General features: G+C 39.4%; 3 protein-coding genes and 5 non-coding genes across 9 annotated transcripts; 6 read left to right on the plus strand and 2 right to left on the minus strand.

Moving 5' to 3' along the window:
- Positions 1 to 9,396: 9,396 nt before the first annotated feature.
- On the plus strand, positions 9,397 to 68,215 carry LOC117306753 (neurogenic locus notch homolog protein 1-like). 2 transcript variants are annotated; one of them, XM_033791238.1, is made up of 26 exons: positions 9,397 to 10,080; positions 19,516 to 19,572; positions 22,818 to 22,972; positions 31,829 to 31,921; positions 32,652 to 32,768; positions 34,129 to 34,245; positions 39,153 to 39,287; positions 40,202 to 40,330; positions 50,274 to 50,402; positions 51,368 to 51,529; positions 52,294 to 52,422; positions 55,699 to 55,866; positions 56,553 to 56,681; positions 57,058 to 57,228; positions 57,864 to 57,992; positions 58,466 to 58,627; positions 59,245 to 59,373; positions 60,672 to 60,827; positions 61,105 to 61,383; positions 61,850 to 61,966; positions 62,713 to 62,835; positions 63,309 to 63,512; positions 64,132 to 64,366; positions 64,848 to 65,092; positions 66,026 to 66,126; positions 66,946 to 68,215. In XM_033791238.1, exons 1-26 carry the CDS (start codon positions 10,025 to 10,027, stop codon positions 67,078 to 67,080), a joined length of 3,762 nt encoding a protein of 1,253 aa, XP_033647129.1. In that variant the 5' UTR covers positions 9,397 to 10,024; the 3' UTR covers positions 67,081 to 68,215. The 2 variants fall into 2 exon arrangements, with proteins under 2 accessions (XP_033647129.1, XP_033647128.1); XM_033791237.1 differs by lacking the exon at positions 19,516 to 19,572 and adding an exon at positions 41,390 to 41,551.
- Positions 68,216 to 69,449: 1,234 nt separating this feature from the next.
- On the plus strand, positions 69,450 to 69,520 carry Trnag-ccc. The gene has a single exon. It is a non-coding gene; the product is annotated as a tRNA-Gly (tRNA).
- Positions 69,521 to 69,758: 238 nt separating this feature from the next.
- Positions 69,759 to 69,829, plus strand: Trnag-ccc. Its single transcript has one exon. It is a non-coding gene; the product is annotated as a tRNA-Gly (tRNA).
- An 85-nt stretch (positions 69,830 to 69,914) lies between these two features.
- On the plus strand, positions 69,915 to 69,985 carry Trnag-ccc. Its single transcript has one exon. It is a non-coding gene; the product is annotated as a tRNA-Gly (tRNA).
- An 84-nt stretch (positions 69,986 to 70,069) lies between these two features.
- Positions 70,070 to 70,140, plus strand: Trnag-ccc. The gene has a single exon. It is a non-coding gene; the product is annotated as a tRNA-Gly (tRNA).
- An 86-nt stretch (positions 70,141 to 70,226) lies between these two features.
- Positions 70,227 to 70,297, plus strand: Trnag-ccc. Its single transcript has one exon. It is a non-coding gene; the product is annotated as a tRNA-Gly (tRNA).
- A 4,168-nt stretch (positions 70,298 to 74,465) lies between these two features.
- Positions 74,466 to 77,496, minus strand: LOC117307474 (peptidyl-prolyl cis-trans isomerase-like 1). The gene is made up of 3 exons (XM_033792237.1): positions 77,358 to 77,496; positions 76,284 to 76,438; positions 74,466 to 75,557 (listed from the first exon to the last, which is right to left on the minus strand). Exons 1-3 carry the CDS (start codon positions 77,396 to 77,398, stop codon positions 75,268 to 75,270), a joined length of 486 nt encoding a protein of 161 aa, XP_033648128.1. The 5' UTR covers positions 77,399 to 77,496; the 3' UTR covers positions 74,466 to 75,267.
- Positions 77,497 to 83,880: 6,384 nt separating this feature from the next.
- On the minus strand, positions 83,881 to 88,856 carry LOC117306904 (histamine H1 receptor-like). The gene is made up of 2 exons (XM_033791472.1): positions 85,400 to 88,856; positions 83,881 to 85,198 (listed from the first exon to the last, which is right to left on the minus strand). The coding sequence occupies exon 1, from the start codon at positions 88,761 to 88,763 to the stop codon at positions 86,697 to 86,699; it is 2,067 nt and encodes a 688-aa protein (XP_033647363.1). The 5' UTR covers positions 88,764 to 88,856; the 3' UTR covers positions 83,881 to 85,198; positions 85,400 to 86,696.
- Between the last annotated feature and the right edge of the window lie 55,323 nt (positions 88,857 to 144,179).

Below are 144,179 nucleotides of genomic sequence, written 5' to 3' on the forward strand. Positions count from 1 at the left end.
TAATGAGTAACTTTTAAAACTTGTTTTCTTACCCTGTTTGTTATTGTCGTTGTAGATTTGCTGCTGTTTGGATGTCTTTTTGATGTTTGGCCATAAATGTATATTTTGTAAACCAAAATGATGATCAAGTTCGTTGTTTTGTTTTTGTTTCAGTGGATATTTATCTGATTTGTAGTTTGTAGATAAGGGATGGACTTTTCGAAGTTGTAACGCGACCTTGAATTTTTTTCAACTTTTATTGGAAACAAAAACATTAGTTATACATTCAAACGCTGGTTTGTATTAGGATATTTGTTTATTATTGTCTGTGTTTTTTCTACTCGTAGCATTGGCCTACCGTCCAAAGAATGACGGTGCAGGTCGCTGAATGTGTCATGTCCGATCAATTGTCTGATGCCCCGTCCGAAATTTGCTTCTCTACGGCCCATGCTCCAACTGAGCACGTCTCTGCTAATTTGTGGGTGTTTTCTACGAGTTCTTGACCAAATCACCAGCCACAAATTGGAGGCAAGATTGGAGGCTTGGCCCTTGGCATGTGCGGTCAATAAAAATAGCCACAGGCTTGCTATATATAAGAATAAACGCTTTGTGCAGAAAACTAACATTTTGACTCTGCCCTGCAGTGCCACTGAAGGTTGAAATATTGTTGCAAATTGGACAAGAAACTACCCGTAGCTAGCCACCTACTGGCAGGTTTAACTCGTTACTGTTCTCTAATCGCTAATTATTTACAAATCTAACTGACAGTTGGCGGGAGCCTCTAAAATGCACATTCAAAATAAGAAGTTTCAATTTCGTATTGGCAAAGAGTGATGAGGCAAGGTGGGTGCAGCACTCTCACCTTTGTTTATTGGCACCCCTTACAGGTGCATGTCAACAAACTAACTGTATAGCGAAAGAACCCATTGCTAGAACCATAAAGATGATAGAACTTAGAAGTGATAATTGTTCATTGCCATTAATAGTATCACCAAATTAGTATTCATCTGAAAAGAAAAGACAAACTGGAAACAAGATGATTTCAAGTGATGGGTGACAATATCCAACCCCCCCCCCAAAAAAAAAAAAAAATGCAAGGACGTATAGGGGGTGGGGAAACTGTTTTCCGGGTTGGGGGAGGGGGTGGGGGTCATTGAAAGATCCATAAACTTTGGAATCATAACCTTGTTGAGAATTTCAACTTATATGAACTCTTTAAGTACTGTGTTTTGGAGTTGCGAGGTGTAGATGTCAATGCTGGAAAAGGGTCATAGGTCTACAACCTGAACTCGATTTCAAGCAGTTGCTAAGCCGGACTATTGCTTGAGAAATGGTCCCAAAAAGTGTGGACTTAGTTGAAGTATAGCATGACCCCCTCCTTCGTGGCATCCACGATAACCAATGTAGAGATAACGGACCCTCCGTCTTCATGTAACTCTTTCTGACAAGAAGTCTTCAGACAAGGCTTATAAAGGCACTCACTGGTCACTATTGGTAATTGTCAAAGACCAGTATTCTCAACATAATATGCGTAAAATAACAAACCTGTGAAAATTTGGACTCAAGTGGTCATCGAAGTTGCAAGAGAGTAACAAAAGAAACAAAGTTTGTTGCACAAACATATGCTCTCAGACGCCAAATAAAACGTCTCAGACCTGAGGTCTTTTAATATTTGAGTGAGAAATTACCTCTTTCTCAAAAACTACGTTTTACCTTAGGGCGGCTGTTTTTCACACTGTGTTGCTGTTATCTACAGCTCCCAATTGCTCGTTAACAATTAAGTTGTTAAGCTTACTAACAATTATTTCGATATTACCAAAGGTGTCATAACCTTCAGGGTGTATTACGACATGATAAAGAGGATGTTCCATCCACGATCATCAATTTAGATAACGGACCCTGCCTCTTCATGCAATGATGCAATGATGCAACTCTTTCTGGCCAGAAGTCTTCAGAAGGCTCAAGGGCAATGACCTCTCGCTCGTTCTGACTTAATAACTTGTGATTGCACAGTCGCTATCGATCAGCAGAAGTAACACAACCGTTTGAAGGAGTAGATTGAAGGAGTAGATACATTTTTTTGTAGAAAAGTACATTGTTTTCGAAAAAAAAATGACAACTCGTTAAGTTTCACCTAATTAAGACTAAAATAAAACTACAATAAAAAAAAATAAAAAAAATAAACAAATAATACATTAATAAATAAGGAAGTAAATGAAAAAATTGTCACATGCGAAGCTGTCTTTTCGTAAAAGAAAGGTTGTTCATAGGCGTACTCTTTGACATTTTGAGTCATGTGATGAACTGTCTATCCCGATAATTAGTGACTTTCTAGTTGATGTACAAGGCCAACATTATGACTGGACGGGGTCAAAGGCTCAACACCAGCTGGGCAGTGTAATCGTAAAATAGAAAGTTCATATTTGACAACAACTTGTGTGAAAGGGCCTTCTATACTTAGAGTTCACCATGAGCTGCCGTGTGGGTGTGTCATTGATCGGTGTGAATTTGTGGGGGGGGGGGGGGGGGGTTGATAGCAGACCATTCTCGGACCTGAGACACTTACACTTCCAAGTCAATTTAACATGAAATATGAAATGTGTGCAATCAAGTGGCAGGTTGATTCCCCGGTGACCCGTGCGTCACTCTTGTCGACGAAGGCCAAGACAATTTAAAACAAAAATACGTAGACGTGAGGTGAAAAAAAAAAAACACTATGAAGAAAAGGGGGTGGTTCCTTTAACAAAAAGATGGATTCATGTGAGTGGGCGGGGGGGGGGGGGTAACTATAGGTATACCGTGTACGCTGAAATATAATGTAATTTCTACGTTGAATACACGGTACTTTGTCAACTATTCATGGGCGAGCCTTGTGTAAATCAACTTCCATTGGATCTGAAACCGTTTCTGGGTTGGGTTTTAAAGCTGGTTAAAACGCTTTGATTTGAGAGTTGTGGGTACCGCTTTCGATTCAACTGTGTTTGTGTTCAACTAAATGTGTGCTGGTTTTGTCGTGAAAGTTCAGAGGAAGCTGTTTCCCAACTCTAAAGATCCTTAAAAACTTAGTGTATGATAGTATTTGAATATAAAAACAAATCATAATGAGACCCATTTTCCATCTTCCAAAATCGTTTTGTTCGATGTTCCAAACCTTGCAGCTGCTGTGCCATTGAGCATGGGTACATGTCCCTTTTGTATTTCTATGCTATGGCTCGTACACATGACAAACATTGAGTTTGTTTTTGAACACTTGGGCATAATTCCATGCCTTAATCAAATTAAGACTTTAAGTTCAATAATTAGTGACGTCTCGTTTTTATTTAATTAGTTAATAATGGGGATACATTGTTGACAGTGAACAGTCCGGTGTAAGCCCTTGACCTAAATCCAACCTGAACTACGACGAGGAACACCTGGTGATTTGTTGCATTCAAACAAAAGAGTGAGCCATTTGCCGCAACCTGTCTGTATTCACAGGCATGCCATAGGTACATTATTAGCTGATCAGCTGAGTGACTGTGTTCGATTCCCCAGCCGTTACACTTGCAAGACACTTACACATTGCTTCGTCCTTCGGATGGGACGTAAAGCCGTTGGTCCCATGTGTTGTGCAACGCATGTAAAAGAACCCAGTGCACTTGATCTGAGTGGAAATCTAAGTTTTTGAAGAGATAATAATTATCCTGACCTTTAATTCAATAGCAAACCGTGACCATCGTATTTGCATCTATCACGGGAGAAAACATAATCGGCGAACCGTTGAAGCTCCAGTCCACATCAGTCCGAAGGAACTAGCGTTTCCTGTGTTATTTGTGCTCACCCTGAAAGGGTGGCTGCAGTGTTTTTTTTTAAATAATTTAAACGATTAAACATGACTTTTTAAACCTGAAATATGTTTTATTATTTGTTATTAAATGCGCAAGTATTTTAAAAATGTATTCAAGAGATTAGGGGAACCCACCCCGCCCCTAAAAGGGGCATAAACGTGACGTCATGTCGGGAACCCGAGCCGTCGGGCCCCCTGGCTGTGAGCATATAAAGACGTGTGCACTGTGTGGCCTGACTTATTCGCTAATTACGCAAGTGAGATATGTCGAGGAAAAAACAAAACACATTTTATTGAGGTTCAATACATGTATCAGAAATAAATGACAGCAAAATTAACTGTTTTATTTGAATTCACTGCAGCATCCCTTTAAAGGCACAAGACACCTTCGGTTATTGTCAAAGACCAGTCTTCTCACTTTGTTGTACCTCACCATAGGCATAAAATAACAAACCTGTGAAAATTTGAACTAAATTGGTCGCCCAAGTTGCGAGAGAATAACGGCAGAGCGACATCCTGGTCGCACAAGTTGTGTGCTTTTAGGTGCTTGAATTCGAGACCTCAACTGATGTCTCGAATTCAATTCAATTCAAATATTTTTTTTTTTAGAAATGACGTCTTTCTAAAAAACTACGTTACTTCAAAAGAAGCCGTTTCTCACAAAGTGTTATACTTTCAACAGCTCACCTTTGCTCATTCAAGTACGTTTTATGTTAAAATGTATTTTTGGTAATTACAAAATAGTGTCCAGTGCCTTTAAATTACATTACAATATTGGGGGAATTCAGAGAGAGAGGGAGGGAGAGGGAGATGTATAATGACGCATTCTAGTGTGGAAATAACAGATGAATGCAAAGGGATGCGGTTACACCTTGGGAAGTTAAGTTGTCTGGAGATATGAGGATCTCAGCTTCCTGATGATGACAGAAACGTGTCGATTGAAATGCCAACTTAAGCTAAAACCCAGTCCCTTCTACTCAGTCTTTTGGGGGGTTACAGATAACTACTTTGTGGAATCTGTAAACCGAAAGGTTCTTCAACTTCAGTTGAACGGAACTAAATAATTATTCCAACGATTTATGGAATTACAATAACTTCAATCACTTTGTTATTGAGATATATACCGTACTCCGCGGAATCTTAATAAGGTTTTTCATTATTTGAATTATTTAAAGGGGTTAATATTTGAGCGCTTAGCGAAGTGGATCTTAAAATATTGATCGATTTTCAGTATCTTCATTTCCGTCAGGATCGAGTAAAAAAAACCGCAAAAGACATGTTTAGTTTCAAAACAAATAAACTTGAACAAATACAATACATACAACACCGTCACAGAGTATTTTGATTTGATGCATATAAACATGCATATATCAAAAGTATTCAATAGTACTCTAATAATATAGGTGTACTTTATGATTGTGGGTTCAAATCCTACCAAATCGCTTATTTCACATTACTTAAGAATGATTGTTATCGTTTAGTTATATGAATTATAATTTCTTGATTTGTGCAACTCATAATCATAGACGTTAAACCGATGTTTGTGTGAGAGAGATTGGCTTTTGCCATAGTGTTTATCACCGTGGGGGAGTTTGCTGAGTTTCCGTGACGGGAAAATCATCTAAACGCCCACGCAAACAAAAACCCCAAACAAACAAGCAATCCAAACAAACACACAAGCAAACAAACAAACACACAGACAAACAAACATTCAACTAAACCCGAAACGACTCCCGTTAAAAGCAAACTATACCTTTGTTTGGTTTGAACCATTCGGTTGTTTTAAAGACAGTGGACACTATTGGTAATTACTCAAATAATCATTAGCATAAAACCTTACTTGGTAACGAGTAATGGGGAGAGGTTGATAGTAAAAAATCATTGTGAGAAACGGCTCCCTCTGAAGTAACTTAGTTTTTGAGAAAGAAGTAATTTTCCACGAATTCTATTTCGACACCTCAGATTTAGAACTTGAGGTCTCGAAATCAACCATCTGAAAGCACACAACTTCGTGTGACGAGGGTGTTTTTTTTTCTTTCAGTTATCTTGCAACTTCGACGACCAATTGAGCTCAAATTTTCACAGGTTTGTTATTCTATGCATATGTTGAGATACACCAAGTGAGAAGACTGGTCTTTGACAACTACCAATAGTGTCCAGTATCTTTAATATATGGATTTAGAATTAAACAGTAACAATGGAACGGTTATGTGTACACTCGCATGAAGAATAATCCGTTATAGGAATACACTATCTGAGAAACGTTTCACACAGAAACGTTTTTCAGATTGAAGTATTTCTGGAGAATTCTTTTATCTAAAACCACATTCCTCAGAAGGGGATCATTTCCTAAAATGTTATACATTATCAACAACTGCAGTATCAACAGTTCTTCTAACCAAATAAGATTTTATGATCAATATTTGAAGGGGAGAAGTTACCAAAAGGTATAGCCTCCCTTTAAGTATGATGTGTTCCTTTTCCTGTTGTTTGACAATCCCATGAGATAAACATTGTTTGATTTGAAAGTAGCCGGTTTTCCCGTGGTCGGTGCTGCGGCACTTGTTGAGGTTTTGTTTTACGGTTTTCATCCCATCCCAGCTTCCTTCACAAGCAGACGGCTGAATCATGACTGGTACTGCAGCTGGGCTTTCTGTTTAACGGAACGCAGTGCATTGGATCGGTCGAGTCTGTCTATCAAAAGCGTTCTGTAAACTGCATAAAGAAAGATGTTGTAAAAGTAGAATACAATGACCTACACAAACATGCCTCGAAATTGCGTGGTTTTCTTTTTACTCGTCGACTAACATGTCGGCCATTTATGAGAGTCAAATTGTTGACTCCCATATGACCGACCGTGTTAGTTCGCACGTAAAAGGAAAACTGTGCAGTTTTGAGTGATACTTGTGTGGATCAGTATTTTCTACTTTTACAACATCTTTCTAACATGCATTTCATAACAAATGGTTTCAAATGCTTTTTTTTATAGACCAACTCGTCCGATCCACGACAACGTGTCCCTTTAAGGGGTTTTGATACTTTGCAGATAAAGTGTTTGGTCATGACATGAATCCATACTCGCTCACTGTGAATGAAGATGTATGTAATATAATTTACCTGTAGAAATTTCAGTTTCATTGCTCGTCAAGTTTTTGAGAAACATGTTAAAATAGTACAGCAATGTTTTTAGAAGAGTTGTGTAAACCCGTTGTGAATGCTAAAGTACATTCCGTGAAATTGTTTACGCAGTAATTAAAAACTACAGAACCTCAGCAAGTAATCTTTTAAGGAAAGCTTTCTAGCTTCATTATCTTTGAACCGTGTAAGTTTAATGTAAAGTCGTGGATTTTATGTGTTGTGTCCTACAATAAAGTACCCCAAACCCTTTACAGCTCACCCCTCTGTCTTGGTGTGATGGGGGGGGGGGGGATGGTGTGGTGGGTTAGTGCAGTTCGTGGGGGTTGAGTTTGACTAGCCAGTGGTTTGGAACTCGTACAGAATGAAACCATTTCGTGGGCGTTATTTTTGATTGATATGGGGATACCACATGTGTTAATCAGAATTGATTGACCGTTATTGAACAGCGGCTGCGTATATATTGGATATTTTAATATCGTACTGGATATTTTGTATTGGATACAAGTCATAAACCACTGATAGGAACTTTGGGTTAAGAGTAATGGTACGTTAATCCGGAGGTCGCAGGTTCAGGTCTCACTTTATGATGTTTTTTTTCCATTCAATCCCAAAGTGTACGTTAACAAACAATGCGACATAATGACACTACGAACCATTAAAGCTACTCCTCTTGCTGTTTTCAGTGAGGTCGTAGGTTCAAATCCCGCCCTGTTAAATGCGTCTTCGTCTAACCTCAACTACCTTAATAAACTGTAAGAAACAACAAATATAATATTAATTCAAGGGGGGAAAGCCAGCTATTACAAAAGACGCTGACATCGGAGAACAGGGGAGACCGTGCAGTCCATTGCCCTTGACCAATGAGTCAACAAAGATGGGCCTTGTTATAGGGGCCACTGAGAATTATCAATATTTTTCGATTTGCATTTCGAGAAAACAACTTTTAAAATTGCAATTTTATTTGCACTCAACAATAAAAGAAAGAAACAGGGCAGGGGCCACCCATGATATTATTATTTTTGAATGTCGATTTCGGGTCAGAGAGAACGACATTTAATTGAAATTTTGTTCATACAATAGAAATCGATAATCTGAATGGTTGGCTGGGCAAGTGAAATGTTGTCATGATGTTTTGGGGGAAAAGATGTAATTTAAAAATATGTATACATGTACTTTTGATTGACCCCCTTAGGCCAAACTTCACTAAGAAACCCAATTAGGCAGCAGTAGTTGTGGTATGGATCATGGTAAGGAGGCCTTTGGGATGGTGCCCGATACTGTCAGTGATAAATACATGTAATTGATCGTCAGTTGTCCCCGCGTTGTTTACTCATCACTAGATGACAATTATTAGTCAAGAGTTTAAGTTTAAGACCGGTAATTTTCGGAATCAGTGTAAATGCTATCGTTTGATCTGAAGAATATAAGAAGTTTTCTTTTTCTTACACGTCACCCGCTCACCCACAACCCTGGGCAGAGTAGTCAGACCTATTCCATTGAGCTTCGACTAGACAGTCTGCTCCCCGTGCGTACCGTCGACTGGGAGGTACTCATGACGTCACAGTGACTCATGTACTGTCTGCACGAACGGATGAAATGATGTTCCCCCTCACAAGGGGAACGTGTGGGGGAAATGAATATCAATTAAATATCGATATCAATAGGAGATGTGTAGCGTGGGTGTAGATGGGGATGCAGTTCTAGCGTGGAGTAAAGATAAGTATGTTTGGCTTTAAAGGCACTGGGTACGTCACGTTTGGTAAAATTCTTACTTGGTGTATCCCAATATGCATTTTAAATATATAAAAAAACATGTGAAAATCTGGGCTCAGCGAAGTTGCACAGAATGACAGAAAATACACCCTTGATACAATAATTTGTGAGCTTTAAGATGTTTCAAATAAAAGGCTTCAGGCCTGATTGAAGAAATAAACTCTTTCTCAAAAAAACTATGTTACTTCAGAGGGAACCGTTATTCACAATGTTGTATACTAATCAGCAGTGCTGAATAGCTCGTAACCAAGTAAGTTTAAATACATACAATATTATATTTTGAGTAATTACCACTAGTGTCTCGGTGGCTTTAATGAAACCAAACGGAAAGTGAACGCCTTTAATTAAGAGAGGAAACGTAACTGTTTCTTTGGAGACGTAAATTACGGAAACAGATCTCAACATGCCACAGGAAGTCTATTATAGATGAACCGTGTCGTTAAATGTAGATGATCAAAGCATGGAGGTAGAAATCAAAGCATGATCAATTGGTTCACGAATGCAGAACGATCTGACTGTGATCTCAGCCTATGATACCAATCAGCAACAGGGGCTGGGCCTATAAAGCCACTGCACAAGGCACTTAATGAGCACGCGCACTGGATGCTCCGGCCGGACACGCTCAATCTATTACCCACGCTATATCGTACCGAGATCACAAGCTGGTCCATCACTTGTAGTTCAAGGTGTACTCCACACCAGAGGACACAGTTTCTCTCATTGATCGACACGGAACCTCACGGCCAGTTTGCTATAAACCAAGGCCGGGCTGGCTGCATACCCCAACCAGCTTATAAAAGGCTGCTTGAGTGAGCGTCTCTGTGAGTCAAGAGAAAGTGGTTATAGTGAATCTACACCAATCAGAGGCGCGCTTTGATTGTTACTTGTTACAGTGGAGTTTGACTTTTATTGTATTGCTCCATGGTTTGACCCACCAGATTGTTAAGCCTGTTTCGTTGAATCCTTTCTCTATACCTGTTGGAGTTTTCTGGGTTTTTTTTTTTCCTCTCACTTCAGAATCCAGTGGTGTGTGACTGAGGGAGGCGATATTGGGTTTGGAGGATTCTTCACGTTCCATCTATAGTCCCCTTTGGAAACTGGAAGATCAATACAGATGACAAAGCGCCCCCTGCATGCTGCTTCTGAATAGTGGATTAGTGGAAAGCCCGACATCCTGGGTTTAACTTTAAGAACATTCCTCCACCCAGCCCACTCAGCGGAGGGACAGGCTTCTTCGATCTGGTGCTTATTACTGAGGCACACGCGGCACACTAGTACTGTACTATTTTGGTGTTTTTTTTGGACGAGATGCATATCTATACGTTTCTAGCGGTGTTCGGCTTCTTCGCGTTTGTATGTCAAGGGTAAGTCTTGTTTTCTTCTTCTTCAGTTGTTAATACTATTGAACACAATTCAAATTGTATGGTGTGAACAAAGTGACTTTTAAATTAACCAAGTTTGTTTTCAGGTGATGATCAGACGAGAGAGGAAAAGCGAAAGAAGAGAGAATGGTGTGTCTGTAACAGAAAAACGTTGTACAGTGTGGGCTTGGTCCCTTTTTCCTTTCTCTTTTTAAGTTACAACAATACAAAGTTTGTACATTTTTTGCCTGATTGTTTCTGACATTGTTTATCCAATTACTTTACTTCTTGCGATTTCCAATGTCGTTATGACTCTACATGGAGTTATACATGCCTCAATGGACTGTAGAACAATCATGACCAAATTCAATTGGTGATTGTTAAGGATGGGGGCACAAGTTCATCGGAGCGTCTTGTCTAACAAGCCCGTGTGGGGAGAACTCCTCTCCCTTGACGGGTACCATAGCTCCCCTCACCTGCTCCCGATCCCGGTGGCGACGGTTACTTGTCATTTTCTCTTCGATTCACACACATGTTCTTCAAGACTCATCATTAGGGCTTAGGCATCCCACGAGGTGCAACCTGCCTTACGGGTTCGGCTCCCCGTAGTAGAACAAACAGCCCAGATGTTACCAAGCTTCAAATCCTACTTCCTACTTAAGCTTCATGATGTGAAATCATCAGTTTTCCAAAAGAATTGTTTCAAAAGAACTTGTGTCGTTTTGGGATGGAGGGACTTTGTGAGATGTCTTTCAGCAGGCTGCTAATTCGCAGACCCAGTTCCCTCATGTTCAGCAATGAGGGTGAGACGCTGTCTTTTAACTTGCTAACCTTTGTGACAATTTCACGAGTTGTCTGTCTCTTCTTGTCTGCAAGTTATCCTCATTAGCAGCGGAAGTGTGCTAGAACTGGTCTGTGGTGGTATGGGATTTATGCAGAATAGCCCCCAGGTGATGTCTGATCTATTTCGCATTTCTTTTAGGAATCGGCAGCTGGTCGACATTTTTTAAAGTTGCGATGGCATAGTTCAGATGGTTGGAACCAGTGCTATTAAACAAAATATATAACAAATACCAGTCGAATAAAATGCTTCCTTACATTCAAGATACTTGAAAACGATTTCCCTGAGATTAATTCTGAATCGGGAGAAATGCCACCAAAAACTCTACAACAGTGAGAATACAAAACGCTTTCTAAATTTTTTCTACATGATCATCCAGAATATTTTTGTGTTTATTAATTTTCGTACCAAGTCCATCAGTCATTCAGACCCTGACGTGGTATATATACTGGGTTCGAACGTTCAACAATTCCATACACAGTGAGTCCCCATCATGTTGGTTTTTTGTTTCGCTAGACTTGATCAATCCATCATCTCAAATAACACAAGTAATGATTTATGAAGCGAAGGAATTTTCTTGATAGCCCCCGTCAATATAGATTACTGTGGATTTCAAATACTCGGCGGTCGCTGAATACACAAATAGTTGGAAGCAGGTCTTTTGTTGGTGGTTGTTTGTTTAACAAACCATTGATACCTTTAGCTATTGGTTACCTGCTGCATAAGAGTATTCAATCTGAAATCAAGGCCACCTTTCTAACATATTATTAAGTTTTCATTTGGCTGCCCGAAACTCTTTCCTGACTTAATTTTTTTCTGCCCCAAACTATTTTTAGGGCATGTCTCGATATGCTGCCCAAAACCTTTTCAGGACACATGCTGCTGTTCAAAACCCTTTCATTTCAGGGCGTGTTTCGTTTTGCGGCCCAAATCCTTGTCAGTACATTGTGCATTTTGCTGCCCAATAACCTTTTCAGGGCATCAACGTGTCTGCCCAGAACTTTTTCAGGGCATTTTACGTTTTTATTTTGCCTTCCTAAATGTGTAAGGCAGCCACTCTATAGACAAACGGGTTGTTTTGTTTCGAAGGCAAGGTTGTTAGTGGTTTTTCCTTTTTCAAACGAGTAGCTGTCGATTTTTGAATTTCTCAAGGTCGACTCGTGCTTGACAGACCCCCCGCCAAAAATATTTGCGATTTGCCAGCGACATATACGCGTTTCTGAAACTTTGTCTGTTGTGACGTTTTAACCAGCATGTACTGCAGCTTTTTGTCTAAACGATTTCCCCCTTAAAACAAAATTAGACAATCATTTTATATTTTTGACGAAGACATTTGGGGTTTTGTTGACCTGGTTTGAATCTCTTATAAACGACCTTCTTTGTCGCCCTCCGTATTTGCGGGAAATCTGTTCCTGATGTTTGCCCAGAAGCACCGCTGTTTGCCCACAGCTTCTGGGAACAGTTGTATTTGTATAACTCAAGGTGTTCTGCATTATGGGTTGAGACATACCATCAGTTTTTCCAAGCAATTTGAGGTAATTACTTGAGTCGTGTTTCAGTTTTAAGTGGGATAGCCCAGAGTTGATCCTGGGTTGGTAAAGGGTGTTTTTCTTGCACATCCTCTAAACCCAGTGTTGTTATTTACTAAGACCAAACGCTCGTGGACAGGAAACACAATAATCTTGTCTAAAAACGCGTTAAGCCTAAGCAAATATTTACAAACTACATGTAGTAGATGGTCTAGTTTACTTTCGCGATAACAAGAGGCCCTTCAATCTTAAACACTACTTTGTTTACGACTGTGCTATAAATTCACTTAGCAACACGTATGAATAATGTAAACATAAATTGGTAACTTTTTGTGAATCGTTTTCTTGATGAATCCGAAAGCGAACGACTCGTGTTTTTTTTTTTTTTTTTTTTTTTTTTGGGGGGGGGGGGGGTGGAAAGGGTGAAAAATGATTTGTCAGTATTGACGTCATCACTGGTCGATCAGCCAATCGGAAGCGAGTTTCCATCAGTGAGTGGTGACTCGTTATATAGACAGTCTAGTCTGGACTAAATTCACCATGAATAAATGTCTGCAACTGGGTATGATTTGGAGTTGGACTCAGCGCCAAGTAATGGATTTGGCCTATTTCTGGTATAATTATGATACGAATAATCGTTGTGATTTGTCTGGTAGCTTTGCCTCCACCAAGGCTAAAACCAAAACATTCCTTTATGAGTTCTTCATTTTCCGGCCTGATATGATATGCCTACTTAATGGAGGCGATTGCCTTGGTGCCCCTCGAAACGCTCAATTAAAAATTTACAATTTTCTCATATCAAGTATCAAAGAGAAAGTGCCATGTACCTAGCCATTCCACAAACTAAGTAATATGCCTGGTTGTTTCCACGTGTTGTTTCCACGTCATTCAAAACCTACAACACTACTTGGATACGCAGCAAACGTTAACTTTAAATAATCAAATGTAATCATATTCTTTCAAATCTGTGATAGTCGAAAACACAAGTTAGAAACTGTTATTTGGTGCAGTGCGTTAGTCATGACAACATGAATTACACTTAATTCTTCCTCCATGGTTACTCAACTTGAACCGCCCTTCAAAGTAACTTAAAACCATGTCATTAATTGATACCATCCTGGCTGGGATGGTACGAAGTTGGCAAGATCATGTGGTAGATTTGGTCGAACTTGCATTTAGGAAGTGCGGTTGAAAGTAACCTTTTTCCGGATCCCCTGTTGATTGAGTTTTCAACGAAGTTTACGTATGTTGGAATACAACACAAAAACCTCTTCTCCTGAAGAAGATCAGAGCATACTGATCGAAACGTTGAATTGGTATTAAATCACGGCTTGTTTTTATAACCAACTCGAGATGCACTCGTGGTGCTACCGCAAACATTATCAATGTCTTTATGCTTCGTTTTTGAAAGGGCAAATACACCAAGGGCAAATACACTAAGGGCAAATACACCAAGGGCATTCTTGGTAGGGCACTCTATGAGGACATTATATATTTCTACTGGAGCAATGAATTCATGGGCACCAGGGCAATGACCAGGGGGCATGGAGGCAATAGTATCAGCCATGCTCACCTAATGATGCAAAGTTTAAAATCCTACTTCAAACAAAAACGGATTTGTTAATAATAAATTTACACGACTCCGAATGGGGTTGTTATCTTACCACCGCTGTCGTTGATGGACATTTCAACCCAAAGTAACCGTTTTAGTGTCACATCGGCTGTCGTCTCAGATATTCTTGTATGGTTTCATAATTTCACCCGTTGCATACTTCATTGTTCTCTTTATGCGCTTAGAGGCTTTTGCATTAGGCGCTTTACAAATGTCTTCATTATTATTAATTAGGTCTTGAAAATCACCAACTAAAAAAGCGCTCCGGGCTTTACCCACGACCGGCAAGGCAAACATTACTGACCCTGTATCAATAACTAAGAATGATCTCCCTATTATCACAAAGAAAGGAAGGTATTATGACCCAGTATGTAGCCTCCTTGCTTCCTCAATAGGTTGATTGAAACCTGCCTGCTAAACACTAAACAGCCAAAGAACACATTTTGTTCATTTATGTGTTCAATATGTGTTCTTCCTCAATAGGTTGATTGAAACCTGCCTGCTAAACACTAAACAGCCAAAGAACACATTTTGTTCATTTATGTGTTCACCTTGGATGTACAAAATGTATTGTACTCGGGCCACTGATGAATGTGTGCCAGACAGACTCTCAATTTGAGAGCTGGGGTGGGGGACATTCTCGACTTGTCTCTTTGAAGTGACTCCTTCAAATATATTCAAGGATGACACAATCTCGGAGATCTCACTAAAGGCGTCTTGGGAGTTTGCACAATGATTTTCTGCAAACATGATTCAAGATTTAAGGCACTGGCCACTGTTGGTCTTGTCTTCATCCTTCAGTAGATCTCCTGTACAAAATGGGGTTTGTCTCATCAAAACATGATGCATCTCAACGAGGTTTTGTTTTTTTTGGAATGTGTGAATAACAATGTACACCATGCTGGGTAACCCTTTTAGCTAATAATGAGCTAATCCGGCCGACGGCTTAGACATTTGATCATACACCAGTAACCAGAGCTGCTTAACGGCCGATTTTGGGCTTAGCTCCTAACCATAAGCACGCGGAAAGGCATGCTTACCTTCCTGTGCTTATGGAAATGAAGGACTAAACAATGTGGCTAACCTGTGTAACACGCTGAGCATATTTGTTTGCTACAGTTTATACGAGAATTTGCCTACTGTTTAGCAGCAGCGCTATGTGGATTACCAAGCCATACCCACATGCCTAATCCGATGGGGTTTATCCCAAGAGATTAGTAGTACTACCTCACCACGCGATGGACCCCAAAAAGGAGGGGGGGGGGGCACCCACAAAAGATTGGTAAAAAGAAACGATATGGGATTGAACTTTTAAGATGCTTTTGTCGTCAATGTTGGCGGAGTCTTGGCGTTGCTGAATGAAGAGATACTGTACGAAGTTTTGCATTGGAATACCGATTAATGAAGTTTTTTTTTTGACAGCCGGGAATTTGTTTGTGATGCTTGAAGCTGTTTGAAGGGTCAGAGTAACCTATACACAATAGTACTCTTGCGGGAACAGGTTTTACAAACATGTTGTTTCTTTGTTCGAATGTACTTACTTAACACACTACGTCACTGTTCCGTCACAAAGGGTGTTTATTGCAGAGACATGTAGATAATTAAAGACACTGGACACCGTTGGTAATTGTAAAAGACCAGTCTTCTCACTTGGCGTATCTCGGCGTATCTCAACATATGCATAAAATAACAAACCTGTGAAATGTTATCTTCACCAAACTGCTCTCTTCGGAGAACAGGTCGTCTATTTGTTTTGGAGTTGCTATATCAATAATGTCACATCACTAGACTTCCTTTTGTTCTTACATTGCGTGGAATATTAATTTTGTGGTATTTGCTGTTGACCTTGAAGTACTCACGCAGGTCCCAATCGGACCACAGGTTTAAAGGATGTGGGTACTTTTTCAAAATGTCCACATATTTACATTAAACTTATAATAATAATAATATCGAAGTCTTATATAGCGCACGTATCTACCAAACAAGGTACTCAAGGCGCTGAGTATATACAAACTTTCAGAAAGATAGGTTATTGCAGTGATGAATTCTGAGACCCAATTATTTAGCACCTTATAAGGGTTTACAAGGTGCTACGGCGCATTAAGCAGCCAACAAATTACAACGCTTTGTTTGATGGTGCCTTAGCTTCAGGCATGAAGCCTTTTAATGTAATACTCGAGTAAGAAATAACCCCTGTCTGTCTCAAAAACAACGTTTCTTCAGAGGTAGTCTTTTCATACAATGCTTGACTTTCTCACTGTTTATACCACCAACTGAGCTCTCCATTGCTCAAACCATGGAAGTTTTTATGATAACTACTTTTGAGTAATGAATACCAACAGTGTCCTGTGCATTTATAAACCCAACTTTCACATTGACGTTTTACCGATGATAAAACAAAAGAGAGACTCTGTATCAGGGGTTTGGGAAGGAGAGAGCGATGCACGCTGATTATGATTCATAAGATGTAGCATGGTAGACTGGCTAGCCGTCACCCAGACGGAAATGTAGGACATAATTTACTCGTCCAATAGGGAAGGGAGTAACACGCCCTTCCACGTGCTACTCATCATGTCAACTTGTCTATGGTTTGCCCTCAATGTAACCCGGTAAAGTCAGTCTACCTTGTCGAGACGTGTGCTTGATCTATACATTTTTATGTAGCAATGTTCTGCAGGCCTGCAGCCGATTTCACGAAACTTTACGCAACTGCGTAAGTCCACTTGCGCAACTTACGCCATAAACGTTGCGCAAGTGGACTTAAAGGCAGTGGACACTTTTGGTAAATGTCAAAGACTATCCTTCACAGTTGGTGTATTCCAACATGAGCATAAAATAAGAAACATGTGAAAATTTGAGCTCCATCAGTCATCGAACTTGTGAGATAATAATGAAAGAAAGAAAAAAAAACACCCTTGTCACACAAAGTTGTGTGCGTTTAGAGGGTTGATTTCGAGACCTCAAGTTCTAAATCTGAGGTCTCGAAATCAAATTCGTGGAAAATTACGTCTTTCTCTAAAACTATGGCACTTCAGAGGGAGCCGTTTCTCACAACGTTTTATACCATCAACCTCTCCCCATTACTCGTCACCAAGTTATGTTTTATGCCAATAATTATTTTGAGTAATAACCAATAGTGTCCACTGCCTTTAAGCAGTTGCGTAAAGTTTCGTGAAATCGGCCCCAGGAATTTAAACTTTAGAAGGGCAATGCCATTTTCAACTTGCAAGGGGCACTTCCATGAGGCTGAATAAAAACATACACGTTGATCGTCCCCTCCCTCATCCTATTTTGATTGAGGCCGAATGTTTTTTTTGGTTTTTTTCTCGGTTTGTTTTACTTTTGTTTTTCAAAAAAACAAATTGCCTGCGTATTTTTTTCATACTGAAACTTAACCAGGACGATCAACTGATATTTTTACTTGGCTTTTGAACTCAAATTTTTATTGGTAACTGTTGAAGGGGCACCAATGCATATGACGAGGGGCAGCATGAGTTGTGCCCATGGTATTTCCAGGTCTGATTCTGACTTTTAGTTACCGCAAAAAAAAGACTTTCTTAAAATAAAGGTTCCACGACCTTTCAGGCGCAATCTGACATGGGATCGAGACGCCCAATGATTTACACAGACAGTTTGAAATTGATGATGTGAAATGTGTCTGGACTCTTCCTTGTGAAACTGCTGTTGTACTTTTGGTACCGGCATCAGTTAGTGGTTAGTACCGGAACGTAAAGTTTAAATGCAATTCGGTTGGTTCACAATGGGGGGTCTATGGTTGTTGGAATCATGGACCATCAAACCGATTGCTTCGTTTTAGTAAGGGCAAGGGTACCAAAGGTATTTTCTCCTTGGTAAATGGCACCCTTTAAGGAATCTCATGATTTCCAGAGCACCAAGGCAATTTGCCTTTGCTGCCTCCGTGAATTATCAGGCATGTACCATGAGAGAATCCACATTGTGGACATACCCTAAATCACATGGCTATTGTTGATATACCTACTGTAGTGTCATAACTTCTACCCTGCCTTAATTATTACTCACCTATGTAGCCTACACGTACTTTGTAACAAATACACCCATTAATCGCCGTACAGATAACGTGGACAGGTGAAAGAATTACCAATTTCCTGCCTTTTAACCGACACAATATTTTCTCAAGCCCCAAGGTTTGATGTTTGAACAGTGCCTTCCCCTGCCAGTGGCAGATTGATCGTTGAGGGTCAACAGTTCTTCCATGTAACAGTTTTTTAGGCACACAGCAATAATGTTTATATATAAAGCTTGTGATCAAATGCAATGTTGGGTCCTAGCTCTATGGTTTTATACAGCTATTATACAGCATCACTGAATAATTGCCTCAATACCCCCTGCTCATGTTGCCTTGGTGCCCTTGAAATATTCATTATACAATTTCCTTGTAGGGTGCCCTTTACCATGAAGGAGGCTATTCCTTCATCCATGCCTTTACCAAGGACAGGTCTGTATGCTTCGTGTTTTGAAAGGGGAGGGACACCAATGCATTTTCGTCACAGTAAAGGGCACCCTATGAGGAAATAATATAAGTTTCAACTGGAGCATTTCGAGGGCACCAAGGCTAGGAAGGCAATCGCCTTTGCTGTTTCCGTGATAGACCGTGAAGTATCAGGCATGAAGATGCCGTGGTGACATTGCCTTTTCAACAAACCAAGAACACGTCAGGCCTTCGTATAGGTAATCTCCCTGATTATCGAAAATGTTTCCCTGTTGTTTTAAATTTAATTCTAATCTCTCTGATTGTTGTTCAAATCGGCTCGAGTTGTTAGATGCGAGTGTTTACAGCTATATACCAGCAGCCGATTTCACGAAACGCTAGGATCAATCCTATCTTGAGTTAAGACGAGTAACATGTCCTAACTTAGGATGAGTTCAATGCGTCCCAACGTCTTGGATACAGAACTTAACTCGTGTTAAGTCCTAAGATTAATTTATAAGTTAGGAAGAGTTGGGTGAAATCGACGGCTGGGATCTTTATGAACAACATCAAATTAAATTTTCTTTGTAAATGACCGCTTATTAATGCAACATTATTGTGTTAAATTTCGTATTGTGTTTGTATTACTAAGGAAAATATACCAAGAGTCACTGTGGTAAAATCACCATGACGTATTTAAGCCGACATTTATACGTCTCCCAGGAATCGTATTTTTTTGTGCAAAGAGTACCGGTACTGGGCCCAATTTCAGGAAGGCTGGGCACACAAAACTGCTAAGCACAGACAAGTATTGCTAAGCAGAGACAGGTTAGCAGCTAAAATGAGCCATGGAGGAACCAGTCGTTGTGTTCATGTATAGTTCAACTTGCTCAGTCATCGCATTATTTGAAATTTTTCATTTACAGGTTGGCGACCGCTGAAAACTCCTGATTATCAATGATTTATTATTATGTCTTATACAAATATATTATTCATGTGTAAACAGAGTCTACTCCCATGAAATTGGCGAACATGTACATGTACAACTACTCGAGGAAGAAGGGTAAACTCTCCAGAATATTTTGCACAGCATTCACCTAACATAATAATGATATTGATAACAGCAATAGAACAAATAACAACAACTCTAACAAATAACATAAACTACATAATGTTGTACGTCAACATTTTACATGTATATTGTTATTTACACTTTGACATCACTTTTGTTACACTATTTTAAAGGCACTTTGAAAACGACACTTTGTGTTAATATATTTAACTGATAACAGTATGGTGACTTGTTTGGTGACTTTAAATGGTTTTGTTGATTGCAAACCGATCTTCAAATGTACGTGGTGTCTTAAAACCAAACAAAATTGTTCATTAATCCAGATAATTATGCACATAACGGTGTTGGGTAACTTTTAATTAATTGTATTGTTATCGTCGTATACACTAAAAAACCCAACCACAGCACTGGTTTTCATTTCATTTTCAAATTTTAACCCGAATTACAACGAGAGAAATGTCTCACCGGAATCCTCATATTATGTGGGTTATTGATACTACGAACCTTAAAGACACTGGACACTATTGGTAATTGTCAAAGACCAGTCTTTTCAATTTGTGTGTCTCAACATATGTCTCAACAAATGCATAAAATAACAAACCTGTGAAAAATTGAGCTCAATTGGTCGTCGAAGTTGCGAGATATTAATAAAAGAAAAAAACACCCTTGTCACACGAAGTTGTGTGCTTTCAGATACTTGATTTCGAGACCTCAAACTCTAATTTTGAGGTCTCGAAATCAAATTCGTGGAAAATTACTCAATTCTCGAAAACTACGTTACTTCAGAGGGAGCCGTTTCCCATAATGTTTTATACTATCAGCATCTCCCCATTACTCGTCACAAAGTAAGGTAGTATGCTAATAATTATTGAGTAATGACCAATAGTGTCCACTGCCTTAAAAATTCGTCGGAGATGACCAAAGTTGCTAAAGTGCTCTCGTGTGAAAGAGGTGTAAAAAATTGAACTTCTTTACCGCGATGTAAATTTAACATCTATGCTATCGTTGCGGTACCCTCTGCCAAAAATATAGGATTCGAATTGCCTCTAGCTACCGGGCATCCCGGTAGTCTAGTTGAAAAGACGCTGCTCTAGAATTGCAAGGGTCATGGGTTCCAATCCAACCCTAGTAATATAGCTGTGATATTTTCTTCACATTACTCAGGAAAGTACTGAGTTTACAGTGCTAACACACATTGGTGTATGTGTAAAAAGCAACAATTAATGTGACAGAAGTTGTTAAAATGCTCTCGTCTGAAAGAGATGACCCCATTTTTTAATTGCTTTCATGTGAAAGAGGCTTGTATATTTGACATTTTGTATCTCTGATGGCACCAACTACGGTTTTTTTTTAAGAACTTTTGGCATATTAATCTAACAAGCATAATCCAAACTGTCACCTTACCAAAACTGTCAATCTCCAAAATAGGCTTTCACGTCTTGAGCCTAAACTTCAAGTGACAGTTTTGCTTAGTGAGAGGGAAACTCATTTCCTACAAAGTGGATATAAACCTGTCAGAATTAGGAATGCTGATCTTCTACTCAGAATAATTAGATGCAAAGGCTACACTTAACACGACTAAAGTTGCACTTCTGGGCAACGTTTGTGAAACCGTCTAACACAAGGGTTTGAAGTTAAGCATGAGTGAACTCTTCAAGTGGACACTCTAATTTGCAAACCTGTCTCTTAGTAAACTGTGGCCAAACTGATGTTCGGCCATTGAACCACAAAGTAGCAGAACGCAACTAAAGTTATTTTGCTCTCTAAAACAAAACTGTATACAGTATACTATAATGTCTTCAATGATTTCGATATTTGGTTAAGGGCATAGCATTGTGCACACAAATAGTTAATTTCCTGAAGTTTCGACACAAGCTGAGTCTTTCTCGAAGGCTAAATTACAACACAACAAACATGAACAGGTAACATAATCAGTAAAGTGGAAATACATTAATAAAGAGAGGGAGATTCAGAAAACACACACCAAAAGGGGGAAATTATGAAATGGGAGTCAACAACTGGAGGGAAATGGCTGGTTTGATTACAATCAGTTGGAAACTCAAAGGACAATATCAAGGGTGGGAACGGGGAGGAAAGAATTAGTGAAAGAGGCAGGGTAAAAATGAGAATATCTTTGTAAAGGGGACGGTTTATTGGTCATTGCCTTCTATATGTATTTTTCAGAATATTGGATTAAATAGTTTGAAGGCGCTTTATCAACAGTTATCAACATTAAAGTTTTAACATTCTCGCGGCTGTCAATAACAAATATGGTGGTCACTGTTTGTAAACAAGGATAACTTAATTCATTGGCCCACGTTTATCACATGCCGCCTTGTTGACGCTACGTCAGTTCGCGTCAATGTGAGACAAGCCAATACATACAAAGATTACAAGAATGCTTTTATGACCCGGTATTAACATTCAAGATTGTGAACTGTATTTATGGGTTTTTATCATGTCTTACCCAGTTGTATGTTTAATATAGCTCCACGGTTTAAACGGTGTACTGACTAATAATGTAATGGGCAAACATGTTCAGTTCGGAAGCAAAACAACGATTTTCACGACAAAGTGGAAATATAAATGTATAAAATGGCTAATGAAGTATTGTAATTGATGTTGAACTCTTTCGACGTTGACTAATAAAGGTTGTCCGGGAAATGAGTTGTGGTTCCTTGATTGAAACAGATACCCGTAAAAGAAGAAAAAATAGCTTTGTTCACCTGTGATTGTTCAGGGAGTTTTGATTGTTTTAAATGAACAATACATAATTTGTTTTGCCAGCAAAAAAGTTGCTGGCAGTGTAAGCACTAATGTAATCCACCATTATAAATAAACTGACAAACCTGTAGAAGTTTGAGATCGATCAGCCATCTTGGTCACGAGCGAGAGAGTTGTGAACAACCGATTACAAATTTTGCATTGCATCGATGCCAAAACAAAAATGAATAAAACGCTCACTGAGCGATAAACCCCAAACGCGAAATCACATATGAAATTTCGGACAGAAATGTTTCAAGGGATGTTTTCTACTATCATCATCATTAGACTGTGTAAGTTTTAAATTAATTCAGATCAACAAGGAATCGAAGAATTACACAGAAATGCTACGGTTTTGTTTTACCACTGTGATGTCTTAAATCCACGTGAAAGGCTGAATGCAAATCTACAGTCAATAAAGATTGTAGTATATTTGAGTGAATAAACGTTTTTTTCTTCTTCATGTGTTACAGAGCTGACATCGGTGCCTTGAGGGCTCGTTACAACGCACAGAAGTGGAGACACAACTACCCGTCCACCAGCCGGGTAGCTTTCTGCCGATATGGACAGTATCGTCGTCGAGAATGTTGTTATGGTTGGAGATACCAGTCCACCAGTCAATGCGCACGTGAGTTATACCCCTTTTTCTTTTCTGGTGTTTTCGCCTGACGGCAAAGAATACATTGTCAATCGAAACCAACCGGCTCTTTTCCAGAGACAACATGTGAGTGTCATGATCTAGCGGTTAAAATAAGAGCACCTGATTAAACTCCGGTTTTTTTTTACCAGCAGAGTGTGGGTTCGAGTCCCAGTCATGACACATGTGTTCTAAAGCAAGACGCCAACCAACTCCTTACCATTGCTTCATCCTTCGGATGGCGCGTAAAGCCGTAACAAACCAGTGCGCTTATCGAAAAAGAGAATGCTGGTTTGATTGGCAGCATATTGCTCCACAGCACTTTATAAAACACTATTGCATGGTGCTATGTAAAAGATTATATATCATAATTTCAAGTTCACTGTTATTTGAAGTTTATATTCCCATAGCGGCTATTTTCTCATTGAGTTTAAATTTGACCAAGGGTTGTGTGTCTGAAGTTAATAGAGACGTATCCAGTGGTGGTTTACCCCTGTGGTCATTTTTAAACGATCATGGCTGAAGACATGGACTTGTGCCAAGGGGGCTTTGTTACGGACAGGTGTGTACCAGGGAAGGGTCTTATCAAGGACTCACTTCCAATCAGTGTCACGGTGGAAACCGGATTAGCCTAGCTCGCCAATGCCGTCAGATTGTCACAAGAAATTAGTAGTTGCTGGTAAAGAGTTCTAAATTGATCCACGAACAGAATAAAGTAAAGAAACGCCTTTGGTTGAAAAGAAAAATAGACGATGACTAGGTTGGAGCATGGTTGGAGTGGGCCGTTAGGGATGGTTTTGCCTTATAGTAATGGGTCTAGCGCTTATTCGTCGATTGCCAATTTAGATACCCGTATGATTGTCAATGATCTTGGGTGAGGGGTAGGGGTGTGGGGGGACACGACACAATCATGAAAGATTTAACATTGAAATCTGGCCTTTGAGAAGCTTGGTACCGTTTTGTAAGAACATTTGCTGGATATAATAAAAGGTCATGGCGAGAAAATTAAGTGATGCCTTCCATGCTGTGGATTATGAAATACCATTGAGTTATACTTCCAGCAAACCTGTGGCTAGCCCAAGGGCCGTTGTTGCGGTCTCGACGTTTCGATCAGTGTATCCTTATACATGTACTCTGAGACATCATGTTCCCCAATAATCGCTGTGTATTTTATAATTAACCAACGGTTCTTTTCAGAACCACCCCAATCCATTTAGAGATAGTCATTACATGGTGTTACCGCAAACTCTTCTATATCTTATTTTCACCATGCAGAGTTTCAAATCCTACTTATTTAATGTGTGATGATGACATGGTCATAATAATGAGAACATGAATACGCACGAGATCATTTTGGCACATGATAAACGCCTTATTCGTCACGAAGCTCCATGGTCTATGGTTGGTATCTTCACTGGATGATGGTGTCGTACCGGTCAGTGTCTTGGATAATAGAAGATAAGAAGTACGAATAAATTTGGTCATTTCAAAGATGATGCATTTTTACAACTAGGCAGCGTGCATTCACAACACACCAGTTTTGCGGATTAGCGGTAGGAGGAGCAAGCAGGGGGTATGGCCCTGGTAGGTGGATTAGTGAGGGGATCTTTATAACCAAACCGAGCCATCTTGCCACGCACAGTTAGCTGACCACAGGGTCAATGGCCTGTTGTTTGTTTGTTTGCAGCCTTTCTATCTTGTCTATTCCAACAACAATTATCATTGCGTGCTGTTTAGTGGTGGGTTTGCACTCTGTCACGCGACTGGGTTTTTGCTTGATTAACCACGCACTTTCATTACAGACAATGCTCCCATCAGTGACATTCTATTTCCTCATTAGCGTCAATTCTTCTTAGAAAAGCGCACTTAACCATCAATGTGGGGTTCCGTGCGTGTGAAACACGACCAAACTGCACATGGTTTTGGAACCACAAAATGTATTTCACAGATTTCGTTTTACCCAGTTCCTTCCTCGACCCTCAATGATGATCATTGATGTTGAGTACTTGTCGATATAAAGTCGGTGTTTATTAACAGTTTGACCCTGATTGCCAAGCAGCAAAGAGAAGTTCTGGTGTTTTCTTTTCCGGTGTTGTTGGTGGCGAAATCGGATCCAGAATCAATCCCTAAAGTAATAGGCACACGAAATCCGAGAAGTGTAACTGACAGTATAACGCTTCACACAGATTCAAATAAGGGGCATCCTTTTACAAGTTTTCTCAAAATGCTGCGTTCTCGAAAGCTGAGATGTAGGCTTCTAACCAAAACTAGTTATTTGTTGTAAGAGTGATAACCAAACGTTTTTAAAACTTCCATTTAAAGGCACTGGGTACTCGTGGTAACGATTGGAAACAAAATATTTGAATTTGAAAAAGGCCAGGCCCGGGTCTGTTGTTAATGCACCAAGGGTGTATACTTCCATTATTTGCTTGCAACTTCAATGACCAAAATGAGAGAATACTGGTCTTCGACAATACCAAACGTGTCCTGTGCCTTTATAAGCTGAATTTTCAAACAATATTTGAATCGAAAGATGGTTTGGGGGTAAGGACCAAGTGGGTTAAGGGTGACAAACATGCAATTGAACTCCCCTGGAGAAGTATATGCTCTGTTCATCTTCGAGAGAAATTATTTTTTGTCGTTTCTGGTGATCTTTTGCTATGAGTGAATTAGTCAAGCACACCCTGCCATAAGAATGCCCATGACCGCCTAGTGTACTTCCTAATTATAAGTATTGCTAACACATGCCTTCAAGGTACGCTATACCGTATCCAGGTACCGGCATTGCCGGTTTTAGGGGGAGGGCAGGCCAAATATTTCGGGATGTCCTCAGACTTTGACCTGTCTAGACTACCCTCTTAGACTTCTTGTGTATTTATAGCAGGTGTCTTTAAAGAGGTCATGTGAACCTGACTATCTGACGATCTCCTCTTTGCCTCTTATCACATTGATTTTAATTTCTGGTTTTTGAAATTTTTATTTGAGCCGAATGTTTTGTGTCGGCTCGATGCCGAGTGACGAGATATCCCGAGGGGGGAATGTTCAAGTATAGCTTCCTTAATGTCTGGTGTGGATGTCTGAAACATAGTATTAGACCCTTTTCTGGTCAGCAAGTTATACCATAGAGGTTATATATTCTCATGATATACTGAATTGGCGTTCTGGCTGTGATAGGGAGTTTTCGTTTTAGACGACGGATGGTTCTTCGACGGCTTTTCAGCCAAACGTTGTCGTTTTCAGCACAACGAAGATTCATCCCAAGTACTGTCGTATAAATTGGTGCGCAACCGTCCTCAAAGCCGACACAAGCGCAGATGACGCCAAATGTCATCACGACCGTCGCAGAACCATCGGTCGTCGAAAACCAAAACCCCCTACTGTTTCTACTGTTTGAAGAAACTCTGCTAAGGTTAGGGTACACCAAGTGAGAATGCAGGTCTTTGACAATTACCAAATGTGTCGGCTTTTAAAGAGTGAGCCTTATTATATATAAATACGACCTGTGCATTATATACAGGAAATAAGGCAGAAAAACAAACCAAACGGCATGGGACATGGTGGAGACTGGACCCGATTTGTTAAAATGATAAGCAAGTGTGTTATTGCTAGCTGTCTCGTCGCGTGCAGGTGTCACAATTACAGGTGAAAGTAATGTTGGTCCACTCATACTAGGCCCTCCACAGTCTTCTTAGCATCGAGAAAGGACCCTTCTTTAGGTGGTTCTTAGAGGCTAGGACCTCTGGCTGGAGAGGTCTCCTTATCAGAAAAGCAAACATTTGTGTGTTTTATCTCAAAATACACCAACTGGTCAAGCCAATGTAAACCCAGGTGGTGTTGAACCTTGGTTCAGTTGAACTGTGCAAGTTTTGTTGGTGATCTGCAGATTATTTGTTTTGTTAAGTATTCTGGATAGATTCATCACTTCGGGAAAGTTACATCTAAATTATACTCGAAGAACGGCGTAAAAAGGTTAACGCCAAGCAATCGCAACACATTAACTTCTCGACGTATTTTTGTGATCGTGATTTGTAAATTGTGATTTGTAAAATTTCTACTGGAACATTTCAAGGGCACCAAGACAATGACCAGGGGGGCATGGAGGCAATGGTCTTCATTGCCCCGTGAAGTATCATCAGGCTTGTTGACATGTACAGTAACATCGCAATCTTTAGAAATGTCAGGGTTGTTTGTCATTTTCCTTGATGTGAACCGATTCGGTTTCCCATCAGTTTCTACATAGAAGACGGAAACCCTACATCTTTAATCCCAATTCGTTCAGGTTTCTTTTTTAGTTTGACTGTTCTTTGTAAGAGTTCTACCCAATTTAGAAGAAGGGGCGGCTATTTGTGTGTACATGTATAGCTCTTTCTGGTTCTCGGCTATTGCATTAGCTTTTGTGTATACAACCTGAAACTCAAGCATGAGTGTTCCATTTTACGCAGGTAATTTGTTTTTTTCTCAAAAGTCCAGAATCCAAATGGTGTGTGTGTGTGGGGGGGGGGGGGGGGGGGTGGGGGTTGCTTGTTCTTTGTCAGATATCTAGCCAATTTAGCAGATGAGCGGCTATTTGTGTGTAGATCTTTGGTTATCGGCCATTGCATTAACTTTTGTGAATTAAACCTGAAACTCGCATTAACTTTTGTGAATTAAACCTGAAACTCTAGCCTGAGTGTTTCATTGTACGCAGGTAATTTGTTTTACTCAGAAGTCCAGAATTCAAATGGGGTGGGCGGGGAGGGGCAAGGACATTATTTAGGGGTAAGCGTGCGGTCACTCACCCCCTTATATCAGTATCGTGTAGGTTGCTTGTTCTTTGTCAGATATCTAGCCAATTTAGAAAGGTGGGCAGCTAATGTGTGTGTATAGCCCTTTCGTTCTCGGCTATTGCATTAACTTTTGTGAATTCAACCTGAAACTCTAGCCCGAGTGTTCCATTGTACGCAGGTAATTTGTTTTAATCAGAAGTCCCGACTTCAAATGGGGTGGGGGGGGGGCATGGACGTCCTTTAGTGGTACACCTGCGGCCCCCCGCCACCCCTCCCCTTTATATCAGTAGGACCACGGACACTGCGTAACTGCAAACTGCAAATTAATGTTGGCAGCAACCGCCCCCACATTCAGAGTTAAATCTCTAACTTTTCGCTGATATCGCGGTCCCTTCTCAACCATTTCGCACATGTATTTGTTGTCTCTCATACAAACAAAATATCCCCCATCGTCCCATTAATAATCCCACGAGATGTGTATAGCTGTCAGAAGCAAAAGAGACTATAAGTAGTCCTTGGAGAGTAATGAATCGGAATGTATCCCATAGGCAAACGAGGGAACTGTTCAGACTCTCCGCCCTTCCACAAAAGCAAAATAAACATTTGCGCCAAGTATATTTGTACTAACTTGCCCCTCGGTATACATACAAACCATGGAAGGATGGGGGTACAACATTCTCACATCCGACGGAAATGTTTTGCGTCTGGAAGTCACTAGATGACGGAAGGAGGAATTGTCTGGTCTTCACGCTTCGTATGATGTCAGATTCATTATACAAAGACACCAAGAGATAGTAGCTACCGTGGTGTGAGGCAGAATCTTGAAACAAGGCCTATGCAATGAACCGTAATCGAGTCTTCATTCGGATCGAACTTCCTAGTTTTAAAGGCAGTGGACAATATTGGTAAATACACACAATAATTGTTAGACGAGCTGTTGATAGTTTAAAACAATGTGGGAAACAGCTCCCTATTCTGAAGTAACGTAGTTTTCGAGAAAGAAGTAATTTTCCACATGATTTCGAGACCTCAGAATTAGATTTTAGGTCTCGAAATCAATCATCTCAAAGCACACAACTTCGTGTGACAAGTTTTTTCTTTCATTCCAAACTTCGACGACCAAATGAGCTCAAATTGTTACAGTTTTTTATACATTATATTTTATGCATATGTTGAGATACACCAAGTGAGAACTTGTCCCAGCTCTAATGTTACAACATGTCTGTTTGTAATTGGAAAACTGATTTTGAAACAAAGGAGATAAACTGATGTGAAGAAGAATTTAAAACAAGGTCTCTGTAATGAACCGCCATCGAATCTATATTCGGATCGAACATAGGGTTATTCCGCATCTAGTTACAGCAAGGGAGTTCAGAGGTTTGTACGAGGAAATTCAATCGGTAGTTTCTAATTGAGGGTTATTTTTTTCTTCTCTCGCTATTTTCAACAATAATTAATTCTTTGTGACCAGGTGTCCTTAATGCACGTTTATCATGATAAACTACTCCTTTCGAGTTATTGGTTAAAAATTGTTCTGAGACACATTGCGCGGCATCAACTTTTTGATTTGTTCTTCCACTAAATCCTTGACAGTTTCAGAGAAAGTCTACATCTAATTCATTCAGTAAATAAAAATAGTTTATATAGTACTCCATCATGTTACCGAATGGTTTGTGATTGCATGCCATATAAACCCCTCTCGCGTAACATTATTTTCGTTTAGGCTAGAGTACTTGAAGCATAAAACGTTTCTTAGGTGTGGGGGCGATATGGGTTATGGCTTTCAGTTGTCAGACCCCCACCGTCGTGACCCGGATCAGAGTCAAGTCTGACGCGAGAGTTTTCAAGAGAGTAACTAGTTTGCGCACATGCAGAGTAGTCAGTAATTTTATAGGAGTGGTTTCCAATCCCGGCGTGTCCTCCACGAAACTTGTTTTCCCGAGCAAGACACTTTTGCTTTGGGCTGTTTCTCCTTAGTAAAGGACACCCTTTGTGGAAATTGTAACTTGTTACTGGATCATTTCAAGGGCACCAGTGCAATGACCAGGGAGCATGTAGGCAATTGCTTTTGTTGCCTTTCGTCGCCTCCGCACGCGCACGAATCCGGAACATGTATGGGAAGGGGGTTGTCTCTGGTTTTTCTGTAATTCCATAGAGGTGGTCCTTTCTCTATGGTAATTCATAGCATAATAGAAACCAACTCTTGTAGATAGGTTTTCCTGATGCTCCCAGTTCCAAGTGGGTTACGATGATTGAGTACGCTTTTGTTGCAACCTTTAGCGTCAAACACCCAAAAAGAACATTTGAAATGTGAATATCTAAGTGTATGTACTTCGGTTGATCGGGTACCAGTTGCTCCGTGGGGCATGGGTTTGGTTTAAAAGCACCAATCCCACGAACATTCATTTTGTAGAACCTGAAGAATATAGAACAAAACGCAACAAAACTTTAACCTAAAACTAGTGACTTGTGCAGGTGACATTGAAAAGGTGGCACATCTAGCCTGACTTGCAAATGGAGCATTGTCCGGGTGTGCCCTCTGGTGGTGTGTTGGGTTTCATACATGCAACTTGTTTGTTGGTCCATACTGCTGGAACATTAATACAAAAGATAATTGTGTAAAATGAACAGAAATTCAATAAATAATTGGACTCATGAAATGTACATGATGTTGTGCATCAGACTGCAGGCGTGTTATGCCTCGTTTTTGAGAGGGCAATTGCACCAAGACATTTCTCCTTGGTAAAGGGCACCCTATGAGGAAAATATCAATTTCTACTTGATTATTTCAAGGGCACTAAGGCAACGTCCAGGGGGCATGGAAGACAATTGCCTTCGTTACCTCCGTAAAGTGTCAGACATGCGACTGTAAAATTCACACAGGATGGACCAGCATGGCAATGTGCACATACGGATTGTAAATATTACTTCCCATTCATTCAATGATCCGGTGTCAGATGCAATTGTGTCCGCCATGCAATACTGTCCGCTCCGGACACTTTTGCATAATGCAATCGTGTCCGGGGCTATGCAGAAACCGTCCGGCGGTGGACATGTACATATGAGTGTACATGTTTGTGCGTGCTTAAGTGAACCTACGTATATGCAGCATGAATATTTACGTATTTTATGATTGCAGCGAATACCCAACGGCCGAACATTTCCCATGTCATTCATGACATGCACTTACTTAGCTTGTACAAAAAAATGGCGAACGTGTTCCGTCGACCAAGAGCGTTTAATTTACTACAAGGACGGTTTTGCACGGGGGCGGACACAACTGCATATGCAAATGTGTCCGGGCGGACACAATTGCATTATGCAGCAGCATCCGGGCGGGACACGATTGCATATGCAAAACCGTCCTCCGGATAGTATTACATAGATGACATAATTGCATGCGACACCGGTGTACACTGTACATGTACAACAACCATAAATTGCTATTTGGTTAGCAACCCGGAACAGAATCCTGAATATCCATCAATGTTTCCATGGGTCAAATGTGTCAATTTGATTGGAAATCGTGTAATTGGTAACGCCAATAGAAAACTCAATAATAGCTGACTCGGCGGATTCATTTCTACAACATAGTACAAGGACACCTCGGCCGTTTCTTGTTTTGCTCTTGAATATCCAGACATCAACTAGGTTTATGTATGTTGTGAACAGTTGTTGAAATATGTAGGCTTTCCCAATGTATTTTGGGTATAAGGGCAACTTCTGGAAGGACACTATAGCATTCGTTTCCTGTAGAATATCAAAACCAAATGGCTTTATTTATGTTGAATTCATTTATTTACAAAAATTGTAAGTGGCTCTGTTTACATTTTGTAGTGTCAGGTGATATTTGTATGTATTTGTTTATTTTTGCTTATATTTATTTTCTTTTGAACTAAAACTCTTTAAAAGGATTTCCCGTTGGCTTTTAAAACAAAAGCAATATTCGTAATAATGTTAAACTTAAATGATGGACAATTAACTTGACGAGATCAAGTCTGTATCAATGATTTTTAATAATGATATTATTTATATTTTATTTTTATGAATTTAAGTTTTAATTATTATTTCTGCCATACAGCAATTTGCGAAGATGGATGTATTCACGGGAAATGCGTTGGACCCAATCGATGTGAATGCGACAAGGGCTGGACGGGAGCAACTTGTGATCGTGGTAAGTCTAGATCTTTAAACAAAATAAAGAAAAAAGGAAAAATTGCCAAGAAATGAAGTGTAGTGGCATTGTCTTTCTTTTTTGTTTTGTTTTCCCTTTCAACTGAATTATTTACATATGAGTGTATATCAGTGCCTTCAAGCCCCCTGGTCCTTGCCTTGGTGCCCTTAAAATGCTCCAGTAAAAATCTACAATTTCCGCATGGGTGCCCCTTACCAACTTGGTGCCCTTGCCCTTTCAAAAACGAAGCATACAGGTCTGTGAAGCTATTGTATACGCCCAGCCGTTGGCAAGGGATTGTTTGAAGTTCTTGTTTAACATGATTGGAATGAAGTTACAAGATTTGGGTTGTCCAAACCGCGAATTCCATCGAAAAGGAACTTGCCGTTCTGCTTGTTTGAAATGATGTAAAAGTACTTTTTGAAAATACAAATCTATCAATAACATTGTACCAAACCTGACCCCCAATTGGCATTTAGATTCCAGTGGATTTCTGACTAGACAACGAACTGGTATGCTTGTACTTAACCAACAAAAAAGTCTGCCAGTATTCAGACCTAATTCACAACCCTCTCCTAATAATAACTCCACTGGCTAGATTTCCGTTATCCTTGTGAAACATGTGGACTCAATATTGACATTGTGTCTCAAATTAAAAACCACCTTCTGCTGATGGACTGTAAGTGAGTGACAAATCAACCTGTTTCATTTCTGTGTGTCTTCTTGTCAGATTACAACGAGTGTAGCACAAAGCCATGCTCTCATAGGTGTGTGAACAATGTCGGCAGCTTCCGCTGTTTCTGCCCAACTGGTCATCTTCTCCAAGAAGACAAGGTCACGTGTGTTTGTAAGTAACTTTGATTTTGACAGCTGCATGCGCGCCTGGGAGCCAGCCTGTTTTCAATTGGTTCTGCACGTGACGTCAAAGCTATGAGCTACCCCCCCCCCCCCAAAATCACGAAATCCCTTGTTTTATAACCTACATTGGTTTGACACCGGAGTATCCTTTGAAGGTGTGAAAATAATATTTACAGCCAGCGTTTTCTGTGAAGCTTCCCTGTTAAAAACTCCTGGGGAAATGTGATATTTTTGTGTTTATTTTCTTTTTTATTCTTTACAAATTAATTCATACAATGAAAAGAAGTGTTACCGAGCCACCAAGGTGTACAAACTGTTATCGAAATCTACAATCGGGCCCCGACATCAACAAAATGTAGTTGAGTTCCTTGTTATAAAAGGGAAATGCTAACAACGGCTTGTAAATTTACAAACAAATTGTACACATTAAAACAAAATGCTGATTGACTGAGTGTCATTAATTGATATAATTAATTCATAATGGTGTTGGTCGTTTTCCCCTCTCTGTGCTTTTTTCCTCTTTCGTTTTGCTTCAGTTAACGATCTACTGATTGGTGTATAGTTTGTGTTGGTTTGCATGTATATTTAAATATAATTAACACGGATACATACTTACAATTTTGCTTTCGAAGTTGAACCCTGGTTTAAAATGGTGCTCTGGTATGAAAATGCATTCACAGTTGGAGCCTGAATACATTATTGTTTTGTTTTTAGCCCCGGGGTTTAACTGAGTCACGATCACAATCGTGACAACACAAAACCTGAAAGTTGTAATAATTACAAGGCGTAAAATGTTTCACACACGGTCCTTATTATCCCTTAGTCACAGGATCATTGTACCTGGATGACAGGGTAAGGTAGAAATGTGTGACTCAGAACTGTGCAGGGAAAACCCTGGTTGAAGAACAATATTAAAGGCTGTGGACACTATTGGTAATTACTCAAAATAATTATTAGCAGAAAACCTTACTTGGTAACGAGTAATGGGGAGAGGTTGATAGTATAAAACATTGTGAGAAACGGCTCCTTCTGAAGTAATGTAGTTTTTGAGAAAGAAGTAATTTTCCACGAATTTGATTTCGAGACCTCAAATTTGGAATTTGAGGTCTCGAAATCAAGCATCTGAAAGCACACAACTTCGTGAGACAAGGGTGCTCCCCATTACTCGTCACCAAGAAAAGGTTTTATGCTAATAATTATTTTGAGTAATTACCAATAGTGTCCACTGCTTTTAAACAGTCCTACGATATTGGGCCCTGCTCTGATCATCACGACACCCCTTTAATATTTGTTTTGCCAGAAAGCAACATTTTGATCGTATTTTTTGTCTTTCTCTTCTTTTCAACCAGGGGATTACAGGTGTCACCCGGACAGATGCGCCTACGGCTGTGAACAAGTCGGTTACCAGTTCAGATGTCTCTGCCCTGACGGATTAAAAGTATCGAAAAATGGATTCCATTGTGAAGGTAAATATTAAATGGAAAACAGATTTCTTCTCTGCCAATGGTTGTCTGAGGGCACTTAAAAGACAATGCCACTAAGTGCGATTTAAGCAGGCAACCTGTCGGCAACCAACTGCACTGTATGCCAATGATCACTTTGCAAGCACAATATACATAATGCAGATCACTATCACCCGGAAATAATGAGAACACTGAAATATGAATAAATGTTCTTGTAAAAGATTGCCGGGAACTGGTTGCTTCTAATTTGCACTGTCTGAATGGCCTTAAGGGACATGTCACACGCGAGTAAGCGAATCCATTCACATTTTGGACTTTCAGGGGACTGTAAGGCATTGTTAGAAATATTCTTCAGATGCTACCACAAGTGGGTCTGTTTAGCCTGCGCTGAAGCTGGTTGCCTCCAAGTTGCCTGTACAAATTGGCTCGTAATGGCGAGGCCCTAATGCATTGTTTAGTTCGAGGTGATTCGAACCTAGGACATTCTACCTGCTAAAGCCGATCTAAAGCAGATCATTCGACCATGTCATGATTAATGTTCCAACATAAATAAAGACACTGCCTGGTTATAGGCCTTGCAAAACAATAATATATTTTAAATAACCGATTACGTCCGCTACTCTTTCATCACAAGCAATGTGAAAAACATAAAAAGAGGAAGTCATATTGGGTCTGATTATGACGAACAAGTGTCGTATAGAGGAAATAGTTACTGTTAATGATTATATTGAACTTTCACTTTTAGTACAAATCTACAAACACAGTATCTAAACCAGATTAGAAATAGAGGGTCATGTGGATTCGCGTGGATTCACTCCTTAAAGGCACTGGACACCTTTAGTAATTGTCATAGACCAGTCTTCTCACTTTGTGTATCACAACATATACATAAAATAAATAAACTGTGAAAATTTGACCTCAATTGATCGAAGAAGTTGCGAGAGAACAATGAAAGAAAAAACACCCTTGACGCAGAAGTTGTGCGCCTTCAGATGCTTGAATTCGAGACCTCAATCATTTAAGTGAGAAATTACTGAACTGAACACTATTGGTATTTACTCAAAATAATTGTTTTCACAAGAACTTACTTGGTAACGAGCCATGGAGAGCTGTTGGTAGTATATAACACATTGTAAGAAACGGCTACCTCTGAAGTAACGTGGGTGTTGAGAAAGAGGTAATTTCTCACTCAATCAAACAACAAAAGTCTTCAGGCCAAATCCTTTTATAAGGGAATCTGAAAGCACACACATTAATCGGCCACAAGGGTGTTTTCTTTCGACATTCTATTGCAACTTCAATAACAAATTGATTGCCACAGACTGGTTATTTATGCACCTGTTGTGTTATACATAAACAGTGAATACTGCTTCTTGACAATATTATCAAGAGAGTCCAGTGCCTTTAAGTATAAATCATATACACTGAACTACAAACAAGTTAACGATACATGAACCTGATTAGAAATAAAGTAATTTGGATTCATGTACGCCTACATGCCCTCCTTAAAAAGTTGCTTGCATCTTAGTCAAGTGTATCAGCTGTTATTTTTGTTATGTTCACAACACGAAGTAGACTAACAGACCACAACAACCAAAAGGTGCTTCGCCCATGACCTTTATAAAGGAATTATTTCAGGGGGAAACAGGTTACGTGAACTCTTAGCCAACACAGGAGGTACTTTTTTAAGTAAGTGGAAATGAAGTAGTAAATTGCGTCCGTCGTTTGCATTAATCTATTATTGGCATTAGGGTTGTGATGTATGCCATGCTGACAGAGTGTCTCCGTGTTGTGGTTCAGTGAGGTAAGCGGAGCCGGTTCACTCCTCTACTTGTCCTATCTTTCGCTGACGAAGACACTTTTTTTCTTAGTTCTGGCAAAATGTGGATGTTGTGGTTTGACATGGTTCCAGATATTAAAAAGTCTTGCGGGTAGAGCTTACGAAATAGTCAAAGACATTGTTCACGTCTTGTGTGATCAACTCATGTCGTCACCTCCAGTCAAAACTCTTCCACGTAGTATTTTGGAGAGAAACGAACTTTCAAGAAACATTTACATGAAATCACAAACACTGAAGTTCGGGCTTAATCGATAATTTATTGTGTGAGTCTGAAGAAAATGTTGAAAACCGATTCATTGGCTGTGGCTGCGGTTTATAGGCACTGCGTCACTGTGCGTTGAAGCATAGACTGCCCTTGACAACACCCTTGGAAACAGGCGTAGCCGCATCTTCCATTCCGAAATCGGCATATGTTTGATGCTTACACGTTGTGTTGCCATGTATTGTGTACAGTGCTAGGGTGATATATCAATTCTCCTCATTTGGCACTTTTAAACCCAAATAAAGTGTGCGTATAGCACCACCTCATCAATTCACCAGTTTGGTCATCTCTTCGCAGACATAACGAAAATAGAAGCACGGCCAGCTCCAGCTATACAAATAAACCTAAGTTGCACAAACAAAAATGCTTAGGAGGACTCAGATGTGAAGGAATTCATCCTGGTTTCGTGAAGATGCAAAGGGAACTTTTATGAGAGTTATGTCTGTACAATAGCAAGTACATTGCGTGCCCAGGGACTACCAGACAATGATCTGAATGGATGCTTGCTCACATTATTTGCCTTCCGTCTTCCTATACATGCAAAGAAAACAAATATCACCGGAAATTGATTGCATGTAGAGTACATAATCGATGAATGTCACTCTCTCTAATTCCATTGTCCCCATTTTTCTCACTTTCGAAGCAAAGGAAGTGACAGAAGAAAAAACCCACACGTTTTTGACGCTGATTTAATGAGCTCGGGTGTTATAATGTAAGGCCAAAAATCGGCTTAGGTTGATAATGTTATATGGAGGAGGTATCCTCGTTCGAACCGGGTATCTATAACAATAGGAACATAGGGGGTCCACGGTTGCGGGCGTATACAAGCTTGGATGCTTCGAATCATCAACAATGCATCACCAATGCTATTTTGTTCCACATTTCTGAGATCTATAACTTCTCCCCTCAAATCTTATCTGGTTGCACACCGAATTCGTGCACATTTTTCCTCATTGTTCACCAGAACTCGCTGCTTTTCCTGCCACCTAATTAGTGATGCTATTTTTAAGATGATGATCTAATTTGCTGAAGATAAATTTGGAAACTGGAGCGGCGGCGTTCCTGATAGAGGGGCCCGGTGATCAGTTAGCACAGGATAGGGCTCCCACCAAGTTTCTTGGGAAGCCAAGACGGTCTATTATCTAAACCAAAGATCTGCTTTAACAGAAAGAGAATTGTCCCTGGCCAATCCAATTCCCGTTTCAAAGGTCTAGTTCATTGACTGCTGGTGCAAGTTTACATTTTTTTATTTTTTTTTATTAATTTTTTTAAACCAAGATGTCTACTTTCTTAACCAAGGATCTTTATTAAAAAAAAAAGAGAATTGTCCCTGGCCAATCAAATTCCTGTTTCATTTTAAATAAAAGGGTCTAGTCCATTGACTTCTGGTGCAAGTTTCAATATGAAAAGTGAAAGTTTGTATTTAGGAGTACCACCAAATGTCATGCTGTTTTGAGATAGCTTCAAGTTAGCCAATCAGGAAGGATTCACATACCTGAGTGATACTTTCCTTGAAATGCTCCCGTATAAATTTACAATGTCCTCGTTATGGTGCTTTTTACCAAGGATAAAATGCCTTGGTGCTCTTGCCCTTTCACAAACGAAGCATATAGGCCTGGATTCGTGAATGTGTTTATTGTGCGCGCAGATTGTCTTAGCACAAATACAATTAAGGCTGAGTGGGTTTTTAAACTTCCAGTCTTGTTCTGTATAAAACTCAGTTTATAGAGAACTATATTTGAGGTGGTTTTGATAACGGTAACGGGTTTGTAGAACATGTAATAACAAGTTGATGGACTCACACAAGGAAACATTAAACTGTAAGCGCACTCAACAAAACAATTACATGTTTAGCATTCCCCGTAAATGTCATCCTACTTAGAAATCAATAATGTTGCCAGAACATTTTCCTCAATATGGAATGGGTGGTATCCAGGATGGGGTTCAAATTGTTCCACTCTTCGTGTTCGATAACAAAACATGATTTATGGCGCCAATAAAATCACTGGAATGCTCTAATAGGCTCCTTCATTTCTCTTTGACAGCCACGATTCTTAATTGTACCAAAGTCTGGTTTGAGGAAAAACCTCGAGATTTATTTGGACAACTTTTCTTCGACGCTACATTTACAAACCTCCTGTCTTCTTTCGGTGTGCAAATATGCCAGTAAATAATGAATCTGTCCGGTCTGAAATTACCGCATCGTAAAATTTGGAATGGGTACAATTTCTCATCACAGCAACAAAACTAAATTATATTTAGGTTAGTTTAAAAAGGGTTTGCGAATATTTTGCTCCACTATTTGTTTCATCATGACCGATACCATTCGGATACCACTTTTATGGCCATAAAATTACACTGATATTTCACAATAAATATAGAATGCTCATCCCAAATTACTTTCGCTCTTGTTTGTAATAAAGACAAGTTCTCCAAATTTAAAAGTAGGGGCCAACCCTGTATTATTAAAAAAAAAATTGAAACCTCAATGAAATTCAATTGGCTATCCACACTGTAACCAATGCATTCCGATAATCGAAATCAAATGCCAACCCCTTTCATGTCACGTTGTGGTAATATTAATTGCTTGTTTTGAATTAAAAACAATGCTCTAGAATTGCAAGGGTCGTGGGTTCGAATCCCACCCGAGTAACAAGCCTGTGATATATATTTTGTTACAGGACTCGGGAAAGTACAGAGTATAATTATACAGTGCTAACCCACATCGGTGTATGGGTAAAAACCAAAATTAATTTTGTTTATCCCCGATACAAATTTAACATCTCTTATGTACATATCCCGTTGCAGATATTGACGAGTGTTCGGAAGGTTTGATAAAGTGTCCCTCTGATCAGAGATGCCACAATACATACGGTAACTACATGTGCATGTGCAAGGAAGGCTTTGCTTTCCAACTGATAAACCGTCGTCTTATATGCAAAGGTGAGTACATTGCAAATACAACATATATTTTAATGCAACATTAGTGTTCTTCTTCTTTCGCTTGACCTCTGGACCAAGGTGAACATTGGATACAATTAAATTTGCAGTTTAGTGACTTCAAGCCACTTGATGGTATCCTCATCAAGGTCCCTGAGTTCCTGCTCATCTTTTGCTTGGTGGTCTGAAGTCAGGGCAGTCATGAATGATGTAGATGATGGTTTGTGGACTGTCACACTGACTCAAATTTGAGCAGTAAAATATTGTTTGTGAAGGCGATGAAAGACAATACAAATAGAATGATCTTATTTTGAACGGTGAAACTGCTGAAATTGAGTTGCTACTTTTCACTGTTGATTGAGGGTGCAAAGGAGCAATCACTTTCATAAGACATTGATTTAGCCGGGTATTAGATTAAAGACACTGTATGGACACTATTGGTTATTGTCAAAGACCAGTCTGCTCACTTTGTGTATCTCAACATATGCATAAACCCAACTGGTCGTCGAAGTTGCGAGATAATAATGACAACAAAAAAACACTTTGTCACACGGAGTTGTGTGCTTTCAGATGCTTGATTTTCAGACCTCAAATTCTAAACCTGAGGTCTCGAAATCAAATTCTTTGAAAACTACTTATTTCTCGAAAACTACGTCACTTTAGGGAGCCGTTTCCCACAATGTTTTACTATCAACATCTCCCCAATACTCTTTACCATGTAATGGTTGATGCTAATAATTATTTTGAGTAATTAACATTAGTGTCCACTGCCTTTAAACACTATTTGTTGAAATTGAAACGTACAGTAGTGTCATTGTTAAACTGTAACAACATCCATGTCATTGCATTTTTACAAACAAAGCATCGACTTCAGTTGTTTAAAACAATTGTTACATGTTTTATTTTCCTTTCAACAGAACGGGATCTGTGCGTAGCGCAGGGTTTGTTCTGTGATGAAAACGCCCACTGCGAAGAAGGTGGAGTCCAGGCAAAATGCGTCTGCAACGAAGGCTACGTCGGTGATGGCATTACGTGTAGAACAGTTGGTAAGTCGCTGTTAACAGCCCCTTTGTAGCCTTCATTCAAAAATCAAACATGACTCACTGTAGTGTTCATAATGTGTTGAGGATGGATGTAATCCATTGGATTAGTATCGCTTGATCATCAGTAAAAACCCTGTTCAAGTTTGAATCATTTTTTGCACGTGAATGATGTCTCAATGAAGCCACAAGGTCAAGCGAGAATTAAATTGACATTTCCCGAACGGTGTTGGTATGACGTGAAATGCGTTTCCAATTTAACATGTGTTCTTAACTAATCATAATCAGGCCAGGAATTTCATAAGTGAGAGAGGACAAGGCCTTTTTCATTTAGCAAAGGGGCACTTCCATTAGAAAATCTTCAAAATCTATGGGAAACTTTCGAAAGGGGCGGCACGAGGGGCATAGAGGCCATGGTCTCCCCTTGGCCTTCGTGAAATTCCAGGCCTGCCTAGTTCACAAATAGATCTTGACCGAGTTACAATTAGGAGACTGTCTGCAGGTCATTGTTATTACCTTTCATATTGCAGTGTACATGGAATTGTAGATTATAGAGTATTACACAAAAAGGTATGATACGTTATTAGTAACAGATGAGATATTTTATTAAAATTCTCCAGTTTCACTGAACGCTCAACAAACTTGACAAATTTTACCAATTTGAGGGGATATGTTTTCGGGAAAAAAGTGAACAACGATTTGTTTCGAGGGGGGGGGGGGTTAAAGTGAAATTTGTGCACCTTCGTTGTGTGACTATTTTGATTTTCGATGTTTTTTTGATAGTCAAGTTTTTCATATTGAAAATAATAATATTTACATGCAGGAAAATAGATTGCCAAGTATTTGAAGTGAATATAAAATGTTTAAGTTTTTTGTTTGAATTCAATTGTAACAAATAATGTATCGTACCTTTATTATCTAACCTATACGGTGTGTTTGGTGTTATCTTAATTATTCATAAATAGATATTCTTAATTCACCTGTAATAAAACCCACATCGCCTGTCACCTCAAATAATTCCCAACTAATACTTACTACTACCCCACAACCAAATTCCCACATTAGCGAAGCGTACCTGTGCGGACAGGCCCTGCTTTCCCGGGGTTGTGTGCACGAACATCCGGCTAAACCTGGACGAAATCGACCTGAATTCTGGTGCCCCTATCAAACTGTTCCGGTGTGGACCTTGCCCTCTTGGGTACACCGGTGATGGGGTTAGGTGTCGGGGTAAGTTTGGGGTTAGTGGAAGGGGGGTCCGCTGGACCCTCTGTTCCCCCTGCACACCAGTTGCTCGCTCCTGCATGATTATTCGCTGCACGACTCTTCTGAATGGCGGGAGTTATGTTTCTGGATTCCAGTCTGGTGGTTTCTTTCTATAAAAAAACCCCATTATTTTGTTCCAAGCCCAGGCTACCCTTGTTTTGCCAGGCCCAATAATGAGCAAATTTGTCTTTTTCTTTCTTGCTATGTACGTTCACGATAAGACTCGATAATCTTGGACTTATCGTGTACGTACGATATGTTATACTTTATATTGTGTACGTACAAAATTGCTGATGCAACCCATTGAGACTTCTGTAATGCCGAACTGCACTTTAAAAACTAGTTGGTCAGACTTGACCCGGATTCCAGGTCCAATTGGGGTCTGACCATTCAGGGGGTCAGACTGACATGAAAACCAGGCAAAAAGTTGGGTTTGACTGATCCTGAGTCAGTTTGATCCATGTATGGGTCATGTTGACACAGTTTCCAGATCATACTGACCCAGAAATGAGTCAGACCCCACAGGACGAGGATCAGGGTCAAATCTGACCCGAGAGTTTTTAGAGTGTTCTCTCAGTCTCAATTATGTCCAAGGGCCACCAGACTATTTATCGCATGGATGCATGGTTAGCGAATCACAACGTTCTCGAGATAGAGACGCCGAGGTGCCAGCTAAGATTTTTGTTACGCATGTGGAATGTGTGTATATCAGCTATATTGTCATAAAGTCGTCATCAGTCACTCATTTTGTCAGGACCTGATTTCAGTGTTTTCTATAGGCAATGTATTATCGAACAGTCGTAGTGTTTTTGATTTGTCTGTAGAAATGCATGGACTTTTAGTCTGTTACAGCATGACGGTCGTTGACGAAAGTGTCTTTCCTCAAGCTCTTTCTTGCTTTAGCCAGTTTAGTTATGTATATATCTATTCTTGTTGTGTATGTATTTGCTGTAGGATAAAGGCAGTTTATTTTGCCTTGATACATTCTAAAGAAAACGAAATCAAAGTGGAACTAGAACCATCTTAGGCCTGTGATCCCAGAGTTCCTGAACATACACGCGCTATTTATCCCGTCAAAAGGTTTAACCCAGTGAAATGCTTTTCCAATCAAGTTTACCTTAATAAGAATGTCCATTAAGAGCAGATTAGACAATTGAAACCCATTTACAATTCGACTTTTGATATAGCTTTGCAAACATAGTAATTTAGTACCAACCAATACAACCCTATACAACCCCCATTGGAGACATACAGCTCGATAAAGTTTAACAAAATGCTTCCTCTTGCGAATTAAGTTGTAAATCAACCTGTCCCCTATACTGAAGTCATCCCTCTATTTATATAGACGCACAATGACGCTCGTTTAGTCGTTCGGCCCCCTCTTATTTTAGAAACCACTGATTTAAAGAGTAATTTTGACATCCGGAATCGTCTGTCACGACCGCGAACTTGTCACCATCTGCTTCATGTGGATTCACGGCATCTACGGGACTCCGTAGCTGTGTCCTATTTAAAAAAAAAAACAATGGGATAAGACGCGCCCGTCATTTCCTGATACTTTTCCCCTTTTTGTAATAGCCCAGTATGGATGATTTCATATTAAGACAAAAACAAACAGTTCGACACAGGAATCGTCTGTCACTAGATCCATCTACGAGGTTCCGTATATAGGCCTACTGAGACCTATTTTTTAAACAATGGGATATAAGACACACCTGTCACACGCCAACATTTCTTGATCTTTATTGTCCTGAGAGAGCAAGGTGTCACAATTGGTTCCCCCCTTTGTTAACAACAACCCCGTATGGATTGTTTCATATTAAGACAAAAACAAACTCTCTGACACAGGAGGCTGGCCTGCCGGGTTGTTGCTATATTAATGCAATACAGGTGTTACACGTTTAGGAGTGTTATGATCTGTGTTTTATTGTAGATCAATGACCTTTCAAGTTCAAACTCTGTTAAACTCAAGCTCGAGTTCCAATTAGGTTTGAGTCGGATTCATGGTCTGGTGGCAGACTCCAACCTTGAACTCAGACGATGTAATTAAGCACAATTAGACTAACCTTCAGTTCTTTAGTCTGATTTAACCACATGCTTTAACAAAGTCCAGACTTGTTCGCCTGTTACAACCCCAAAACTGCTGACCCACCCCAAACAAAATAAATGAAAAAAAATATAACTAAACAATTATGTCAAAAACGTTGCACTGATGTGCGCTCTCCAAAAGAAGAAGAAACAAAATGCAAGTTGAAATATAATGGGTTTCGAAATGAATCAATTTTCAGGTTCGAAGACGGCTAGTTTTGATGAAAGTTGAACTATTTATCACATTCCTTTCACCAGGGGTTGATTTCACAAAATAGTTGCATCTCAATTTCATCTCGAGTAACGAAGAGTGACTAATTCTAACTATCCTACCTTAGGAACATCGTTACATTTCTAATAGAGTTCTAAGACTGTTCCTAAGGTTAGGACTATCTTTATTAAATAAACCCCAGACTTCTGTATGTTAGGGTTGTAAGTTGCAGTCAACCAACATGTCGGGGTTCAAGCAGGTTGCTTGGATATTATGATTTATCTTTCAACATCATTGGTTGACTGTGATATTTAGGGCAGCAGCCACCCCCTGGGTAGCCAAGAAAGAAAGAAAAACACAAACTGATGACCTCTCATCTAGTGTTTAGATATTAATTTGGGGATACATGACAAGGAACATGGAAAACGCGCGTGATAAGAAATAAATCTTGAAACCCAAATTATGTTTTTGGTATTACCATTGACAGACTGTATTGTTGTTTAAGTGCATAAAGAGCAACTGTGGCGTGGGTATAATTTATTAATTTAGAGTCTGCGACTACGAAGTGAATTGAAAAAGGTGTAAACTTACACTTTTATGTTCATTCTGTTGAATAAACTTGAAGCATTATGATAAAGGAGATTTGTGTAAACGGCCACTGTTCCTGGAAGAAGAGCATACAGCAGTGATTTTGTGCTATTTTTTCGTTACTGTCTCATAGTCATAAGTTGTACTGCTGACTAAAACAAAAATGTAATACGATCCGTCGACGAGCCATAGCCTCCACACTCCACTTGTCCAAAAAGTTGTTGGTACTTAATTTATCCCCAGCCAGCACCCCCAGGTATACCGCTTATGAAGTTGCCTCATTTGAAAATAGTTGATCACCTTCTTGCAGCTCAGTGGACTTCTTGACCCCCTGATTCTGAAAAGCAAACATCAAGTACCGGTTGCATTTTCCGTTTTACTGTTGTTGCATAAAATGAAAATAAACATACAAATTCTTTGTCTATCAACACACTGTGCACACGGCACGCTGCGCGTCGGTTGTTTTTATACGGAGGTCTATTGCCCCCCACATTTTAAAAAAAAAGTTTCTTATCGTGTACGTATATTCTAACTTATTGTGTACCTGCATGATACATTTGGACTTATCGTGTACGTATATGTAAACAATAAGTAATATGTACGTACGATAAGTTATCTTTTACGTATAGTCAATAAGTCCAAACTTTAGTGGTATGCTGTAGGCCCTACATACACGATAACGTAGCGTGTACGTACACCATAATATTGACTTACGAACACGTATACGATAAGTATCGTGAACGTACACGATAAGTTATGTCGTACGTACACGATAAGTTATGTCGTACGTACACGATAATTCCAAACTTATCCAGTCTTATTGTGTCCGTACACAACAAGAAAGAGAGATACTCTTGTTTATCCCTGTACAAAATGCTTCCGTAATTGTACACTTCCTTTTTACTTCCTCGTCGTGCTAAAGATATTACGTTGTCATTGGTGTCTCCATGGTGTCTCCTTCCAATACGTAACTCTGTCATTTCAATTTACACTCTGCATCTGTATAAGAAAACAGAAAGATGAAAAAGTATTTTAAATATTAGACTAGAGGATGATACAGTGTAAGTTGATGCCAGTCATGCCATTTCAGTAACTGTTTTTGCCATAACTAAACACAGGTCAGTCAGACTAATTCCAATGAAAGTTTTGGTTCCGCTGGACAATCTGTTACATATATCACCATCCAAATTGGGAAAAGTTCATACTGGTGACGTTTTGTCTACAACCCTTTACAAAATCCATCAAAATTTCCATTCAACTTCGAACTGGTTTTTGTTCCGCGAGCAACCAATCATACAAACACAACAGCCTGTCAGTCTTCTCTTGTCACTTACAGGCAAAACGCTTAAAATTACAGAGTTGGAAATTGATAATGACTTTTCACTCGGTTCGGATGACAACGACCCGCCGTGTCTTCATTCTCTAGCCCCGGGAGCAAATTACCGGCTTACCGCTTAAATCGTGACTTAACCGCAGTATATATTGGCATATTTCTCATAGAAATTAGAGAGGCATTGAACCAAACTTAAAAAAAAAAATCACCTAAAAACGCTACAACTGTCAAGGTTTGGCCAGTGGCCAGTCTACAGCTAAACATTCTTAATAACGGAAACAATATTATTTGTTATTCGTGCTTAGAAACAATGTTCTGAAAGTAAGTTAGTAAATAATCTGGATATTGTTCGTTTGTGAAGATGTTCTTCCCATCAAGGGAACTCTGGAAACTCCCCAAATGGAAAATAAACAAACCTTAAGGATTATGAATTGCACAAATCAAGAAGTTGTGATTCAGTAACTAGACGACAATTCTAGTCATTGTGAAATCAGCGGTTAGCTTGGGGAATTCGGATCGGCTAGAGTTCGCCAAAATCTGTTCCAATTTAAAAACTGAGCATCGGGACCAATGCCAACAATATGACCCTGTCCCTAATATAATAATTAAAATTATTGCTAACATCTGCGCCAGATATCATTGACCGTAAATTACCACCAAAGCAGGGTACAAATAAGTACCGTACGAGTTCTGGAATGTTTCGAGCAGTCAATAAGTCTTAATACGAGTAATAACAGATAGCTCATCCCTGTCTCCAGATAGTTTGTCTCCGTGACAATGTTATGACTAAGACTAACTGTAAAATTCCGACTACTCCAATTTAACAGAGATTTATTCACTGACATTTGGGTTTAAAGTAGTACTTATAAAAGAAGAAATGTTACAATCCATGCACTTGAACAAGCCAAATGGTAGAACATTAATCGAATCATTAAGTTTTAGCCCAGAGCTAAAACCAAAAGTCAAACACTAAACGCAGCTTAGCTCTGAAGCTAAATATAGTCCTACTAATATGTCTGGTGTATATCGAACTGTATAACATTTTTGGGTCTACACTTAGGCAAGTTCCTGGCTACTTTAGGTGCAAGATTAGGGTTGTGTTGAGAGGTACAGAGCTTATTGGAGATTGGAGTTTATTTTCTCAACCAGGCTTTGATTATCAAAGTTACGCCTCGGCTTAACTATTCATCATTAAACAACAAGGCCAATTAGAACCGTGGATGTTACTCATTGCACGGTTCATACTCCTCTGACCCAAAGGTCACCTATGAACTTCCGGTCACTCCTATCCTGCCTGACATTCAACCGTGAATAGTTTCCCTTGGCATCTTCCCCCCAGAAGCTCCCCGCTGTCAACACTGTCGTCTCTCGCTGTCAACTTCTAAAATGAGAGAAAGTTGGCTACCCCTGGTCATAGGACCATTTGTCTCATTCCTTAAACCATCTTAGCTCCCTTGGGAGAAATGCAGCCCGTGCTGCTAAGTATTATAGTGAACCACCCATCGTTGATATTTATTTAAACCCCCGTGTGAATGGAAGATATTATAGCTAAGTGTCTTGCTCAAGTGCTATGACTGGGATTCGAACCCACATCTATAGATGACTTGCCACCATCAGTACTCGTGTCCGATGCACAGCTCAACCATTGGCTTCTCACGTCGGACTCACTTTAAAGACACTGGACACAATTGGTAATTTTCAAAGACCAGTCTCCTCACTTGGTGTATCTCAATATTGTGCATAAAATAACAAACCTGTGAACATTTGAGCTCAATTGGTCGTCGAAGTTGCGAGGTAATAATGAAAGAAAAAACACCATTGTCACACGAAATTGTGTGCATTCAGATGCTTGATTTCGTGATCTCGGGTTCTAAATCTGAGGTCTCGAAATCAAATACAGGGAAATTACTTATTTCTCGAAAACTACGGTTTGTTATAATAATGCATATGTTGAGATACACCAAGTGAGAAGACTGGTCTTTGACAATTACCAATAGTGTCCACTGCCTTTAAAGTGCTGCAGCAGCAATAGTGGTTTCTAGTGGCCATCGCAATTCGTCAGTCTAAAAACCAAAGCCGTCAATCTCGGAACAGTCATAAGTATCACGCTAAAATGTGGTTTCTATTTTTATCCGCAATGTTGTTTCAGCAACTTATATTTCTGTCTCCACACCATACGAAGGCCATTGTGTTTAATTTTAGACATCGTTAATTAAGAAACCTGGCTGGCAGTTCCTCACCCGTGACCATCATAGTATAGTCTCAGGGGAGATGGCTTAGTAGGGGGACGATGTCTTCACATCTTGACCATGGGGAAGGAGGAAGCCATGTTGTCTTGTCTAATCATGTCAGAGAAGAATGACCTTATCTTTGATGACTTCACCGAGAGAGACTTCCGTATCCGGTGGTAGAGGTCACGATCGCTACCCGTAACTGTAGCGCCTCTAGCGGCAGGTACCTAGTGGGACCCAACTGAACTTCAATGCTAAAACGAACGCAGGTTTATCACACATAAAATGATTCGTCGAACAATCAAGAACATAATCATCAAAGTTACTTTTTTCGCGGCCTGTCAGTGTCATGGGAAGAATCTTTCACATCCAGCTATTGTCAGCTATTGAATTGCAATTTCAGGGGTGGATTTCTCAAAGAGTTCAGACTGGTATTATTTCGACTTAGGACGGAGATACTCGTCCTAACTTATACTATAGGACTAGTCCTAAGTTGGGACTATCTTTGTGAAATCGACGCCTGGCACAGTTAGAGTCACATGTATACATGAACATGAAAAATGCGACTGCATGATGCTACCGCATGACAGGGCATGTCCTATCTCTAAGCAAAATGCATCTACATGTAGTCTCAAAATGGGGGGGGGGGGGTTCTTGGTGGCACGTGGAGAGGCCAATATAAAGGTTCCTTTCCACAGCTATAGTGTCATTATTTCTTGAGGTACTTGACTTTGAGTAGTAAATTAGTAAATTATGTTATTATTTGGTGTCTGGTCATGCTTAGATATTCGCCTTGTGTTACTGTAGCAAGATAGTTAATGTTTTATTTGGTCTCTGTGTACGCTTTTTAAAGTACTCGCCTTTCTGCAGCTGCAACTTAGTTCATGTTTTTCTTTGGTGTCTGTTTATGTTTAGGTACTCGCTATTCTGCAGCAAATTAGTTTATGTTTGATGTCTATTGTGTTTTAAGGTACCTGATTTTAGTGCAACAACTTTGTTCGTGTTTCTATTTTAATGGGTGTGTGTAGAATGAACATGGCGGATGGAGGATTTGACAATGTCACTCCAGTTAGACAGCTGCGCATGTTACTGCATGGTCGCGCATGCTCTGTCGAGTCAAACATGCCGCCGTCGGTGAATAAATTAGAGACAGCTTCATATTTTAATTGGGTTATTTTATTTTGAGAATGACTCCGGAATAGATTATCTCTGGCTGTGTTTGACTAGACAAACATTATTGACTTTGTGTAACCTCCAACAAATGGAGAAAAACGCAACGATATCAGGGTACTGTTATAATACTTTATAACAGTACCCTGATATCGTTGCGGTTTTCTTTGGCCTTGCAAACAAAGTTAGACAAAGAGGTAGATTTAATAATATTAGTTGGAGGAAAATTAAATAACGAAATGAGACTATGTGTAAAGAACACACAGCTCGGCGTTGTAGTCACTCTGTGGACCTTCCTTTGCTGTGAACTCTTAAGGCTTAATCCATCATTACTTCAACACTGTTAAAAACACTGTGTGGATGTGTGTAAGCCCAAATAGTGTTTCAAGTCCCTTTATAATATAATGGACCTCTTTTGTTCTCAGGTCCACAGTCCGTATGGAGTTAAAACACTGTGTAAATGTGTGCTAAGTCCACATAGTGGTTCAAAACCCTTACACTATGTGGAGCTATGTTCTTTTTAGCTCCACACTTCGCGTGACGCTTAAAGTTGAAGACAGACCCTCATTCCCGCTATCAATTAAGCACGAATGCATTCGTTAGAATCACACAGAATCAGGGATTCACAGCGATAAAACATCATTGAATTTGGGAACAGTTATTATAATTGCCATCCCCTGGTTTTCAATCAACACGCCATCCAATATTCACCTCATCGAGTTGTCACAGTTGATGGTCGTTTGCCAATTGTTCCAATTGCTGCAATCAAAGTAAGCAATTTATGATTGTGTGTGCTTAAAACGCTTTTAAAATGCTCAAAATTGTCTTCGGCTTTGACAGTACTTTCTTTGTGTTGTAAACCTTGTATTATGAACTTTTGGATTGAAACAAAACTTTCCTGGTTGTGACATTTACCTTTTCTGAGCTCGATCAAGGCATGCTGCTGTTATCTTGAGTATTGACATTTGATCGCCTTAAACTATTTTTTTTTTTGGCTGAAACAAGATCTTCAGTACGTGATGATTGATTGAAAGAACTGTTGAATTTGATACTCTTTCCGTGCAGATATCAACGAATGCCTAACTGGGAACTACGAGTGTCACCAGAATGCAACCTGCATCAACACAGTGGGGTCTTACGAATGCCAATGCAACCAAGGTTTTGTAGGAGACGGCAAAAGATGCGTACCAATAGGTAAGGATGAAGAGTCAGAACTCCGTCAAAGACCGTCATGAGACTGATTGAAAAAATCGGCCAAATCCAACTTGCAGGCATCAAATTAACCCTTCGCCCCACATCAATTACCGTAGAGCCCTGTGATTTTGCTGCGGTGCCCTTTGCAAAGTTCCAATACAAATTAGATTTGTCCTCATATGAGTGCCCCTTTAAGATGAGGAAAAGTTTTTTGATAGGAGCAGGGCACCTAGGCATGTTCTTCTTGATAAAAGGGCACCCTATGAAGAAATTGTAATGTTCTACTGGATCATTTCATGAAGGCAATCGCTTGCCTTCGTTGCCTCCGTGAAGTATCATGCCTGGGAAAGGAACAATTGGGTATGGTTGAATACACCGAGAGAGACAGTCGAAGATATAGTCAGAAACAAAAATGAAGATCGGATTATAATGTCAAGGTTTGGTCATCACTATAAATAGGTATCATTAAGTGATTAGTTTACAAATGACTGCGTGACCCAATTATCTCCGTGCCGATCTTTCGTCATCTGATGATGCATAGACACAGTATCTAAAATACGTGCAAGATCTCGAATATTTCGTTTAAAGACACTAAACACTATTGGTAATACTCGACATAATTGTTACATAAAAACTTGCCTGGTAACGAACGATGGAGAGTTGTTGATGTACAACACATAGTGGGACACGGCTCACTCTGAAGTACCATAGCTTTGGGGAGAGAGGGGTTGTTTCTCACCCAAATGTTAAATTAATTAGACTTCAGCTGAAGCCTTTATTTTAGGCATCTGGAAATCAAGGTTTTTCCTTTCGTTTTTCCATTGCAACCTCTATGACCAGTTGAGCCAACGTTTTCACATATTTGATTAATATCGTATGGATATGTTGGGGTATTTGACAACCACCAAAGGTATCAAGTACCTTCTCAATTATTTTGTTAACTTTTGTCGTTTTTGTTTTTTCAGACCGTACAGTCTGTGCCGACACTCCTTGCTTTGACGGTGTACGATGCTTCGATATCCCATTGAATCTAAACAACATCGATCTCGACTCGGCCACCATCGTTAAGCTCTACCGATGTGGAAGCTGCCCCGCTGGGTTCGAGGGTGACGGCAAAACGTGCACGGGTATGGACAAGTTTGATTGCATTATCTTTGACACTGTAAATTAGGGCTACTGTTTCATTGCTGCTGGTTTATCAATACAAAAGCAGAACACATTTTAATGTGTTTAAAATAGTTTAAAGCTTGATCGCGGTGGGATACCTTTTGAGACACCACGTTGGAGAATTCTTTTAGGTATAAACTTAACAACAGTGTGCGTAAAGTTATTGACATGATCGCAATAATAATTTATATGATAACAAAGGCTTACAATAGAACTTACTCAGTAATGCCGTACCCTACCTAATGACTTCGGCTCTGGCTATGGCTAGACCGCTTGGAAAGAAAACCAAATATCCAACATTGCCTCTGAAGCCAACGGCTGTCAACGTAGCCGAAGTCTGCTGCCGCCAGCGTCCCACATATAGCCTCCATCGCAGCATAGTCATGTTGTGTCACCATGGTCTGTTTATCCAGACAAAGTTCACCCTGGATACAAGGCTCACTGATCAACAGTTGTCTTGGTCAATTTATCATGGATTAGACAGAGGGTGCATCCCCCACCCACACCCCCAGCCCTCAAGCTCCCCCATCCAATGAAACCCTCTCAAAAAATTGCAACTGAGACTCCATAACACACTAAAGACACAGTAGGAGTGGGTAACACCGTGCTACATACCAAGAGTCATTCCTCCATGGGGCAAGGAGCTAGGTTTTAAAACCCAAAATTGTAGTTTGTTATGGATGTCTGATTTCATCACTGTCTGTCATTCGTATCCCCTCTTCAGATAAGAACGAGTGTGAAGATAACCGACAGAGATGCAACATCAATGCAGACTGCATCAATACTCCAGGCAGCTATAAATGCAAATGTAAAGAAGGATTCGCTGGAGACGGTCTTGTCTGCGTGCCACTCGGTAATTATTGAACTTCTAGTCGTCAACTATTTTTCTCAAGCGGATGGAAAATAATAGAAATGTGTCTTGATTTGAACTGTTTTTCCCCCACTCTGCTTTAGGCGTGTCACACATCCCCAAATTCATCTGAGACCAGGGCCAAATTGTAGAGGTGCTTAAGCACATCAGAGTGTTTTTAGAATTTGTTATTGTTGTTTTTGTTACCAGAATAAGATTACCAACAGTCTCAAATTGCGTGTGTGGTTTGTTTAACCATGGAGGAGGCTTAACTAAGTTGCACTTGCAGGACTTGTGTTAAATCTTAGTTTCTGCTCTTCTGAAATCATGCCCTAACCCTAATTCCATAGAGTTGCTCGATCACAACAAAGTAGCAAAAACATAAAAACAACCAGCCACAATGCTGTGTCTGTCACAAGTACCGTGTGTGACCTGTTTCTTGCTAATTTTTGCAGAGCGGAAAATGTATAAGCAATTTTGTGTGCAGACTAAAATGCATCTTATTCCGGTGAAGCATGTGAGAGAGACCATAAACTGGCACAAAAAATATAAGAAATACTTAGGGTGGGGGGGGGGGGGGTGAAACCCACAGGTCTGACAATAGTTGAGCCACGCCCCTTAAAGGGAACGTTTTCCAACCTGACTTTACCGACTAAGTGGCGTCACTCGCCACCACTCCAAATCGAATAATGGTATCCCAATTGATGATGTATTCCCAATTACCACGAGAGTAACACGATTCGTTAACTTGTTAGCGGTGGGTAGGCATAAACCAGGCTAGGGATTCGCCATCGGGGTAGTATGCCTCCTAATGAATATTAGATGTCCCAATTGGGGGCGTTGCCGTTATTGGCTTGTCGTGCTGTAGGGGCTGACCCTCAAAGGTGTGTACACTGAATAATAGAATCCCATTGATACATACCCAATTTCCACGAGAGTAACACTGTTATCTGGTTAAACGGATAGGTAGAAGCAAACCTAGGGAATCGCCACCGGGTAGTACCCCCGTCCCCCTCCCCTCCTCCCTAATGAATAATTATGTCCCAATAGGGGGCGTTGCCGTTATTGGGTTGTCGTGCTGTAGGGGTTGAACCAAACGGTGTATACTGAGGGTTGTGTTGTCTATAGTCTGTCCCCTCCGTTGGTTTGGCTAACGAGGTGGAAACCAGTCATCGGCACAGGGACTGACACGTTCAGGGACGAGATTGGACCCGTTTGTCAGCACCTTTTGCCCGGCTAAAATTACCTTTTGTGATTGAACTTAAAAGAGTGGTTAAGCGACAGATTGGACTTTACATAACCGGTGACAACTACGACCATCGGCTTAAAAAAGAAGCACACGTCTATCGTTCGAGAGTCATTTGAATATCTTTTGTAGTTACTCAACAAGTTAATGACCATGGAAATTTAGTTTGTCAAGAACTTTGCTAGAAAGTACACCCTTTGCAGTAATGCGCTTACAGAGAAAGCGGTAATCTTGTCACCCTCAAAGTTTAATCGGAGAAAGGGGTTCAGGCATGAAGCCTTTCTCATAACTCACGCAAATCTATGCCACGTGGGGGTTTTTCTTTCAGTACTTGTACAGCCTCGAAAAACAATTGAGCAAAATTTTCACTTGCTTGTTAGTATTTTGTGCATCGTTGGGAAGCCGCACTGATGCTGGTTTTTGAAAACATGACCGAGTATTATGTCCTCCCTTTATTAATAATGACATGATCTGTAACATGATTGTTGTTTAGGCTTTTAAGAAAATGCAGACCAGCTTAAAGCAGGGAGGCCCCCTATCATTAAATTTCACAATATAAAGAGTGTAGATTTTTCGCGCCAGATCAAGAATGTAGACCTTTCGCGCCAGATTGAGGATGTAGATCTTTCGCGCCATATCAACCGTTTCGCGCCAAAAGGTGTGACTTAAGAGAGAGCAGCAGCGATCTCTCCCAAATTAAAACAGTATCCGCGGTCCTCACACTATACAACCTGGCACCCATCTGTACTGAACATAGGCGGCAATTAACCTACAAGAAATCATGAGTCACAGTGTAAAGGAAACGCCCACGAGGAGTGTAACAGTTGTTCTTTTTTTTGTGATGTACAGCATTATGTTCCACTTTTCTAAACTGGACTCATGGGATGATAAACACGTGGCGTATGAGTTCCGCTCTTTTGATGCGGCTGTCTTTTCAGGAAGACCTTTTTGCTGTTTCTTTCATCCTTAGACTTCGTTCAAGTCCCTTGAACTTTAGATCCCCCCAGTTGGCCCCTTTATTGCATCTTTTCTGTCTAGTCGTCTGAGGCATTGTCAGCAGTTTTTGACAGACATTGACCCGAGCGGAGTCTACACACTGTCATGCGAGTTCATGCTCGTAGTGTCACTGATGGAGTTATCCGTCTGAGAATTGAGATAGTTCTATTTGGTTGAGCTAGCTATGTGGTCTAGTAGTAATGCATGTGCTCTAGCCTGGCAAAGGTTGTGGGTTCGTATCCCACCCGAGTGATATGCCTCCCTAGTTTAAATGTTCACAGAACTCGGCAAAGTATTGTGCATATTAGCTGTGACACATCGGCGTAGGTAGGAAAGACCAGTTAATAGTCTCGATCCCTGATGCAAAATTGACATCTATACTACAGAGTTGGTTGTAGTTTTACTCGGGACATTTACTATAATCACCACTTGTAGTATTATTACGTGTAGGCCTATTCCTTAGTGGGTCTCTGGGAGGGCACATCTTTTCTGATGACATTTTTTTAAACTTTTGCCCTTCCCTGGACGGCCTGTGCTTGTTTTATTGTCCGAAGAATTAAAATAAACTATATGCCTGTACATTTCGTTACATTTCCAGCTGTGATATGCTTACCCTTTTATACACAGTACTCCCTGGGCTGTAAGGTCATGCCCTCAGCCAAATTGTATAAATCAAATTTTTTTGTGAGCTGAAGGAGCTCAGCACAAAACAGTTTTTGCTTACCAGAATAAGGTTATCAGCCGCAATGCCATTGCGCATTTGTATGCGAATGTTTCCTGCTAATTTCTGCTCAGCAGATAGTTGTGAAGCTCATTTATTTGCTTGAGCAACTCTGCGAAATTTAGCCTTGATTGTGGACGGTTCCTTTGTGCCATCAGAACATTTGAATTTCGTGATCTTTTGACATAATGGTCGCAGGATCATGTTATGCATTTTCGAAACGTCAGCATCTACACATTAAACTGATCCAGTGTGTGCTGCATAAAAAGGCTAAACTATATCGTTGTGAACTTATATTGACTATATTTTCCCGTAGACCCACGTACATGCGCAGAGCAGCCCTGCTTCATAGGTGTAGATTGTGAGGACATTCCACTGCAGAGGATTCTGAACTCTCCAAACTGGAGACAGCTTGACGTCATCGAGTTGTTCAGGTGTGGAAACTGCCCAACAGGGTACCAGGGAGACGGTGATACATGTGCAGGTATGCTTCGCGCAAGATAGCAATTAATTTAAAAAAAGAATACTTTAATAGTGTGGGATGACGAAGCCACCAGGCCGCCACAGTGCCACTTCACTCCACAAACATAAGGAGAGTCATTGGAAGAGAAACATGAACCATTGGGCATGTGTTTAACATGATTTCCTCTTGGTTGAAGGTGTTTCATGGGGTCTAGGGGGCCTCTATCCTTCTCTGAAACCGTTTGAGAGGGGATTGTGTTCACCAAAGGAAACATCTTGTAACGCTTTAGTCACACCCACTGTTCAATAAAGTGCGGTTGTGTAACGGTGGCTCCCATGCTGCACCGCAAGGTTCTAGGCGTCTCATTTTGTTCTGATTCAAATGATGTGCCAGGTGTGGCATACAACATTTCCCTTGCTCAATTCAATCCATGCTCTAGTTATTTCACAACCAAAGTTTGTGTACCAAAATACACTTGTGTAAATAATATAGAATATTTCATAGAGGAGTATGTTCTAAATCATTATGTAGCTCCCTATCTAGAATGTTGATTTTTGAAAAAGCCCAAAATGAAAGATAACAATATTTCGAATGTCTCAACTAAGTTTCTGAATCGACGCCTTACAAGAATGAACCGCGATTGTATAAGCACACGTGGGTAAGATTTGTTTAAATTTTAAATGTGGCCACCCTATTTCGGCTTGCAGATATTAACGAATGTGTACGTGGACTTGACAACTGCCATGCAGATGCGACATGTATCAACACACCGGGGAGCTATCGATGCGTTTGTAATGACGGCTTCGCTGGTAATGGTGTCCTGTGTGTACCAGTTGGTGAGTAGTCACTTTTCTTTTTCCCTACTTGGGTCATCGTGGGACACAAGTTCCTATCAGCTCAAGCAGAAAATCGGCTTAAAATATCCATTCTTAGCAATAATGAGCAGGATACCAGTCAACAAATTGTTTATGTGACATGGTATTTTGGCTGGTAGCCTTATTCTGATTAGCATAATTGCGTTTTGCTTAACATTATTCCTGTGTACAAACATGAAAAAGGCAGCCATTTGGATTTTGTTTTTTAACTTATGTAGTTCTTTTACGAACAGAATCCAACGTTTACATTATTTTACTAAATGATGATGATGATGGTGATGATGATAAATCAGGACTAATTATTATTTCGTAAAATGTGTGTTCTATCTTTGACCAGATCCAAGAACTTGTGCTGACCAACCCTGCTTCGGAGGCCGAGTACAATGCCAGGATCTTCAGCTTGGGGTTGTTGTACGTAACACTGATCTAGCTACTGCCACCCTCATCAAGCTCTTCCGGTGCGGGGCCTGTCCCGCTGGCTACTACGGAAACGGAGAGGTCTGCCAGGGTAAGTTCAGATCTTTTAAAGAAAAAATATGCACAAAGTTGTGCTTCGACAGTACAAGCATGTATATTTTGCATACCGTCAGAGTATGTAGGGAGAAAGATATTTAATTGTTTATTTGTGTATTTATTTATTTATTTAAAGATCTTTATACAGGATACAACAATCTGCATCAAAGCTGTGTTTAAAAAAGAAGGATGAAGGAAAACATTACTTTAAAAAATCAGGAACAAGCATATTGACAGCCATTTTTTGATTAGGAGGTTCGTTTCCCAAAGTCACAAATAATATAGATGTTACTCACACAAGTTATTTTAATTATAGGTGTGTTTTACTCCTTATAATTATGCACCAGCAGTATTATTTACAATTACTTCATGATTATCAACAATCCATGTGAACTTATCAATGAGCAGCCATGTTGTTTGTTAGAAAAACTTGTGCGTTTTTTATATCATTATTGAAACAAAATCTGAATGTGTGCCAAGTTCATTGCTTGTATCATCAAATGCAACATCTTAAAAACTGTTTCCCTTTCTGTGCATCTAGTAAGTTTCTCAAAAGCATCAAAATGATTCAAAAGTAATTGAGATCTTACTATAAAAAGTTGACTGTTCTCCTCGTGGTTTTTGCCGTAGATATCGACGAGTGTGCTCTGAATCTCTTTGAATGTCACGAGAGAGCGACTTGTGTGAATACAGACGGAGGCTACGAGTGCATTTGCGACCCGGGTTACGCTGGAGATGGCAAACGATGCAGAGAGATTGGTATGCTGATCGGTGTTTCCTTATTCCCTTCTGTTGTACAATAATAGGTTGCTGGTATAAGGAGCCAATGACCACTGGGTTTCGGCTTGTGATTCTCACCTATAGGCCCTATTCATTTCATAGAGCTGCTTAAGCATATAACAAGTTACTAAGCACAACGAAGCTATGCATACATAAAATCAGGTAACCAGCTAAAATACCAATTTATGTGCAAAATGTAACTGGTATCAAGCTTAGTTGTGCTTAGCAACAAAAACTATACCATCGTTAAACTGAAAATATTTCTCGTTAGAAACAACATTTATGATGCCTACCACATGGATGTCCGAGTTCATTGGAACAGAAATATGAAAAAGGACCTCCTCAATATTGCCTTCAATACAATTATATTAAAGTTCAAGACTTGCAAACAATATTTTTGTTGTGTTTTTTTTGCAAGTTATGATCAGTTTCAACCCTTATCCCCAAAACAGACCCAACAAGGTGTGCAGACAGGCCCTGTTTCGATGGAGTACTCTGCACAGACCTGCCCCTGGTCATTGATACTCTTGACTTAGACATCACTGATGTTATCAAACTGTACAAGTGTGGTACCTGCCCACCAGGTTATCGCGGGGATGGTGAAATCTGCATCGGTATGTTATTTCACTGAACATTTTTTCCTTAGGCCTACTGGACTAAAATGAATTGTTTCTCTCAACCGCCTCTACTTTGTTGTAATTTGACAACAGTCTTGGGTGCTCCACTACAGAAGGCCTTGTCCTTCTCATTGATCACACCCCCATTCATACATATTCATAATATTGGACTCAAGATGGGTCACAACTCGACTTAGTCTTTATTTAAAGGCGGTGCACACTATTGGTAATTACTAAAAATAGTTATTGGCATAAAACCTTACTTGGTGATGACGAGTAATAATGGGAGAGGTTGATAGTATAAAACATTGTGAGAAACGGCTCCCTCTGAAGAAGTGACATAGTTTTCGAGAAAGAAGTAATTTTCCATGAATTTGATTTCGAGGCAAAGTGTGCCTCGATTGACGTCACAAAAGGGGTAGGCGGAGTCACCCCCAAACAACTTTATCTATTTTTTAACATATAAATCGTTACAAACAATTACTAAAAAATTTACTTAATTGTTCATTAACATAATTATACTCTAATGTTTGAAGAAAACAAAGTTCTATTTCCAGGTGACTTTAAAGAGATCTTACCGATAACGAAGACTTTTTTTTGTGTTCATCGACCAGATATTGACGAATGTTTGGAGGGACTGTTTTTCTGTGTTGAGAACTCCACGTGCCAGAATCTACCGGGTACCTACGACTGTGTTTGCAACGAGGGCTTCTTTGGGGACGGCGTCACATGCGTGCCTCTCGGTAGGTTTAATGCCGTCATGTTGCTCATAGTCTTCCCGCTCCATTTTGACCATAATTTGAGACCTCTTTCGCCACCATGAGGCAAACCATGTTGGATTCCAAAAAGTGTAGTAGTAGTATGGTCCATCTGATTGTGGTGCAACTGTAGTTTTGATTAGGTCCCATAGCAGTTCCCTCCAGGGGCCAATTTCATAGAGCTGCTTAAGCAAAAAATGTGCTTAAGCACGAAAATAGCATGGCTTATTTTTCACATGTTACTGGCCAAAATAATGTCATGCCATATGCATTGGTTGCGACTGGTATTCAGCTGTTGTTTACTTTAATAGCATAAAAATTGAGTGGAGTCTTGTGCCGGTTATCTGGTTTTACGAAGCAAGGAATTTTTTGCTTAGGCAAATAATTTTGCTTCAGCAGCTCTGTGAAATTGGGCCCAGGTCGACCTTCCTTCCGTTGCATTTCCGAATGCGCTATCCATCCCCTTAATACTATTCAACTGCACGGGTTTATGTGGTAGGGCATTTGTACACTGAACAGGGCATGTATGCAACGATTGTTTTTGAAAGGGCAATGGCACCAAGACATTTTCTCCTCGGTAAAGGGCACCCCTATAAGGAAATTGTAAATAATCTACTTAAACAGTTAAAGGATACAAAGGCAATGACCAGGGGCAGATAGACAATCGCCTTCGTTGCCTCCGTGAAGTATCAGGTCTGTATCTGCTTGGTTGAATGATGCAGTTACCACATGATATCCTCATTTCAGACTGGGATACAGTGCGTTTATTCCACACAACCATTTGTATGACATTGATTGATATTGAAGGCAGTGGACACTATTGGTAATTACTCAAAATAATTAAACCTTTCTTGGTGACGAGTAATGGGGAGAGGTTGATTGTATAAAGCATTGTGAGAAACGGCTCCCTCTGAAGTGCCATAGTTTTCGAGAAAGAAGTAATTTTCCACGAATTTGATTTCGAGACCTCAGATTTAGAACTTGAGGTCTCGAAATCAACCATCTAAACGCACACAACTTCGTGTGACAATGGTCCTTTTTCTTTCATTATTATCTCGCAACTTCGATGACCGATTGAGCTCAATTTTTTACAGGTTTGTTATCTTATGCATATGTTGAGACACACCAACTGTGAAGGCTAGTCTTTGACAATTACCAATAGTGTCCACTGCCTTTCATAATAGATTTCCAGGGTTAACCAGTGAAATTGCTATTAAGAGAATGGGACTAAATGTCATTTCATCAGCCGGAAATAAATACCTTTGTTTGGTCTTTGTTTACAGATCCTCGCACCTGTGCCGATCAGCCGTGTTTCGAGGGTGTCGAATGTACAGTAGTTGACCCTTACACTCTCGAATGGAAAACTATGGAGATTGTGAGGAGATTCGCATGCGGCGATTGCCCGGAAGGATTCACTGGAGATGGAGAAGTCTGCAAAAGTGAGTGATCGTTTTTAAAGGCATGGAATACTTTTGGTGTTTTGTCAAAGACCAGTATTCATCACTGGGTGTATCCCGACGTGTACATACAAAGAAAATAAGAAGAAACAACATGTTGCATAGATGGATGCTTTCGTGTACATGAGAAAGGGAACAGAACAAATTGACAATTTGTTTTTACAATGTCATGCGCCTTTGAACAGCCTTGTCTGGATTTGGTGTATAATAAAATATTATAAAAAATATCATTATCACTATTGTCTCTCATTTGCCCCAGAAATCCCACCACTCATCGTGATTCCCGACAACGTCACAATGACCGTCGTGGTGATCGACCCCACCCCACTATCCCAGGATAGATCGCTCGTCCCCGATGCCACCGTCACGGCTTACGTCGCGGATGAGAGTACCGGAACACAGAGATACGCATCCGCCACTACCAACTACAGCGGTTTCACCAAGCTTGCCGTACCGCACAACGAGTCGGTCGTCATTACTGTGAGCCATGATAACTTCTTGACCAAGTCGCAAACGTTCAAAGCACACCTAGTAAAGAGTAAGTTCAATCTGAAGTCGCTATTTCAAACAGTGCCCCCCCCCCGAAAAAAAAAAAAAAAAAAAAAAAAAAACATTTACTGAACAAGTTGTTTTCTTTTCCTCACCATGTGTGTTTACTTAAAGTTTGTTCCAAGGAGTTTAGATATGTTGATGTTGTATAAATTATGTTATTGTCGTTTTCTGTTGTATATACCTTTTTGTGTTTGTTTTTACAGCGCAATGAGCGTCATGCATGAGGGACATGGGCGCTCTTCAAGGAGCCACTACTTTTAAAAACAATTGCTAAAAGGCTGTCACATTTGTCTCGAACAAGAAATACACACGAGCAAGTCCTCCAGGATTTATTTTCTATTCTTGAATACCTTAATTGATTTCGAATATAAGGTCATAAATCGATACTTAGTAGATAGCTGGTATCGTTTTTAATTCTCAGTATTATGTTCGTTCCTCTTTGCAATGTGTAGATAACACTTTGACCGTCGAGGTCTTCAAATTCTCTGAGCTGACTGAATTCCTGTGGACACCAGCGACCAGCCGTGCCCTTGAATTCGGAGACTTACTGAGGCTTGAAATTCCAAAAGGTTCGTGGAAATAACTGTGTAGTCCGAATTCATATTATACAGTTTAGTGTGTGTTTGCATCAATGTGATTCTTTGGATGTGGCAGCAGACTTACTAGGTAACTTTTTCTTGTTTACTTATATAGTTCTGAGCACGCGTACATTACCAAGAACAATGAGCAAGTCTGCTGCCACCTAGCGTTCTAAAGGTTCCACTATTAATGGCACCATTTATATAAGCCTGAACATCTGACGTCACACTTCGAGGCGCATGAAATACGCCAGAAATCTGCTGTTGAGCCAATGTACAAAATCACCTTTGACCCCACATCATTTCATGGCTTTCATGAGATTCACAGTTAAATCCGATGTACATGTGTATAAGTAACAACTGTCCTTATCCTTATCCTTGCGATCAACGACGAGGAACGAGTCTACAGTTGTTTGGTAATACATTTTTCGTCACCACAATAAAGTATCACTCTAAATGGGGGAATTTAAACGTTCATCTTAAGGATTGTGATTAGGGATATCCAAAGCATTTAAAACTAAAATCTAAAAGATTGAATACAAAATCTAAAAACTGATTGTTTCCTAACCACAATTGGTTTGATTGACTTTTAACTCACTCACATTTAGAGTGTACCCTTGCCCAAACAAGCTTAATTGTTGATGCTGGCGCAGCCATGGCGCAGCCATCTATCTTCCTCTTCCATTCAAGTCATTGTAAACCAAATTTCATTTGTTTTCCTGTTTTCTTCTGCACAGGTGGTCTGGCAGTGCGAAGCGGAGAGAGAGTAACAATCGAGTGTCGTCCCCTCAATATGTCCCTCATCCAAGGACCCTCAGAAGGGCCAGAATTAATAGCTGGAATACGCAACGATGCTACAGGTAAACCTGGAGTAGTTCAAGTATTGTGCCCAAAAGGTCAAATTACACGATAATTAATACAAGATAAAAACATCAAAATCTAAGTAGAACACAAAATAACCAGTAACACATGTTAAAGAGCAGGAAAAGGGAAATGGTACACATTACACATACATGTAGATTTGTCAGCCTCAAATCAATTTTGACCAACAAAATGACTCGCGGATTTACATATTTAATATTTTAGGGAGAAATGACCTCTTTCTCAAACTCGATATCCCTCTGAAGTAACATATATGTTACTTCAGAGGGATCATTTTCTCTTATTGTTTTATACTATCAAAAGCTTTCCATTGCTCGTTACCAAATAAGTTGTTATTTCTATCACTCTGATATAGTGAGTAATTACCAATAGTGTACAGTGCCTTTAATCGGCACTCCATATCCTGTTATAAGTTTGATGTGAACGACCGGTATTCCCGTTTGCTTCGCAGGTGAGATTGAGCTGACTGGGATCGAGGTTTTCGGAATGACAGAACTGAAGTGTCTCGTACCCAAAAGGTCGAGACAAAACCCCACGAAGAAGATCAGTAAACCCGCCAGAGACACCCAGCCGTTTACCATCTCAATGCCGGTCATTGACCTCGTTGATGACCCAGAGACTCCACTGTATGCTTGGCGTTACCATGACGAAAAGGGTAAACAATTCAATACAGTTCAATTTACATTAATGGCATACTGTATGTCACAAACAAAATGACACAATAGACAATGTAATACTGGACAAAGTAGACTGTCAACTGAGTAACTATAGTTTTTAACAAAGTAAAGATAAGAAATAAGTAAAGCAATCACAAAAGTGAGAAAGGGTAGTCCACGTTGTGTCAAAACCTGTTGTTTTGTGTTTTTCTGATGATGATGGTGACATTCGTCATCGTTAATGTATAAATGTATAAATATTTGCAATAAAGTAAACAATGTTGTCTTCAGTAGATTTTTTTAAAATAAATTAAGTATAAACCACCAATACTTAAATACATGCTACTTGCAAACAACAACGGGGAAAGTAATACATACAAGTTGTGAAGGAAATGCAGCAAGTCGGGAGACTTGAAACTCTTTCCCAGTAACCTACCCAAGTGAACAAGTTGCAAGAATCAACTCCCGAATGGAATAGCATTGTTATTATCCCGTTCTTCTTGCCTGAAACTGGTTGCCTGTAAGTTGCCCCAGTTGCGCATCTGACATGCCCCTTTTTTGTACTGATGTACCTATATCACAAGTTCCACAAAATAACACCGTGTAACTATTTTACAGGCTACTGGGTGCTCGAGGGTGAGATCTCCGGAGTTACTGGCACAACGGGTGACGAGAGTGCCCCAGCCATTGCCAACGACGAGCAGGTGACTCGTCTCATGTGGCAATACTTCGCCAGGAACTTTACCTACTCGTGGTGGGCATTCGGCAAGGCGTGGGATGCTTCCAGCTGCGTGACGGCGAGAGTGTGCTACGATTTGGCCTGTAGATTCCCAGTAGACAATGCGCTGATCGAGTGAGTATTCGATACTAGTTGCTTAAGTAACCAAAGTCACTTCATATTCATATTCATGTGTAATTTTAATTAAAATCTCTTTTGAGACGAAGTGTTGGTTCTGAAAAAACCCGTGGTTGACAAATCAACGTTTCCATCAGTAGGCTCTGATCGTCTTCAGGAGAATGCTGTACTCAAGCTACTGCTCAAGACTAACTGGTACGGGCTTGGCTCGGTGGTGTGTGAAGGCGAGAACAGGCACAGGATAAGCCGGGCACAGGATAAGCCGGGCTTAGCTCGGCGAATCCTTTAGGCTGGAACTGAAACCTGACCTAAAACCTAAACTAAAACCCACTTGGAGTGGGTATAGGGAGTGTGTGCTCATCAGTGAACTAATCAGTTGTTTACAAGCACAGGGGATAAGAGGAAAGTGGAGACGTGGCCGCTTCAATGTGATACGATTCGTTTTATAAATTGTCATTTTGTTTCTTTTCGCTTCCAGGCTTTACGGAGTAGACTTCCGTTACACCGTTTCACGTTACACGGGAGTTGACGGCATCGTGAGCTTCCAGTACAAGACCGGCGGGCAGATCGTGCTCAGAGCCCCCTGCATCAAAAAACAGATTGAGGTTCCATTTTCAGCGCAGTATCGTCCGTCTACATGTCCGGCTGGTGGAGATGAGGGCATCCTAACGCCGAGAAAGGGCGTAGCTGTTGACACAGCACTAGTAACTTTCATATTCACCGGTAAGTTTGTATTACCGTTCATCGCTATTCGAATTTCTGGATGGACAACTTTATGTTTAGAGGTTTTTTTTTATATCACCGAAAATCAGACGGGAACAATATTAACCACCAATAAGAATCACAATCTGACAAACAGGTTATTGCGGTAACGCTTCTCCGATTCACACTCGGGCATGCAGTTTAACTTTTATTATATAACCACATAATTCGAAGTAATTCTCAAAATGCTTAAACTATCGCAATTTGATGTACTCTCTTTACGGGAACGTACGTGTAGTGTAGGAACAATATTAACTTAAAAACGTACTTGGTAACGAGCATTGGAGAGCTGTTGATAGTATAAAACATTGGGGAAACAACTCCCTCTGAAGTGACGTAGTTTTTGAGAAAGAGGTAATTTCCCACAAAAATATTAAAGACTTCTAGCTAGAAGTATTTTATTACTATCTGAAAGCACACAAATTCGTCCAACAAGGGTGTTTTTTCTTTCATCATTTTTTCGCAATTTCGATGACCAATATTGAGCCCAAATTCTTACAGGCTTGTTTTGTTTATGCTATTATGGGAAATTCCAAGTGAGAACACTAGTCTTTGACAATTACCAAACGTGTAGAGTGCATTTTAATCTAAAAGAGTGAAAAACACTTATTTTGTACGCCACATAAGCCGTATGGAGGACAACTCTTTAGAGAGAAAGACGAGTGCCTAGAGTGAAGTTTAATCCAGTTGCACTCAAAAAGAGTGACACAGATTGACTTTCACTCTTTAAAGAGTCAAACTGACGCACTCCCTTACATTTAGAGAGATGCTTCTAAAAACACTTTTTATTGCCATAAATTGTAAGATTGATTACCAAACAAAAACCTTCCGCTAGACAAAACGTTTAACTCATTCTAATGTTAGCATTTTTTTACCCGTATGTTTCTTTTTCAGACGATAGCACACCAGATCGCATATCACGAGAAACTTGCGGCCATCCCGGAGAGGTGCCCGGTGCTCAAATATTTGGAGACAACTTTTCTCATGGAAACGAGGTTAGTATAAACCCCGCTTTTAAGCGTTTTGGTCTTTCAGACGCCACAAACTTTAGCACACACTTAGATACCATGTAAAACGTAACAATCAGAGAAAACTGGATCTAGGGTTGAATGCCCTTTAAACTCGAGCTTTTCCTACAAATTTCAGGGTAACATTTATAAACACCGGAGAGAGAATCAAAATTGAAAGTTTTTAAACCCAAGCTTTCTACAACTTGCAGGATGGTGTAATATACATACCAAAGAATGAATCAATCATAAAACGTTTGGTGTTTTATAACTAACATAAATGTAATTGTTTTGGTAGAAACTGTTGTTATTTATTTTTTATAGCATGTGGTGCAAATTTTGATTTTGATTCTTTGACAAAACGTATGGTGTTTTATAATTTACATAGTTGAATGTAACCTTTGTTAGTTAATACCATGTGGTGCAATTTTTAAATATTATTTAATATAACAGCCATAAGCCATTTTGAAATATGGTCAACACATTTATATGACAATATAGTTTGGATAAATTTGTCTGTACACACCCAAACCAAACAGTGTAATCCTATAATATATGCCATACCTCAAAAAGGCTACCCCTTTTTTTTGCAGTGTCAGGGGAGGATTTCACAAAGGTAGTCCTAACTTAGGACTAGTCCTAGGCAATGCTAAGAGATAGAGTTAGGACCAGTCCCAAGTTAGGGGGTCCTATCTCTTAGCACTGCCTAGGAATAGTCTTAAGTTAGGACTACCTTTGTGAAATCCAGCCCAGGTTCAAGCGGCTCGTAATTAAACCCATTTGTCTTGTTTCCTCCCCTATTTGCAGGTGATATACCAATGTGATGACCCGGACGCTTTCCTCCAAAGTAGCACCAGGGTGTGCCTGAAGTGTGGGGAGTGGAGCGGCGATACCCCGTCTTGCTTCGACAGTGGCGTCTCGGACTTCTACTCATTTCGTTGATTGAGTCAGATCGCTGATAAATACAAATACAACAATGTTGATCAAACAAAACAGAAACTCAACTTATTTAATTGCTTAATTTGTTCGTTAAAGTTTTTATCGTGCTATTGTGTTTTATGCGTGACAATTTGTGCACAATTTCGTTGAAAACAAAATCACAAAAATTGTTGTGTAGTCGTTTCGTTGCCCCCTTTTCGGCGAAGTGAAACGGATTTGTGTATAGAAGGTATGTTTAAACGATACTTGTTATTGTCATAAATATTTTGGTCCAGGCTTTAGACTTGTTTGACAGTTGTCTTTCTTGTGTATTTGCATTGAAATATTATTGTTATGTAATACGTATAAAATGTTATTGCACTGTCTTTAAAGCTTCAGCTTTTTTTGAATTTTAATTCAGCTATACAAATAGTCTTGTTATAACTATATGTATAGTGTAAGTTGACGAGGGTGGTCATGCTAATTATCTGATGAACAAAAAGGTCAATGCTGCCACATTTTTTTAGAACATAAAAGGCAATCATGTACGTATTTTACTGACAGGGAATCAACACTTTAAAAGATAGGCCTATTTTATTTAAACCTAAAGACGAAGAAGAAGAAGAAGAAGAAATTTTTCGATTTGGGAAATGTTAGGTCTGTATGTAATGTTATTATTATTATAAAAATTAATGTCCTTTAAAAATAAGTTTTAACCAGTAAACATTTTATACACTTTTTAATGAGCTGTATACAAAGAACATTTTTGTTACGCAAAATGTAAACATAAATCAATGTTTTTATTGTCAAGCACAAAACAGCTTGCTAAACCTCGTTCACATGGACAGTACACAGTATCTTTAGTAAGAAATGCTACACATAGATTCGGCAGCGTGATCGTACACTAAACGAGGTTTACTGTTGTATTATTTGAAACCCAACACATAGTGGTGCTTATAAACTAATTATTACTAAGTCATTTGAATTTTAAAAATATTAGACTAGGCATAATAATAGAGTTGTAAAAATGTACAATACACACTAACTGTTAGATTGAGTTAAGTAACCATTATAAAACATAAGATAACAACAAAAATATCAATAGAAGACTTTGGAACGCTAGGTGGCAGCAGACTTACCAGGTAAATGTCCATTGTTAACGTAGTTCTGAGCACCCGTACTTTACCCAGAACAATGGATTTTACCTGGTAAGTCTGCTGCCACCAAGCGTCCCGGAAGTCCCTTATTCAAATTTTGGGCTAAGGAAAGTAAATGCGATGTGCATTTTCATATTGATTTTGGCATTTACCGGCCTCCGTAGACGGATATGTCGATGGTATTAGTAATTATAATGATATTGTATTTATTTTATATCCTAAAGTTTCCTTTAATATGAGAGAATGTCTTCCAAACTGACCAATCGTGTGCCTTAAAAATAATCGGGAAAAAATAATATGCTTCAATCCACCAAACTGATCACAATAAGTGTGTAATTGTATGGTTGTTTTAGTCTTACTAAGCCGTGTCACATGAGGCAATTTACTGGCAACCAGTTCTGGGCAATCTCCATTAGCAAGAGCAAAACATAATTCACGGATTAAGCTTTACATTTTGTTTTTGGGGGAAAGTATGGTTCTTTTCGAAAAAATAGTTTTCCTTGTGCTACTCGAGTGTTCCCTTTGCGCACTGTGAAGTTATTTGCCCCCAAATTTCCGAAACGTACTGCTCAGTGTGACAAGGCCTAATACTGTCTAATACATGCAATGCTAAAACTTAGGTGTTCAAATTGACAAATAATGTAGTGTAACCGAATGCAAACATTTTAAAACACTTTCAACAGCCTTTCTGAATAAACTGCGTTACTATTTTTTAATTTAAACCTCGTGTGTTTGTCATTTTTTTTGGTTAATGTTGTGTCAGAACAAGCATAAAGTGTTTAAAAACTCTGTTTAGAGTTTAAAAACAAATGTTGTTTGGATAGATAATGCTTAGCGTTTTGAAACCTGCTCAGTTTTGTAGCACTTAAACACAGTCACACACTTATCTAAACATGTTTTAGGTTGTACATGTGAAAAAAAAGTGGGGTATATCAAACGTATGCTGTCTTAGACATGTGCTGAAATTCTCATCACTGTTTTTACTGTGATATGTAAAAGCACTGCTATGGAAGTCAGGATTGTGAAAACGAAATACAATCTCGACTATTGGAACAAAACTTTGGTGGCTAAAATGTGTGGTGAGGTATATTATCCTGAGCCCACATTGTGTTCTCGAATCTCGGGAATTACTTATAGAAGGTGAGGGGGAAGTGGGGACTTCGGTGCATGAGGGGAAGGGTGTGTGAAGAACAATCTCCAAAGACATAAACACTAAACATGTAATTAATCCGTCGAGCACTGCTGGTGTAGTGGTATCATGCAAGATTCCCATTCTTGCGACCCGGGTTCGATTCCCGGGCAGTGCAACTTCTGACTGTGTTTTTCCCCCGTGCACTTTGCCATGCTATACCAGACCAAAAGCTCTGGTTTAGAACATCGAGCACTGCTGGTGTAGTGGTAGTAGTGGTATCGTGCAAGATTCCCTTTCTTGGACCCGGGTTCGATTCCCGGGCAGTGCAATTTTTTAGGCAATTTTTGACTCTCGTTTTCCCCCGTTCATTTTGCCATGATATACCAATCCAAAGGCTGTAGTTAAACCGTCGAGCACTGCTGGTGTAGTGGTATCATGCAAGATTCCCATTCTTGCGACCCGGGTTCGATTCCCGGGCAGTGCAATTTTTTAGCCAACTTTTGACTCTCGTTTTCCCCCGTTCATTTTGCCATGATATACCAATCCAAAGGCTGTAGTTAAACCGTCGAGCACTGCTGGTGTAGTGGTATCATGCAAGATTCCCATTCTTGCGACCCGGGTTCGATTCCCGGGCAGTGCAATTTTTTAGGCAACTTTTGACTGTCGTTTTCTCCCGTTCATTTTGCATGATATACTAATCCAAAGGCTCTGGTTAAAACATCGAGCACTGCTGGTGTAGTGGTATCATGCAAGATTCCCATTCTTGCGACCCGGGTTCGATTCCCGGGCAGTGCAAGTTTTTAAGGCAACTTTTGACTGTCGTTATTCCCCCGTTCATTTTGCATGATATACCAATCCAAAGGCTCTGGTAAAAACATCGAGCACTGCTGGTGTAGTGGTATCATGCAAGATTCCCATTCTTGCGACCCGGGTTCGATTCCCGGGCAGTGCAAATTTGATGGCAACTTCAGACTGTCTTTTTCCCCCTTTCATTTTTCTTTGCTCTTGTTATCCTCCCCCTCCCCCCCAATTTATTTTTTAATGGAGAATTAAGTGAAGAAAGTTTACAATTCTCTCCGATTTTCTCCGGGCAATATTAACCAGAAATCAGATGGAAGCAGGAAGAACATCATGCCCGTTATATAGCTATTTATAACAACAATATCAACAAGCAGTGTCTGCCAGGCAAACAACCTATTAAGCTGGAATGTGCATTTCGAGATTTCCAAGCATCCATTGATATGCTAATTAACGTTGTTTGGCACTAATCCCTAACGGGGACAATTTACATTCAAATTAGACTGTCGCGTGGCCGAGCATAGAACCCAGACCCATTCATCGTCGCGTGCCACCTAGCACTGACTGCACATCACGGCTAACTGAATAGCTAGCAGAGCTTTACAGCGGACATTCCCGGAGTTTTGGTGAGCAAAACAGCATAAACTGAGACATTTCTAGGGTATAAACACCTTGTTGAAACCTTGCACCTGAAGCCAGACGATGTGAGTCAAAAACTGAACAACCTTTATGCCTTCTAGTCGTAATAGGACATGGATTAAACCGCGGAGCGAACACACGGTCAATAGCAATGAGCTCAAGTTTTGGCTGGTCGAGTTGAACCCTCATTTTTGTGATCATGTACTGGGTTCGAATCTCGGTCCTGTCACTTGTGTTATTGAGCGACTGAGCGAGACACTTAACAAATGATTCACCTTGGGGAATGGTTATCCTTACGAAGGATCCTGCCGAGTAAACGAAGTACACCTGAAGTAAAAACTGTTCTTGCTCTATGATGAAACCCACATTATACCCAAGCGAGATGACACATCCAGCCGAGGATCAACCGAAACCAAGCTACACAGGGTAAGCAGTCAAGTTCAATACAAAGTAAATAATATAGTTAAAGGCAGTAGACACTCTAGGTAATTACTCAAAATAATGATTAGCATCAAACCTTACTTGGTAGGTTAAAGGGAGACTAGTTGATAGTGTAAAACACTGTGGGAAACGGCTCCCTCTGAAGTGATGTAGTTTTCGAGGAAGGGTTTATTTTACACGAATTTGATTTCGAGACCTCGGGTTTAGAATTTGATGTCTTGAAATCAAGCATCTGAATGAACACAACTTTAATAGTGTGACAAAGGTTTTTTTCTTTACTTTCATGTATTATTGAGATACACCAAGTGAGAAGACTGGTGGGTATTTTGTCAACTACCAATGATGTCCATGCAGAGTCTGTAATTGTATCTAACAGTTTGATGATTTTTTTTAAATTAAAACAATGTGCTGCTTGTGTTTAAAGCCATTAGACACTTTCGGTAAACAGTGTTGTCCAAGGCCCACACTTCGTGTACCACAACATATATAAAATAACAAGCCTGTGAAAACTTTGGCTCAATCGGTCATCGGAGTCGGGAGAAAATAACGGGAAAACCCACCCTTGTTTCCCCACGTTTTGCCGTGTCATGTGTTTAAAATAAATCCGTAATTCTCGCTATCGAGAATTGATATTGTTTTAATGTTTTCTCAAAAAGTAAAGCATTTCATGTAATAATATTTCAGGATAAGTCTTTCACCATTACCTTCTGTAAACCCTGTAAATTATTTGTAAATCTGTGAACTTTAAATTTTTTGGCTGTACCGAAAGTGTATAATGACTTTAAAATGGTAGTAAAAACATGCACCACGTGATAAATTGTTTTTGCATTTTGAGTCACCAAGGAATGATGGAGCTGAAATTTTAAAACTAATTTTGTAGCTTGTTGAGCGAGATAATTGTGTTGGGTAACAAAGGCGGGCGTGAAGGACCATTCCAGTTCAGTCATCCTATTCACAACAGCCTGCTTCGAAAGCGCCCTTGTCGCAAGCAATTATGTCCTCTATGCAAAACTATTCGGAGGACATTATTGCATATGCAATAAGGTTGGACGGACGGTTTTGCATATGCAATCGTGTCCGCCTGGACACTGCTGCATAATGCATAATGAAACTAAAAATGCTCTTGTTAAACTTGTAAGGAGCGTTTTTTTTTGTTGCTCTCCTTAAAAATATTAAGGAGCGCTGAGGAGCGCGAGCGCAATCGCGCTCCTTTAAAATGAAGGCCTGCCTTCAAGACGCTCTTCTCGGGGTTGTATATTACAGCAGGCATGATTCTTTTTGAATCGTTTTGTTTTCTTTCTTTAGATATTGAACAAGCTTCTTTGTCAACAAAGGCGGACTGGAAGGACCGTGAACAGTCCAGTAACCATCCGATTACTATACGGTCTGCTGATAGAGCGCCCTCACTCGACAACTGGTAACAAGAATCAGGTAGAGCCAAACTTCATTTTTTTACTAACTCATGCATATAACTTGCTTAGTATGTGGACAAGACGAAATCTGGTCGAACTACCATCGTATTAGGCAGAGGGGTGTGTCTTTCGGACATCCTGGGGGTTTTTTTGGTTTTTTTTTTCCAATTTGGACACCCTATCTGTCATTTAGATGTAAATGTTGTATTGACACCCGATTTGTTATAATTACCAGCATATTTCCAGATCTTTTACCAGATCCTTGTTAAAACCTTGTGAACTACATGCGTCTGTGTTTGTACAATTCTATTGAAGCATAAATTGATCTCTGTATTTTAATGGTAGTGAAAGGTTGATATTTTGCGAGAAAGTGTAGTAGGCCTATGCCACCTGCAGTTATTTGGGGATTTGGAAGTACACAGTCAATAGGACAAAACCCATAAATAGGTTATAATGAACCTTTGGCTTGTAATGTGTGTGTGTGTGTTTGTGTCCGGTAGTCTAAGGATAACGCATTTAAAAATCTTCTTTTGTTTTGGTGACTGGAAGTTTCTTTAGGAACACCGCCGGTTGGATATTCCAACCCTTTCATCGGAAAACAAGCACTTATTTAGTGGAAAATTGTTGTTGAAAACATTGACAGTACAATTTGTTGAACATCGCAAGTCTTTGTTTGTAAAATGCTGAGGTGATGTAATGGGTCTACAAACATTTATGATGAAAGTTCCAAAACCATTTTTTTTTTACCAACAGTTTAATATTTAAAATCTAGTGAAGTGCAGATTGCCACCTGCAATTAGTTAAGGATTTCTAGCGATGTCTAGGCTCCGTACGAAGAAATCAATGGGCCCCGAACTACAATGTTAACGATCATCAAATCTTTGGCTTGTATTTTGTTGTAAGAACCTTACATTAAAATGGCTTGAAATTCCATCATCTTGACTTGAAGCAGGCAGCAATTTGGTTATAGGATAGATATAGTCCAGTGCAAAGATCATATGTTGTGTTACCATCAGATGTCGGTGTTTGTAAAATACTGTGGTGTGGTGGTGTGAATGGGTCTACATACATTAACAGTATAATGGCAATGCCAACACCAGCACGTTTTCTTTTAACGTTTATTTCAAACCGTAGTCCAAATTTACCGAAGTGTCAGTCAACTTGCTAGATAGTGCAGAATGTTAGGGATTTCATGGATGTACTTACCACCTAAAGTACAGAAAAGTAAATAGGAAAGGCCCTGGAATATAATGTGTGAGGTCATCGGATCTTTGGCTTGTAGTGTGTTCGTAACCGACTGGTGGTTTTTCTCAAGACCACTCATTGACAAAATAGTAAACCCTTGTACTACATGTATTGTGCAAATTGGGAACACTGACAGTTGGAATTTCAATCGTTTTCATTAGAAACAGGCAGTGGTTGTTTCTGGGGATAGGTAGTCCAGTTTTAAGATAATTGTCAGAAAACACAATGGCAGCATAAATGGGTCAGCAACGTTTGCATTTCAATAAAAAAGCCAACACCAGCAAGTCTTTTTCTTATTAACTGTTTATTTCAAAACTAAGTACTTGTAATGACATGATGATAAAAATTCGCCAGCAAGTGTAGATAACATAGTAGGGGACTTCATGAAAGTACCAAGCCCACAGAAATAAATGAGGTCATTAACTACAATGTCCGAGGTCACCCAATCTGTGACTTGTAGTGTGTAACTGGTAGTCTCAAAGATCACTCATAAGCTATGCAGAGCTCCAACTAAACACTGGACCACAGGTCAGAGGCATGTGATGTTAGTGTAGGGCCAATTAATCACAATGGGACAAGCCCATATTTTTCTTCAATTGAATGAAACACCTCATTGTTCCATGGCTTGGTGAAACGAATTTGACCATGATAACTACCTTTCAATTTTCTGGCAAGAGCATTGAAGCACACTTGCACATAAACACAAAATAAAATAGATCTTCTCTGAGAGCTTGTTAAACTCATTTGGATCCTATTCTTGAAAGAAAAAAAATTGGTCCAGTATTTTTTTTAGCTAAAAGCCCTCCAGTCTTGTGCCCTCCCGAGACAAAAATTGTAAAAAAATAGTACATCATTGTAAGGTGCCTCAATAAAGTTCCATATTGACCCCTTGCACGTGCGTCACATGCGACGACTAATGCCATGCTCACCATGTTGGTGGGCAGTTAGGTTTACGTGTATTAACGTCGCGTCGCACTTCACTGCATAACGCACAGCATAGAGTTATATATAAAAACACGTATGGCACATTCAAGATTTTTACGATGATGACATCAGGTGAAATGGGTCAATACTTAGATTGGTTTCATTGTGAAAACTGACTGTTGGTAGGAATGTCCATCATTTCCACTGGAAACAAGCAGCCAATTTGTTATTGGTATAGGTAAATCAGGTGATAAGATAATAATTGTTGCGAATGACAAGCGTCTGTCTGTTAATGGCTACGTTGTCTCAAGATACAATGGCGCTTCCAGAAAATCGTTGAAGTTAGTGTCCAGGCAAACATGCTGCGTGATCCACACACCAAAGTTATGAAGTTCCTAGCACTAAGACTTTTTAACACAAACAGTGAGCACTGTACAGTTTCTTGTTGAAGGCACATATTTCATCAAACTGACGGATAGGCCCGTAGTATTTTCACGTCTTCGAACGGTCGGTCCTCTGAATTGGTGTCCACCATTCCCATACGTTTCACAACACCCAAACCCTCGGAGACTCTTCCGAATATTGTGTGTTTACCGTCCAGATTCTGACAGGGTGCTAGCGTGATGAAGAATTGGCTGCCGTTGGAATCGGGGCCGGCGTTTGCCATTGAGAGTACTCCTGCTCCAGTGTGCCGAAGATCTGGATGAAACTCGTCTGGGAAGGTTGACCCGTAGATGGAGGCGCCTCCACGTCCTATAAATCAGGTTAAAAAAACATAGAAGGTGTAACTATTATTGCCTGGGTCAATATCATTACTCCTACAGTTTTTCCATTCAATATTCACCCATAAGCGTTTGAATGACACAAGCATCATAGTGACTTTCAATTTGATATAAGTTGGTTGCAGAAAGTTCTGTATCTCGCTTTGCTACACAAACTTTGTACTTGAATGGTTAGCGAAGGATTGGTCAATTAACAGGTAAATTATCAAAAAAAAAGGAGGCAAGAACATGGCCTACTTCGAATGAAGAATTCAAGTTAGTGTAAACATTTTGTAAAAAGATGTTACTTATTGAAGTTAATTAAGTTAACAAATTGAAACAAAAAAACTCATAGACTGGTTCTTCCAAGTTGTATGATTAGGAAACTGCATTGTCTGAGTTTGTACTATGTTGGTTTCACCGCTATGCACTATTCAATTTGCGGTTGTCTGCCCCCAGTTAAGAAAGTTAGACGAATGGTCTCAAGTATGCCTGATTAACAGGAACAATAAATGTTGCAAAGTACCATGGGCTAGCTACTAGTTTGCGTGACATAATGAATCGGTAGGCGTTGTGTTTCATGTTTGAGAGGTTAAGATCTTTTTCAATTTGCGAACTTTTGAAGGGCACTAAGGCCAAGAAGACCATGGCCACCTTGGCTTCTGTGTTATTCCAGGACTTTACCAAGGGGTTGTTTTCATTCATCAATAATACCTACCTGTGCCAGTTGGATCCCCACCTTGCACGACAAAGTTGGCGATGATGCGGTGAAATATAACACCATTGTAGTATCCCCGTCTCGCAAGCTCGGCAAAATTTCTGCAGGTTTTGGGCGAGTGGTGCCAGTACAACTCAATGGTTACTTTTCCCATACTACAGAAAAAACAAAAGATGTCACAGAGGGTTAGAAAATGTGTAATGGAAATCGTAATGATGTACATGTAAGCTTTAGTGTTTAAAATGGAAGTGTGCTGATTATCAAACTTTGGTCTCATATACATGGTGAACAGGATTGGACCGGTAACTCTACATGTCCTAAACATGGAGGTCCTTCCCCCCCCCCCCCCCCGGTGTTTGTGGCATCTCATGTGCAAAGAACCCTTATCTTATCTGCTCTGTAAGATGCTAAACAAGGTTTAATGAGAAACATCATAAACAATATGAAGTATACAAACAAAGGCCCACCCGACCCAAGGTTGGGGTTGGAGTGCAATTGCAGTAACACTTCCTAGTAATCCTATTCCTTTGCTAGTGAACTTAGAAGTGCTACTCCAGTTTTGCTGTGCTCCATACATGCTCCATCCATACTGTATGCATCATGCTTTTGACATTGCTAGTATAGTTGTTTTAGTAGTGTAACTGTAATGACATGTAAACTGAGGTGTCATGTTGTGATGACTGAGTTTTTGTGCTGTCCTTACTCTATGGATATACTGACTGATCATTCAATCGATCAATCATTCATCATTCATTGGTATGGAGTGATGACGATCTGCTTCAATTTAAAGCATCGTGTACATAAATTTGTTATATACTGACAATATTAACAAGCTTGAGAAGTAAATTAAATACAAGAGGAGGTAGATTGAATGTGAGATGACACTGGTACGCTTCATTCTAAACACTGATACATATGTGCATGTTGTACCGTAACAACCATAAACAGACAAAGTTTGATGGTTTGATAAACCGTGGAGGTAGAATTCTACCTCAACGGATAAACAAACCTTTGTTGTCCGTACACACACACATCATCATGATCAAACTATTTCAGTACTTAGCACTGTGTTACCTTGTATCGAAAACAACAGTTGGTGCTTGCTGAGAAGACATAGTAGCAGGAAAACAGGTATATTTCACAGAAAGTAAGGCAGTAAAACAGCTCAAAATGCCGTTTTCACCGTTTTGTTCATTCGACACACACGCTTAGTCTAAACAGCACCACCAAGAGTTGGTTATTGTCCAGGCCGCTGATTGTATGGTAGACATGCCACAAGTCCACTGTGCATTGCGTTTACAATGGGGCAGTGTGGTGGGCCCTTTTCTAAACAATATTAAGGAAGGGGTAAAATTGTTGGCTCAATTTCACAACCATGGAGGTAGAATTAGAAATATTATAATCTTCTTCATTCCACATGTCATCCGTTTTCGTTAAAAAAAAGTAAGCGACCCTCTTCTCTCGGAAAGGGGGGTTACAGGAAATAATTTAGGAATAATGTTAGCTTATATAACTTTAGATAAAAGTTTCTTTTTGAGTATCATAACATGAAATCAAACAATCATTTTGGTTGATCAAAAGCACATAATAAATATCTGAAAGGAACCTTTTTGTGTATTTTTTATTGTGAAGCTTTTTTTATAGTTATATTGTAATATTTTTAACGATTGTGAATTATGTCGCTATTCAGCGGAATGCTGCGATGACATTTTTAATTAAATAAATCATTTTATACACGTGCAATGAGGAACTAAACATTCCTAAAAACGTAGCCATTGTGACAGTTAGTCCGGGAATTAGGCCTCGTTGACATTACTTTTGGGATGTGTCCTTCTGAAGACGAGCGAAGACGTATGACAAGGCGTAACGATGGAATGTTTAAGTTATTACATTGACTTGAATGTTTCTTAATTGACTCACTTTTGTGTAGGAGTGAGTCATGTCCATAATTCATCCGAATTAAGTTGTTAAGTCTCTCCCACAGTGACGAATCGTCAGGAGCTCGAGGGATTGCCACGCATGGTGGATAACATGACTGTATCAGATAGACGTAGGTGTCTACATGCATAAAACAATCATGAATAGACGTATGGAAAGCTCTTCTGGGTAGATTAGTTTGATATCTGATATAAACAATAATGTGATATCAAATAATGTGATATCATAATTATGAACATACTGAAATTTATTGAAAATTAACAATAACCGTGTCTGGACGTGAAATCATAATGCAAGAAGTTGTCTTCGACCATGGTCTCAGAGAGGTATCGGGTACCCACGCAGTCTCGTCCGAGGGCTGATTGTAGCTTAAAGGCAGTGGACATTATTGGTAATAAATTGTCAAAAACCAGTCTTCTCACATAGTGGTTCTCAACATATGCATAAAATAACAAACCTGTGAAAATTTGAGCTCATATTATGGTTGTCGAAGTTGCGAGATAATAATGCAAGAAAAAAACCTTTTCACACAATCATCAGCTCATTCCGAAATTTAACTAATAATAACATAAAAACAATGTTTGAATAGCAAATTCTCTATTGGTTCAATCACAGTTATAACCGATTATGGAACATCATGATTGATTTGTTTTTTAAGATAATAGGCCTTAATGCAGTTAAAGGCACTGGCGACTAAATTGGTAACTACTAAAAAAAATATTGTTATCATAAAAACTTACTTGGTATAGCGAGTAATGGAGAGCTGTTGGTGGTATAAAACATTACGTTGTGAGAAACGGTTCCCTCTGAAGCAACGTATAGTTTTTGATACATAGGTTATTTATTCAATACTAAAAGTTCTTCAGACCTATATAGCCTTTTAAGGCACCTGAACGCACTCAAAATGAATTTTTGTGCAACCAGTTTTTCCATTATTATTACTTGCAACTTCGATGACAACTAATTATGCCAAATTTTCAGTTTGTTAATAAAAATTATTTGTATGCATTATATTTGGATGCATCGTAAGTGGGAACACTGGCCTTTGGCAACTACCAAAGGTTTACATGAATTTAACAATAGTATTGAACCTGATAAAATGCCATCTATACGATTTGTCTTCAATAACGAGACCCCAGCATTGTTCTCTATGCATTTTATCCCACGCACTTGAGCTATCGTTGTTACTTTATAAGTGTAATGAAAAGTGATAATGTCATGGACAATAATACATCAGCATATGAGCGTATGATCCACACAAAGGTTACAATTGAAAGTGCTCATTGTACCATACAATTGAAAAATAATTTGAAATATATCGACACACAAAAGCAATTAATGTTGGTCTCCTGTTTTTTTGTCACTTCAAGACTTGATTAATGAAAAATGTAAGCAATTTTTTTTAAACAATGTCTCCGTTTGATTTACTGTGATGAATCTTTCATGCTGAAACCAATGTTGTTATATTTCAATAATGCAGCAGTAGCGTCGGGAACACAGTGGGACAGTGCCAAACGAGGAGGACAGAGGGGGTGTAATCAGTCTGTGTTGCTGTGATAAAAGCATTGACTTGCCATAACGGCTGACTTACAACGTTATTCTTAAGGGGGGGGGGGGGGCGCCAACACGGGGTTAACATTATTGACCCCCCCCCCCCCCCGTGTCACAAAAAGACATAGAAATGAATAAAAATGACACTGATCCATAGTTAGTAAAAAAAAAAAAAAACGCATTGTTGCTGGGCGCCATCTTTGGTCCAAAATGTAGCACAACCCAAATGGGCAGAATGACAAACGTTTTTGGCTGTTCGCCCATGCATTGGTTTTACCAAACATAGTTTCCCTAATAATTGCAAGTTGTTGTAACTTTCTCAATAAAACAGCCCCAGGCGGGCTTTGCGTATAGGGGGCCTACGTCTCATAACATTACATATTTTGCTGCATAATAATTTTTAATAACAGACATTATTATTTGTATTAATTTGTTATAATGCTTGTGTACATTGTCCAACGCACAACTGTAAATTCTTCATTTATGTTTGGACCCGTCGGTAAAAAAACACATCTTCTGTAGTATAGAATTGCCATCATCACTGTTCCTGAATAAGGACCACCGTTTTTGAATCGGTTTAGAAAAATAAAATAAAAGTTCCCAAATGAAAAGCACTATACGACGGTGGCAATGTTGTACAGACAAAAATTTGCAACTAGTCGTCCTCCTCATAGTTGACGAAATTAATTCACAGTTCCTAACCCTTTTTATTACCCTCAACCCTTTAAGCCCATTTGCAAGGAAAGATATACACTGCCAAGTATATAGAAACAGGTTTGCGTTCATTCCCAATGTTAACCCACTCTGAAATGCGGTTAACTTAATTAAGAATCACTCGGCGATGTGCTAGTAGTCTGGCTTAGTCGCTCCTCTTCACATGGGTGGTACACTGTCGGTGGGCGTGGTTAGGGGAGGGGGTTGCCTGAAGCAGAGGCAGACCATCGGTCCAATGGTGACGAAACATGGCTGAGTGATAACGCAGAAAGGGTGCTTATTCTTCCCGGGGGTTGTTGTAACACTGGCTGGGATAGAGGTGAAAACATGATTTATTAACAGGGTTGAGATGTCGGGGATGCAGCTAATAATAGTCAAGATGGGGGAAAACACGTCCCCAGGGTGACAAACTGGTATCCTGATTGGATTGAGTATAAAAAAAATATAAAAAAATATATATAGCTGCGCGGCAATTGCAAAAGGGGCCACTTGTGCATTCGGGTCGTCTCGCTATGCGACTTCACACGCTACACACTACTCTAAATAAATAAATAAATAACAACCATAAAATAAAACATACATGAATAATCTATTGTTTCAATCTGATAGGGTTCTTAATCAAAGGGTAAAGTAATTAACAATAAGGTCTTTTATCACTTATCTAAATCATAGAGCATCGACTTGTGCCGTTTGGGTGGTGGTGCACGGTGTTGAGTGATATTTTGTACGGGAGTAATTTTGTAAAAATGACACGGTACAGTTTTCCCCGCAGGGCAGGTGAGTCTCGGGACTGTTATTGGATAAACAACATGGTGGTCGGATGCAATAAGGCAAGCTTCCCCTATCGTGATGGAGTTATTGTTGTGATAGAGTAGATCAGTCGTCATATTCCTTCTAACGCCTTGTTGTTTGAGATACGGCCGGCTGAAACTGCAAGAAAAATGTTTCTTTCGATGATTTGAACTTTAAATTCGTTCTGATCAAAGTCTCACTTTTAGAACTTTGTATTTATTTGGCAGATGTATTTTTATGAAATATTACTTTTTATTGCACCAGAAGTATAACGTACTATTGGTCAGGGGAAATGTCGAGGGTCCATACTGATACCTTGGGAAATAACCAAATTAAAAGAACAAGTTGCCTTGGATCGGTCGAGTTGGTCTATAAAAAGCGTTTGTAACATTTTGTTATAAAATCCACATGGTTAGTTAGATGTTTAAATATAGAATACAATGATCCACACAAATTTGCCTCGAAATTTGCGTGTTTTTCTGTTACTTTACGAACTAACACGGTCGGCCATATGGGAGTAAATTTGACTCCCATAATTAATGGCCGACCGTGGTAGTCGACAAGATAAAAAGAAAACCACGCAATTTGGAGGCATGTTTGTGTGGATCATTGTATTCTACTTTTACAACATCTGTCTAACCATATACGCATTTAATAACAAACGGTTACAAACGCTTTTCAAAGACCAACTCGACCAATCCTAGGCAACGTGTTCCTTTAATAGCAACATCATGATAAACGTGTAATGTATAGGTTTGCTATAATCTATTATTCTACCACAGTAGAGTAGCTTTTTCAGAACTCGGGAGACTTACCGACACCAACACACATAATAAGAGAAAGAACGACACAGATAGATAAACAACCCCCCCCCAAAAAAAAAAAAAAAAAAAAAAACATCCCCCCCCCCAAAAAAAAAAAAAATAAATAAATAATTAAGACTAAAAAAACTACATTAACATACAATCAAGTAAACAGCAAATGAATGACATAACAAACAATAAAAAACAACAACACCATTTTCCATAAAACACCACAAAATACCATCACAACAAAAAACAATAACAACACCAAACAATTAAACAAACACACCCAACACCCCTTGATAAACAAACACAGAAATAAACAAGAGCCAGCGAACCAATCAACGTTCTATTGATGCAATAATTTAATGAGTCTCCACTAAGCAACAATATCTGTAATTACATTACATTGTCCATCAGATTAAAAAATATAACACATAACATCCTTTTTCTTTATATATGTATTTCGCTGTACAATTAATTAAAGTACTGGCACATTGTACTTAGTTGACGAGTTATAATTATTGTAATGAATAGTTAAAGAAGACATTCTTTAGAAATGAAAGCTGTTCCAGGCAAAGCCTCTTCCTCATGCTACATTTGAATTGTAACAGCTATGGGGCCAGAGCCCCATTCCAGATAGAGCCCAATTCCAGATAGAGCCCAATTACAGATAGAGCCCAATTAGCGATCAATGCAAGAAAGGAAACCGTGTAGGGTAAAGTTTAGTACTTTGTAGAGTCAGTGCTAAACACTCATCGGTGTTTGTGGGTAAAAACCCAAATGAACATAGGAAACTTTGCTTAGCACAAAATAGGTTAACAGTCAAACAAGCCACCTGAAATTATAATGATACATCCCGACTTGGTAAATAAATTCACATCAATTAGCAGTTTAATGAACGTTTACACACATATTTACCAAAGGGACGTGGTCAGATATGCAATAAGGAATTACGAATACTATGTACGTATACCTTTCAGTTCAAAACCAACTGAATTGTGTGTATTACATTGTTTACTTTTTACTTTTTGCGTTTTCTTTTGTTTTTGAAGAGGAAAACACAATGAGATGAATCCCCTAAATCCCCTTAAACTAAATCATTAATACCATCCCTTCCACTTATAACAGCGTTGTTGGTGTGATCCCCATATTATTATTAATTATAGTATTGCCTTGTTTGATAATAAGAGAACTTGACCGGTCTTTTGAAGTCGCCAGTTTCAATATCACAGAACAAAGCCTGGTTTTACATACAATAACACACAGTCACACAATTTCCATCTCACTCTGCTGATACCCATCTTATTACCCTTTCACTTATTCCATCCATCTACTCACCAGTATCTTATATCACCCTTTATCTATCGCCGTCTTTAATTTCTCTTCCACCCCTCACCATCTTCAAGACGCTCCACTGTTACTTTTCTCCCTCTGTCATATTTCCTTTATCTTCATCTCCCAAACACATGCAGATGTGTCTTTGTATGATGCATGCAGTTAAAGACACTGACACATTTTGGTAAGTTTCAAACACCAGTATCCTCACTTGGTGTATCTAAACATTATGCCTAGAATAACAAACCTGTGACAATTTAAACTCAATTAATGTCATCGACTTTACAGGAGAAGAATGAAGGAAAAAACACCCCCATTGTTCAAATGAGATGCCTATAAAAGGCTTAAGGTCTATGTATTTTAATATTACTTGAGTGAGAAATCGCCTCTTTCTCAAAACCTACGTTTCTCAGAAGGAGCCGTTTCTCACAATGTTTGATGCTACAAGCAGCTCTCCATTGTTTGTAACCAATTTTATTTTTTTACGCTAACAATTATTTTGAGTGATTACCAATAGAGTCCAGTGCCTTTAATTCTCTCATCAACTATTTCTTGCACCCTTTCCCGGGTTATCTCATCAGACCTCTTCCTGCTCACACCCTCATCACCGATCCTCCCACTCAAGACGTCTTATCTCAACACATCTCCCAACTATATTCCATTTTCCCAAACTCCTCTAGCTCATCCTTGGTTTCAATTGACACTGGCGATTTCCCTTTTATCTCCCCATCTTAACACCCATTAGATCACCCGCTCAGACCAGGGACTGCATCACTTAAACAACACGCAGACTTCCATACACTACAAATAATTAACGCGAATGCATCTTTTACATCTCTTTTAATAAAGGATCCTCTCTTTACTTCACAAGGTCTATACTATCATCTCCATTGGGAATCTTGCCCGCTCTCCCATTCCCCATCTCTCCATCTCGCTCTCACAATTCCACTTCCTTTTACATTTCTCAGACCTCTCTTTATACACTCATACCGTTTACATTTTCAACACGGTACTCACTTTCTTCAACATTTACCATAAACTCCTGACATATGACTGTACCACTATAGATATTTCGAAAAACACGAGACACAACATCACCTCCTCTTCACAACACTTATAAATCCACCACTTTACCGATTTTACAGATTGTTTTATACGAGAAAAAAAATTTACGGAGCATTTAAAGACACATTCGTAAAACACAATCTGGAAAAAACATCTTCGTTCGAACGAGGGTTGTTTACAGATTTGTTTTCCTCACGTATGTCCCTTTAAAAGCTCCGTAAAAAAGGTGCGGCAAAGAAGAACACAAATATTTCCCTGAATATTGTTCTAAAAGCAAAATCAAATCCCTATACCAATGATTGATTCTAATTCCAGTAATGACACATCACCGCGAATTCCTCCCTTCGTCCAAACAACACTCTATCTCTCATCGATTCCACTCTCCATCGTCAATCACAGCTCTCCACATCTCCACGTACACCCTCAACTATATCCAAAAATCGAGAGATCCCAAAGGAGTCTCGATTCTTTTCCTTAACATCCTCTCAAACTCTGCCCTCGCACTCTTTTCTCCTGTCTCCGGAATTACTGAACACCCTGATCGTGTTTCTGACCGAAACACCATGGGCCAATTTCATAGAGCTGCTAAGCACAACAAATTGCTTAGCATGGGATTTCTTCCTTGATAAAAACAGGATTACCAACCAATTCTCCATTTGTTGCATATTGCTTGATACTGGTATTCAGCTGTTGTTGGCTTATCCTGGAAATCACCTGTCTCCGGAATTACTGAACATCCTGATCGTGTTTCTGACCGAAACACCATGGGCCAATTTCATAGAGCTGCTAAGCACAACAAATTGCTTAGCATGGAATTTCTTCCTTGATAAAAACAGGATTACCAACCAATTCTCCATTTGTTGCATATTGCTTGATACTGGTATTCAGCTGTTGTTGGCTTATCCTGGAAATCACGTTGAAATTTGGTTGGTAATCCTGTTTTTATAAAGGAAGAAACTTCATTATTAGTGCTAAATTAATACATCACATCTTAACGGCTCATTATAGGTTTGTGAAATAAAATTATTGATCATGTAAATATAACCAAGAAGGAAAACAAAAAACAAAAACAGAAAAAACCTGTCAGTCAGAGACAAGAATAGTCACAATCCCATGTGAAGTAAGTTATTCCGACCGGCAACCCACTTATTTGTTGACTTGTCAAATTTTCCACTTCATTTTTTTGTTACATTTTGAAAGTGTGCCCTGAAAACGAGTTATTAACATGTCATGCGCTTACTCTATACTAACGTTTAGGCTAGGCGCATACTATACTACACATACTTAGGCGTGGGCTATGCAATGGGTGTGATATGCTTAGAAGGGGTGTACATAATATTTGGTAAAGAGGCCTCAAGTTTTGATGGCTTAGTCATCAGAGTTTAATGGGTCCGAATCCGGTCATGACACGTTTCTCCTTGAGCAAAACACTTATAACTACAAATGCCTCTCATCACCCAGTAGTAAGTATGGGTCAGTGAGGGTAGAGGTGGTGCTTGTGGTTGGTTTAGCTTATAGTACGCTACTTTGGTAGTAAAGGTTGTACACTCCACATGGTGTTGAGCTAGTTTAAGGATCATTTGTAATAATGCTCCGCAACGGTCATTCTTATAATAGAGTTGATACTAATACTTCGGGGATGGAAAGACAGCCAAATGAAGGCTGAGATTTATTAATATTTTTCATTTTCGATCAAGCAACTGACGGCCTTATAATGAAAACAAGTTTGAAAATAGACCCTTTATAGCAGTCCCCCCCCCATGCACATTCGATTCTAAATATAGGTTAGGAGACACATTTTTCTTATTTCATTACACCGCAATTTCACCAAAGTAAGAATGAATTTTATTCGACACTGCCTTGAACAATCACACTAACGACGTTTCGTGATTTGGTCTGATTGGATTTTAAGGAAACAAGCTCAACCTGCAAATACAATAGTTATTTGGAGATACAAAACGGCTCTCAAAACCGAGAAAGGATACGTTAAACACCATGGTATATTTAATAGTAACATTTCATTTATGACTTTTACCTTGAAATTTCAATTATAACATAGTTTTTCTTTTTTCTGTACATCATATCAAATACACCTGTTTTAAAAGTCACCGCTTTAAGTAATAAATCATGTTTTTGTATAACTTATTGTTTATTGTTTACAATGTATACAAAGCATTGATGACGTTGCAGCACTGCGTCCCATAGCCTAGTCTCACCTCTTTTTGATTCGAAGTATTTTCTTGAACGACTTTCTGAATGTGGAATTACACAACGGATAGATGACGGGGTTCAGTGTTGAGTTAATGTAACCCAGCCATATGCTACCCAAGTAGAGTTTGTTGTGTATGCAATGCGCACAGAAGGCAACGATCATAAAGAACACCATGTATGTGATCCAACAGCATATAAAGCACCCGACTATCACACCTAACTGTTTAGCTGCTTTTCGCTCCTTGCTAAGCGACATTTTGCGAATTCTACGGAGAGTTTCCGAGGCCCGCCCCGGTCTCATGCTGAACCGTGACAGAGAGAATTTGGCCCGGTGGTTCGCGTGGTTCTTCATGGCTTCCTCGTCGCTATCCGTCGTGGTCGCCGCAGTGGAAGAGTCTCCACGATTCTCTGCGCTCAGTAGGCGGGACGTCACGCCGTTCCGGCGGTCCCTTCTACTTCGGTCCGCTCTGGACAGATCACCCTGCCGCGTTCCAACGCGATACTCGGCACATAGTCTCCTCTTGGTCGGTGGTATACAACCAACCACCGGGGGTTTCTTGCGTCCAGGTATATCCTCAGTTGAGAATGATATCCTTTTGGAAGAAAGGTTGCCGTTTTGAAGACTGTCACCACCCGTACCCTCTGCCGTACTGTTCCTCCTCAAGATTGATTTCTTACTCCCGTTTTGAGCTTGATGATAAGTTCTTTTCTTCAGAGGTTGTAGTTCCTCAGGAGCAGCAAGAGGCTTTCCTTTAACCCTGTCCAGAGAGTTTATCTTACCGACAACATTGTGGTGGCTATGGCGCCCTCTCGAGTTCGATTCATTCCGATTAAATGCATCATCAGGAGACAGAAACTGCGTCTCTTTCATTTTAGGTTCTCCATGGCAACACGGGCTTCTTGTACACGAACCCTTAGGAGACCCAGAGGGTGACGTGTCCTTGTTGACCGCCCTCTTGAGGGCCTCTGGGTCCACTATACCATGCAGCCCAACCGTCAGTAACGTCAGGTTGGATATATTTTTTAACTGTGTGTTGATGCGCTTGGGCTTCTTCACCCGACGTGTCCTCTCCTCACTACAGGGACTCCCGCTGTTGTTCTCAGCGGGGTCCGGCGTCTCATTCGAAGTGTCTTTGCTCGTGCTGATCGAGTCGTCGTACTCGGGTGTCCAGTTTGCATCCACCCTGGTCAGTTCCACGTCAGTATTTCCCTTGGACTTTACACTGTGCACTGACGGCTGAGACGATCGCGTCCCACCGCAGGATCGTCTCCCGAGCACCATCTTGGAGCGTTTCTGTATCTCATGGTATATCTTAGCATATATAAAAAACATACAGGCGAGTGGTACGTAAAAATTCCCTATAGCAGTAGCCACCTTGAGCGATTTATTCTTCCTGAACTCCGTGTCGCATTCGTTAGGAGGCAAATAACGCACCCCCTGGTTGAAGATCAGGTGCCAACATGTTATAGGTATAATCCAAACGGCTGAGCCCAACCACGCACACGATATCATAATAGAGGCCCTTTTACCGGTCCGTTTCCGCATGTATTTCAGAGGGTATCGAATCGACCAATACCTGTCTAAACTAAGCACAAGAAGGTTGAATATGGACGCTGTCGATGACACATAATCAATACACAGCCAGATCTGGCAGGGGACTAGCCCCAACACCCAGTCCTCACTCACGAAGTACACCGTGCTCAGAGGCATGACGATCATCCCGATCAGGAAGTCCGACACGGCCAATGAAACAATGAAATAATTACTGACTGTTTGTAACCTCTTCTCCGTCCTGACGGCGTAGATCACCAAAGAGTTCCCGAAGATGGTGATCAAACTCAGCAAGGTCATGATGGTCGCGAAGGGTACCGCGACACCGATCGGTGGCCTGCCCGAAGCGGCGTCGTCATCCCCCGGTGAGCTGTCGTCCTCCGAGACCGTGCCGTTCGTACTCTCCCAGGCTGTGGTGTTCGTGAAGAGGACATAAACCGCTCCTGGCGTTGCTTCTCGGTTCCCGCTGGAGATTTCAAACAAGTTGTGCTCCGTCTGAAGTGCCCCGGAAGCCATGCTCCTACCCTTTCCATTGAGTCCGAATCTCTTATACTAATCACACGATGGGGTTAGCGCCGACTATTGCTTCACCAGTCTCACTTTTCGCATTGTTCTATAAAACAAAAATGAATAAATAAAGACAATCAGATATAGGTCACTTTTTGCAAAAAACAGTATGGAAATTACTAACTGTAGGGCCTGTCTTGCTGAGTAGAAATAAGTTACCAGCCATGGGTATTGAGTAACGTACACAGACATGACTGGTATACCTGCTTATTTTTGCTTAGCAAATCACAATGTCAATCAATATTTCCGGCTGCATCTGATGTTTGTTCGTCGAGTCTTGTGCGGTAAGACCTTCAGTCAACCTGTGTTCGGGTACCTACCCGCTGGCCGGGTACCTACCCGCTAGCCGGGTATCAGTGACCGGCATAATGACCTGATTAACTATCACGTGCAAGGACGAGATTCAATAATAATACTAATATATAGTGCCTTCTTAAAGCGCTCATAATTATCTGCCACTCAGTGACGCTCCTGGGGCTTTAACATTCAGTATCTCATGCAAGGTATGTAGGACTACGTATGAATGACACCTAATCCTTTGCATAGCACTATTTATGGTTTACAAGGTGCTGTGCGCAGTATGCTGCCAGTCAAACCAAGAACACCGGGGCGAACCTATTCTCTGTTCGACAAGTGCACTGTGTTATTGTACGTGCTTTACATAACACACGGGACCAACGGTTTTACGACACATCCGAAGGACGAAGCTTCATGGTTAAGTGTCTTGCTTAAAGCCACGTGTGACGACTGGGACTCGAACCCACTTTCTGCTATGATCAGAAACACCCATGTCAATCCGGTGTTTTAAACGCTAGGCCATGACACTGATATTCCGCGTGGATGATCAGATATGCTGGAAACGAAGACACTGTTATTATTCGGGAGTTCTGCGAACGGAACTCCCTTTCCGAGCACAGGAAGCGCAAAGGATGGCACCGATATTGGACATTGGACATTCACATTGGTCTATACAGTGAATGTCTACTTTGCTATCCTGATATTGGACAGTGGACATTCACATGGGTCTGTATAGTGAATGACTTCATTGCTATCCTGATATTGGATATTGGACATTCACATGGGTCTGAACACTGAATGTCTACTTTGCTATCCTGATATTGGACAGTGGACCATCACATGGGTCTGTATAGTGAATGACTTCATTGCTATCCTGATATTGGATATTGGACATTCACATGGGTCTGTACAGTGAATGTCTGCTTTGCTATTCTGATATTGGACAGTGGACATTCACATGGGTCTGTACAGTGAATGTCTGGTTCGCGGTGTTTCGATACTTACTGTTCAAAATGTCCGTAAATATACAGACTCCGTAACTGAATTCCGTAGTTTCGCCCTACTTTTACGGACTTTCCGTAAATGCAAATATCGATTATGCTAATTAGCGTAAACACTTTCAACCATATTATTTCCCAAACACCTACACATTCCACTGAATGAAACAACTGTTCCAACATGCACATGTATGTACAAACACTTCTCAAACGACATTTTTGTTTTTGTTCAAATAGCATCGAGACCTTTATCACGGTGTGGCCATCTTGATTTTACTCCACTCCAACTCATTGTAACCAAACTGAGGCTGGACGATATAATAGTCTGGTGCCATGTTTGCACAATAAATGTTAGCATTCACTAACTGTTAAGGAAACAGGACAACGATGGTGTCAGCGTGATAAAGGTATATAAATCCAGTTAAGCAAACCGCCCACCACCGCGTTCACTAAAAGCGGAGCTGAACTGTGAACTTATTCAAGTGGAAATAAAATACAGATAGTGGTTTATAGGAATTAGCTGTGCATGTCGTCTCACTAAACAAGCTTGTTTGCAGTGATGCATCATTAAACATTGACTGGCAATGACCATGAGGATTCGTGTACAACTCAATAATCAAACTCTGAGCATGATATCCACATTGTTATTGGTATAACCATGGTATAACCTTTTAAAAAACCTTACACACAAAGCCAGCGCGATTGCAATCGAGGCTTTATCGTATGACGGAAGTAACGTCACTGTATATGGCCTAGTGTCCTGAGTTTGTTTCCAAACAGAACATACTATTTCCAAGCAGTTGCAGGGCACCCGTTGCCTTGAATTAAACTCAATGGAAATTTGGATGCTCGATGCCAGATGTTCCTACTTGTGATGTTGGTTACCAGCTCGACTTACAACTACAAGGTCATAGATGCACTTTGCATATGGGTTTAAAGGAACACGTTGCCTTGGATCGGACGAGTTGGTCTATAAAAATGCGTTTGTAACCGTTTGTTATAAAATGCATATGTTTAGAAAGATGTTTTAAAAGTAGAATACAATGAGCCACACAAGTTTGCCTCGAACTTGCGTGGTTTTCCTTTTACTTTGTGAAATCACACGGTCGGCCATTTATGGGAGTCAAAAACTTGACTCCCATAAATGGCCGACCGTGATAGTCGACGAGGTAAAAGGAAAACCACGCAATTTCGAGGCATGTTTGTGTAGATCATTGTATTCTACTTTTACAACATCTTTCTAACCATATGCATTTTATAACAAACGGTTACAAACGCTTTTCAAAGACCAACTTGACCGATCAAAGGCAACGTGTTCCTTTAATAAAGATTGCTGATTTTTGAAGCTCCTGATGAACTGGGTTTAATGATCAAGAGTAATCCTCAAAGTAAACTGCGCCAATAAAGTATCTAAACACTTACAACTGGTCAGATTTATCGGAACCTGAAATAGTATGAAAAATAAACTAATGAACTCGATTCACAGTTACCTTCTGCGCATTTTGATACCACTTCTGTTGCGCTACGATGTTGTTTGGCGGATTTATTGGCACTTGAGTGTCTTATGGCGAATTTCAAAAGCTGCAAAAAGCTCAGTGGCGAAAACAACATTCTTCATTCCTCTAAGTAACACGTTCATTCTGTTTAATCTTTGATTTCCTTTTTTCAATTTCCACGCATTTTTCATTTAATGATTTTATGACCATGTGTAACTTGTCATTATCGACAGTTCTGAGCAGACGAGCTGTATCGCAATTTAGCCCTGTCATTCGTGTGTTACGTACACGTAAACCCTAACAAAAATCTGTAATGTCACTGTGTTCGTCATAATATAATAATATTCTTTGTTTTAATTTTTAGTTAAACTGCAAGACCCCTTTCTGGAACTTTGAGCAGACTAGGCATTGACGAAACACCCTTGGTAGAGTCAAAATGGCGGAACCACAGAGTTCGAAAAGGGTGATATAAAATATAGTGGGAAGGGGGCTGTTGAATGACATTTTGGTCACAATAAGCCAATGTTAGCAAAACAAACAAATTAGACCATGTCCAATGATAACTCAATTTTCGAAAGGTGGGTGTGAGAATGTATGATATTTTGTGGTGGTGTTAAAACACCACCACAAACAGTCACCAATGATAAATTCCCATCGAACACTTTATTGGCAGTCTCAGTACACATTGCCCGACGACAATCCAAAGCCAAATCTGCCAAGTCATACGAAGTAACTTCTCTGATCGACCATGTTTGACTACCTTCTTCCTATAATCGATTCCAAGTCTGCAGCAGTATATAAGTTTGTAAAAAATAGTTGGAAGCTAAAGACATTACCTCGTTGACGACTTGTGTTGACACTTACGCGATGCCTCAAATCGTAGACTTACAGTTGAGCAAGCGAACTCGTCATCGAAAAACCCCTGACGTTACACATCCAATAAAATGCGACGAGACAAGAACTCGTCCGTACAGATACCATTGATTTTCCGTGCAATAAAGTCGTCTTATAGGGGGGGCCTCCTGCAATATTTCCCCTACCCCCACACACATGCTCTCAGATGAACATTGGGTTTTGGTGTTGACACGGTGAGGTCAGATAGACTGTGGAAACTAATTGCGAGCGGATACGCAATACAACACATTCGTCACCTCTGGCGCGTTCGTGCAAGTGAATCCCACATCGGTTGCTGATATCCGTTTTTCAAGGCTACATTTTAACTATGCGTTTACCTCGCGGTGGATGAAAAAATGAACGTGTGTCACAACACGAGGCGATATGAATATCGCGGCTAATTTGGGTGACACGGAGAGGGAGGGGGGGGGGGGTCTTAGCACACATCCAACCGCCTGGCCACGGGGCTGAATTCCAGGCATGGTGTTGGTTCGAAATGTCGCTCTTCATATGTCAGGTCATATGTATCGGTAGAGGCGTTTCAGCTTGCTCCGTCGTCATCTTCGTGTTAAATTGATCCCGACTTGGGAATATTTTATGAGTTTTTTTTCGGTTTGCGTTTAACACCTATAGTAAGATTACCCGCTTGTGCTAAGTAGAATTTAATTCTGATAATAACTCAAAGCTTAGTTCTGTGAAACACGTGTAATGTTATTCTTCGTTTACCTTTTAAAGAAAGTTTGGGAACTGGAACTTCTATAGTTTTGCTCCTTGGAGTAGGATCAGGAACAACACTTCTATGGTTTCGCTTTGTGGAACGGAGGGAGGAGGCGGCTCAGAGGGGGGCCCGGGGCGAGGCGGATTAGCCGCACATTCCTCTGGATGGGATCAGTTTGTCTGGTCCATTAATTGTCAAAGACCAGTCTTCTCATCGTGTATCTTAACATACGGATATAATAACAATCCTGTGGAAATTTGAACTCAATTGGTCGTCAAAGTTGCGAGACAATAAAAGAACTTCAAAAACAACACCCTTGTGAGAAATAATATGTCAAAAACAACTTTACTTTAGAGGGAGCCGCTTTACACAATGTTTCATACCATCATAAGCTCTACATTGCTCGTTACCAAGTAAGTTTTGTAGGCGAACAATTATTTTGAGTTACAACCAATAGTGTACCTTCAAAGACAGTGGACACTATTGGCAATCACTCAAAATAATTATTAGCATAAAACCTTTCTTGGCAACGAGTAATGGGGAGAGGTTGATAGTACAAAACATTGTGAGAAATGGCTCCCTCTGAAGTAATGTAGTTTTTCGAGAAATAATTAATTTGAATTTGATTTCGAGACCTCACATTTAGAATTTGAGGTGTCGAAATCAAGCATCTGAAAGCACACAACTTCGTGTGACAATGGTATTTTTTTCTTTCATTATTATCTCGCAACTTAGGCGACCAATTGAGCTCAAATTTGCATAAGGTTTATACTCTCATGCATATGTAGAGATACACCAAGTGTGAGAGGCTAGTCTTGACAATAACCATTAGTGTCCAGTACCTTTAAGGCCAGCGTGCTCCATTTCTCATCAGGGTAAGTCCCCCGTCCCAGGTTAATACCCAATTGCAGTGGGGTAGAAGCAGGGACAGTCCTTTCAGAACTTAACATAATATTGACAGTTTCTAATAAAGTTCCACAATCTCAAAGTGGATGTGAAGACGTCGTGTTAACCACACACCCTAAAGGATGGATACTCCACCATGTACAAGCTTAATTCGTGTGTAACCACTGACTATTAATAAAGCCTCTTCTTCATTCGTTGGTGCATTATAAATCCATTTAGCCACTCGCCTTTGTAACAAACCTTGAGTGGAAATAATCATGAAAATACCCGTAAAATCATCATATACAAATGTTCTATAACAACGACAGTTAAAAACTCATCCCCTCGGACTAAGACTGACCTTCCATAAGAACGAAGCGGCGATGATAATCATACACAAAATATGATATTGCTATTTTGCGATAAATATGGATGAGCCGAGGCAAAGACCGGGTACGGGTTCCGGATTAAGGCAGTTGCGGCCTTAGCACATCGCGGGGTGCACTGACGAGAATCAACCCGTCCAGGTTCTACTCAATCATCGAGGCCTAAATTCGTCCTCGGGAGAAAATTAAATCGTTGCAAAGTAGTGGAACAAAATTGTAATTGTTCGATTCACATTCATTCTGTAATCAGTCTTGCTTGATAAATATTCCGCTATCAAATTTGTAATGTTTCCACAATACTGCGTGTACAGCAAGACTTAGGCTCGAAGTGAACGACCTGTGATGCATGCATTAGAGTTTCATAATGGTCTCAATAATGAATACTGAACCTTACCTCCGATTTAGAATCACCACCTTATGTTTCTTTCTATTTAAATGCAACCTTATGTGCTGAAGTGAGATTTGCTGTAAAACCGTCTGCACAAAATGTGTTTAGTGGTGTTTTTTTGTGGAGAGTCGTTTGTTTGACTACTCGACGTTTCGATCAGTATGCACTAAACGTCTTCATGAGAATAGAAGACTGATCGAAACGTGAAGGTGTAAAACCACCGATTCTTCTCAGATTCACTTACAAAAAAAAAAAATTATGCACGCTGTGTCACCGCAAATTTCACCTGATTATACGCCCATCGTGCACAGTTTCAAAGATTACTATTACTTAAAATACACAGGTTACAAGCCAAAATTACATTACTTTTACATTGTTGTGACTGCTGCCCCACTCAATTTTTGCTAAGCAAAGATACTCATTCTTCAGCTCAGCTTGGGCCCACTCCGTAATAAATACATTATATTCTATACTTTTGATAACTGCTACAAGTTTCGTCGACCAACCGCTTAGCGTAATCTCACCCAACATGTACACTGTACTGAAAAACCCCAGCAATATAGCTCTTGGTCAACGAACAGTAAATCGATATTACGTTCACCAAACCGAAAGTGCTCTAATCGAATTTTCAAGAGGAAAAAAGTAGACGAAAATATACAAGAAGATGCTCAGGAAACTCTTAAAGGAAGATTACATTTCTCAACAAAGAGTGTTTTCTCTGCATGGCCATCATCGAAATTGCACAGTCCGGTGTCAAGGGTCATTAAGTAGGACACTGGCCGTTAGGGTGCATGGCTTCGAGTTCATTAGGCTAGAGTAGTACTGATGGGAAGTCATTGACCTTTTCAGTAAGACGTCCATGGCTAATAAAATGTAAATTAAGTCCCGTTATCAGTTAATCATAAGAATTGATTAAAGGCCACTAAATATACAATGATTATTAACACATAAAATGTGACCTACTTCTGGGCTTCGAACTGCCTCTAGCTACCGCGGGGTAACCTCTGTAGTCTAGTTGGTAAGACACTGCTCTAGAATTGCAAGTGTCGTGGGTTCGAATCCCACCCGAGTAACATGCCTGTGAAATTGTTTTCACAGGACTCGGGAAAGTACTGAGTATACAGTGCTAACACATATCGGTGTATGGGTAAAAAAAAACATCCCCGATGCAAATTTAACATCTCTTCTTGCAAAAGCTCGTACTATGTATTCGTAGTTTCTTATTAGGCTAGCTTAGTATCGTGAAACACGTACTATTACAATTTGTATTTCAACATAATAATTTGCAATGAAATTTTGTATTTTGGGGTTGTTTAGAACGCCTGTGGCGAGCCTAACAATAAAACAAATTAATAAAATAAAATAAAATAAATCTTTAAGTAAAGGATGAATTCGCAAATGAATTCACAACCTTTTGTTCTGAGTCTTTTGTGGCCGTTCCGAACGCCTGCATAGAGCCTAACATTTTTCCTTTCTTTTTAATTACAATAAATGATAAATTCGCAAATTAATTCACATTCCTTTGTGCTTCATATTTCACGGCTTACGCAAGACGAAATAAAATTCCGATTGAGGTTTATCTACCAGACACAAACTTATATCGATACGGCGTCAACAACGTCAGTTAATTATTTAGTTTGCGTTCAGCGAAAAACAACTGTTTCACAAAGATTTCTTAAATCAAATCCAACTCGAGGACGCTCGAAATGGAACAAAGGTTACCCATAAAAAATAGACAAAGTGAGACAAACGCAGCGTATAAAAGACCTTTCTTAATTGGTGAAATTCACCTGCACATGAATCAGATATCAGAATGTAGACTACACACATTATTTTGTTTTGATGGAAGTCTCGGAAATTGTGTCTTATTGTTTGAGTTACACTTTCGCCATCCGCTTTTTCGGCTCTTTGGGGGGAACGTATACGTTTGGTAATCACTCTTAACATTAATGGTGATAACAACTATTGTTCAGAAGCCTGAACCAGCTTTCGATACTAAAATGCCTATTGAGAAACATGTCATTTCCAGGTAATGAGGTTACGTTAAACATGTATCCGTTTAATGTATGTATTTCCTAGGAAGCGTTGCAAGAGCATATTGAAATAAAAAACACCTTTGTCTACAATAGGCTTCAAGCCCGGAGTTTGATAGACGAGTGAAAAATAATATCTTTCTCAAAAACTACGTCACTTCAGAGTGAGCGGTTTCTCGCAATGTTTTTATACTATCGGCAGCTCCCTATTGCTCGTTACCAAGTAAGATTATATTATGCTAATAATTATTTTGAGTAATTACCAAAACGTGCCCAGTGCCTTTGACGCTTTAAGGCATAATGAAGCATACCGAAGATGCCACGTCGTGTCCATCAGCAGCTCCTCAGGTCTTGAACAATCTTAACTAACTACCCAATTACCCCCGTCCTAACTTCACCCATCCCATGTGGCTTCAAAACACACCCTGCTGCTTGTATAAGGCCTTCGGTATAATAAGCGCTGTGTTGCAAAACACACACAAATTAATGAATGTTTGTAGTAAAAGAATGGGACCAAGGAATTCCAATTTGTCTATAGCGCTGGCAGGAATTTGGGATGTGTTAATGATTATTAAAGGCACTTGACAGTTTTGGTAATTGTCAAAGACAAGTATCCTCACTTAGTGAGCCCTAACATACGATACAAAATCTGTGACAATTTGGACTCAATTGGTCATCAAAGTTACATTGTGTTTATGTTTTGCTTTTGTTTTCTTTTTCAAATAATTTATTAATTAGTTAATTTAATTTAACCTTATTTATTTTTTTATTTAATTCTGTATCTATTTTCCTTATTTCTTGCTTTTTCATAATTGTTTTTTTTCCCCTTTAATGTTCCGTCTTGTGCTATTGTAACTTGTTTGTTGTACCTTGTATTGGTCGAATAAACAATAATAATAACAATAATAATAATAATAAAGTTACATGAGAGAATGTGACACACACAAACACCCTTGCACCTTTGTTGCACAATTTGTATGATTTCAGTTGCATGGAAAGGGCTTCAGGCCTAAAGTTTTTGAATCGTTTTATTTTAATGAGAAAAGCAGCGTAACTTCAGATGGAGCCGTTTTTCACAATGTTTTATACCATCAACAGCTCTCCAATGCTCGTTTGTAGTACATTTTTATGCTCACATTTAATTTGAGTATTAACCATTAGTGTCCAGTGCCTTAATGATGACCATTAACTTGGTTATTAGGCTATACAATTTGTTTTACAGAGAAAAGACAACCCCCCCCCCAAAAAAAAAAAAAAACATCAGACAAAAAAGGCAATCTCTTTCATAACTATCTGTTTTCAATACCACGAAATTGAGGTTGCGCGTCGTGCTTTTTGATTTATCGCGACACCTATGTTTCGCTGCCTAGTTTCACACAATGCAAACAACCTCTTTCATCTAAAAAGCAAAACCAACACCAGCTCTAGTCTGTCTATATGCACTGGCGAACTATAGCCACCGCTGACAGAATGCTCAGGTAAATTTATAGTTTCCACAGTTACCAATAATATCGAGGACTGCACTGCCAGGTAACCATAGCGACCACGCCAGCCGTGTTGCCCACACTGATATTGCGTGTCACACTGTATAAGCCAAATACAAGAAAACCCGCTAGGATCAATTAGAAACCTCATCGTGTCATTTCCTTTGCTTTTTATTTTTGCTTGACACCAAAGGCTCCATGAAAAATTCACAGACGAGGAGGGTGGGGGAGCAAAAGGCTTCTCTGCTGCTCCCCTGATCTTGGCAATTTCCTCTCTTCCATCTCCCCATCACGTCTCCAATTCCGTCTTCTTTTTGGATCCTCTCGATCTGTATTATAATACATTGAATGCCACCAATGTGTATAGAGGAATCCCACACTTCACTTTGATTAGAAGGAGTTGTAATGAAGGCAGGTGCGTCTTAGACACGTAGACCGAAAACCCTGTATTTGATCGCACACGTACCGGGGGGAGCAGACTTCATGTCTGTGTGCTTCGCTATGAAAGGGCAAGGGCACCAATGCATTTCCTCTTTGGTAAAGGGCACCTTATGAGGAAACTTTCAACCTGGTCAATTAAAGGGCACAATGGCATTTTTCTCAAAAGGGCACCCTATGAGGAAACTGTTAATTTCCACTGGAGCAATTCAATGGCACCAAGGCATTTTTCCTTGGTAAAGGGCACCATAATATGAGGAAAATGTAAGTTTCTGCTGGGGCAATTCAAGTACATCAATGCAATGGAGGCATGGATGCAGTCGCCTTCTTTGCCTCCGTAAGGTATCATGCCTGTGACGTCACAACCATCCTCACATGTACCCTTAGATTATTTTGGAATGTTGTCTCCTTCTAAATAAATCATGAACGTGGGTTGGAGGGCCTTGCAGTGGATGAAAATACCGCTTTGGTTTGAGCTGTGCACCAGCCAAGCTTAAAAAAAACGGATCGTTAGGGCCATGATGTGTTTGGTCCTAACAAACATCACGGACATTTATTGATTAAAAAGTTAAAACAACAGTTTATAAATAAATCACTAGATCGTGTTTTCTTGTTGGTTATAAGCGGCTAAATAATTAAATATAGAATGTATGCAGACTGTCTACTTTATTTACCTGCATTTTTGACTTCATATACTTTCCCATATAATTATAAAAAAATATTCTAACCCTTATTTCAGTTTTTTTGTTTAAAAAGCTCAATTAGGATGATGAAGGCCAATATGCACAATTGTGGGGGGTTGGCAACCCCTCCCCAACATCATTAACTACACTTAAGTATCATTAGTTTTGTTGTGCTATTAGTTTTTAGTATCATTAAGTTTTTATTTTCAGATGGAGTTTTTTACGTAAACATTTTTACGAAGACGTTTTTACGTGGGCGTTTTTCAGAGAACTTTTACGTGCCTTTTATGTGCGTCCCCTGTGATTTTGTTTTGGCCTCCGGCTTTGTGCCTCCGTAATAATTTGTTGGAGCAAAGTGCATATTATACGATACTTCAACATCAAACGTAGACTATAATGGAAGCCGGATCTTAAAGCCATTGGACACTTTCGGCACAGAATTTTTTTTTAAGTTCACAGATATACAAATAACTTACACGGTATACAGAAGGTAATGGTGAAAGACTTCTCTTGAAATATTATTCCATGAAATGTTTTACTTTTTGAGAAAACATTAAAATCATATCAATTCTCGATATCGAGAACTACGGATTTATTTTAAACACATGTCATGACTGACACGGCGAAACGTGCGGAAACAAGTGTGGGTTTTCCCGTGATTTTCTCCCGACTCCGATGACCGAATAATCCTAGGTTTGTTATGTTTTATATAGAAGTTGTGATGCACGAAGTGTGGACCTTGGACATTACTGTTTACCGAAAGTATTCAAAGGCTTTAAACTATGGTTTAGGAAAGGCTCTTTGAAAAACACATGGTGTACGAAAATGTTCATACACATCTGTTACGCACGATTGTGTCCGACGGTGACGATTAAGTCCGACATCATTTTAGAACTATTGTGTCCGCCCCATTGTGTCCGTAGAACCATTGTGTCCGACCCATTGTGTCCTACAAACCATTGTGTCCGACCCATTATGTCCTACAAACCATTGTGTCCGACCCATTGTGTCCTACAAACCATTGTGTCCGACCCATTGTGTCCTACAAACCATTGTGTCCGACCCATTGTGTCCTACAAACCATTGTGTCCGCCCCATTGTGTCCTACAAACCATTGTGTCCGCCCCATTGTGTCCGTAGAACCATTGTGTCCGCCCCATAGTGTCCTACAAACCATTGTGTCCGCCCCATTGTGTCCGTATAATCATTAGGTCCGACCTATTGTGTCCTACAAACTATTGTGTCCGACCCATTATGTCCTACAAACCATTGTGTCCGCCCCATTATATCCTATAAAACCAATGTGTCCGCCTCGTTGTGTCCGAATTTCGCCAGGTTATGTCTGATGAAACATGTTCGACACACGTTGTTGTTTAAGTTAGTCAACGCCGATTGGATTTCTTTGAGATTAGTCAATATTTTTTTATGGGCCCCAAAATCCCCAAAAGACTTGACCAGTGTTTTGCTAATAGTATTTTTTTTAAACATGTGGCTAAAAGAAACTGTTTTTGTTTTTGTTTCCCTATCACATAATGTGACCTGCTTTGCAAAAGCTGCTGTTATGTCGCAATTTTTGATGTATACGTGGAGTGGCAAGGGCTTAATTCAGTTTCAATTTGGTGTATGTTATAGAAGTTTTTGTAGCATCTTGCCATTCCAAATTATACCACAACTTGCATTCAATTGTTTCAAACCAAGTTCTTATGATTATCCCTATCTAGCCACGGCTAGTGTCGTGTCGTGGCCGAGCGGTTGAGAGTACCGAATTCAAACTCTGGTGTTTCTGATCAGCAGAGTGTGGGTTCGAATCCCCAGCCGTGACACTTGTGTCCTTAAGCAAGACACTTGACCATTGCTTCGTTCTTCGGATGGGACGTAAAGCCGTTGGTCCCATGTGTTGTGTAACGCATGTAAAATAACCCAGTGCACTTATAGAAAAGAGAAGGGGTTCGCCCCGGTGTTCCTGGTTGTGGCTGCTTCATGCGCCGTAGCACCCTGTAAACCCTTACAAGTGCTACATAATTGGGTCTCAGAATCCATCACTGCAATAACCGATCTTTCTGACAGTTTGTATATACTAGGCGCCTTGAGTACCTTGTTTGGTAGATACGTGTGCTATATAAGACTTAGATATTATTTTATTATATTATTTTCCCATTAGATTATTCATCTAAACCTTTCACAAATTGAATGTTATGACTTTGTAATTTCAACATTGTGAACTTATACAAAGCCGCGAGGACATGACAAAATAAATCCGTAGCGACAAATTAATGCCAAATACCCACAGTAATATTTACCTGCGGCAACGAAAGCTTTTTTTATCGGTACCACGTCTGGCAATGTATCGTAAGGAGGTTAATTAAAAAAAAAACTTCTTTTACTCGTGCTGTTGCTAAAATTACGAGTCCCTTGGCGATCCCCAGAGCGGTCTGTTCTCCCTCGGCATCATCTAGGGAAAATAGAGCGCTTTCTAAGCAATTAACATTAATTATTCAAAATTTGTACATTAAACATATTCAACTCGGTTAATGTTCAGCACAGCCACATGTTTTTAAAAATACTGTTAGTGTTAGCAAAACACTGGTCAAGTTTGGGGGCCCAGAATAAACATTGACTTATCTCAAAGAAATCAAAACGGCGTTGACTTACTTATAAAACAACGTGTGTCAAACATGTTTCATCAGACATACTTTGGCGAAAACAATGCTTCGGACAAGACGGGGCACACACATTGGTTTAAGGACATAATGGGGCGGACACAATGGTTTGTAAGACACAATGGGGCGGACACAATAGGGCAGACACAATAGTTTGTAGGACACAATAGGGCGGACACAATGGTTCTACGGACACATTGGGTCGGACACAATGGTTTGTAGGACACAATGGGTCGGACACAATGGTTTGTAGGACACAATGGGTCGGACACAATGGTTTGTAGGACATAATGGGTCGGACACAATAGTTTGTAGGACACAATGGGTCGGACACAATGGTTTGTGGGACACATTGGGTCGGACACAATGGTTTGTAGGACACAATGGGTCGGACACAATGGTTCTACGGACACAATGGGGCGGACACAATGGTTCAAAAATGATGTCGGACTTATTCGTCACCGTCGGACACAATCGTGCGTAACACACGTCAGCCAGGACTAAAAATAATTACAAATAGTTTACATTCTGAAGATTCTTTAAACAATTTTCGTAAAGCTTATTTTAACTGGATAATCGACTTCAAATTTTACATTCGAAGCTTTTGGCATGTTAAAAGATAATTCCATCTTAGAAAAGTCGTTTACTCCCTTTTCGTCTTGCCTCTAAACTTAAATCACTTCAGATGAAGCAGAAATAATGGCTTCTTCGAGTGTTTTAGAGTTAATCGTATAAGATAGATTACTTGGAAAAATTACCCAACGGTATAGGCTAAGCGTCTTCAACCATAAAGCTGACTGGAATTCCATCCCTGCACGCAACAGGAATATTCGGTCCTACGGGATATTTGTGTTCCGCGGGCTTGACTCGAAGCGATTGGGCACGCTAGCGGGGTATAAAATCGACATGCCTGGGCCTAGCAAGTCAATGTACTGTACGAATAAAAAAAAGTTAGATTTGAGAGGGTACAACAGAGCTAAATCGGTGGTGAATTCGTCCTCAAATTGCTGTGAGGGTTTGGGAAGGCCCTGGATGAAGGTGGGGGGGATATTAAGGTACAGTTGGCTGGTCAGATTGGCTACTTTGGCGAGATGGTTTAGTTGTACAGGCTGATTTGGGAGATGCAATTAAATCATACGCTAGATGCTTCGCCAATCGCTGAGCGGAGAAGCAGGCAATGTGGGGAGAGGGGGAAAAAGGCTCGGGTGAAGTTAAATGTTTGAACAGACTAGGCGATTTCCACAATTTGGGAAAAGGTTGGAGGCTGAATATACACGCTGTGGTTTTTCTTTGGGAGAAAGTATTTAAACTGTCTTTAAAGTGAACCAACATTTGGATATATCTCGAACTCGAAAACATGTAAAACAACAATGAGTCCAATAGTAATTATCAATTATGCTTACAATAATATCATGTGCATTTCTAGAGCTTAAGCACATGTATCAAAGCGCTTTACAAGAAACCAATTAACTACAGACTGTACTAAAACAATGAAGTAAAGAAATGAGTGATGATTAAAATAAGTAAGTTTTAAGCGTAGACGTTGGTTAGGCGATACAGGATGGCGCATGGCTCGTTCCAATGATCAGGTGCTGCACAGTTCTACAATACTATATAACTTTTTATTTGTTAAAAGACTGCGAATCGGAACGGGGGCGTAACTCAAGCATAGTGTGGTTGACGAAGAGTCATTACGTTATTTAAGATTCCTACTAATTGAAGCATTTAACAAACAAGTAGAGTTTTTCTTTGAAAATGTGAACGATTTACAAACGTCGCCAAGACGAAATGGGGTTTTTCGGTTTCAAAAACTCTCTATACTATTCCATCAATGGCAATTTCTTCCTAACGGAACTAACTTATTATTATACTGAATTAGTTTGGACTCTTTCAAGAAAACACGAATCGGACTACTACGTAGGTGGGGAACCCGACAAAGACGGCCATGCCACAATTATGCTAATTAATAACAAGCGCTTGTGAACGTCACGATTTTGCATAATTCCCGGAGTTGATGGGTAATTATTTTATCTCAGAAAAGCTTAATTCGATAATATATGTGATTAAGCCCGTAAGACTCATTTAAAAACTAATTAAAACCAGCGTCTCTAATCCCAATCAGTATCCCTGTTTAATTAAGTTCATTTATACAACGTCCTAATTGTCTTATCTATTCCCTAATGAAATTTTCTTATAGGCATCTTCCATAAAAAAAAATATATATAAAAAAATAATAATAAATAATTCATAGAGGCCTAAAATTTGTACATCTAGAACCTTCTTAATATTCCCAAAGTATTCCCAAAAGCAATTTGTGGCGAGTATTTTCAACTTTTTTTTATTTCGCCATGTTTAATCTTCAAATCGGGGAGCAGAAAGAAAATACCAAAATAAATGCCAAAGAGTTTGGAATAACAAATGCTTCCGGGAAGGTATGCATACGGATGAACAATATTATCTTTTACCTAGATCCCCAAGGCTAACTGGGGATTGGGGGAGCTATATGTATGTGTGGGTGTTTGTTGAGCAGGAGCAAAACATCGTCACAAACATATCAGCACGATCAAAATGCGCAAACCAATCTCTAACCAATATCTACAATTAACAATATTGCTTTATGGCGTGTATTTTGGTATGAATACTTAAAGTTGCACGTTTGATTGTGCGCTTTTTACTTATAATAGAGGTGTATGCTATCAAATGGGTGAGGTTGTAGATATGCTTTAAAGGTAGAATTTATAAACAACCAAACAAATAATTATACCACGATTTTGTGGTTCTGATTTTTCTCCGTGAACCAACACCCTCCTCCATTTTGAAGAACCAAATTGTTGGCATCACAACATGACGGACTGCGCTACTTCACGAAGTGAAAGGCGTGACTAAATTGTATTCCACTTAAAAAACATCCTTCCACCACCCATATTCATTTCCCACAGAACGCTTTTTATAGCCTAAAGCGCCCAATCCGAAGGCAAAGTGCTCCTTTAAACCGACAACCAACTTGTGACAATCTCGTCAAAATTGGTGCTTCACTGCTGGTGTGATGTTTGTTATCTTTGTTGGAATCATATGCCATGGGCGGTTTATTTAAAGACGGGATGTGTCATCGAAAAGCAATCATCGATTACTTTCAATCTCACTAAAATATTATTGATTGAAAAACAGTTCATACCAGGAGCAATCTTTATGAGCTAAAAATACTAATAACAAAAATAGTCGAGAAAACATAGAAATGGAAGAATCCCCTCCCCTCCAAATTATTTTTTAGTAACTTCAACTGCCGCAATCGTGAAACAAAAAGACCGTTTTGAATGTTCGGGGAAAAAAAACTGTTATAGTAAAAAATCGAAGCTTCTTATATGGTGTGAATATTAATACATGAATAACAATTTGAATAATAAGACATGAATAACAATTTGAATAATAAGACATGAATAATAATTTGAATAATAAGACATGAATAACAATTTGAATAACAATACATAAATAACAATTTGAATAATAAGACATGAATAACAATTTGAACAATAAGACGAAAAGACCAAACCGATTCTTTCCAGAGCAAACACTCAAGAGAGACTGTTTGTACCTGCAAGTTTACTATTTACTTATAGTTAATTCTAAAACATAAAACTTGCTTAACATGTTCTGCTTCTCTTATTACATTAACCAACTCTGTGAACGTCGAATGTGATGAAGTGTCCACAGATTGTGGATGTTTGACGAGTTTCTTACAAACTCCGGGTGAAAGATCACCCTTCCAGGAACCAATCACGTAGTTTCACCTTTTGGTTAATATGGTCCTTCTGACCAAAGATCAAGTGGATCTTTCACAAGTTTGATTCGTATTGGTACCTCCTTAGCGTTTTAATAAAGAAACTTTATCTAAAAGAGTTCATATCGCTTCATCAGACGTACAGTCTTCCTATTCGCAAACAGTCGTATGAATCAAACCAAAGCCACACGTTGTCGAAGATCGAAAATACTTAGAACTAAACCTGCTCAATTGTGTTACTCATCTAACCCACATAAACGTGAAAAAAGAAAGGTCATATAAAATGTACTCCATATAAATCTTCACCTCAAGCTTCTAATTGATCAATTTCACAAAAGTCTTCCTAACTTAAGACTAATCTTAGGACTTAGGACGAGTCCCAACCCTGCACTGTAGCATGCAGACCTTAATATTAATCCTAAGTTAGGACGAGTTACTCGTCCTAACTCGAGATAAGACGAGTCCTAATTCTTTGTGAAATCGACGGCAGTGCTTTTACACACTCCATGAGGTGTTTGGTATTTTTGAACTGACCCAATGATTTCGTGACATAAGAATGAGACGAAAGCTTCATAGCACTTAACCCCTCCACACCATTACAAACAATCTCCATGAATAACTTGTCTATACACAATCCCCATGTGTGCTAATAATGATGAAGACATTTCTTTGTAAAGCGCCTAATGCAGAAGCCTCTAAGCGAATACAGTTTCGTTTCACATTCAGAAGCTAAGTTGGCGCAGGCCGGTGTAGATTTTTAAGTGTTAAATTTCTGGCCAGTATTGTTCCTATGTATTTTGCCGCGTGACGCAAGATATAACCAATAAAGTCCTGTAAAATGTTATTTGAAATACGAGCTTATTATGCGAAACTCTCGCGTCCAATTTGATAAAAAAAAAAGAATCTCATTATGAATAGCTTTTCAAAAACACCTCAAGAAATCTCTAGTTTCATAATAGCTTAAATTTTGATTGTGCGAGCATAAAAGTCATAAACATTATGTGCTATTTTTATAAATAATTTTCACAAAACCAAAACCTATACGTTCAAACAGTGTGTTACCTACCACAATAGTGGCACATTGGATGCATGTTTATTGAAATTGTTTGACGCCTTGAAGTGTTTTGTTTGAAACATCATTTGTCAGGAGAAACAAGTGTACATTTAAAAACGTATTAAACAGTTTTATAAAACTACGTATCGTTCAAAATAGAACAGAACACTTACGTAAGTAGATTTAACGCTTGTTTAAGCAGAAGTGTCCGTTTTATACAGTAAGCCAAATAGAACCATTAACAAACGCTTATACCACGACAAAAATATGCTTATTGCAAGCAGAATGCTTACAAAAATAAAAAGAGAACGCGAACCGTAGACAGGCGAGTATGCCCAAAGCACCGTTTGTAGAACAATGCTTCAGTTACATACATTAATTTTAAAAGGAATTTTATATTTGTTACTACAATACCACAACGAACACTTGTTGTTCAGCGATGGACTGACCACAACGGTCAGTTTATATACCTTAAAAAGGCCACCGTGACATCATCATGAATATTTCATAAATCGATATTTATAAAAGTAGTGACATCATGATGACGTTATGTTTGGTAAAGAATTATGTGTAACCAGTAATGCCATTACTTTGTTACTGATGCATCAGAACACACATGAGACCAATTCTACACATCAACTCCATTATGTATTGATAACATACATAAAGTACTTTAAATGGCAGATTTACATGATTTTCCTGTCATTTATACGGCTCATCTCTTCACAAAACTTTATCTTAATCTTCGAGAGAGGGAAGAAAGAAAAGACAAGAAAAAAGCTGTGCCTCTTTTGGGAAATCTTGGGGAGCCATCCAGTGATGTGCAAACAACCCTCTAGAATCTAGGAAAACCTAACCCCGTTGGATAACACCCAGCGGCAAGGGGTGGTCTCCAGTGACGGGCCAAGCATGGAGCCCTGGGGGACCACAGGAAGGTAATCAAATGTCAAGAAGGGCGTACTCGATAGGGTTACCATATTCAATCTTACTATACTCCAAGCCTTTGTGGTTAGAATGTTTAATTAACGATGACGAAATTTACATTTTGTTTGTTTTGTTTTCTCACGAACCACACTCGAAAACATCTTGCAATGGATCTATCAGCAATGTTTCTATTTTCTTCCCATATACATTAGTTGATTTTTTTTTCTCAGAAAACTTACCAACAATCAGCTACCCGTCAACAAGCTGGAAAATGTCAATAAATAACAACCATTCTTAAGATCCCACACGTTAACGCCGGTTGAAAATCTGACTCGACTGTATCCCTAACTTAAACTGTGTCTTCCCACGTAGTATCACTCATGACTCTGATGCTGCAAACCGAACAGCCCTGTTTTGCTTTCAATTAGGACGAAGTACGAGGTGACTTCTCATTATAAAGCTCTTTTGTATATTATAGAGTAATTGAAAGTGATTGAGTAACTTTATATAATGCCTTGTATATTATTATGTTAAGCCAACTGCCTTTTTTATCCTCTCCGGAATGTCTCTCTTATGGCTTATTATTGTTACATTGTTGGTTCTTTGTTCAAGCACACTTTTTAATTGGTTGTACTTGTTCCTTCCGAAGGTCCCTCCTTTTGTTATTGGATGTGTTGGTGTTCGCCTTTTTACTCTATATGCCTCATTAACTGCATTTTTTAAACCCCGCTGAAATTGGATGGATTCGACGTTTTTCAACACGTTTTTCTCGGGCATGACAGCTGTGGCAATCCGCAGCAGAACGCATTGGTTGGGGGGCTCTACGTCCCCCATGTTAGATACAAAGCATGATGATGATGACGACGGTGGTGACCTTTTTCCATGAAATATTTGTTGCCATTTTCCTAACAAATATACACTATAAATTCAGCATTTTTTTTTATAAGTGAATTTGAGGGTATGTTATTGGTGCTTATATCTGCATAGGTTGACAAAAACCAATAACCCTATGTCTTTAAAGTCATTCACAGCTGGTATTCCTATAATAATGCAATGACACATTGCAATAACTCAACGGTAATTGCAATTACCTTGAGTAAACATAAATGCATGAATAATAAATACATGTGATTACAATCAATCTCTGTAATTGTTGTAGTAACTATTCCAACACCACCATTCAGGAGAAAGCATTCTTAGTAGTGCACATTAATAAAACAAACTGGTACAAAATGCAAACAGTAGAGGAATCCGCGAACCAAATGTTAAAATTGCTTCCAATAAAGCAATTATTTTGTTAAGCAATAATTTAACAGGAAACCAGGCGATCTAAGCACAGGTATAACCCATTTCTTTATTAAAGGCATGGAAACTGTTGATAATTACTCAAAATAATTTTGAGCATATAAGAACCTCATTTTTTAACAAAGAATTGCAATCTGTGGATAGCTGCTATGCTGCAGGCGCGGATCCAGGATTTGTTTTTGCTCAAAAGAAATTTAAGGGACGGGGTCCAGGGGCCGACCGTACGGCCCCTGGTTCGAGGGGCGAAGCCCTGATGGGGGTCCAGGGGGCGAGGGCCCCAGGAGCTCTGAGGTTTGGGAGTTTTTGTGTCGAAATTCAAGCATATATAACACATTGTGCTAAACGGCTCCCTCTGAAACGTACGTTTTGAGAGGTAATTTCCTTTTTATATTTTTAAAGACTTTGGGCCTGAAGCCTTTTTAATATGCATCTGAAAGCACACATAAAGTGTGCAACATTTGTGTTACAACTTCGATGACCATTCGAGTCTAAGTTTTCACACACTTCTTATGTTATGCATGGCCATGGATCCTCATTTTGTCACAAATTCTTAATGGGATTTCGTGTGTTAATTTTGTTAGGATAGTGAACATACTAGAATACTGGTCTTTGACAAAAATTACCAAAGGTGTCCAGTGCCTTTAAGCATTACATGGTGTGCATAGTGTGTGTATAGAAATGTTGACCTCCATCCACCGTGTTAACTAGCCGGTAGATCAAGAATGATTGACCGAGTCCAAACTGACGTCTCAGCTCCCCCCTCCCCGTGAACTTAATCAAGTCAAGTTTTCATCAAGTATTTATCAAGTGAAATGACCCTCAAAGTGAGAGAGAGAGAGAGAAGAAGGGAGAGGGAGAGGGAAAACTAACAGAGAATCCGTGCTCAGCGCTTCCTTATTAACGACGCCCGCGATGAGACTCAAGTGTTTCATTGTTGCACACATTGAACTGTGAGTAATTGACAGAGAAAACTGTTATGGCAACCTCTTGGAATGCACGCCTCGGTTGGGTGGAGTGGAGGAGTTCTTCCGAGAAATCCCTCGCTCCAAAGGATGCGGGTTTTAAAGGGTGTTCAAGGTTAAGTTTAAGCGATGCACACATTACTAATCTATAGAAATTAAGTCCTTTAAAAAGCGGGGGCGGGATTTCAAGTCTCCACTTCACGTTAAAATGGTGTAAAATGACATTGTGTATGAACAAACCTAACGTGAATAACACAATATCTCTATAGTTTTAACATATACATTGTTTAGTATAAGTTAAATGTGCATCGGGGATAACGAATGTTCATTTTTATTTACTGTTTATAACAAACAAGTCGTATCATTCTCTTATTACAATACGAATAAATGGATATCTTTATTTACGTCTAAAGCACAACTTTTTTTTACAATAAATCTATAGTCATGAACGAAATTTAAAGCACGAGGTCATTGGAAATCAATAACAAATGCGTATGTACATTCCAAAAAAGGATTGTTCGCGTTAGTCAAAAGATCAAAAATGCGATACTGTTTTGGTTGATATCATAAAAATGCATAAGCGTTCAGACTAGTGTGTTTGGGAAATGGTGCGCCATTGGAAGTTTTACACCGGTGTCGCATGCAATTATGTCCTCTATGCAATACTATGCAATCATGTCCGCCGGACGGTTTTGCATATGCAATCGTATCCGCCCGGACGCTGCTGCATAATGCAATTCTGTTCACCCGGACACATTTGCATATGCAGTTGTGTGTGCCCCCCCCCCGTGCAAAACCGTCCTTTCAGTAAATTACACGCCCTTGGTCGACGGATCACGTTCGCCATTTTTTTTTACAAGTTAAGTGCATGTCATGAATGATATTGGAAATGTCCGGTCGCTGGGTATTCGCTGCAATCATAAAACACGTGAATGCTCATGCTGCATTAAGTAGGTTCAGTGCACATTTTCTTCTTAGGTTCATCTTGCAAAATGAGTGAAGCACAAAACTGAATTTGACCTTGGAGGCCTCATAAGATGCAGCGATGTTGCATCAGGTCATGCAAGCTGGTCAATGAGGAATGCTGTCTACATGATGTTAATAATTAGGCTGATTAGTTATTAAGTTTAGCATTGCCGTCTGTTTCTTAGTCCTTCCTGTTAAAACTGACAATGATTATGTACAGAGTCTCACAAGATTTTCCCTTGGGAATATGTATCTTATCATAATGTGATATATTGTAGAGCCCTGAACAGAGCCCTGAACAGCAATCTTGTGTAAATGTCCAGGGGCCGATCTCGCGTAAGTTGCGCCATAAACGTTGCGCAAGTGGACTTACGCAGTTGCGTAAAGTTTCGTGAAATCGGCCCCTGGACATTTACACAAGATTGCTGTTCACAATCTCCTAATTATTGTTGAATAATTTATTTAAGTGTTAAGAGGATCGTTCAGAGTCAAGTTTGGTTTTTATTAGACAACTTAATAACTTTGTTTATATAAGAAACTGTTATGTGATGGACAGAGTGTGATGTTTGTCAATCGTATCAAAAAACTATCGTGCCTAAAAGAGTCCAAGATAAATTATTCCGACTGTACAACTTGAACAGTGTGACAGTGACTCCACTAGCGTCCGTATTCAATAAACGGCTCAATTAGAGGGTAGATAACTGTTATCCAACTACTTGAAAAAGTCTCTATAATAATAACAGCACTGACAAGACCAAGCTGCGTGAATCCTGACATGTTGCAAAACCAATTATACAGCATGTCAAAATGTGCATTGAAATGTCAAGAGATAATGTGATTGGCAAGTAAGGGCTAGTCTCTCGCTAAGCAGTTCACATGATTCCCAATTTATGGACCACTAAACTGATTAGTATCCTCTTTAAGAAATTAAAAAACACATTTTCGAACCTATCCCCGGCCCACTTCAACGAATCATTTAGTCTTCTATATACGAGACAAAATATTTGACCTATGTTGCCGTCATCATTAAAGTAACATGTGCTAAACTTAAACGTAAAGCACTCCCATAAACTATGCTTTTAAAGCCCGTTGAGAGATTCGCCGCGTTTGCAATCTCCCTTCAATCAGTCAACCCCTGGCTTTAATCATTCCCCTCCCCCTCCCCCATCAACGTCTGAGCCCCCCAATCCATGTTGAACCCCGGGCATTATTTATTCACGGATGTCCCTTGAGCCAGGAACTACTGCAAACGACTGAACTGGCTGATAAATCGACGATTTCTTGTTCTGCCCTCTCCCGTATCCGTAAAACCCACTTGATTTAGTGGGAGCTGAGGTTCGGAAATGGTGGGGAATGTCAGTCGAATTTAAGGGGAAGCTGAGATTGTGAAATGACGGGAGGATGTCAGTCAAATTTAAGGGGCAGGAATGTGCAATTTGTCTACGTCAACGAAGCAGGGAGATTGCAGTGTTTTCAGTCTCAAATACAGCTGAAAAAATCGAAATGTTACCTCTGTGTCTTTCTTGCTTTATTGGTGCAGTATACACGGGAAGGGCGGTATATCTCGTAATCATTTTACCCATACGCAATAACAAGAAAGTTATAAAAAGACAAGAGGAACTAATAAAGCAAGTGCACCTGTTCATCCAAGTACACGGGGCCCCTCGCTAGTATTTCTTTTCTTCAAAAAAAACGGTAATGAATAACGATTTGTAAAAGCAGTTGGGACATCTTTGATTTGTTAACGATTTGGTCCCCAACACTCTTCCATCACGGCACAACCCACTTGTGTTTTCTACTCTATGCGCGGATGCGCGCAATCAAACCGAAGCAATCTGCTAAAATACCTGGCTAATGTTTAACGGCAAATAGTAGCCATGTCTTTGGGAATCTCACAGAAAGATTGCAAGGGTATAATGTGTTTGAAGACAGGTGGACAGTTTTTAACGGGATGTTTAGACACGTAAACATTGCCTTGTCCTTCGGATAGTACGTAACACGGTTGGTCCCGTGTGTTGTGTAACCCACGTAAAACAAACCAGTGCAGGCTACTGAATTCGCCGTAGCCTTTTTTTGTTAACCCTAATAAGGTGCTTCATTGGGTCTCGGAATTCATAATTTCAATAACATATCTTTGGTAAAAAAACAAATGTACATATAATAAGCGCCTGTAAAGTACCTTGTTGGTAGACACGTGCGCTATATAAGACTTCGATGTAAACATGCACAAACATTAACGTACTTTCTATTTAAACATTACAATCTCAACAAATCCCGGGTCCGAATTGACCCAATCCCGAGTCAGAATTGACCCGGATTCTATAGGTCCCATGGCGGCTGACCATTTTCTGGACCCGCAATGTCAGTATGGCTCCGAAGCTGTGTAAAATTACATAAATTCCGAGTCAACGTAATGTTATTGTTTAACCAGTTTCCGTCCGGGATATAATACAATGATGTGAAACGAGTCAGGCAGCTAGCCTGGGCCATGTACAATCGTAATGTAAATCCATCCACAGAAAAAACGTGTTCTGTGGGACTATGTTTTAGTGATATAGCGTGGTTTTCTTTCTGTTCTTCTTAAAACAGTTGTCATGATAGTTGTCAAGTGAGGAAGGGGGGGGGGACACTTTAAACTATTAATTATTTTTTTTGTTCATTATTATTTTTAATTGTTTAATATTTTTGTAAATGTTGACGGCATGCGACATGTAATTTAAACTTCCAAGATCAATACATCATCAGCAGATCTTTGGCTTCTTTTGGTGATGCTAGTGGGTGTTGGGTGTTGGGGGGGGGGGGGGAATTACATCAAAATTAATTTCGTCGGGATATGCTACGGGCACCGTGGCAAGAAATCGTAGTGATTCGGGTACCCTTAACACGACACAGACGCGGCAAGGTCCCTCAGTATCGGGGAAAATTGCTTTAGATTGACTCGTATTGGCAGAAATAATATTGACGATCGTTGCGAATCCGGAAAGGCGAGGTCGAACGTGATTGTAGACGGTTGGGGAGATGGGGGAGAAATTGAAGCAGGCAGGCAGAATGTTTCGCAGTGAAAATGTCATTTCAAAGTCCGTTTTTCTTCCCAAAATGGGGTCTTCTTGTCATGATTTTTTGTCTCTCTTTTGTTTTTACATTAACTCTTATGTGCTGAATGCATTTTCAGCATCATGCACTGCACCCACCGGGAGTGGGGGAATTCCTTAATGTTTAGTCGCCTTCCTACACCCATAATCGAGTGATTTTCCACTTAATCAAATAATAACGCCCTATACGCTTTATACCATTTGCAGGTACATTCAGTTGATAACAACAACAAAATAGGCATACCTACTATGTGTTCATCAACTGAATGTACCTTAATACGAATGCTACGGATGCGAATATCATTGCATGGGGTAATCAAACTAGCGGTATAAATGTATCAGGTTTAAAGGGCACCGTCATGATTGAGTACTTAATATACTTGATGTGGAATAAATATATACATGTGATATGATGTTAAAGTCACCTTGAAATCTTTTTTTTCCCAAGCATTAGAGTATATGTTTCTGAACAATAAAATATTTTTTTGAGTAATTGTTTTTAACAATTTATATGTTTAAAAAAATAAACAAAGTTGTGGGTGACTCCGCCTACCCCTTTTGTGACGTCAATCGAGGCAGACTTTGCCTCGATCGAACATCGAACACACGTACGTGCAAGTACACTAAAGTCCTAGTCGTTAGTTTGTACGTTTTGAAAAAGGTTTTCTTCTTGCATTTTTTCGGCAATGTCGACCAGGTGTATTGCTGTTGGATGCAGCAAAACAACTAAAGATGGGGTCAGTTTACAAGTCCTTTCCAGACATTTCGAGCCGTCGTGCTTCGAGAATCCGGAATACACTACACATTTTGACATGAAAAGAAAAGGTCTTTTCTGAAACATGACGCCATCTCAACAATTTTTCCAGCTAGTGGGGAAGTTGGAGAAGGTACCTGAAAGACGTAACGAACCTAAAGGAGCATTTGCCTAACGTGAACAATTTAAATATAGTTTCAACTTGAGGGCATGTTTTTAGTTTGCGCCAAGCATCACTATCTCGTGTTGCCACTGCATGCGATTCATCGCGCCTCGATTGACGTCACGAACAGCGCCCTCTCGGGTCGGGCTTATTTTAAAATTTGTAAGTAACATGGAAACCAATTTTTTGTTAACCTTAGTTAACTGTTTGTTCATATTCCACTCATCAAAACACATAGTTTAGTGACAAAAGCTTTATTTTGACAAAATACCACTTCCAGGTGACTTTAAAATGAATATAATACACATTATTATAATTACCCAAAGCTTAGATTCTGCATTATGATTGGTTTAGGGCGCGCCACATGATATGCCTTATTCTTTCAGATGGTAAACCGCGTGAGCCCACCCTTAGCAACCAAAGTACTGTAAATTGTGATTAGGTTCGCATCTATTATGTGACAACACCCATGGTGTCAACTAAACACCCCAGTTTTCACAGTGTATAGATCACAGCGCTGTGACAAGTATCAAACCTTATCAGACAGATAGAACATTCAAGAAAAAGTATGATCTAACATCAAAACACAATAATACCACAACGATGAAAATAAGTGCGCCTTCAAAAGCTTCATAAATGATAAGAAAGTGTCTAACGATCTGACTTGAGAAGGCAGCTCATTCGAACAAATTAATGTGAGATGCGTAATAGTGATAGACAGAACCACACGGTAACTTACCGTAGCCTGACATACATTCAAAGAAGTAGGACACTCCACGGAGTTGAAAATGACACAGGTGGATATTCCCTTAATTTTGCCCAGAAGCGAAATAACTAGAAAGGCAAGTTTCTATCAGGGGCTGACGTCGAGGATGCCTAGAACCTCTCTGAGTGACACTTGACTCATAAATCACACACGGCGAGGCTGCCAGCGGCCACAGCCCGACCAGCCCCTATGCCCGTCTCTTCTGTAAGACTCGACGGTGGTTGGAAACCTGCATTAATGATAGTCGCGTGCCAGAAGTGCACCTTATTATCGATGGCATACGTCCAATATCGATGTACAGAAACAACATTCACTGTATGTCCGTGTGTCCAATATCGATGTACAACTGTACACCCATTCACTGTACAAACCTATTTGATTGTCCAATATCGAAATGCACAACCCATTCAGCCATGTTTTTATGCCCGTTTCTGTTTAAAGACTCCACGATGGTTGGAAACCTGCATTAACAAGACCAGAAGTGACTGATCAGTGATGTCAGTTTGTGTCCAATATCCAATATCGATGTACAAGGTACACATTCACTGTACACACGGGTGTGAGAGTCCTATATCCAATATCGATGCACAGGGTACACATTCACTATACACTTGTATGCGGATGTCCAATATCCATATGTACAAGGTACACATTAACTGTACAAACCTGGGAGTGTCCACTATCCAATATCGATGTGCATTATGATGCATTCACAGTACACACGTATGTGAATGTTCAATATTCAATATCGATGTATATACACCGAACTGTGTCCAACGTCGCAAAAAGCAACATTGATATTTGCTCTACAAATCTATGTGAGTATCCAGTACAACATCAAACTAACTTTACTGTTATTGTATCGCTGTGGTGTGAAATAATGAAGACGTGGACCAGCTGGACGAATACAGCCAAGACTTTGTCTAGAGACACGTCGTCATAGTCCTCCCTGATGAACGAGTTGCACCTCTGCCTGTTCAAACCTGACAGTTACAGGCTGAGGTCAGTGACACCCAGCGGCTCCTTTATTCCATCGGCCCAGCGGAGTTCTGTGCCACTTGAACGGCTACCTTGAACATTTCCATGGACACTAATCCTCTCCAGATTATCTCCTTCTCTTCTTAAAGAAAATACTGTATTATGGAGATAAACCACTGAGCAATTGCTATCCATTTATCTACATATTCAAAGAACACCATATGACTAATCCGATGTCAAGGTTGGAATCAATAGACAGTCTGAATGGACATTTTGATAATGTTACTCACCGGAGTCTGACTGAGTCTTTAATCTGCTGTCATCCGCCGATCTCTCTGTTCATCTTCTGAAACCACCGCACAGTGCGTATACGTGACTTGGAAGTTAAGAGTTTGTTTAAAGACACACTTTGAGTACCTTCAAAGTTTGTTTAAGGGCACACTGGACACTATTGGTTTTTACTCAAAATAACTGTTAGCATAAAAACTTACTTGGTAATGAGCAGTTGAGAGCTTTTGATATAGTATAAAACAATGTGAGAAACGGCTCCCTCTGAAGTATTACGCAGTTTTTGAGAAAGAAGTAAATTCTCACTAAAATAATTGAATTGGATTCGAGACCTTAGCTTGATGCACATGTTGAGATTCGCCAAGTAAGAATACTGGTCTTCGACAATTTCCAGTATCCAGTGCCTTTAAGATTAGCGTGTTGTTTAAAGACAAACGTTGAATAACTTCCAAGTTTGTTTAAAAAAAACATTGAATGAGCTAAGAGGTATCACCTGATTCTACATGAGACAGTTACATTTGAGCAGAGTACAGCAGCCCCTTTAAGTTGTTAATGTTCCACATGGTGTCGCTTGATCTGGCTCCTAGATCAAAAGTTGACATGCATGTATATCTTAATTACATCTTCTATATATTAGTGATACGTCTCTCAATTATTTAAAGAGAAATCTTTATATTTTAAATGAATGAGAGACACTATGTCGCTTCCGGTTTTGCGTGTTGTGTCAATTTGGGGTCAGTATTTCATAAATCTCGGAAGAGATAAATATAAGTCGTAATAACATGAGGCAGACAAACCTCATGTAAATAACAGATATCTCTATACACAGATATATCGTTTTAAACTAAACTCTAGTATTATAGTATGTTTTTCTATACTTACAATAGATATGTCTCTTTGTTTCATAGCTATTTACAATATATATATCAATTAACAATATATAAGTCCATAAAAGATTACTATTATTACATATCTCTATTCATAAAAAACACTCTTTATGACATAACTATCCATCTTTGCACCATATATCATTTCTATGTATATAACATACGCATTTTTAAAACAGACTTATCTGTAATAATTTAAACATGTCCTTATATTTAACACATGTCTCTATTTACAACAATGATATATATGTTTGCAATAGACCCCCCCCCCCCCTTCTGATTTAAGATACATTTCTAGTGTTGGTATTATAAACATTAAGAATGCAAACGTCCATATTATACAGTGTTACTTTAAAAGTCGGTTGTCACACGTATGCCCTTATACAATGGAAGACTTTCTGGGACGATAGAGGGCAGCAGACTTACCGGGTAAATCCATTGTTCTCAGAATTATGCGCATGTTCAGAACTACGTCAACAATGGAAATTTACCCGGTATGTCTGCTGCCACCTAGCGTTGGAAAGTCTCCAATTGTCAGGTATGGACATACGAACAGCGTTGAGTCCTTTATGGAAACACAGTTTTTTTTGTACACAACTTATGCCTATGTAATGTCATTAGATAAAGGTTAGACGTCAAGTCAGTCGCAATCGAGTGATTTTGAGTATCACAACACGACACTTGTTATAGTAATTTCTATATAGTCCCCTGAATAATGCAAAAATATCCGTACCGTTTCCCCAATACAGAAAGGATGACTGTACAGTTTATCGATGTACAAAGAACACATTCACTGTACATTGGAGGGCCCAATATCCAATAATATACAAAGCAAGTTCGATTTTCGCTGTAGAAACATATGTGAATGTCCAGTATCGAATATCTGAAAAGTAACTTCGATATTCGCTGTAGAAACATAAGTGAATGTCCCATATACAATATCTAAAAAAGCAACATCGATATTCGCTGTAAAACACACGTGAATGCCCAACATCCAATATCAACATCGATATTCGCTGTAGAAATGAATGTGAATGTCCGATATCCAATTTATCTAGAAAGCAACTTCTACATTGGCTGTAGAAATACATGTGAATGTTCGATATCAAAATATATCCAAATAGCAACATCGGTGCTCGCTGTAAAAACATTAAGTTGTGAATGATCAATATCCAATACCTAAAAAGGCAACATCGACTTTCGCTGTGGAAATACATGTGAATGTCTAATATTCAATATCGAAATAACTTTTCATGCAGAATGGGCCTGACTATATTTGTCACCCAGCTTCACTTACTATGGGTGACGTGCATTAGTTTTGTTATTCATATTGAATGAACACAAGTGTTTGGTCGCGATACACATATCTTATACCGATTATGATGAGACCGGCAATAAATAATTATATAAGTAAGTTCAACCACATTGATTCTTAAAAGTCAAGAGTTCACCATTCCATTTTCACGCCATTATATATTTATTGATTTATTGATTTATTGACTTTTGTTTTGTGTCAAAAGACGTGGGTAGATGTCTTCTTGATAGGGTGAACCATAACTATAACTATACAATGGGTCAAGCCTGACGTAAATGTAAAATAGGTAAACGTGATGGGCAAACCAAACATGAAATTACTCTAAATATTTTATTTTGTAGTGGACTGCGAGGTATGCGTTGTCAATTTTAAGCCAACCCTTGTTGTATGGAACTCAAGCAATTTGCCGACCAGGAAAAAAAACCCACGTCGTGCTGGCCCGTGGTCTAGCCAGTGGTCTTGCCCACAGGTTTGGATCACTGTCAAGCTGAAATGGGAGTTCAAGTGTAATTGGTGGAACGCCTATGTTATAATTTAGCAGTAGCGTACCGGTAGTAGTTCTTATAAATTGCTTTTAGGTCCAAAAAGACAACATGTGAATTTAAGCAAGTGTAAGGTCGGAATGTTCCCTGATGCCAAGAAATTGCAAAACAATTTGTAGATATTCCTGGAATATTGTTGTAGTTTTTCTTGGCTCTGCCATAAATCTGGCATACACTCTAAACACTTCCGGGTCGGACCCGGTTTACAATAGTAAAGGGGCCTGACCCATTTACGAGTCAGGCTGTCCCATAATTCTGACAAACACTCTAAACACATCCGGGTCAGAGTTGACCCGGTTTACAGTAGTCAAGGGGCCTGACCCATTTATGAGTAAGGTTGTCCCATAAACTGTTTTAAACAATGTTGATTTTTGACGCGGACTCAAACAAATAACAAATAAATAAATAAAATAAATAAATAAAGCGAAGCTACATTAATGGTCACACATTTAGAGCAAAACTTTTTATGGTTTGTGGATTGGAATCACTTTAAAAGAAAAAGGTCTGGACCGTCGTCACACCACTGTGGTACGGGGATTGGTCCGACACTTAAGGCCTTCCACTCTCGTGAATTACACATTCAATTCAGATCTTCCTGTTCTCGACGAGACTCGGCCATACGTTCCAAGGAAACAAGTTAATTGCACACTTGAGAGTCGCACTAGAGCAATTGATGAATAATGTAAGTAATGAAGTGGACGTTCGTCGAGCACCATTGAAGTTTTCTCCTCCCAGGCTACCAGGCATCCTACTCAACCAATAGCTGATAATATATCCGATCTACACAATGAGGGACTGCAAAAACCGAGGGGTTTGGGAGTGGAATTCACCGGCCAAATTAATCAGTTTAGAGACGTATAGAGATAGGAGATATCAGAAGGGTGTATAATTTTGTTATTAAAGAGGGACAATCACACATAGAGTAGGAGCTTTTATCATTAAAGCTTCTTCATCTGCCATTTTTTGATTAAGTGCACAGAAATGACTCCGTGATTGATCGACATTATGATCGTATGGCATGCAAAGTGTGCACGTAGGTGGCATTGTCAATTAGGACAGTTGGCAATGTCAGAAGTGAACAGATTGGTGAGTCGGTTGTGACGAGTAACTTGAAAACGCAAGGGCAAGGACTGTTGGAGCGAAGGTATTACTCCATGTCACAATTAGAAAGATATGTCAATACGTTGATGTGTGATAAAAGGAATGTTTCCCAGCACATGTATTTCTATAGTTTGACGATTGGAGATGATGATGGCTTGCTATTTGGTGTATATAAAGTATTGGCATTGTTCATTGAAAGCTTTATACTATGCTGCAGCACTTTACACACAAATGAATGGGGTGGTACACATTTTCAATGAAATTTTTTTATTTTTTATTTAAGGGTTAACCTGTACGAAAAACATACTAAAAAGTAACTTTTTGCTCGTAACCTTTTTACAGTTGAAAATTATTCTTGTTTCCTATAAATTAAAGACACTGGATATTATTGGTAATTGTCAAAGACCAGTCTTCTTAACATATGCATAAAAAGACAAACCTGTGAAAATTTGATCTCAAATTGTCGTCGATGTTGCGAGAAAATAATGAAAGAAAAAACACCCTTGTCACACGAAGTTGTGTACTTTCAGATGCTGAGGTCGCGAATTCAAATTCGTGGAAAATTACTTCTTTCTCGAAAACTACGTTACTTCATAGGAAGCCGTTTCTCACAGTGTTTTTTAATTTCAACCTCTCCCCATTACTCGTTACCAAGTAACGGTTTTTTGCTAATAATTGGTTTGAGTAACTACCAATAGTGTCCACTACAAGTATACAAACCTTGAAATCTTCCAAACATAATTTTCCCCCATTCCACCACCTTCAGTATAGAATACTCCACACGCCTTTACACTTACCACAACATTAATTAATGAAGCTGTTTCATCTTGCAGATCTTACTTTACGGACATTTTTTTTTTTTTTTTTTTCCAAATCGAAAAATCTTTCAAAACGACTACATCAATTGGCGGTAACAATTCTCGCAGATATAGAGCAGTTCCTTTTCAAATCGAAAACAAAAAGACGTTAAAACGACTATCTATTCGGTTAGAAAGGATAGCTTAAAACGATCTCGTAAATTTCTAGTTCAAATCGAGAAAAAAAAGTTCAAAACGTCTATCGGCTTGAAACTGGGATGGATATGCAGATTAGGTGAACCTATTGCTCTTGCTTAGTCATGAAATACAACATATTTTAAATTTTGAGAATCTTTTTCCGTGCAAAAATTGATCCCATAATAATTCCCCACTCCACCATCTTCGGTAGAATACTTTAAAAGTGTCTTGTGGCTTACCACAAAATGTTGGAGCTGTTTCTTGTTTATCTTAAAACAGTTTCCAAGATCTTACACTTTTCAAATCGAAACTTCTTTCAAAATGACTCCAGCAAATGGTTAGAAGTTGGGCCGGGGTGGCTTAAAACAATCTTGCAGATAATATAACTACGAATAGTTCCTTTTCAAATCTTTTCAAACGACTACAGGAATCAGTTAGAATAGATTGAAAAGGGTGTAATAAGGTGAACCTATTGCTCTTGTTTTGTCCAGACTACCCTCAGTGTGCATCTGTCTGCCGTAACCCGGAGCGATCCACCGCCGAAGATTCACTCTCCTCAAAGAGAGACCGCGATGGTGGGCTGATATTTATTTTTCAATCAGCTGATAATAGCTTTCGCTTCGAGTGAAAAGACCTCGCCAAATAAAATAAAAAAGGAAAATACAGGGTGCCCTCGGCACAACGTTCTCTGTGTGTGTCGACTGTTTCCATGTTCAGTTTTTGGAGGGCAATAAAGCGGGCGCGAATAATAAAGAAATACCAATTGCTGAAATAGTGTTGACCCAGTTTTCTCATCAAAAACGTGTTACATCGTTACTATGGACACCATCCTGCCTGCGGGAATGCTGACATAATAACAAACCCAGAATCGTTCTTAGTTTTCATTGCGGTTCGACCCGCCTTCAAAATACATCAAAGAAAAGCAAAACAAAAAAACTTTTACTGGGTCAACAAAGTCTCTCGAAAAAGTCTCTCGAAAAAGAACGAGAGAAATAAATTGCTGTAAACAGAGAGGCACGGTTGTCTTGTACCCTGTCGTCTCTTCGGCAAATGACTCAGTTAGTCATGCATGGAGGAGGTCAAACTGCTGCCCCTTTTTTTTCGCACCTGCCGGTGACAGAAATTCGTTAAAGCTTGACCTCGTGAAGTATGCATCAAGAGTGCTACACGCTGTGCTGACACCGTTCCCCTCTCTATACCTGAACTTGTTCTCGACGTTTTCCCCGTACTCGGACTTTCAGAAAGTCAACTCAACGGTCATTGCAACTGCAAGAGCTTCTTACACTTTGTATGGTCAAAGATCATTTTCTTACGCTGCCCCGTTTCTTTGAAATAGTCTTTCTGTGCATATTCGCCCAAAAAAAATAACACACATGTTCGAAGCTGCTTATTTGTAATCAGCTTACTTGTTATTGTACTTTAATTGTGGTTGCTATTTGTAAGCACTTTCAGGCTTTTTTTTTTTGCATTAGGCGCTTTACAAGTGTCTTTATCAATATTATTATTATTATTATTAAGGATAACGGGAAATTTTGTATCGTGGGTCATTGTGGCGATTGTAAAGCCTTTCTTATTTTCATGTTGTCAGTAATTACCAATTGTGTACATTGCCTCTAATTTGATGTTCCGAAGAAACTCCAAAGATAGCCATTCTCCTTAATTTCAAATCCTTTCCTTGACAAGCAACGCTGCGGAGATGTAATGAATTTCATTCATCGTAATATTCGCGACGGAGATAGTGAAGGAAGAAATTGCCGTTTTAGATATGAATGGTTTGGTCAGAGATCGTAAAAGGTCAAGTGGATTTAAACTAAGGTATGGATTCATCACCCACTAGTAGGGAGGGTAGGGATCCTACACGAGATGCAGCACACCCAGGGGTATTCTTCATCTTCATCGCCAAGCTGCTTTGAAGAAACCTAATACGTTTTTTTACATGTAGAATTACTCTTAACAAAAATAGTTAATGGCCAGACGTTGCGACCCTTTGTAGCAGAGTCTTTCTCGAAGGCTAAATGACAACACAACAAACGTGAACAGAATTACTTTCAGCAAATTACTACTTTCTTCATAGACGGTGAATATAACGGTTTGTTCCACATTTAAAGGGAACGCAACCCTGTCGTTGTTTGACCATAGTCTGCTTTTTATATCTGGGTAATTCTGCTATAATATAAATATATTAAATGATATATGTTGCTTAATTCACATATTTTTTGTCAACGAAGTATAACACCATGACCGAGCGAGAACTGTGTCAGTTTGACAAATCGTCAACTTCACGGTATAAAAAATAGTTATCGTATACTATCATGTGGCTGCTTAAATCTATATATCTATCTATAAACCTATCTATCTATCTGTCTGTATACCTATCTATAGATATCTCTAACTATCTAAAAATTTATATATCTAAAATAAATAATTATAATGAATAGGGTAGGTGGCCTTAGCTTTCGATCCAAACCGGACCTTCTTCAGAGGCATAAAACAAGTACAAACAAATACATATCCATTTATAGAAAAAGAGAGGGGAAACGGATTAAGGGAAGGACCCAGAAAGAAGCGGGAAAATAGCAGCCAATCAAACTAAATAATAATAAATCTATAGTAAATAAGTAAATAGAAAAGGTACTTCTTTCAGAAAAACACAAACATCACTCTTGCATCCCAACCATGATCTCGTTTCGATCTAATCTCTCTTTATTGTGAATGAAGCACAATAAATATTAGAGAACAAATCACAAAATATTCGCATGTCTATCGGTATAAAGTCTGTTTTGATTACCGAATTTGAAGTTATTTTTGTGTAAAACATCATTATTGATGACACTGACTTGTTCGTTCCCCTAAGAAACAAGGTCTTTAAATCTGCGGGACAAACTGCCCCGACCCTTCGTTCTTATTACACCCGCGATCGATGGAGGGTGGGTGCCTCTTCGTAGCTTTTGGTCGATAACCAAAACCAATTAAAGGCACTGGCCACTATTGGTAATTGTCATAGAACAGTGTTCTCACTTGGTATATCTCAACATTATGCACAAAATAACAAACCTATGAAAATTTGGACTAAATTGGCCATATCGAATGTGTAAGAAAATAATGAAGGAAACAAACAACCTCATTGCATAATTTGTGTGCTTTCAGATGCCTTAAAAAAATAATTCAGGCCTAAAGTCTTTATATATCGGTGAGAAGTTGCCTCTTTAGCCTAAACTGTGTTACTTCAGAGGGAGCCGTTTCTCACATTGTTGACAATATCAACAACTCTCCACTGCTCGTAAGTTTTTACGCTACCAGTTATTTTGAGTAATACCCATAACGTCCAGTGCTTTTAAGTATCAAACTCAGGAAAGTATATTTAGAAGTGACATATTGAACGAGTTCGGATTCCCTCGTAATTGCTGTTCAGTCAGCACACCGTACGCGGTATTGAGTGTTTCATACATTCTATATGTTTAACCCCAATTTAAAAGGTGCGGGTTTGAAGCTAACGACTTGATTAATGAAAATGCCGTTGCAGGGCGAAAAGGGCAAGGGGACAGAGTGAGCGTTTTGACGGGTCGGGTATGATCATTTGATCCTTCCATGGCCGAGGATCGACTCTGTGGGATTGTAACAAGAGATATGCCAGGTGAAGCATGGGTGTTAGATCCAGTCGACATGGTTCTTGAGGATATACTTAAACTATATATTAAGGGTTTCCTGGCTGCTGTTGGTGTTGTTATGTGGGGTGTCGTGGCTGAGCGGATTAGAGCATCGGACTCAAGTTCTGGTGGTTAAGTCATCGGGATGTGGGTTCGAATCCGGGTCGTGACACTTGTGTCCCTGAGCAAGACACTTAACCATGGGGGGGGGGGGGTCCCTGTGAGGGCAGAGGTGGTTTATGCGGATAATTAGCTTGGAGCGCGGTCTCGCAGCACCGGTTGTATACTCCCCAGGGAGATGAGATGGTTTAAGGAATGAAATAATGGCCCAGTGACCAGGGGTAATATTACAGAAGCGCTTTGATACGCCCTTCGGGCTGAGATATAGCGCTATATAAAAAAAATATATGTATACAAATAAAAACTATTATAAAAAAATTAAGTTTTTTTTTATGATAAATACAAACTAGTTGTTTAATTTAAGAGAACTATTAGTTTTTAAAAGATTGTTTTAAGAGAGAACACAAAACGAGAGGTTGTCTGAAATCGAAATAAATTTTAACAAAACTTTTTTTATAAAAAATTGTTTGTGTACTGCCTTGTAATGTAAGCTTGCCTTTGGCAACCCAGTTGGATGTTTTGTAATGAACAATGCAAAACTAATAATCTATAACGAAGTTACTTTGGGTAACACAACATTTTACAATCCACGTACATCATACGTAGAAACTTGGTGATTTTTTGTTTCAAAATATTGGATTAGTCTAGGGAAATCTTTTAATCATTATAGAGAAATATCGTATTTTTTATTACGAAATAAATATTATATTATTATACTAATATTTCCCTGGCTTTTTCTGGATACTTTTCCTTGATCATTTGCTCCTCCCTTTGCTATAAGATGTATCTTTGTTTGTACTTGTTTATGCCTCTGACGAAGGTCCTGGTTTGGCCATCTACCCTTCTTGTTATTTATTTCAATAACGAATAAATCCTTTAAAAAGGGACTTCCGAATGGATTATTGAAACGCAATATAAGGCAGACAAAATACTTTAAAATCAACACAAAATGTACAAAGATAAATACTTAAGTCAAAAGCTTCACACACGTACCGGTTTATGGCGACTGGTTCGTACCGGTTTGTACCGGTTCGAACCGGTTCATACCGGTTCGTACCGGAAACGACCCGATTACGAGCCATTCAAAGCATTAGCACCCCGTTCGGAAAATCACCAAAGTGCCAACAAAAACTGGCAGATTCTAAATGCACGTGGCAATCAATTTTCGCGAGTTGACAGAGGAACTATAAATGCTTTCATGACAATTTCCCAGGAGAATCTGTCGCCCCTATTCAAATATATCTCATCTCGTCTGCACCTATCATTACAGACCACGGGTTGTGTTTGCTCTTGTAAGTTTTTACTGCATTCTTGGTCAGGGCATGGTCAGGGCCGTACGATGTTCATAAGTAAGGTTGCAGTGTATGTACATTTAGTAATGCACTGATGTTAAAAGCAGTTGAAATATTTGGTTTGGCCCGCTGAACCAGATAGGGGACCATGCAAACAACGGATGTAACTTGACGGATATGGTGCACTATAAATCCCATCAATTCATATTTTTCGTCTTGCTGAAAATGGCAGTTATACCTTTGATCTCAACTGAGATGATTTTTCCCCCTGATTTTGTCTTCCCGGTTAGATACCACGGTGTGAATTAAATTGATGTGGATCGTGCATAGAATCGCCATGACGTGTTAGGTTAAAGGGGCACCTTGCCTTAGCGTCACATACAAAATGATATTCTTTCCTCTTGAATGGACAACAGAATGTACTACGGAGGTTTGGGTAAAAGGAGATGTCGAATCTTTCATCCGTTCAGAATTAAACGTCCGATAGGCTTATGCGTGACAAAAAATCAAGCAAATATTGAAATGTATGTTTGCACATGTTGAAGACTTTACAATAACTTAGCAACATGAGTGGATTTCGAACAAACAGGGACTTTGTATTGTGGTGGCCAGGCGTTTTTTGTTGAATCACACCCCCCCCCCCCCCCCCCCCCAAAAAAAAAGGAGACTAGGAATCATGGTAGATTCTGGCCCGGTTTTTTTTTCTTCAAATAATTGCAATGAACGTGTAATATTTCGATTGCAGAAAACCAACGTAAGCCCAGTCTAGACTTAAAAAGAAATTATAAAAAAATAAATAAACACGTTGTTGCTTTTTCTACAACTAAAACATTCTCAACGTAATATTCCACTATTAACCACTGGATTCGATGCAAACACATCATGTTTCACATGTCAAGCAAACATATATATTTATTTTTGTTTAATCGTTCGATTTTTCCATCCTATACAAAATGTAGATATCTTTAAACAAACAAAATGTGTGGTAATTTAATTTCAAAAAGCGAAAATGTTCATGCAGGAAGAACAATTAATAGGAATACACAATCTTAAAAGTGTTTCTGCAGTAACGTTTCTCATATTACAATTTTGAGGCATAAAAACATTTAATTTTGTATGTAACCACACTACCTCGAAGTAAATGTTTATGAATAGTAAACTTGCGGGTACAGCCATGAGTAATATATCTATTCTGAGGAGGTGGTTCTGAAAAGAGCCGGTTTGGTCTCGACGTTTCGAACAGGAGAGGAGAGTGCTTGACTACTGGTGGTGGTAGAGTGTGTTTGTGCCATTAAATGCAGTGGACACTATTGGCAATTACTCAAAATAATTATCAACATAAAACCTTTCTTGATTACAAGTAATGGGGAGAGGTTGATAGTATAAAACATTGTGAGAAACAGCTCCCTCTGAAGTGACGTAGTTTTCGAGGAAGAAGTAATTTTTCACGAATTTGATTTCGAGACCTCAAATTCTGAATTTGAGGTCTCGAAATCAAGCATCTAAACGCACACAACTTCGTGTGACAAGGGGTGTTTTTTCTTTCATTATTATCTCGCAACTTCGACCGACTGAGCTCAAATTTTCACAGGTTTGTTATTTTATGCTTATGTTGAGAAACAACTGTGAAGACTAATCTTTGACAATTACCAGTAGTGTTCACTGACTTTAATTTGAAGAGTGATAACCAAACGTACATTTACCTCCCCTTTAAGATCAGGGAATTGCGTCAACCCTGATGTGACTCTTATGGGACTTATCTAAAGACACTGCCCCTATTTATGCCCAGGCGGTAAACATCAAAGGCTATTTACACAACCAAACCCTAATTAGATCAAATTAAACAAAGAGTGTTCTTCATTGTTAAGACACGAGTAACCTTGGGACTGACGATATACAATAAACTTGCCATATTTATTTCTCCGGACAATAATTGTGCACAATTACAATGAATGTGTTTCACACTGAGTACAGGAAACACACAAATAAATCACGAAATATAAGCAGTTGTTTAGTCCCTGAAGGACGATATACAATAATTATAATTTTGATGAAGCTAACCGAATAAATTAGCAGGGTCAAATTCTAGTCACAAAGACATTATTTTGTATATTGTGATGATTTTGGTGCTAGGAAAAACGCTTCATTTTTTGATAATCCGCCGCTATAGTTTTCAATAAATAATTCAGCCATGTCAAATTTTTCTTTTTCGAACTCGTCGGTAAAGTTTACGTGAAAACATTTAAAACGCTTTAAGCGATCGTCAGGATTATTGTTCGGGTTTAAACTGAGTTTGTTTTACTTTATCGCAATTTTAAGTTTTTAGGGGGGGGGGATTATTTTCTAAAAAAATTACCATTATTCAATAATTACCGTTGAAACAATGACCGTATTGAAATAAATACCGTAGTAAATAAATCACCGTATTTAAATAATGACCATTTTCAAATAATGACCGTACTGAAATTAATACAGGATTGAAATAATGACCTTACTTTAATTAAAACCGTATTGAAATGATGACCGTATTAAAATAATGGCCGTACTGAAATAAAGACCGTATTGAAATAATGGCCGCATAGAAATAATGACCGTACTAAAATAAAGACCGTCTCGATCAGATAAAAACTTCTTGTGAAAACTACGATATTTTCTTCTTACAAGGAGTAAGGTCGTTTAAAATCAAACAATAATCACTATGATCAAATACGAGGCTAAAAAGATGTCCTCGGATTTAAGTAGTTCGCGCTGAAGGGAGGTATCTGAAAAGACCACGGGGCTTACGGTGGGACGAGATGGGTCTTTATCACAGCCTGTGATTAGCTCCCCGATGCCTAGGCAGATGGTTAAGTCTCCAGGGAGGTCAGCCAAGGCTATGACATTTTTAGATTGTCAATAATAATCGGAACTCAAAGTAGGCCGAAATTGTATCGCCGTTGCGTCAGGGACATCACATCCGACAGATATAGGAAGGCACCCACAAGCGTATATAGGCCGACTATAAGAATGAGATATAAGATATAAGATCTGCAGATGGGGCTTTCAGAAATGCGTGTATAGATCATGTCAAGATTTCAGTATTCTGCAGATAGGTATTGCAGCTTTTTAAGGGAATACAATTCTTTTTCGTAATCACTATAAAACCAATGACATCATATCCGAAAGACAGCAACGCACCCACAATGATATGTAGGCCGACTATAGAAAAGAAGATCAGCAGAAGGGGCTTCCAATAATGCGTGTACAGATCATGTCAAGATTTCCAGATATATTGCAGCGTTTAAAGTCAATATTACATGACTTTGGGACTGACTGTTAATGGCATGCAAAAAAACTAAATGGTTATAAGCCTAGAGCAGATTTTAATTGTATACAATTTTCGTTGTTATAAACTATAACCATTCCTTTACATATTCAAACAGCTAAGCATGCAATAACTTATGAACTGTGAACGATATTAAATAAACCTTTCAGATTTACAGGCAAACAAATTAACAACCATGGTTACACTTCGTAAAGTAAAAACAAAACAGGTCTATAAAAATACATCGATTCTGAATACCATAATTCATTTAATTGCTATTTTTAACAAAATAAATCGAGGCGAATTCTATCGGATGACTGGATTGGCGAAAGAGGGTAATAAAATCAAATAATGTTTAATATTTGAGCTTTATTTAGTCACTTTCAAACACCTGTAATTGTTGTTGCTGCTATATTTAGCTCAAATCTTCACCTCGGGACTGCGGGACTTACAGCAAAGTCCTGCACTAGCAAAGCTTGTTTGCCACCCAAAACGATCTACAATCCGGTGACTAAATTAATAATGAATAATATCGCCGTGCCGATAGCGACTGCACAGCAGTTTATTTTTGACGTGGGGAGACAAAAATAAAGGGAGAATTCTTCAGTATTTCTCAGTTGCCTTGACCCGTAACACCAACGTCAAATTTGTATGTAAAAAAAAAAAATGCTGAGGGGAGAGAATTCTTTCCCTCGGTGTTCCGGGTTGTCTGGGATGTGGACGAGGAATCAATAATAACAGAAATCGATCGGAACTGAGGACACTAACTTCAAGGAAAATGACGCTGGTGTTTTTTTTAATTTTATTTTTAGCAAGATGTTGTGACGCATAGAATAGTTCAAGTCACTGCAGGGCAAACCAACTAAAATCAAAATTAATAATTATATGCCTACACTACATGTTTAATCCCCTGATATTATTGTGTGAATCCTATGTGAATACCAGTGAGTAATAACACAGAATGACCATGTTTGGACTTCCATCAGCTACTATTTCAATATGTTTAGTTTTCAAAGGTTATGCGAAAGGAATTAGCGTTTTCAAATGAGTTTAATACATGTTTTTTTTTTCCATTTATGTGTAAAGTAATTGATTCAATAAATATTTTTCAAAATGATATTATTATTTAAGTATTATTTACTTGTATTGATTTAAATGTTTTTGTTATATATTTATTTAGTATTCATTTTTGGGGGAAATTTTTCAATTATTTTATAGCTTGTCATTTTTTTTGTTTTTTTTTTATTCTGTTGTTAATAGTTTATTTTCTATTGTGTGTGGTTATCATTGTTATTTTTTTTTCTTCGTATATTTATCTTTGTTTATTATTATCATTTGTTTGCGTGGTTTGAGCCTAAAGGGAAACTTTACTTTGTTTGAATGTGGCACCTCTTACATAGAAGCTCAAATAACTACACGAAATAAGTTAAAGTTCGACCCAAGCGAAACACACCGGTGTGCCGGGGACCCAATGGTTTTTCATTCTACTTCCGGCATGAACTACGTCATCGATCAAAGGGAACCGGATCCAGCCGGTTCCAGAAAAAAAACTGTAGTCATGCTACAAACACAAGCCGCAAAGCATCCTGATAGGGCTAGACTTCTACGTCATATTCCCGTGTAATTACCACAAAATTTCATATAATGACGGCACTTTTCATCAAGTTCACCACACAACTAAAATTGATCGAGCTCCGATTAGCCTAAAAGCTACCGACATCCACTTGCATTAAGTCAATATGGCGGTTGAGCAGATGGAAAATGCAAACAAACAAGAAGTGGGAGAGGGCATTGGGGGAAAAAATGGCAGCCAAATATTAAATTGGCCCGAGGCAATGTTAGTTTTGTAATTATACAAGCATCGTGGAGTCTTTTATAAGTGAATTATTCACATCGCCTGCCAAAGCCACGTGATTTTCACATCAAAAGCCTAACGCGAGACTTGCCAATAATGCATCAATTACCATGGCAATCAACTTCCGGCTAATCTTTGAAATATCCATAATCAGTCGTGCAATAATATTAGTTGGTAGTTTTTTATAATTACTAATATTAACTACGGACCTAATCACACTTTGATTCGTTTCATCTTTCGTATTTTTCCGCTGAGGCCTTCACAGCATGGAGTAGACTCGGAATAACATTATAGACGACTATGGTACAACAAAGCTGTTGTTTTCACGGGCGTGGTGCATGTTGTTGTATTATGTGCATTTTACATTTGGTTGATATGGATATAGTACCATGGATGCTAAAAAAGAATGCTAAATGAAGTAGTCATTAAAAAAAATATATGAAAAATGAGGTTGCCCTATATCAGTTTCAAAGTTCAAGAGCAAGCTTCATGCAAATAGCATAACTTTTTGTAGCATAATACATTCATATACAGAGTTATTCTTTCACCGGTAATCGTTCATTTTCCTATATTAAATTATTTTGAAGGTTTTATTTTGTTGTCTTCGCTGTGATTGTTGAGACGGTTTTTTTTTTAGTTGATTTGTTTTCCCTTTCGAAGTAGCTGATTGTATGTACTGTACCAAATGGCTGTGGAACGGTTATAATTGGCTGTTTCTAAATATAATATTATTATAGCTATCTCGGGGTGTCTATTTGGTAAGACACTGCTCCAGAATTGCAAAGGTCGTGGGTTCCAATCCCACCCGAGTAATATGCCTGTGATTTGTGCACAGAGCTCGAAAAAGTACCGATATTACACATCTGTGCATGTGGGTAAAAAAATATATAAAAACGGGTTCAGTCAAGGATTGTGTACGTTCACGTATACGTGCTTCAGATTGTGGCCATCTAAATATGTTATGTTGCTTCCAGGGGAATTAAATGTTTTTTTTCTCGACTGTGATAACGTTTAAGAGATGGATATTTCTCTGGAGGGTTCTGGACAGGGATCAACACCTTTCAGTGAAGGCACTAATCAATTGTATCCGCATAATACAAAGTCTGAGAAACATAACATGCATGAAACGTTCCTCAGATTGAAACTCTTCCTTATAAACCCATATTCCTTATAAGGGAATCATTTCTAAAAAATATATATATCCAATAATTTACATCATCAATGGCTGCATTGCTTCTTACCAATCCAGTTTTATGGTAATTTTTTGAGTTATTACCAAAAAGGTTTACCCTCCCTTTAAAGAAACGTTACAGAGTTGGTAAGAAACAAAAATCGTGAAGATCACAGATTTACATAAAACTTACACGGTCTAATAATGGTGGTGGTAGAAAACATCCCTTGAAATATTTATGTCTGAAATGTCATATTTGATGAGAAATAAATAATCTAACTTCGCGTTTGGAGTTTATCGCTCAGTGAGCGTTTTATTCATTTTTATTTTGACATCGATGCAATGCAAAATTTGTAATCGGTTTTTCGCTATTCTCTCGTGACCCAGATGACCGATGGATCTCAAACTTCTACAGGTTTGTCAGTTCATGTATATGGTGGATTACATTAAGGTCTTGCATGGCCAGCAACTGTTTTGTTAGCAAAAACCAATTCTGTAATGTTCCTTTAACTGACGGACTGCTTGTTCGTTCAGCCTCAGAATGTTTTGCGTGTATAGTTTCACTAAGGACGAAGATGCCCGACAATTTGCGGGGGAAAATAATATTCCGGTGGCTGTTTTTAGATGTGAAGTGGCTGTCTGGGGTTGTTTACCAGTTATTAAATATCCCAGAGGGACAATATAGCGCCTTAGCACGGATCAGCTTGGTTACTCTGGGGTCTGTGGCTAGATTTACTATAGATAGCCACCGAAGAGCGCGATGTGACATAGATATCACCTTCTAGCTCGGTGAGCTTCGAGGGTACTGCGTATACATTTTATTCGCGACCCAGGGATCAAGATAGTAATGACACTGATTTCGCCTTGCCGTGCGTGGGTGAAGAAATAGCCCCTGGCCCTAAAGGTAACCACGGGCACCGTGGAGTGACGGGCGCAGCGTCACGCGTCAAAATCCTCACCCCGGAACCGTGCCTGGTGTCATGGCATGCTGAGTTCTCTGTTAGCTTTTTGCCACCATGCGCTGACGAATATTATAAGTTACTTTGACTTGTGATGTTTCGGCAGAGGGAGAAGATTGGGTTCTAGTGTTCTGGTTGTTTTGTTTTTAACAACATGGCGAGTGAAGATGAACAAGGGTTTTACGTTTTCACCCCCTTTTTGGTGAGAGAAAAGAGTGTCTGTTTGGTTGAGCTTACATCCCATTTGAATTTTCGCGCGGAGATCGCATAAAAAGTTGACGCATACCATTGTCATAACAGCGGTTATACCTGCAAGCCCAATTGTACTAGATGTCTCTGCTACAGTTTATAATTTGTTATTTTGGTCCTGAAAAAAAAAACTGCACGAGTTTGTGTTTTAAACCCCTTTGCACGAATCGTACGTAATATTATGATAACGATGAATCAATATTAGCCCTTAATATTAGATTGATTGGGAAACGGTCGTACCTCGTGCAAAGGCTCGCAGATCTATACTTTCTTCGTAAAGAAAGGCCCCCAATAGTTTGCCTCGTGATTAAATTGCCCGAGGTGTGGGTGTAGGGAAATCTTGATTTGCTGCTGTTATTTTTAGACGCTCGGAAAAATCAACTCACCCTGTTGAGTAAATCTTCCACTTACTGGGTTAAAGGGTCTTGACAACTTTTTAGATCACGTTTCTTGGCCATGACATTAATCCTACCTCACTGTGGATAAAGATGAGTGTTACCTGTAGAAGTTTCAGCTAAATTAGTTATCATGTTTTTGATTTTTTTTTAAAGAGTGAAAATCACAGACGCGATGTTTTCAGAAGGCTAAAATAAATGTTCGTCTCCTGAGACGAACATTATTTTTGTGATATTGTTCTACTCAATTTTAGAAAACTACATTTACTTCACCAAGGAACTTTTTAAGGGCAGCTTTCTACCATCTTCGAACCGTGTATAAGTGTAATGTAACTATGTAGACATTGTGTTTTGTGTCGTACATAAAGTAACGAAACCCTTTAAAACAACCGGGACCACATAATGACCGGGATGTGAGCCAAATGTTTGTTATTTTAAAATCAAAGTTTCCAAACACCCATCCCCCCTATATCTCGTCTACGTGTATTTGTCTAAAGAGCCATACTGATAAACACTGTGAATCCCAACCCTTCAAAGTCAGCCGACCTTACTTGTCAGTGTACACCTATGTACTTGACTTTCATAGACGTCAGTTACTCTCAAGCAACCGGCTCACGGACACCAAGTTGGCTTTTATGGTTGGCTCAGATTTCTATGATCTGAAGGAAAACATTAGAACTGCTATACTAATACGGTCAAGGGGAAAAGAGCATATCGAGTGAGGACACAAGCTTAATGTTCAAGTTGACATGAGGGTCCAGAGTCCGGGCGCCATTTTTTTTTCTCAAGTGCAACCCAAAGTCATACTTTGTAATGACATCTCATAACAAACAAATTCAAAAAGCAAAAGATGTGAATGATCAGTTTGTGCTGAGTGCATACTTATCAGTTTGATTGGTTTATTTGTAGAATATCGCGATGAGCTGGAGTAATACAGATCTGCTCAAAGTTATTGAAAACATGTGGAAATAAATTCTTTTGTTTAAGATTAATATGTCCCTAAATATCATAATGTACTCTAAGTATTAGTCACGAATACCTCAGACAGTTTTGCTATTGCGGTCGTTTAAAACCTTTTAGGGTCGTGGCCGTGTGCGATAACGGCCCTCGCCTTTGGCTCGGGCCTTTGTTACACGGCAACGACCCTGCCGGTTTTAAACGGCCGTTTAAGAACCCGTCGCTACCCTTTTATTCCCTTATTAATTGATTCATTTTTTCGTACCAACTATTAAGTTATGACTACAGACACAAATTCGTAGGGAAATGATTTTGTTTTCATGTTGACATATAATAAATGGTGACTGTGCAAACCATCCCCTCTTACAGAGACCGCAGACTAACGGCTTACACATTAATTTTTCGTAGTAGCCTTGTTCGCTTTGCAATGACTAGATGTTCAAGTGAGACTAAAACCAGCAGCATATTAACATCAACAAAGAATGAACTTGCTATTTAGAACAGCATCCTCTGCATACAAAGTTACAAATCCCATCAAGTTTTGAAATTAAAAACAAATACAAGAGAAAACCCGCAAGTCACACAAACCTTGTGTCTTTACAATGCACACCCACACAAACCTTACAGCGATTTGGATCAAAAACACGAACAAACAGGTAAATGTTCCTGATTTGTCTTTATATAAACATCCGTTGGGATGGGGGAGAAAAAAATAATAATAATTAGTGAGTGACGATTTCGCACCTGTTTGTCCGTGGCTATGTAACACAATTATGGGTTCTGACTAAGGACAAACCCAATGGTCACATGGGGAATCGAAGTGTGCATAAACAAACGGTAAATGGCTGCATATAGGTTTGTAGAATTCAGCATGGCGGTTTGCCACATAATGAGCAATAGGGTCTACAAACTATAGGAGATATTTTAATGGGTAATCATTTGGTTTTCTTGCTATTCAAAAACACTGCCACCAAAACGAGGCTGGAGGGAGAGTCAAAGAAGCCTTTACCTATTTCTGTAAACAAATGCTGTCTTTATGGGCGGTCTGTTTATTGGTGTAATAAGTAAGTCTTTTTTAGCAGGGTGATATAACAGATGCTATCTTCATGTTTTTTTAATTTATTTTATATAGCATAATATAACAATTGCTATATTAACAGGTGTCGTTAATATAACAGAAGTATCTCTACTTAAGCAGGGTAACATAATACTGTATATCTTTATATAGATGTATAAAGCACAGTTATCTTTATTTAAGCAGGATAAACTGTCGGTCAACTGTCATTGTCAAGCATACTTCTCTAGAGAATGTTGGTGAATACAAGCCACTATTGCACTCCTCATCAGTAGAATATCTTCCCAGTAGGCCTACAACCATGATAAAGCAGACTTTATTGAAAAGCTCTTATTTTATCCTCGCCTCTGGTTTGGAGCTTACGGAAAAGAAGCAATCCATTAAGCCATGCAGAAGAAGGAAAAAAACTAAGTTATTTCATTTGGAAAATATCCACACCACGAGACGGAAGTAATCAAAGACACTAGAGGTTTGTAAACGCTTGCCTTTTTTGAGAGCTGGGGAATTGGGGCATATGACTGGGGCAAATCGGTCAATCGTGGATTGCCTCACACTACTACGCTTCAACTCTTCGTAGTCCTGGATATTGAAACATTCTTAACGCTATAGTTCCACGCCATAATTATAAGATGTATTTTCAAATGCACCGACTTTACGCGCGGTGACGTATATGTTGAGGTTGCGTTACACACACATACGCTGGCCCGGGAAGCATTTTTGTTTTCCTTTTCTTTCTACCCATACGGATTGCCACTATTGCAGTGCTTCTCAATGGTGATCATTTTTATATATATATTTTTTTGTTATCGATTAAAAAAAAAGGAATCCTGAGAAACATGTTTATGGTAGTCGATAACAAAAACAAAATTTGTTTTGCATTGAACGAAGCACAATGAAGATACAAAAATGAGGTGAATAATTCATTATTTAATTTTATTACAGGGTAAATATACATATATTTCATTACAGGGTAAATATACATGCCCTATTGTAATTATATAATCAAGTTATCACCGTATGCCAACCTCAGGGTCTGCTGTACGAACCCGAGGTTGGCATGCCACGAACACCCAGCGCCTTGACCCGGAGTTCACAATATAAGTAGGACGAGTGAAAAATTCACTTTGCTGTTCAACTTGAGATTTTCTAACCCTTCCAATTCCCTTTGGTGTATGCGATACAAGTGTAGGCCTGAAGCCGCCCAACAACACTGGACATTAAACCATAAGAACAGGTCTTAACATAAACACGTTGTTGTGCACGTCCAGTTCCTGACCAGCGGCATTGCATTAATACGACACGGGTTCTTCGCTTGTGAACTTTAAAGGGTGGCAGTTGGGGAGGTTTTTGAAGCTGGTCGGCATTTCACTGAGATGTAAATCATGTCACAAACGATCTCGTTCTTCCAGGCCTCGCTGTAATAATAATAATAATAATAATAATAATAATAATAATAAGACTTGTAATGCGCACATATCCACCCTGCTGGGTGTTCAAGGCGCAATAACCCCCCCCCCCCCCAAAAAAAAAAAAAAACACAACACAAAGAAAAACAGACACAACACAATTATTATATAGATAGCTATACGCTGGTGGCTCTTCTTGATCCAGTGGGATCCAGTGATGCAACCAGGGAGGTGATGTTATAATAATACGCATGTTTTTGCTTGGTTTTATTTATTTATTTATTTATTTTGACTCAAGATCTTTATACAGAACATAAATATCAGCACAGCGGCTGTTTATTATGCTCATGTGCCTTGAAACTGAGAATAAGGAGAAACACTCCTTCAAAGCCAGTGGACACTTTTATTGGTAATTACTCAAAATAGTTATTGACATACAACCTCATTTCAAGGTTGATAGTATAAACATTGTGAGAAACGGCTCCCTCTGAAGTGACATAATGTTCCCGAAAAAAAAGTAGTTTTCCACGAATTTGATTGCGAGACCTCAGATTTAGAACTTGAGGTCTCGAAATCAAGCATCTGAAAGCATACAACTTCGTGTGACAATGGTGTTTTTTCTTTCAATATCTCGCAACTCCGACGACTAATCGAGCTCAAATTTTCACAGCTTTGTTATTTTATTCATAAGTTGCTATACACCAAGTTTAAAAGACTAGTCTTCGACAATTACCAATAGTGTCCAATGTCTTTGAAATAAACTTACAGTCAGGGTAAAACCATTTCAAGAAAACCACAAGATGATACACATTTGTATTATAAAATATGGATTGGGTATGCATTTTGGAAGTGCTGCAAACACCCTCTATATGATACACGGCGAGCCCAACAGACGTGTCTTCAATAACACTACTTCATTTTTGACTATACTGGGTCCTGGAATAAAATAGAGGTCAGCAATTGTGTAAATGAAAGAAGACTAAAGTTAGTTTCCAGTATTTCTGGTTTAAAATCATGCAAACCTTTTTTTTGTATACCCTAATATACAGGAAAAAAGGTTAAACAAAAGTCACTAAGATAAATTACGCCCTAGCAGATATGTTTTCCTAGAAACCTGTGCTCAATGCTTATTTAATGCATTGGCGCTCTCTTGTGTAACAGTCATGCTTTAAAGAAGAAAAACGTTGGACACCCGGAGCTGTCTGGGCTAGCATGGAGCTTTCGTTTCGCATAATAGAAACTGCCAATTGTGAATGAAAAACGTGTCATAGTCTACAACTGCACACTCAAAATACTTATGAAGACCAGTTCCCAGAATCAGCACAATGTATGCCATGACGTCCATTAAAAATACTAGCTTCATAAACTAGATAATGTCTCATTTTTGACGGAGCAGCCCTCTGACTATTTTATGACCTAACACGTGCCACTGTGATATCTTTAATTAGTTATTATGTATTACTAGTACGTGTTTCGGCAAAAGCCAAACACTATTTGTTTGTTTAATATTTAACATGAGTTTTGTTTTCAAATTCACCTTTAACACTTGATCATTCCAAAGACTTAGGCTAGTATAATGCATTATGATAAACATTCATATTAGCCGAATATTGCCTGTTTGTATTTTTTTCTTCTTTTTCGGTCCCACCGGTTATTACTGCATGTGGATTGCTATTGTAAAATGAATCGTGTTTTGAATTAAGACGTTATTTGGTTTTGTCATTGTGTTAAAACCCATATTCACACAATATCAAGTGCACATCAGTACCTGTCAATGTAATTGGTTTATGGGGAACCAATTAGTTTCGCAAAGTCAATTTCCAACGGGAGAGACATCTCGAAAATGGAAATAGTGGCCGTCCTAAATTCCTCAAACATATCAAATGAAAGTATGTCATAATATTATGTGGACTGAGGCAAGCGTGAAATGTGGCACTTTCCCTTCCTGGGTTAAACATTTTAAGACTAGAGCAACACTGTTTTGTGAACAGTTGGGTTATTACTTTGCTACAGGCCAATATCACACAACGTGGATAATTTCCCGCAGTTTAAACACCTAGCCCAAACTGAGTATTGTATAAATACATATCAAGTCCGATCGTATTTCGGTATCAGACCGAAAAGGGGCAACCTGTGGGCCCCAGTAGGCACCAATGAAACGTAAATAACCATTTCGCACCCATGTTTGGAATTTTGATACAGGATTGGGAAGAAATCAATCCGATAGATCAACACAACAAAAACAAACAAAACAACACCCACACACATTCTATTTTTTTGCAGTGGGGACATAATGTTGTGTGATTTTCCTCTGTTTACACTTTTTACACAAGATGTGGAGCAACCCAGTCTTTATAATTTCCCTATGGAAACCCTTTTTTCTGTTTTGTTCTCAGTCTCCATAAAAATATATGTGAACATGAAATCACGCCCACAAACGCAGCTATTCGCAATTGATGTAAAATAGAAAATAAACCGAATCTTACCGTAGTTTGTTTTGTGTGTCCACGAACCGCTCTGGATTAATACAATTGATGAACTATTTCCCCAACTTCCGCAAAAAACCTCATCCAGTGGAGTTAAATCAAATCAGCCATCTCTAATGCACGGCCAATAAACCAGGTTAATCAAGTTAAGGGTCCATCAATGAGTGAACCACGACCAAACAGTTCACTAGTAACTCGACTGTGTACCGACGTGTGAACGGTTTGTTTAAATAGGCTGTGTTTTGTTGGATTAGGGGGTCGTTCCTCTAAAGTGGGGGTAAACTTGCGGGAGAACGAGGCCGGCTTGTATTGAAGTTCACAATTAAACCCAGCTAGGAGGACATTGCAACATGTGCTACATCAGAATTTAACGTGTGCTTAATTCAATTGTCCAACTAAAGGCGGGTAGTAAAAGAAAATTCTGTACAACGAAATTGCCACTGTCGTAGTGCTTTTCGATGGAGAATTGGTTTTCTCTAAATCGAGTCAATATCAAAGGCAATCCTTAAAAAAAATATGAACATTTTTGAGGATTGCAGTTCTAAATCGCAGACAAAAAAATGCAGGCAGATGAGATGCAACCAAATAATAATTGCTGTCTACGAATATCACATTATTGGCAATATTGTTGTCTATGCAGTGGAGAATTCGGTCACACCGAGGTCAATGTTATCATGATCCAATACAAACAACGGTCATGAATGTCAACGCCCACATCAAACGACCTTAGCTACTAGTTCCTTATTCAGCCATTGTTTTTTAGCCCTTGTTCTTGTCATCATTGGCAGACATGGCGCACTAGAAATGTTCAATATTATTCATTATTTATTATTTGTTGACGGCATTGCTTCACCTATAGCCTTCAACAAATGTATTGCACCACACAGGTACTTAACATTCAGCAAACAAAGTGGAGTGGCGTTGCCGAGCACTATTCTAGCACACCGTACTTATAAGCTCTGGTATTACCAGAATGTGGGTTCGGGTCCCGTTGTTGACACAGTGTCCTTGACCTAGTGGGGTATTGCTTGGTCACGGTGATGTGCAAATAATGTATTAATAGCCCAGAACACTTATCGTCAGGAGTAAAAGGAGTTCCCGCCGGTGTTTGTGGGACACAGTTGGCTGGAGAGTGTGCTACATGTTCTTGTAAGGTGACACGGCGCAGAGCTGCTATCATATAAATGGTTCTGATAAGTCAAAACATAGCTCTCTACCTCTCAGTTTGGAGGAGACACCCAGAGATGAGGCGTTTGATTATAGGAAACGAGTAGTGTTACTATTGTTGTAAGAGTTACTGAATATTATAGAGCCGTTTGTGCGGCACGGCTACATTTAGGTCCGGGCTACATTTAGGGCTCGGGCTACATTTAAGTGCCACACAGCCATGTATATGCTTTCATGTGGTGCTGCTTGTTGTTGTTGTTACTGCTGAAGTTGTTATTGATGATGTGTGTCGTTGCTGCTGTTGTTGTTTATGGTATTATTGGTGTTGTTGACGAAGTTTGTTTTTTAGGTGGTGGGCTGCTGGGAACGGTTGGTGTTGCTTCTAATGCTGTTTTGTTTTGTGCAGTTGCTGCTGCTGGTTGTATCACTGCGTATAAGACTTACATGACTAAGCTTTGGGACGACATTGACATATGTGCTGCTTTGCGAAGTAGTTTCTTCTTGAACGAAAGTGAGACTTTTGCCAAATCACAAGTTGCAAACCCCACAACAACGATTCTAACAGTTCTCCCTTTATTTCCGTATCCCTTATTGCCGTTATAACGGAACACTTCCTCCAGATTAGAACATGTTGTTGTGGTTTCTTGAAGAAGATGAGTCAGCCACCGGTGGGCAGTCATAGGCCCCCGTAATCCCCCTGTCGAACCGCTAAATCGCGACAGTTGAAACACCAGTCAGGCGTTTGCAGTCATTTCACGGGTGCTTAACTTGTTGCACTTTGGGGGGGGGGGGGGAATAATGACATTCATTCGGAATTCTAATCGTACAATCTCACAGATGGTGCGCAGAATTCATCCAACCATACACATTGTTTTATACAAGTTGAGTATTCTGTAAGCTCACTGGAAGTAAACACACAATCCAGAGCAATGTTTCCACAATGGGAGATTTTTGGGACGCTTGGTGGCAGCAGACTTACCAGGTAAAATCCTTTGTTCTCGGTCATGTGAGCACGCTCAGGACTACGTAAACAATGGAAATTTACCTGGTAAGTCTGCTGCACAGAACACTGGGAGCTATAGATAACAGGAACAATACAAATCTCATTTGGAAACAATGTATTTAGTTGTTGTACACGTTTTAGGTTTTAAAATATGCAACAAACAGAAACTCACAACAGTCAGAAATTTAAAGTTGCCACCTGATTATGTTTAACTCCAATTTCAGTGATGCGGTTTCGTGTTTCCATTTTAGGCTGAACTGGATCGATTGCGTTTAGTTAAATTTGATAAAAACAGCTTCGGTGTGTGCCAAATGGAGTTACAATTCAAAAAACCCAGCACAATAGAGATGCATGCAGTCGAACTCCACTTCACCGAAGCTTCTAGTTTCAGTCGGCAAATATTAGATTGTCGGCAAACAAAAAAATAAAAAGACAAAATTGCAAACATGAGTAAAGTATAGTTCAAATTTAATAGAGAATCCTTTTATCAATCCGGATTACTGATTTGTATTCGTGCAGTGTATAAAAGAACATGTTTTATGTGGTTGCGGTTAATGCCAGAGAGCTGCCAGCTCTCACTGATTCAGCAGAAAAACTCCCTGAGAAGTGCAGTCTTTCCATGTTCTGATGAACACATCTGAAAATGTCCCTGATTAAGGAATGGGATTCCCTAATTTGCTGAATGGTTCAATTTGGCAGCATATTGCGCCTTGTAAACCAATACATGGTGCTAAGTAAAAATAAGTCTGGTATATGATTATAATTTGTTAAAGTGAACAAACCCAAAGCATTTTACAACTTATAGCCGATAAAACTACACGCAGTCCTTTCAACAACTAAATCAACAATATTTTAATAAACTCCCACACTTTTTAATAAAAGCGTCAACATGTTTGCTCGATGAAATCCTGATTTGTTTTGAACCCCCTTCTAGTTGATTGGCCCTTTTTTTGGTCAAATGAGGTCACACCGGTGATTCCCCTCTCGCTAATCACCTCCAATTACGGATTCAGACCGAGTGACAGCAGGGACCCCCAGAGGACCTGCAC

The sequence above is a fragment of the Asterias rubens genome, chromosome 2, assembly GCF_902459465.1.
Source record: "Asterias rubens chromosome 2, eAstRub1.3, whole genome shotgun sequence".
Lineage (NCBI taxonomy): Eukaryota > Metazoa > Echinodermata > Asteroidea > Forcipulatida > Asteriidae > Asterias > Asterias rubens.

Excerpts from the sequence above, each read along its gene's own strand:
- LOC117306753 (XM_033791237.1), top strand. The coding sequence starts at position 10,025 with ATGCATATCTATACGTTTCTAGCGGTGTTCGGCTTCTTCGCGTTTGTA. Across the intron at positions 39,288-40,201 it reads CCGTCGTCTTATATGCAAAG|AACGGGATCTGTGCGTAGCG; the intron begins GTGAGTACATTG and ends TCCTTTCAACAG. Across the intron at positions 58,628-59,244 it reads GGATGGTGAAATCTGCATCG|ATATTGACGAATGTTTGGAG; the intron begins GTATGTTATTTC and ends TTCATCGACCAG.
- LOC117307474 (XM_033792237.1), bottom strand. The coding sequence starts at position 77,398 with ATGTCTTCTCAGCAAGCACCAACTGTTGTTTTCGATACAAG. Across the intron at positions 76,439-77,357 it reads ACTGTTGTTTTCGATACAAG|TATGGGAAAAGTAACCATTG; the intron begins GTAACACAGTGC and ends TTTTTTCTGTAG. Across the intron at positions 75,558-76,283 it reads TGGGGATCCAACTGGCACAG|GACGTGGAGGCGCCTCCATC; the intron begins GTAGGTATTATT and ends CCTGATTTATAG.
- LOC117306904 (XM_033791472.1), bottom strand. The coding sequence starts at position 88,763 with ATGGCTTCCGGGGCACTTCAGACGGAGCACAACTTGTTTGAAATCTCC.